The sequence below is a fragment of the Protopterus annectens genome, chromosome 15.part0 (assembly GCF_019279795.1).
Source record: "Protopterus annectens isolate FY-2018-M chromosome 15.part0, PAN1.0, whole genome shotgun sequence".
In the NCBI taxonomy this organism is placed as follows: domain Eukaryota; kingdom Metazoa; phylum Chordata; order Ceratodontiformes; family Protopteridae; genus Protopterus; species Protopterus annectens.
In genome coordinates, this window is record NC_056749.1 from 684849191 (window position 1) to 684993369 (window position 144179).

Sequence of the window (144179 nt, forward strand, 5' to 3'; positions counted from 1 at the left end):
ATCAAACGAGGAAGATAAGTACAAAAACTGTTTTCCTGTAGGTAATGGGGAAGGTTAAGTACTGTAGTAGTTTATAACTTATATAGTGCTTGCAACAAGTTCTGAACCAGTGCTGAGCATGAGGAAGCAAATTCAAGTGCTAAAACTAAGAATCTGTCTAGTTCCAAGGGAAAAACTGAAGAGGAAACTCATGGTGCCAGGAATAGTTTAATCCTAGCTAACCAGTGTTGCGCAAAACCGCACAAACACGGGTTTTTAAGCAGAAAGATGAAAGGGATAGAAATAGCCCAAAACGGCTAATAAAACTACAGTTTCTGGGTTGAAACCTCTCCTCCAGTAACAGATAGGCTGTTCCAAAGCTCACCACTCTCACTGATGAACAAAGAAGCTTCCTTCTATCTTAGAAAGGTCTGGGCAACACAGGAACATACAAACAGCCCAGAATTCAGCAAACTCTGAAAAATGGACTTTACTAGATCTAGAAAGGCGGGGAATGAGTATAGGGATAGGATTTTCTTTTTTTTTAAAGTTAAGTCAAAACCAGCAAATAAACACCTTTAACACGGAAAATAGGCTATCGCACTTCAATGTGTAGCCTTTTACAGTTACACAGATGAAAAAACACTTAAGAAAAGAATACTTTAAAGTGCAAACAGTATTTGGTAAAAAAAAACAGTTCAGATAATTACCAAAGTTTATAAAAAAGTGGTCGGAGCAATGCGGCTAGCAGTATCAAGCAATAAAAAGCAAAACAGTGGTACTTAATCCACTCAGTCTCCTTTTCACTCTCTGCTGCTGTAGATCTCTGCATGACACCCAGGCAGGTTCTTGCTGAGGTAATACAAGTGCAACAACTGTGCAAATATGTTTTTTTAAGCAGAAAGATGAAAGGGGTAGAAATAGCACAAAACGGCCAATAAAACTACACTTTCTGGGTTGAAACCACTCCTCCAGCAACAAATAGGCTGTTCCAAAGCTCAGCTCACCACTCTCACTGATGACCAGAGAAGCTTCCCTCTATATTAGAAGGGTCTGGGCAAAACAGGGACTTACAAACAGCCCAGAATTCAGCAAACTCTGAAAAACAAACTTTACTTGATCTAGAAAGGTGGGAAACTAGTATAGGGATAGGATTTTTTTAATGTAATATGTCTGTATGAGTTTGTAATGTAAAATGTCTTTGGCAATAATTTGGTAATGCATAATATTTGTAGAATGTTTTTTTGTGATGTAATCTAGAGCTTTCCTCCCTGGGACTCCACTGCAAATTGATTTCCTATGGGCCCAATCTCCTGGTAAACAAATGGCAATAGGTTGTTATATCTTTCGACTTTTCCCAGTTAGGGGTCGCCACAGTGGAACTCCGGTCTGCTAATGATTGGCAGTAGATTTTTATGTACCGACTTGCCAGGCCTGATGCACAACCTTCAACGAAGGTACGCCCATTCATGCACGTCTCCACACAGAAGACGCTTTAGCTGAGAATCGAACAGGACAACGTCTTACTGTGAGGCGACAATGCTACCGCAGCACCACAAATAAATAAAATAGCTACTGTGGCTTTCTGGAAGTGACTGCATATATCTCACAGTAAGCATGAGAAACAACTAGCAGGTCATACTACAGACAACAATAAGGTTTTTGTTAGGCACTTGAGAGTCTAAAAAAGAGAAAAAAATGACATTAATACTGTAGTAAATGGATGCCTGCTTACTGGGATGAAGCAGCAGTTCAAGTTATTTCAGGAAAAATGTTTGCCTGCTATGTTTCTCAACAGTTTTTTTCAGTACAAATATTTTTTTTGAAGGTAAAGAATCTTGTCCAGAAATTACACTAAGACACCTAAAGAAAGCTCTGGGGATCATCAAACCATCCACAACTGCAAGTCCAAATGGCTTGAATGGTTACTTCTTCGTTGGGGTTGTTCATAATATTTCAGGGAGTTTGCTGTTTTTATTTCAACAATCTTTAAAACCTTATTTCCCTGATTTATGAAGGAACAGCATAGTGGTCTCCATTCTTAAAAGCTGAGATGCTGTATCTTGATAATTAGCAACCATATCTGAAGATGTTAAAGATTTTCCAAATCTAACCTACAGCTAATGGATATTTAAGGGAGAAAAAAAGAACTGTGAGGTGCAATTAATTGTACTTGATGGTGGATTTGTCTTTTAGCAATAAACTAAAGGGAAGAAGTTTTTACCTCCACTTCCTTATCGTCATGCTGCTCGTTTTGTTTAATATATATAGTGTCTGATCAGGTGATTGAACTTTATTATTTTTGCCTGTTAATCTACTTTTGTGTTCCCCCTTCCCCTGCTGTACTTTGCACAGCACCTGCATGTTTTAGATCTATAGCTCACACTGATTTCTAAAAATCTGGACCAAGCTTGTATCTTGTTTTAAAATAAAATAATATAAACTTAGACTAGCTTAGAAGTGCCAAGCTAGTGCACTGTTTTATAATGGATTATAATTGGTTTAGATGAACCAAGCTCCTGTCTCACTCTAAACAAAGGAGGAGTAAAAATGGCTAAATGTTTCAAGCTGTTGTCTTGCTTTCTAAATAACTTAAAATCGGTTTAGTAGAGTTAATGAAAAAGTGGATCTGGATGCCTGGATGGTGATCTAAGTGTGGAGGATGAGAAAGAAAAGTGCCGTGGAGATGATTAGGTCTGGTGGGTAAGCCAGCTGGTTTATCAGCATATATACTGTAGCTGTGAAAAGGAAAGTAGGCAATTAATATGAGCTGAGGGAAATAGAGGCAAGAGCGTGAAAAGCTGCCTGGGAGGGAGTGGATAAAGGTCTGGGTGTCTGGGAACTTGTCCGGTTGTCACTTGCATGGTTTTAGGTAAGCAATTAAGCCCAAACCCTGTAATTTTGATGGGGTGGGAAGTCTCAAGACCATTTTGAAGAGATATCTATTACAGTGTTGAAGAGATATCAGGGACTTGGCAATAAAACGGTGATGGACAGACTCATGGATCAGGGAAGCCAATTTAGAGGAGTGATGTATAAGTGGCTAAAACCACAAGGATATGAATCAAAATAAGAATAAAAATATAAAACTAATAAAGGTAAAACAAACTAGATTAATCATGCAAAATGCCAGAACAGATGGAAAAATAAATTATGAATCTGTAAATAGGGGTAAAAGAGCAAAAAAAATAAAATAAAAGACAAGAAACGACCATCTCAAGGTAAAAAAAAGACCAGACACAACACAAAAAGCACATTAAGAATGAATCATGGTAAGTTTCATAGGGGATAGATAAATTCATACCATTGAGATAGATCTTAGTCCATTTTGGTCCAGTTTACTGTTGTTACCCTTTGGTTGGCTAAGTCCATTTTTGATGTGAGAAGGTGAGTCTGTAGTGTCTTTTGGTAGTCCAGATTGTTAATAATGTAAGTGGTGGTACAGTCTTGTTAGGTTCAGGATATAGTTAATTGAGGTAGTTTTGTTTAGTTCTAGGGTTTGCATGCTTCTAGGCAAATATGCCATTCAAGTTCTTTTTTCTCTAAGTAATCATTAGTGCATCCTTGAATGTCCTTTTTTGGTAGTGTAGTCACAATTTATTCTAGCAACTTTCTAAGATTATACAAGCAATGTTTAAAATGTGTCCCTGGTTTTGGGCCTTTGTGTCCCCCCAATAAATTTTGGCTTTTTCTATATTTCAAAGTTGAAAAATTTAGTTGAGTGACAAGTGGATTTTACAAGGAGCTAGAGTCTCAGGGGAAGATATATTTAGTGCTGATTATGCCAAGTCTGTTTCCATTGTTAGTAGCACAACAGGTTGTATACTTGCTTTTTATGCAGAAGGCTGTGGGTTCTACTCCCACATTATGCAGATGAATTGCTGATACTGTACTGTGTTGTACTTGATGCTGCAGACCTGTGAATGTCCTCCTTTGGAGGTTTGAACAGTGTTTATGGTAACTGAGGAGAAATAGCCAAGTAATGGAACACTGGAGTGGCTGGGGAGGGGTCTGCTGCTGGAGCGGTAGGAGGTTGCCACAGGAAGAGTTGCTCGGGGGGGCCCAATCTGTTACCTTGCCGTTGCCCAAACAATAACTGGTGTCAAAATCATTAATTGAAGCTAAACTCCAAAAAATACATTATTGTATCATTTGGGAAGTCATCTACTCCAGGGAACTGCCAAATTGATAATACCCCCTGAGAACTGACCCAGTTTGGCATTTGGGAACTTGTGTGTGCAGTGACCTAATTTTTGACCAACAAGTGCCCAGAGTCATAGTCTTTCTATATTGCACAGCTTATAAACAATTTGATTGCGACTAGATCTAGAGATGTTATTGTCCCCCTTTACAAAGCTAACATTAGGTCAATCATTTTGTATAATGCCCACTTTGGCATGTATCTGTCCAGACCAATGCAACAAATAGAATACCCACAGATATACCTTACTAAAAGAATACAAGTCTTAAACAATAGGTCTTGTGTAGACCACCTCAAAGATTTATCACTATACTCAGTATCCTACAGAGTGCTTAGAGGTGACCTGTGTCTGGCATACAAGGCTTCCTCTGACCTAATTCTTATGGACCTAATGAACATCAGCAAGTCAAATGGCATCAGAAATACTCAGTCCAGGCATCTAAACTGAATGTTGTGGAGAGATGGATATCCATCACAGAGGGTACCATTGTTCCAGAACAGACTATCCATTCAAGTAAAACAAAGCTCATCCCTATCCATATTCAAATGCAACTTGGATCTAAGGATGGGTAATAGAAAATGTATTGCAGGATTGCCCCTCGTGCCACTAATGGATAGAGGCAGTTTCTAAATGCTGCATCCCTTATATGGGCCCCCTCAAACTATCTATGGTATGATCACAGTTATTCTTACTAGGGCTAATATACAATTATCAGTCATGGGATAGGTAAGACCAATCAGGAAATGTTAATTCAAGCACTCAAAGGGAATTTGGCTAAGCTTAAAATGTCCTCCAAATGAACCTATGTTGTGGTAGTAAATAGTTTTAAAAAACTGCCTTTTTTAGATCACCAAGTGCCCCTCTCACCCCCCCCCCCCCCCCCAGCCTTCAGCAGCTTCCGGTGCCTCTGGCCATATAGATTCTTGGAGGGTCATCTATGTTTAACTTTTTGACCATGAAATATCCCTACCATTTTTTACCTTCACCACCTTCACAGACCCAAAAGTCTGTTCAACACTAAGGTCAAGGACCTTAACCTTTACCATAAGATAACAACGCTTGCTGATATAACAGACTTCCCAACCCAGCACATTCTGTGCCTTTGAAATAAATTTCCTGTGCATGTAATGCAAAATAACACATTTACTTTACAAAGTATATCTGACAACTGTATATGAGACTATAAATTAATGCCTAAAGAATATAGAAACATTCTTCTAACTAGGGGTAACTAACATGCTTTCAATACCAAGGAGATTTATGGCTTAGTTTCCTGATGCAAAATTAGTATAAGCAAATGAACCTATGGATCTAATTAAATACAGCCTGAACACTTCAGCTGTTAGCAATAATTTTGAATTATGAAAGGCTACTTAGGACCACACTTATTGAAATATGACACTATCATTGGACAACTTCATGCTGTGTGGTGAGTCTGTTCTTACTACAAGAAATAATTATTTCAGAAAAGGACTGGTCAGTGACTCAAAAGCATGTCATGTGGCAAAATCACGTGTGTGACATGTTCAAGACATGAGGTCCCAAAATGGTAAGAGGCAAGTTGTGGCTGTTGAGAGATAAATAAATACAAATTCATTATCTACCTCACAAAATTAGAAAAGAACATAGAATAATTGTATTTTCTGAGGGGAAATATTTCCTTTTTTTGTATTATTTATTTTTGGAGACACTTTGCTGTGGTTTCTGAATGACCACATTTGCTGAAAAAGTCATAAAAGACACTATAGGAAATATTCAGCTGCTGAAAAGGTAGGATATGTTTTTTAGTCCTAAAAAGAGGGAAAAGCAACTTTAGAAGGTGAGCATGGATGTAAGGTATACGCGAGTGCTGTTCCCAGTGTCTGATGCACAGAAAGGGGTATACAACTCACTGTAATTTTCATTATTACAGAGTATAAAATTAAAAAGAATATAAGGACAGTTTTCTTTCAGAGGGTTGTTGCTATGGTACGAGATTAGTATACCTATTGTCACTGGTGTAATTACTGATAACCACTGCAAGTTAGACATCAGGTAAGATGCAGACCTTTTTTATTAAAAGCAGTTATATACTTCACAAGTGAATGTATATTGTACATTTAGAAGTGGAGTTTATTTAGGACAGAATAGCAAAATGTATATGATTTATGTTGCTTTATGGTATGAAATCATAAACCTGCATAACAACCATAAATGTACATTTTTAAGGATCTGATGGATAGTAACTGTATTTATGGAAGTGAGAATGTACCTGAAACAAGCATTCTACACCCTGCACATGTGGGCCTTTATGCCACTGCCTGAAACAAGCATTCTACACTATGCACATGTGGACCTTTATGCCACTGTCTGGCACAAGCACTGTACACTATGGACATGTGGACCTTTATGCCACTGTCTGGCACAAGCATTGTACACTATGCACATGTGGACCTTTATGCCACTGTCTGGCACAAGCATTGTACACTATGCACATGTGGACCTTTATGCCACTGTCTGGCACAAGCATTCTACACCCTGCACATGTGAACCTTTGTCACTGCCTGAAACAAGCATTCTGCACATGTGGACCTTTATGCCACTCCTGAAATAAGCATTCTACACCCTGCATGCATGGACCTTTATGCCACTGCCTGAAACAAGCATTCTATACTCTGCACATGTGGACCTTTATGCCACTGCCTGAAATAAGCATTCTACAGCTTGCACATGTGGACCTTTATGCCACTGCCTGAAACGGGCATTCTGCACCCTGCACATGTGGACCTTTATGTCAATCTTATGTTACACTAAGCAGCACTGTGGTGATGTAACAATATGCCAAGACCTAACAGCAACATTGATGCAACTATGTTAGCATTATTAGAATGTTTATACATACTTTGTAAGCTTATGTTTTTTTTTCTTTTTGCTGTTAGTGAGAATGCATCCCTTTTCTATTCAGTTTCTCAGCTGGGAGGCTGCACCCACTGCAGCTCTTAAATACATGGACGCTTGAGGAATTTAGAAAATGTCTTTTCTTGTCTTTTGGGTTATTGACCTCAGTCTAGACTATCCAAAAAACAATAAATGATTCATGAAATGCTTTTTAAGTAGAATATAAAGGATCAAGAGAAACAGATGGTTCTTTTTTAACCAAAGAAAGCATCTGTTAATAGGTGATGTTCTAGCATATGTCTGGTTATATGATGATCTGGTAAACAATGGTTTTAAGCAACAGATGTACATCATTAAGAGATAACAGAACATTTCCTTTACAAGGTAGGTGCATATTAAAACTTACATAATTAAAGAAAACATCACATTTCTATCTCAGTCCATTGTTTTCTTTTACAAAAGAAGAAAATACAATTTCAAGACTCGGATTTATTTTCCATGGCAAGATGTTTTTGATTCAGCTAAATTAATTAGGCAAAGATGACTGTGGTCAGTTGTATGATTAAATCTAAATCTGAAGGAACCAGCATTTATTAAAAAGTATCTCCTTCACTTTAAAGACATTTTAGGATACATTTTGGGAATTTTACTAGGAGTAGAGAGATGCATTTGGAACCACTGGCAGTCATAACATTTCAAAGTAGGAAAATATGTTACCTTATGAGCACCAAAAGAAACTCAATTTAAAACTAATTTCTGATCACATTTTGGCTTATTTAGTTTATGTGCACGTAGGAATGAATCTGCCTGAAAGAATAGCATTATATCTACAAGATGTTATCTGTTTGCTTGATGATCTGCATGCATGTTGTTTCTTGTAAGAATAAACTAATTTCTTGAGGATTGTCTTGTGATATAGAGTTATGGGTACTTTTTGAGGAAGGTACAGGACTGTTAAGGTCTTTAAATAAAAGGCAATCTAGCAGATTCCTGAGGCCATTTTTTTTTTCATCATCGGATCGCAGACAGCACCCAAATGATTCTGAATAGCTTCTGTATGGTACTTGGGCATACTATCTGTGTTGGAAACACCATGGAAAATTGAAGGCTGATCTGGCAACCCAGAAATGATTTTCAAAACTCTGATATTCTGCTTACCATAGCAAAAAGAATTTTGTAATTTGTAAAATCACTGCTTCCAAATGCAATTTTAGAACAACAATTACTTCAGAACAGTGCATCTATGTCTCCTAGCACTTAAACAAATAAAAAAGACCTTAATCATTAACAGCAAGCTCTTTTATAAGTGAGCATGGGGTGGGATGCAGTGGGCAGGAGAGGTGGGTTAGTAAATAAAAAAAGATTTCAAAAATTGTGTCAGAACTAGCTCTTCTCTTCAGACATTTTTAATGATGAAAATCTCCAGTGAAAGAAAATAATACTGATTGGCTATGCATGGATATTCTGCCCTAAGGAACCACTGTTAATCAGGATCTTGAAGAATTAATGCAAGAAAAAAAAATAGGTTAAGACAAACACATACAGACCTATTTTTTTTTTTATAAGTTTAATTTGCCTTGGAAAGTTATGTTACAATTTGGAATAAAAGTCCAGGGTCTTTAGTGATTCAGCATTTTTCTAAGTAATTCAAACCAAAAATCATCAAAATTCAGGTGTTGCCATGGAGTCATCCTGTGTCCCAGTTTTTTTTTCTAACATAGTTCTTTGGTTCTGGGAGAAAGAGAATATTAGATTGAATTCTATATCATACGTTAAAACTATATGAGTCACACCATGGCACTCACATGGTAGCTCTCTGTTTTGCATTCAGTAGGCAGCTCTACACAGCGTGTAGAGCTGCACAATCTTGGTAATCATTATGGCATGCTAATTACAACATAAGCAGCTGAATTGGGTCTATATTAGAAGACTGAAACACCAAAAGAGTGAATGGTCTTTAATCAAATGCTAATACTCGAAAGCACACAATATCGAAGGAACGGAACAGCAATTTTTTTCCCAGGGAAGAAAATCACTGGGCCATTGTTGGGACTTCGCCATTTCCTCCACTGTGGTGCATTCTTGGAGTTGGTATATTTAAGTGGGGGGGGGGGGTGTGGGTATTTTGTCTTTGGATTTTTTTTTTGAAGCAGCGATTTTTTTTCACTGGGGAAAAAAATCGCTGTTCCGTACCTTAGATATTATGTGGTTTCTGATATTAAAGTTCGATTAAAGAGTGTTCGCTCTTTTGGTGTTTTGTTCTTCTAATATAGACCCGCTAAACTGCATGCTAATCAACCAATCCAAGATGGAGGAGCCATTCAACAGGATATAATGCAATCATGTACACGTAGTGCAGGTTTTGCCTGCAAATTCCAAGATGTATTGGAATACAGCCACAGAAAGGAGTCTACATGGAAGGAGTATTGGGGGCTGCTGTTGCTGTTATACATGTGCATGTGCAACAGGCCCAAGACTATGCTGCTGCTGCTAATAGACCTTGGCCAAGAAGGAGAAGTGTGCTTAAATCCTGTTTAACTTTTCATGGTTTGCATAAGATGGAAATTGTAGAGTGCTACAGCGTGGATAGAGACACACTACAGAAACTCTGACTCCTCTGTCATCCTCAGCTGAGAACAAGGGCAAACTGAGGGGAACTAATACCTGTGGAGACTAAGGTATGTATTGCACTTGGAATTTTAGCTACAGGAACCTTCAGCGACCAACAGGGCATATGCTGGGCGTATCACAGACATCAACATCCAGGATCCTACATCAATTCTTGAATGCTATGCTACAACACACCAGTGACTGCATACAACTTCCATGAGAGTAGAGATACAACTGTGCTGGATTTCTACACTGTAGTACACTACCCTGAAATTATGGGTGCCATAGACTTCACACACGTTGAAGTCAAAGCACCATCCAGGGAGCAGGGAAGGGTGTACATAAAATGAAGTGGCTTCCACTCTATTAACCATCAGGTCATGTGTAATACTAAGGGAATAATCCTGAATGTGTGTGCTGGCAACCTAGGCAATTGCCATGATTCCCATATCCGGCACAACTCTCAACTCTATCAGAGGTTCTCTAGGGGGGATATCCTACAGGGTAATTTACTGGGGGATGCAGGTTATGCACTTGAGCTGTGGTTTATTATGCCCATCAGAAATGCACACCCACCCACCCTGAATGCTATAATGAGGCACACTCAAGAAATATCATAGCGCATGTGTTTGGGCTGCTGAAGTCATGGTTCCAGTGCTTAGATACATCAGGGGAGTGCTGCAATACAATCCCCATACATGTGCTGAAATTTTCACTGGCTGTGCCATCCTTCACAATATTATTCTGGAAAAGCAGCTGCAGCAGGAACACCAAGGGGAAGGGGCACATATCCCACCACCACTGGCAAGGTCACCACAATCATATGCAGGTGAGTCAGAGGGGAAACCTCCAGCTTCTGTGGGTGTAGGCAGACATAGGCACACACAATATGTCTTTGCCCTGACCAAGAAGCAATGGATTGCACACATGCTCACCAGCTAAGGGGAACCAGTTTATACCTATGCACATACATACAGTAAAATGGATGCCAGGCAATGCTCACAACCTTTACATACCCATGTAATGGCTGTGTAATGCTAGTGTCACACAGAGTCAGCAGCAAATTAAAACACTTGTAACTAATGCAATATCAGTGTAAGTGTTTAACCTGGAATAGGAAAATAAATGGCTATGAACAAATGAATGCATATCCTTGCATACTGTTACTTGCTAATGTAACTAAGTAGAAGGTGGGTGATTTGTATAGCAATGACATCAAGTTTGTGACAGCAGTGGCTTATGTATATAATAGGCCTAATGCATCAAAGATACACACATTACAAAAATATACAAGAAAGCAGTACAATTTTCAAAAGAGCATCGCAAACACATATATACTAAGCACGTATTCAGCTATGCACCTTGGGCATCAGACAAAAGTCCTATGTATCCCTGAATCCAAAAGATAGAAAATCAAGGCTATGGCACAGTTATCATCATTTGCACATGTTGTTGTTTGGGGGGGGGGGGGGGGCAGAAGGCCAAGGCTGACACAAAAGGCAGCGAGTGTATGTGAGTAAGAAAGACAGATGAACAGAAATTTTGATAAAGTATCAAATGGCCACTGAGACAGAATGAGCTGTAATACTCATGACTGGCCCATGTAACTTGTATTGTGTGTGTCTGTATGGGCACTTATGTTGAAATGTGTGTGTGAGTGTCTGCAAGAACACAACCAAGATTTATGCTAGCACTATATCCTGTTGGACAGGTGTGAGCCATGCAGGGTAGATGCAAAAACAAAAGTAAGAGGTACCAACACGATCCGAAATCTTCACAATGAACAAAGTCCAACCATTAGACATGATAGAAATCCAAAAAACACTTTAATGTATGAAAAAATAAGCGCTTTCGCGTAGTGCAAGGCTACGCTTCATCAGATACATTTTCAAAAATATTGCAGACTTAAATACAAAACATTTTGGCGGGATCATTAACCAATAAATTCATTATTGAATCAATAAAATGTATATTAGTCATTCTATCTTTCAATTAATGATGTAACAGTTCATCATCGTCTTTCTCGACTGCGAGAACTGGCTCTGTCAGGAGTTGTACTGGCACATCATTGCCCATGATAGGATGCATTGCTGCTACCTAAATGTGACTGATGTCTAGTGGATGAGCTCTCCTCATGAAGTATGCCCAGGACCATGATCCCATGGCCTACCATGTTTAGGTGTGGACACCTCAATCACTGATGGAACAGTGTAAGTAATGCCACTACAGGAGCATGATCAGGCATGACAACATTGGATAACATCAGGTGATGATGCTGACCTATGTCCACATGGATGCCATCCCCCTGCCAACAGATGTTCCATCAGAGACGCTGCCCATTCCATCATGTTACTCATCTGATTCACTGAGCTGGCAACATGGCAGAGGCAGTCACACGTCAGCCTGTGCCACATCTACAATGCTAAGCATGTCCTCAGAGATCCTATTGAAACAAGCCTGCACCTCCATGATGGCCCTAAACATATGTCAAGTGGCACTTAAAGACACATCGGGATCAGGTAGAAGGTGGACAGCAGGCCTCCTATTTGCACCCCTAACAACCCTCCTGCATGGCACCTCACTCACTCTTTGGCTAAGGCCAGAGTCAGCTAGCTCTGAAGCCACAGTAACCACACTACCCTGATCAAGTGTATCACCCTCCACCTGTCCAATATGTGAGGGCTCACTGGAAGATGTATGTGTAGGCCTACTGGCTGTGTCTGATGGAAATATAGGGGATGATTGAATGCCAACCTCAGTGTCATATTCAACCTCTATACCCCCCCCCCGGGCTGTGCCTCTATGTGGCCACCTTCATCATCAGAGTCTGTCGATACTCTGAAATTAGGTAGTGAGAGTTTACACGTCCACTGTCAGGATCACCTGCGGTAATAAGCAACAAACGCAGGAAGGAAATTAATACCTGCACTAACATTTTAATATATAACAAACTAACACTGGTGGCACTATCACAGATGGTGCAGCAATACAGACACTAGTGTTACCCACCTCACACAGATGGATAAATGCATATTTCTGACAAATTGTTATCAATAATCAAATAAAAGTGTTTGGCTTACCATGTGCAAATAACTCCAAAATTGCTATGGTCCTGGAAGAAGTTAAGCAAAAGGTCAGGATACAATCACAATTCCAGCAACACAGGGGGACAGAATTTTTACCTGTATGTCCATTAAAAATACTTTTAACTGAAACTTGGCTGACATGTCCCCCAAAAGCCCGTATGTAATAAACCAAAATGTGCTGTTAACTGTGTCAATATATTAATAGGTTCATCCCCCAAAATTAATTAATTAAAACAAATGAACTATTACTTACAATATGTTACTATACAAGAAAATCTTACACCTTCATGTATGTAAGCTTACCTGGAACTTCCTCCTAGCACATACTTGTCTTCTCAGAAACATCAGTACCATCAATCACACTTTGTAGTCCACTTTTCAGTGAGCTCTCTGGATCTCTGGGAACTTTTCATTTGGTGTCAGTGGTGGCTCTGTAGCAGCTCCCACCCCATAGGCAACTGTTCATATGCAACTGCAGCTGCTCTCCTCCTGGCTGATGAAATCATGTCAGTGGCCCTATGACACACCTGATCCTAAGTCCCGGTGTGTCCCACTATGACACTTACATCATTGACTATCTGGTTCCAAATCTGTATTCCATCAGCCATATTCCCATGTTATCTTTCAAGCTGAAAGGCACCATGGTACCTGAATGCTTGCACTATGACGTCATTTTATGAGTCACGGAAAGAGGGTTTACGTGGATTGGTAAGCTTGTGTGTCATACACCTTGGTGACATAAAATAGAGAAGGTTACAACACATAAATTTTATATAATTAAATGTCTGCTTATATACATGGATATATTTTCAGCATTAACCATTGGAGACACAAGTTTCTGTTATTAAAATTTAGTTATGTGGTCGTACCATATTAGACTCGCACACAAACAAATGTTTGGTCCAAAACAAAGAAAAACAATGGAGTAATGCTTTGTTTACCATAGAAAAAATGGGGATGAATACACAAATTCAAGAGCAAATCTCCTGTAAAAAAACTTGCTGTGGCAACACACAAATGGTATTTGGCTCACCCCCTCCCAAAAGAACAGGCAATGACAGTTTTTACCAACCAAGGAATAACACATTAGTCAAATGTTATAAATGCTTTCAAAAAAATTCTCACAAAATGTGTACACATTTACAACAGAAAAGCAAATTGTATACAGTTGCCAGTCACCTCTCACTGTGCCCAGCACTCCCCTAGAGGTGTCTATGGGGCATATTAGAAGCCTAACACCCCTGTGTCACTGACAATATAAGGCCTTACATTTGAATGAAATAATGTAAAATAGTGTAAGATTAACAGTTGTAACACTAACACTTGTGATGAAAGTTAATAAAGCTGTCTATCTAAGAAAGTAAAATGCCTGACAAAAATGCCTATGCCAACAGTAAACTTGTAAGAAGTGTATACAGATAAAAGTTCCCTTTTCTAATCATACATATAACATATTTTCCTTGTAACATATGAACAAATCTAGCATGTACATGAAAAATACAATTATACCTTAGTAAGATCAGAAGGATTCTGTGCAGATAAATCCAAATTAATAGCAATCTTCTAATGTATTCTCAACATACACAGGTTTACACCTTCAGGTTCCCTAGTTACATGTTTACCTTTTTTAGTGCAGATTCAGGCCTCTGAGCATGTCAAAGATGCAAATGAGGTGTGAACTCATTAAAATTGTTCAATGCCAAACTTTGACTTCGTGTAGCAGGTGTAAACATACTGTAGGCACTACCTCAGTGTTAGTTGCTAATGGAATACAAGGAAGGAAGGAAGACATAACAGCAATTCAAGACTACCTTATCTGCATTGGATGTGTTGCCCAGGATATACTTAAAAGTGTAGAAGTAACATTAGCAAGCTTTTAAATTTTATTTTATTTATTAATTTATTTGTTTACTGGGAAAGTCCAACTTGGAACTAAGCCAATTTTCAGCAGAGGCCTGGGAATAAACGCTCCAGACACATGTCTTTGTAATGTGAGAGGAAACCGGAACACTCAGAGGAAACGCTCATGAATGCAGGGATGATATGCAGACTCCACACACAAGGTACCCCAGCCGAGAATCGAACCGGAGAACCTCTTACTGTGAGGTGACAACGCTACAGCTGCAAATGAAAGTGAACAGCATACATTTCTCATTTTTGTTCACTAATAACCAAATTGTCCTGCCTTGGCTGAAAATTGTATTTTACTGTCATGTAATTTTATCATACATTTTAATGACAGTGGTACAAAATACCCTACAAGACTGCATGTCTGAGACTACAGCACAAATAAGGGAGAAATGAACACAACACAAAGAGAAGACAGAGCTGCATAGGTACCAACAAAATTCATAACTGCTTGTGTGATCACTCGTTGCACTAAATATTTATGCAACACGTGCAAACAAGTGAGAGTGTACAAGTGTATATGTATTCTTAATGTTGTGTAGGAAATGAAATTTGCTTGTATGCACAATGATTTGCCTTCATGCTGCAAAGTTGTTTCTGTGGCAAAGACAGATAAGTCATCTCCAGTGTGTTTTGTAGTTTCATTAGTCTGATAGTTCAAAGCCATACTTGTGTAAAAATCAGTAAGGTGTGTTGAAAAGTATTTGTAATGCTGTTTGTTTCCTTTAATAATTTTTTTGTATTTATTCTTTTTTTTTAAATAATTAGTATTTACGCAATGGGCGACTTACCGCAAATATAGTGAAATGGCAAGTTTTGGAAGTTGCTTCTATGATAAAGACAGCATAAATTAAAGCTGTGAATCAAGTGTGTGTGTAGCACATCTGTTAAACACGATAAATCACATAGCACATAATGTATGTAGATCAAGGGACAAGTCCCACATTTATCTTTTAGTTATGAAAAGTAATCAACCCTGTTGACAATAATAATCCATGTCAAGCTTTGCTAATCTCATTTGCACTTTGCTCACCCCTGTCCAAACACAGTGTAATGGCCAAGACAACAAGCAGATGTTGTCAAAAAACACATTGTTGCATCTTTTGCTGCCTGTTGTGCAAACACGCTAAGCAGCATTGTGTGATGGTCAGCAAGCTTTCAAAGCATCTGCAGGTCTAGATCACTGGGAGACAACAAGCGCACACTTGTCAGTTTCAAGCCAGATACATTCTATTATGTGTTTTACCACTGCGCAAATACACTACGTGACATTGCATGGTAGTCAGTATACATACATAGTAATGAATGTGAAAATATACAGCTGGTGACTATTTGCTCCTGTGGCAGCAGCTATAAGTTAAGGGCTGTAATACAGGTAAGTCTGGGTTCTAACACAGCAAAGTCCAAAATTTTATTACTGCTGTACCAGTTTACTTTATTTTAAAGTTAACATTAGAAAAATAATTAGACATAGAAATAACTATCTATTGCAGGGGTATTGAGCATACACAGGATATCAGATATATATATATGTAACTGTGGGTGTCAGTAGAATGGTTCTACAATCATTTATTTTCTGAACTTTCATGTCACAGACATACATGGTTAAACATTCAACTCTTTAATGTGTACATATAACTAATGAGCAGGCCTGGCAAACAAGGTCTCCTATGCAATGAGCACTCTGCACAGTAATGATTGTAAAAAATACACTTGTAGCCCAACTTTCCCTGTGGCAACTGGTCTAAATTAATGCTCACAGTACAGGCAAGCTAGGGTATTAATTTAGAATATTCCCAATTTTGTTAATGTTTGTCCACTGACTGTTAAAAAATATCTAAACATAATTATAAATAATAACTATGTATAGCGCTAGAACTCATATGAATTGTGTGTGTGAGTGAGACTGTACTGAAAATTAAGTTTCTTTTCTGGCCTTGGATGAACTTCATATTTGGATGATAGTCATATACACATGGATTTATAAACCTGAATACCTCTGTGGAAGAATAAGTTTTGTCTATTTTGCATAGGTTTGAATCCCACAATGTAGAAATTACTTTTATCATGTGTAAAACCGCACAAAAAATTGTCTGGTCATAAAGTGGATACACCCAGTATGTGTGTGCAAAGTTTAAGTAACGTGCAGCAGCATGCAAACCAAAAACTAATGCCAACTGTCACATTACCCTTCCTAGTTCATAAACTGCCTTCACCTCTGGAACTTTTGCTCTCAACTTATCACTCAAATGTGGTTGGCATGGTTGTTTATGCATTAACTGTAAAATGTGATAACATGAATTTTTGGGAATGGACTCTAATTTTTGCTGTTTGACCTGTACAGACATGACAGGAGCCAGAAGGGAATGTGTGCAATTCAGGACTCAAGGATGGGGTGTGAAGGAATTCAGAATATTCACTGGACTCCTCCTAAAGCACCACAGCCATAGGCTGTTGCAGAGGGACTTTACCATGTCTCAATACGAATCAGAGGCTTGGAATAGTCTGGCCAAGGCTGTCTCCAGTGTGACCGGTATTCCTTCCACTGGAGAGCAATTCATGCATAACTGTAATGACCCAACAAGGTGCAAGCAGGAACAAGTCAAACAGTGGCTGGATGAGTTTAGGACTGCTGACATCCCATAGTTGTGTAAGTATACATATAAAGATATTTTAAATTAGAAAGAATGCTGGATATAGCCAAGAATGGTATGCATAATGCTCTTCTCCTTTTCTCCCTTTTTTCTTTTACAGATTCCCAGGAGATTACAGTGAACTGGGATGACAATGCTGAGCATTTGGAAAGACTTGGAAAAGCAAGGGGTATGTATGCTGCTCCACATAATATTATTTTATTTAAAGTATTGCTCTTGTATACATTATTAGCTAAGTAAGCACGCATATCGTAACTGCAAAATCAAGCATGCATGCTTCAGTCTGTAGCTTGACACAGTAGAAGTCGATCATAATAGTGTATTTAGATGTTTTGTGTTCAAATCCCACAGGTGGCAAATACATTGTAAAATAATTTAAAAATCTTACATAATTTAACAAAATTGGCATACATGCCATGCTGTTACCTTAATCTGCATTATTGGATAAAGAATATGTGCCATATATGCTTATTGTAAAGATTACTTGAAGCAATTATCAGTCATAGTTTGTAGTTGGTAAAAAGTATACTTAATGTAAAAGTAAAATTATAATTTATTTCATAGTAATTTATTGTATGTCACATATGATGGTACTAATTATCTTCCTTTTTTATGTCTTACCCTACACCTTATCCCTCTCTTTTATCATATATGTGTGGTTACAACATTCTGATATCATCAATATCTGACAACTCACATAATGATTTACAGCACAGAGACGTAGGTTAACCAGTGTGGCTCAGCCTTCCACCCCTCCAGTCACTGCTGCACTGATGCCCAGAACATCTGGGACCCAACCTGGCAGTACTGCTTCTGCAGCCCCTTCACTACCTGGGTCATCCACATCAGATAGCATTACTCCATCAGCTTGTGCAGTGGTACCCTCCGGGAGAACTGGCAAGGTGGTGATTTTATCACACACCAGGAGATGCCAGGCATGGTGTGTGAGGTCATGCAAGGTACCATTCGTGCACACCTCAGCTGGATGGAGAAAATGCCCACCAGAATGCTGGGCAAAAGAAAATGTCAAGCACTCCAACAAGCAAGCTGAGGAGGGGGACAGTGATGACAGTTCTTAGGGTGAGGTCTAGATTCTCACTGTCCCCATGTTTGAAGGACATGGGCATCCAACGTTCCCTCATTATCCCCAATCATGATGTCCTCCAACCTCTTATGTCCCTTGCCATCCCTGATACTTGTCTTGTTTGTCCTGTTTGTCTGCATCCACTTCCTCAACTACCCTACGTACCTGAACCCGACATATCAAAGTCCCTTATCCAACATTTCTATCTAACTGAAGTAAACACACAAAAGTGGGCACCTGCCCTCCCCCAAAAAATATCATTCCATACATAGCTCTCTACAGCACGTGTCTTCTCAATGCGCTTGATTCAGTCTAATTGGCTATACAACATTACTGCATTTTTGTCCCCAATTTTTATTGAGGTGACTGTCCAAATTCCTCCAATATTCTATACATGTTCATTTTACACTGCTGAAGAAGTGGATAGCTATGGTTCTTTCCTAATTCCCTCCTGCACATTCCTATATTGCTTCCCCTTTGTTTTTCTCCCTGCTTGCCCCCAGTTTTGCCACTTTCCTATCTGCTCCATTCTCACAACTTTAATCTGGTCAAAAAATAGAAGTGCACACCACACACACAAATAATAAATCCCCAAATGAAGCCCTTCACATTTTGTTCTCTGCATTTGTGCAAAGTTTAGCATCCTGCACCAATGCCAAGTGGCAGTGAATGGCTCTTCACTTCCTATGGCATGGTGGAATTACCTCCACACAATGCTGCTTAAACTCGCTGCACTAAAGTAACGCATAATTAAAGCAGACTGAGGGCACTAATATTAAAAATTGCATATAATATTTATTTAGACTGATGAATGTCTAAATATGCAAATCCATACGTGTACTGTTGACATAAATCAATTGACTGATGTTCATTTTTATACAGTACTTCACTGTAGTCATTCAATCTCTCATTTCCAATAACTATCACATGTAATTATTTTCTTACATCATGAATGCCTATATAAAAAATTCAGTAGAGCTGGATTTGTACCCTGTATCATCTATGTTCAAAATAATAGTTCACTGCTGTTATATCTGCTGCCACAGAGACAGCTAGGCAGCAAGTGTTTTTCTTCTATTCATTACTGTCCAAAGTGCTGACTGTCACACCTCTCTGCTTAGCACATTTGTGCGGAGGAAAGCAAACCAAGAGAACTCTCTCAAGTTTCTCAATGAAGCAGAGACCCACACTTGTTCATTACTTAACTGCATGCAAATGGGAAAATCCGTTTAAATACTTTGTTAATAATAAAGAATTTATGACACAGCATTTCCAATATGAACTAGTTACAAATACCATAGTATTTGTTATCTGTGTCTACAACAGCCAGTATGCATAAGTACTTTTCAGCTTAAAGTAGGAGTCCTTAAATTTTGTATCTCGCATGTGCATACATTTTGACACTAATCAAACCATTTGCTCAATGGTGCACTATGGAAAGTGCTTATTAGCATGTAATACTTATGTTTACTGCCCAGTTAGTCTCCATCCCATTAAAATCCATGTAAAAACACAACAAAAGTGAAGGTAGTTTTTACTGACTGAGTCACGTGTTGCCTGAAACGTGATATGTCAATACTAGTTCCCAAATGTCAACTACACTAAATAGCAAAACTGCATTGTTACATACCATGTACACTTTTATAATGACAATAGACATTCAGATTGATTACAGAAATTCTTCACAATGAACACATGTACCTAAACAGTTGGATCCATGCTGATCACAAAAATGTATGTATGTCTGAATGTGACAAATGTGTAATGTACACCACATACTGGGAAACAGCTGCATATGTCTCAGTTCTCTTTGGACAGCTTTTTGCATCTAGTTTGACAAGCTGTCTCTTAAAGCATACTGGCACATTAGAAACACAACAGGAAGTACTACATCCACACTTTGCACACCACTCTCATAACAGGATATGTTACCCACATCATATAATGATGATGGCATCATCGATAAAGACCACTATGACAAGGCTAAACATACTTCATGGGTGTGGCAGTCATTAACTACTGTGTTTTGCAGATGGGAAGAAAATGTTTATGTGAGTCTAAGGTAGCACAGCAGCCACATTATGTGTGTCTGTATGTGTAAGTGTGTGTGCATAGTCAAAAGGACATCAGTCTGTAACCTGCTATCATCAATGTTGTCCCATACAGAACTACTATCTTGACAGTTGTACATGGCTACCCAGCCATTTCATGTAGGCCTCACATCTTCTTGCAAACATCTGATGAGGATGTCGTCCACTAGAAATTGTCCAGTAGCATTGTAAAAGTCAGACTTGTGCTGTGGTGCTTTTGTATTGTACTGAGTTCTCTGACTGGTGTACCTAGTTAGATAGGGGTCCTAATCTCACTGTAGTCAACTGGTGTGTGTCTCTACTCAGTGAAGTATATTTGTGTGTCCTACTATCAGCAATCCAGCCCCCATGGAGTACAAATATTTTGACAGTCATATATGGCTACCCAGCCATTTCATACAGGCCTCCCAACATCATGTCACAAACATCCAGTAATGATGTCATCCACTATACATTGTCCAGCAGCATTCTAAAATATAGCCTTGTGCCATGGTACCTGAGTTAAGTACTGAGCTTTCTAGCTGGTGTATCTAGTTAGATAGGAGTGTTAATCTTATTGTGGCCAACTGGTGTGTGTGTGTGTGTGTGTGTGTGTGTGTGTGTGTGTGTGTGTGTGTGTGTGTGTGTGTGTGTGTGTGTGTGTTCAGATGGCTCACATTCAAGAAGCCATTTTCACAGCTTGTGAGATACTTCTACTACCATCTTCATCTTAAAAATATACACTGCTGATGTCAACAGCTAATAAAGTGCTGACACTCTAAAGCTTAGACTTGTGCTGTGGCGCTTGCTTTAAATACTGTGCTATGGATATAGTTAGGTAGGGGTTGCACTAACACTGTGGTCAGCTTGTGTGCATTTCTGTTCAGTTGGCTCACATTTAAGAGATGAATTTTGGAACAGCATGTAAGACATTTCTATTACCATTTTCTTCTCACAAACATATACTACTGATGTCATCAGCTATAAAGTTTTGTCTGGCACTTTCAAAGCCAGACCTGTGCTGTGGTGCTTCTATTAAGCACTGTGCTCTGGTTATAGTTAAGTAGGGGGTTGTACTCTCACTGTGGTCAACTGGTGTGTGTTTATGTTCATTTGGTTCACATTCAAGAGACAATTTTTAGAACAGCAGGTGAGACACGCCTTCTACCATCTTCTTCTTACTGATGATGTCATCAACTATAAAGTGTAAGCCAGACTTGGTGCTGTGGCACTTGCATTAAGTACTGTGCTCTAGATATAGTTAAGTAGGGGTTCTGCTCTGACTGCAGCCAACTTGTTTGTGTATGCATCCAGCAGTCATTATGGTGACAATTTTAGGATGACATGCAAGTCCACAGTTGTATATGACACTCCTCCAAACATCATCTTATAACATATGTTTATTATGTCCTCCTGTATAACATGTACTCTGACATTATTCAAGTCAGCCTTGTGTTGTGGCAGTAACATTAAGTACTGTGTTCTCAGCCTTCTTGATCTAGATATTTAGGGGTTCTAATCTGACAGCAGGCAACTTGAGTGTGTATAGTTTCAAATATTACTTTCAGACAATTTTACACCGAGATGTGACTCCACATCCATTTCAGACATTCTTCCCAACATGTTCTTCCCAGCATACAGTGATGCTACCATACTGCATAAAGTGCAACGTGACACTGTTAGTCAGACATATGTGGTGGTGCTAGTGTTACATTGTATGAAAATCATCATCTATACTTACACAGGTGTAATGTTCAAATCAGACCTAGTGTTAATGGTTGGTGATACATTACGGTCACTATTCATTTCACTACCACTTAGGAGAACCTTTAATGTAGCCCCATGCATCCACCATCCTCTATTTTTTTTTTTTTTTAATCTGGCCACATTGACGTCCTCCCTGCAGAGAAATGATGGATGCCCTCATGTCAAATATGCATGCACATAATATGACACAGTGTTGTTCCATGAGTTTCTGCAAGCCATCTTCAGACCACTGCATGTGTGATTGCTAATTCTCTCATGGTGAGGTGCACATGTCACATATGGACAGTGGCATTATGAACTGCGATCAAAACTATACACACACACTTACATACTGTCTTCTATCGTATAGATATATGGAGTTTGTTTTAAATGGTAAAATAATAGCTAGGAATTTGTGATGTCTATTAGCTTACTAATGTCGTATGACCCTATGAATATTTCACATGTCAGTTTGCTGTCATTGATGTGCTATGTTGAGGTGTAGATGTATGGTAGACCTACAAAAGCATTTTGTTGCTCGTCTTGTGTAGCTAGTTAAGGCAAAGAGGCTCATGTGTTCATTTATATACTTTACTACATACAAACATAGGACTGATAGCAGCAACATAAATACATGCTTACACATCTGTGGCTCACTACAAAATGGCAGTCTTGCTTGCATGTGCTCGGTATTTATGCACACATGCAAGCACACTAGAAAGCTTCTTAAAGGTGTATATACACACTCTTATCTACATCCTCTCTCTCTACTGAGCTGTCTTGTAGTGATGACATTTGAATAGGTATACAAATTATACAGACAGGAATGAATTAAACAATATTCATGTCCTAGTTTCCATGTATCTGGAACATGGCCTGGAAATGCAATCTGATTTTGTAATGTAGCAGTTAAGACGGGTTCAGCAACAGGGACAGTTACAGGTGGACAATCTGCTTTAGGACTCTTAGAGATATTCTCAGGAACAGTGATATTTACTGGAATGTCCTCTAGAACTAGAACATTGGATAATGGAAATTAATGGCTGCACAGGTAAAAAACACACTTTCCAAAGCTAAGAACACAACATCCATGGGACCTGACAATATCCCAGGCTGCATTCTACATGAACTACAGAATGAACTGGCACCCTACCTAAATACCATGTTCAATCATAGCCTCACCTCAGGCTTTGTACCCACTGAATGGCACACCGTGACAGTTATCCCACTCCACAAAGGGGGAGCCATGACAGACCTCAGGAACTACCGCCCCATTAGCCTGACGAGCCTGGTCTGCAAGGCCATGGAACGTATCATCGTGGAACTCATAAACAAAGACATTGGTAATCTCCAAACTCTGGACCCTACTCATTTTGGATTTGTAAAAGGCAGATCATGTCTCCTAAACCTGATTGAATTCTTTGAAGCAGTCACCAAAGCCATAGATGAGGGTAAAATGGTTCGCACAGCTTATCTAGATCTCGCCAAGGCTTTCAACACCATCCCCCACTCTGGAATTATAGATAAGCTCACTAAACTAGGTATAAATCCCTATGTCACAAGATGGGTTGCCAACTGGCTCACGGACAGAACCCGCACTGTGAAAGTATCGGATTCCAAATCCGACATCAGACCAGTGACAAGTGGAGTACCACAGGGTTCAGTCCTGGGTCCTGTCCTGTTTCGTATCTACTTCTCTGAAGAGCAGGCCAACACAGAAGGTCTTTGGCTAACAAAGTTTGCAGATGACTGCAAACTAGAAGCCATAATCGAAACTCCTAACGATGTGGACAAACTACAAAAGGGCCTCACTGAGACAGATACCTGGTGTCAAAGCCATGGCCTGAAGCTCAATGCCAAAAAGTGTATTGTCATCCCTTTTGGTAAAAACTCTGTACCCATGAACTACCACATAGACCCATTATAGAATACAACGCCCCTTTTGGTATGTACCTCACAAGACATCTACAACAACTAGAAAGACCACAGAAATACCTCATAAAGAGGATTACTGGCCTCAAACAGATGCCCTATGCAGACCGTCTCAAAAAACTACAGCTTTACTCCATCGCATTATTGCCTACTCAGGGGCAATCTCTGCCTAACATACAAAGCTATGTCAAACCCAGAGCTGTTGGACATGCTCCACTTAAAGAAATCCCAATCCCTCTGAGCTACACGCTCTAGGGACCTTAACCTTGTCACCACAATAAACAGAACATGCTGGAGGGATAGATTCCTGTCCCAGAGACTTCCCATACTCTGGAACAGACTACCTATCTATGTCAAACAGAGCTCCTCATTAGCACTCTTCAAGAAAAATCTTGATGATTGGATGGGAAATGGGAAATTCATCCTGGGGATCACTTCTGTGGCTCTGCTCGACAGGGGCACAGGAAAATAATTTTCTTGGGTGGCGAAAGCCAGGGTACATTTTTTGGCTAGGCTTGTATGGGCCCTAGAGCCGATAGCGTAGTACCTACCTATGAACCTATAAGTCACTCTGAGAACTAGAGTCTTTATCATAGGCAAGATGCTGCAATATTGGATTGGACACTGGTACGAAATGTTTCCAATTCTGTCTAAATTCTATTCCTACCGATTCCACAATGTATGATCTCAGCTCTGGACACACAGTTTTCATGACTCCAGTCTGATCAAAGCCTTCTGCTGTCTGCATCCTCACTATCTCCCCTTCTTGTAATGGATTGAGCGGTTGGATGGTCTTATCATAATAGGACTTCTGGGACAAATGCTTTTTCATGAGTTGATCTTTTGCTGCTTTGTTGTTCTTATCACAGGGAACCAACAAATTGCTACTGATTGGTAGTGTGGTTCTGGTTGGTCTCGACATAAGTTGCTGGGCAGGCGAACCAAGATGATTATCACGTGGAATGTTTCTGGGATTCAGGAGATTTAGAAAAACATTGGTACTGTCTTGTTTTGATTTCTTTAACAGCTATTTTGCACTTTGAACTGTACATTCTTCCAAACTATTTCACTGTGGGTACTCATAACACGAATAAAGCACCACTCATCAGCGAATCTTTTGAACTGCTGGCTTGAAAACTGTGCACCATTGTCAGAAATAACTTTGTGCGGACTACCATGGACACAACAATGTCTCTTCCACTTAATCTCACATCCAGTGCTGTCTTTACTAGGAAGTAGGTCAATCTCGAACCAATCTGAATATGAATCTACTAACACTAAATAATGTTGACCAGTCCATTTGTAAATATCTGTAGCTACTGTCGACCAAGGTAGTTCAGGAATCTGGTTTAGCTGAAATGGTTCTTTCTGTTGATGCTAATTACTACTATTACAAGCAGAACAAGGCTAAAGTACTCTCTCAATATCACTTAACATAGAAGGCCAAAAATACTAGTCCTCTCACCCTTTTGATAGAATCAGATCTTAGGTAGCCACGATGCAAGATGTTAATATCCTCTCATTGCAAGGACTTTGGAACAATCACTTCTGGAAATTTCATGATGATACCATTGCAGGCAAAATCTCATCACTGTAAGGAGAATATGGTTGCACTTCTGTTGATCAACAAGATTGCTTTGATAGCCATTCTCGACTGATAAAGTAGTTGAGCTTCTGGACAATTGGATCTGAAGCTGTATGAATTCTAAGCTCATCAAGACGTGTCAAAGAAGATTTCTCACTTCCAAGACTTCAAAAATCAGGTTGCTCATTTTCATGCTGTTCAGTGGTATTACTGGGTGATCTGGATAAAGTATTAGCAAGATAAAGAAGTTTAACATTTTGTAAACAAGACTGAAATTATACGTTTACAATTTCAACATCATGAATTGCAGTGGAGCTGTGTGCATAGGCTTTCTCAAAATAGTGACTAGTGGTTGGTGGTCAGTCTCAATTTGAATAGGTCAGCCATAAATATAATCATGGAACTTCGAGGTTTACTATCATATTAGCAATCGCACTTCATGCGAATTATCATTTCTATGACCCATAGAAATGAAAACAAAAAACAGTGACCAACAAAAAAGTCAAACACGGAAGTGGTGAATGTTTGAATTTGACACAATTCAAACATTCACCACACTTCCACAACTGCTATTACTATGCAACACACAGTAAAGAACAATTTTGCAGGGGGAAAACCCCCCTGCACCCCCCCACACCCCCTGCTACTTATATATACAGAGATCACACTACAGTGTGGGAACGGGTACATTTTCCGATCCCCACTACAGTGTTATCTGAATTAAAATGTAGAAACTCATAACAATGAATGCTGTAGTGCATTCCTGCATTTCTGAATTTGTCCTTTCATTACTATCAAATTGGGCTTTTCGGACTTCTGTAAATAGAACAAAGTCTGATAGCCCATTTGTTAGTAAACAGAACTTTGAACATGCAAACACAATTGGCAAGAGTTCTTTCTCTATCTGAGCATGCTGCATCTCAATTTGGGTTAGAGTTGCTGAAGCATAGCCTACTGGTCTTCCCTCTTGAAGAATGACTGCACCAAGACCAAACTTAGAAGCATCAGAAGAAAGAATTACTGGTTTGTGAACATCATGGTATCTTAAAGTAGGTGGACTGGCAATTCTCTGTTTCAAGACATCAAATGCTCTTTGGTGTTGTTCTAAGCAGGACCAGGTTACATCTTTGCATGTCAGCTCTCTGAGAGGTGCTGAAAGCTGGCTCAAATCTGGAATGAACTCGACTAGATAGTTGGCCATTAGGATCAAAACTTAAGTAAACCACAATCGCTGTTAAAACATATCAAATAAAAAAAATGGACTGAAGAATGCAAGCCAACAAATTTTAACCACAAAGCATTCAGGTGAAACCCTTCATCAGTGTGAAATATAAACGTATAAAATCACCTCAATAAACAGTTCATAGGTAGGTACTACGCTATTGGCCCAAGGTCTTAAGTAAGCATAGCCAACAAAGTTCCCTGGCCACCCAAGAAAGTTATTTTCCTGTGGCCCTGTTGAGCTGAACCACAGCAGTGATCCCCTAGAGATGTCTTTCCTATAGTCCATCCACTCATCAAGATTTTTCTTGAAGAGTGCTTATGAGGAACTTTGCTTGATATAGATGGGTAGCTTGTTCAAGAGTATGGGAAGTCCCTGGGACAGGAATCTATCAATGCAGCATGTCCTGTTTATTGTGGTGACAAGGTTTAGGTCCCTAGAGCGTGTAGCTCGGAGGGATTGGGATTTCTTTAGGTGCAGCATGTCCAACAGCTCTGGGTGTGACATAGCTGGGCAGAGATTACCTCGGAGTAGGTGATATGCTACGGAGTAAAGCTGGAGTTTTTTGAGACGGTCAGTGTAGGGCATCTATTTGAGGCCAGTAATCCTCTTTGTGAGGTAATTCTGTGGCCTTTCCAGCTGCTGCAGATGTCTTGAGGTACATAAAAAAAAGGGGCGTTGTACGCTATAATGGGTCTAATGAGTGTCGAGTAGAGGGGAACAATGACCTATTTTTTTTCCTGCATGAGAACCCTTTTGTGATGGTGTGTGCCATGTAGAAGGATTTCCTGACTATTGTAGCAATGGGATTATCAAAGGTGAGACTACTGTCCACCTAGGTCCCAAGGTCTCTTATTACACATTTGGCATTAAGTAGACTGCCTATGTGGTAGTTCATGAGTACAGAGTTTTTACCAAAGGGGATGACGACGTACTTTTTGGCATTGAGCTTGAGGCCATGGCTCTGACACCAGGCATCTGTCTTAGTGAGGCCCTTCCGTATGATGTCCACATCATTTGGAGACTTGACTATGACTCCTAGTTTGCAGTCACCTGCGAACTTCATTAGCCAAAAGCCTTCTGTGTTAGCCTGTACTTCAGAGAAGTAGATACCAAACAGGAGAGGTCGCAGGACTGAACCCTGTGGTACCCCATTTGTCACTGGTTTGAAGTCAGATTTGGAGTCTGCAACTTTTACAGTGTGGGTTCTGTCAGTGAGCCAGTTGGCAACCCATCTTGTGACGTAAAGATTTATACTTAGTTTAGTGAGTTTATCTATAATTCCAGAATGGGGGGTGGTGTTGAAACCCTCGGTGAGGTCAAGATAGGCTGTTTGAGCCACCTTACCCTCATCTACAGCTTTGTTGACTGCCTCAAAGAAGTCAATCAGGTTCGCAACCCATCTTGTGACGTAAAGATTTATACTTAGTTTAGTGAGTTTATCTATAATTCCAGAATGGGGGGTGGTGTTGAAACCCTTGGTGAGGTCAAGATAGGCTGTTTGAGCCACCTTACCCTCGTCTACAGCTTTGTTGACTGCCTCAAAGAAGTCAATCAGGTTCGGGAGGCATGATCTGCCTTTCACAAACCCAAACTGGGTGGGGTCCAGAGTTTGGAGGTTACCAATGTCTTTGAGTTCCATGATGATACGTTCCATGGCCTTACAGACCAGGCTCATCAGGCTAATAGGGCGATAGTTCCCAGGATCAGTGGTGGCTCCCCCTTTGTGGAGTGGGATAACTGTTGCTGTGTGCCATTCAGTGGGCACAAAGCCTGGTGTGAGGCTGTGATTAAACATGGTGCTTAGGTGGGGAGCCGGTTCGTTTTGAAGTTGATGTAAAATGCAGCCTGGGATGTTGTCCAGTCCCATATATGCTGTGTTTTTGGCTTTAGAGAGTGCATCTTTTACCTGTGTAGTTGTGATTACAGGGACTCTGCATTCTTCCTGTATAGCTATGGGCCCTTTAGGAGGTTGGGGGGGGGGTTAAAGTTAGCACCAAACCTATCTGCCAGGATGTTGGCAATATCAGTTGGTTCTGTAATTTTTGTGCCGTTGTGCTGTAACTCGGAGCAGATCTGGGTGTTACCATTGAGATTCCTGACATAGCTAAAGAATGCTTTGTTGTTGTCCTTAGAATCAGTGGCAATTTTGTTTTCATAGCTAGCTTTGGAGGATCTTATAAGGGATCTTAGATTCTTACTGAGGCTGACCAGGGAGCTCCTCCTCTCATGGGATTTTACTCTGTTTTGCAACATTTTCTTCCTTCTGTTGTAGAGTTTGTTTATGGCAGGGGACTACCAGATTGGCTTCCTTTTTTTGGAGGATAGCATCTTGGTTCTGTTTGGGATAGCATGATCCATGCACTCGTGTAAGTGCTTATAGAGTGCATTTGTGTAGGATTCAGCAGTCGCAACTGTATTGTCTATCTGCATGGGTGTCATGAAGTTTGCCACTTCTGTCTTAAGCATAAAGTTGGCTTTGGAGAAATGTTTTACCGTGGTTTCCTTAATGGTGGGTGGGGGTGGGATGTGGATATCTAGGGTGATTAGCTTATGGTCGGATCTGACCAACGAGGTGTTTACTTCGGGTGTGGAACACCAGTCACTCATGTTGGTAATGATTAGGTCTAGGATATTGTTGCCCCTGTTGTCCAGGGCATTGGAATTTATGAATTCCAGAAAGTGTTGAATGAAGAAGTTGGTACATAAGTAGTTTTCCCAGTTAATGGTGGGGTAGTTGAAATTGCCCATTATTAGGGTGTTTGAACCCTAATATTTTCCAGTATATCAAGAAAAGAAGAGTGGAAATCCTGGGGGATGGTGGGGGATCTTAGCAAGCTACAATTTGGATTGCAGTATTGCCCAGAGTTAGTTGCACTTGGATAACCTTGGATGCATTATGCTGAGCAACTAGCCTGGAGGTGTGGATATCCTTAATGAATATGGACACACCTCCACCTTTGGTGTTCCGGTCGAGGTTAGATGGCCGAAAAGTGTGGTATGAGTAATAACCTGGTAATGCAGGGGTGCACTCTGGAGGCTTGAACCAGGTCACAGTCACTGCACAGATATCGATGTTCTCCATTTTAAGGAGTGTCTCGAGGGAGTGCATTTTGAGATTTAGACTTCTAGCATTGAGTAGCATTACCCTCAGTTTTTGCTTGCCTTTTCCTGTTATGGTGGTGAATTTGTCATTTGAACCTTGCCTAAAAAAGGCACTATAGAGGTGGCAATAGCCTTAGCCAGTATCTAGAATCCCAGGGGTGACAGGTGCAGGCTATCTCTGTCAAAGCATCATGGTCTGTCGACCATGTAGTCCCAGGCAGACACATACTGGATCCCCTTAGAATGACACCAGAAGCTTAGCCAATTGTTGAAGTCAATCATTTTGTCCTTGTACTGCGGTATCATTCTGGGTGATGGAAGGATGCTACTCAGGGCTAGAGTCATACCTGCCTGGGCTACAAGATTGGAGAGATTTTCCATGTCTCTCTTCATGTAGTCCAGGGAGGTACGTCTCAGGTCGTTCACACCAACATGGACAATGACAGAGTTATATTTGTACTTGTTGTGGAGTGACCTGAGTACATGGGTTATGTGGTGGATCCTGGCACCTGACAGGTAGCTGACAGTAACCTTCTCCTTGTTTAGCCTGGTGAGTGGGACATCAGTGTGTCTGACTATAGAGTCACCTATGACTAGTGTTTCGGGTACATTGTTTTGCCTTATGGGCTGTGGTTGAGTGGCACACTGAGTCTGTGGGCTATGTGTCATTTGGGTTGTGTTGGGGGGTGGAGGTTGATTACATTTCTGCTTTGGAGGTCTCTGTTGTTTGAACAGATTATTATTGAGAGCCTCCACGAATGTTTTTGTGTTTCTATGTGTGGATTTTGGTGGTGTAGGTTTAGTGGTACTATGTGATGAGTGTGGTGTGGTGCAAGTGTTTACCTTCTCCTCTTGACTGTCAAGTTCATTCTTGGATGGAGAGAGCTTTACCTCCAGTTTGGCTAGATAAGTGCATCTCTCACAGGTTGTAGTGTTGGGTTGTAGGAGAAGAGGGTTGTCTGTGTACATGAGGCAACTGCTACGTTGCCCCAAGATGCCCATATTCATCAGATAGACAGGAGAGAACACTGGGATCTGACCCATGCATATGCCAGAATAAAAAACAATTTTCCTCTAGTCAAGTGAGGAAAGTGAGTACAAGAGCTGTTTTTCTCTAAGCAAGTGAGGAAAGTAAGTACAAAAACTGTTTTCCTCTAGGTAATGAGGAAGGTTGAGTGCTGTAGTAATTTGTAGCGTATTTAATGCTTACAAAAAGTTCTGAACAAGTGCTGAGCACGAATAAGCAAATTCAAGTGCTAAAACCAAGAATCTGTATCTGAAGTAGACTAGTTACAGGAAAGAAACAAGTGCAAATGCATCATTTATAAGAACATATAAATATATAGAGAGAGATATTTACATATTACATTTTTCTGTTTATTTTAATGATTTTTGCGTAAACATTAAAACAGGTTTTAAGCTCACAGCAGCATTAACACCAGGTTCAATGTCTGCTTGTCAGTGGACCATCCATTCATATTCTTTCACTCTCAAAATTTTCAGTATCACCACCTCATACATTCTTCAGGATCAGTTCTATGGCTGTAAACCTAAAAACATGATCTGACCCACACTCCATCACATGTTTCGCTAGGACATTAGTACTAACACATCTATGCATATCACACCAATGTTCTATTATTCTATCTTTCAACTTCTATTGCTCTCAGCTACATAACATTTATATTTCCTACATGTGGTTTTCTACATGTGGCAAAAGAGACTACATTCAAAGTGATACTAGTAATGAACTTCTTAAAGGTAAAACATTCTTTAGTTACAGGATGGATAAAGTCGGTTTCAGTTAATATGTATTTGCAGGAAGAATAATTATGGCAAGGAAACATACCATTTTTATTTGAGACATTTTTGTTCTTATTCATATTCAAATACTTAAAGCATAAATGTTGCCTGAGATTTGAACAATTCTTATAAGGAAATAGGTTCATAGGTTCATACTAGGCTATCTGCCCTAGGGCATTTATAAGCCTAGCCAGAGTGTGTTTGGCTTTCGCCACCCATTTTAAATTAATTTTGCTATGCCCTTTTTTGAGGTTAGTATACTGTGCCTCTGTCTAACAGTGACACAGAAGTAATACCTGGGGTAAACCTACGATCTCCCATCCACTCATCAAGATTCCTCTTGAAGAGAGTCAATGAGGGACTCTGCCTAAACTGGACTGGGATTTTATTCCAGAGTGAAGGGAGCCTCTGGGTTATGAATCTGTCCCTCTAGCATGTCCTATTTATTTCAGTGCTGAGGTTCAAGTCTCTTGAGCGCGTAGCTCAATGGGATTTGGATTTTCTGAGGTGCAGCATGTCCATTAATTCCGGGTTGGACATGGCTTTATACGTCAGGCACAGATCGCCTCTGAGCAGGCGGTATGCCACTGAGTAGAGCTGGAGTTTCTTTAACCGGGCAGCATATGGCATCTGTTTGAGCCCTTTGATCCTCTTGGTGAGGTACTTTTGGGGTCTTTCCAGTTGCTGCAGGTGTCTGGTAAGGTACATCCCAAAAGGGGCATTGTACTCAATTATGGGCCTGATGAGGGATGAGTAAAGAGGCACGATGACCTCCCCTGATCTAGATGTGAATCTCTTCATGATTAGGTGGGCTATATAAAATGTTTTTCTAACCACTTTGGCCACGTGGTTGTCAAATGAGAGATTGCTATCAACTTGGGTCCCCAGGTCCCTAATTACTTCTTCTGTACTTAATGGATTACCACCTATGTGGTAATTTGTGAGCACTTTGTTTTTGCCAAAGGGGATGACTATACACTTTTTGGCGTTTAGCTTGAGGCCATGGCTCTGGCACCAGTTGTCTGTTTCTATGAGGCCCTTTTGGAGGATGCTTCTGTTGGCTGGAGAGTCGATTATGGTGCCCAGTTTGCAGTCATCTGCGAACTTGGTCAGCCACAGTCCTTTCATGTTGTCCTGTACCTCCGAGAAATATATACCGAACGAGAGGACCCAGGACTGAGCCTTGTGGGATGCCACTTGTAACTGGTTTGGAGTCTGACATGGCTCCAGCAATTCTAACCATGTGGGTTCTGTCCTTGAGCCAGTTTGCAACCCATCTAGTGATATAGGGGTTTATATTTAAGCTGGTGAGCTTATCTATAATGCCCAAGTGGGGTATTGTATCAAAGGCTTTTGCGAGGTCCAGGTAGGCTGTGTGGACCACCTTCCCCTCATCAATGGCCTTGGTGACTGTTTCAAAGAAATCAACCAGGTTTAAGAGGCAGGATCTGCCCTTAACAAAGCCGAACTGGGTAGGATCTACTGTGTGTAGGTCCCCAGTATCTTTATTTATGAGGTTCATGATGATCCTTTCCATAGCTTTGCAGACCAAGCTAGTCAGGCTTATGGGGCGATAGTTTCCAGGATCCGTTGAGGCACCACCTTTGCGGAGAGAGACCACTTTTGCTGTACGCCACTCTTTGGGTACATATCCTGTAGTAAGGCTGAGATTGAACAGTAGTTTTATGTTTGGGTTTAGCTCTTCTTGGAGTTCATGTAGGACGCAGCCCAGGACACCGTCTGGTCTAATTGATGCTGTGTTTTTTTGCTTTGGAGAGGGCAGCTCTTACCTGAGCATCTGAGATGTCAGGGGGGCAGCACTCTGCTGGGATAGATATTTGCCCTTTTGGTGGGGAGGGGGGGAAGAAGTTTGCACTGAACCTGTCAGCTAGGATGTTGGCAGTGTCTGTGGGTTCGGTGTATTTTTTGTCATTTTGGACTAATTCTGAGCATATCTGGGAATTCCCACCCAGGTTCCTAACATAACTAAAGAAAGCCTTGTGATTATCCTTAGTGTCCAGTGCAATTTTTCTCTCGAAGCTGGCCTTAGACGATTTTATGAGTGCCCGTAGTTTTTTGCTAATACTGATCAGAGATGCCTTCCCTTTTTGGGATTTTGCTCTACCGTGTAGTAGCTTCCGCCTTCTATTGTATAGTTAGTTTATTTCTGGGGTCCACCAGACAGGACGTCTGCCTTTGGAGGATTGGGTCTTGGTTTTATTTCGGATTGCATGATCCATGCATTCCTGAAGGTGTTCATAGAATGAGTTTATAAAGGATTCTGCAGTCTGGGCCGTATTTTCCACAGGCCCAGGGGCTTTGAAGGATTCCACCTCGGTTTTGAGGAGTGTGAAATTTGCATCAGAGAAGTTTTTTACTGTGGTTTTCAGGGCAGGGGGTGGAGTCGGGATGTGAATATCCAGTGAGATTAGTTTTTGGTCTGATCTTACCAGTGAGGGATACATTTCTGCTTTGGAGCATAGAGTCCCCATGTTGGTGATGATCAGGTCCAGTATGTTTCCCCTCTTGTGGGAGTGGTAACAAGTTGTTCCATAGCATTTGAGTTTATAAATTCTAGGAACCTTTGGGCTAGGGTTTTGGAGCTAGAGTAATGCTCCCAGTCTATGTTTGGGTAGTTGAAGTCGCCCAATATAATGGTGTTTGGAGAGACCTTCATATTTTCCATTGTTCTCAGGAAGGCCGAGTGGGGTTCCTGGGTTTGGGAGGGTGGTCTGTAGCAGGCTATAAACTGGAAGGCAGTTTTACCCACTGTTAGTTGCACATGGATAGTCTCTGATGCTTCGTGCTGTGTCACCAACCTGGAGGTGTGGGTATCTTTGACGAATATTGATACTCCCCCTCCTTTTGTGGTTCAGTCCAAGTTTTGCAGCCGAAAAGCATGGTATGAGGTATAACCTGGTAGTGCTGAGGTGCTCTCGGGAGCCTTGAACCAGGTTTCTGTTACTGCACAGATATCGATGTTCTCCATGCTAAGGAGAGTTTCGAGTGCATGCATCTTGAGGTTTAGACATCTGGTGTTGAGCAGCATTACTCTTAGTTTCTTATCCCCTGTGATACCTATGGAGGTGGGTTTGTCTTTTGAGCCTTGCCTAAAAAAAGGCACTATGGGGGTAGCAAGAGCCTTTGCCAATATCCGAAAGCCCAGGGGTGACAGGTGCAAGCCGTCCCTAGCGAAGCATCGTGGCTTGTCGAGCATGTCATCCCAGGCTGACAGGCATTAGATCCCCTTTGAATGACACAAGCCAATTGTTGAAATTGATCATCTTGTCTTCATATTGTGGCATCATTCTTGGTGAGGGTAAGATGCTACTCAAGGTCAGGGTCATTCCGGCCTGGGCTACATGCTCAGAGAGCTCCTCTATGTCTCTCTTCATGTAGTCCAGGGAGGTACATCTCAGGTCATTCACACCAGCATGGACAATGACTGCGTCATATTTGTACTTGCCTTGGAGTGAGCTGAGTGCTTGTGTTATGTGGCGGATCCTAGCGCCCGACAGGCAGTTCACCGTGACCTTCTCCTTGTTAAGCCTGGTGAGCGGGACGTCAGTGTGCCTGACGATAGTCACCTATTACAAGTATATCAGGTGTGTTGTTTAGCCTTAAGGGCTGTGACTGTTCGGCACACTGGCTTTGTGAGGTATGTGCTGCACATGTTTTGTTTTGGGGTAGCGGTTGCTTGGGTGTCTGCTTTGGAGGTCTCTGCTGCTTAGGCAGATTTTTATTTAGAGCCTCCGAGTATGTTTTTATGTGTTTATGTGTTTGGTTTGCTGTCATGGTAGGTCTATGTGAGACTGGAATTGTAGTGAGTGTGGTTTCCTTCTCCTCCTGACTGGTTTCGCCAGTACTGAGTTGAGAGAGCTTAGCCTCCAGTATGGCTATATGGTTGCATCTCTCTCATGTGTTGGAATTTGTTGGGCGGAGGAGAGGGTTGTCTGTGTACATGAGGCAGTTGTAACATTGCCTCAAGATTCCCAGATTCACCAGCTGGACTGGAGAGGAGATTGACAACTGACCTTTGGACATGCTAGAATAGTATTGGGAATTCATTTATAATTGAAAAAAAGGGCCAATGGGGAACGAGGTACTCAAGGGGAGTTTGTGAGGGTGTAGTGCTTTTAATATTTTAGTGCTGACTTATATAATTGCTTTAGTGAGGAAGTGCCAGGTAACTTAAATGCAACGTGTTACAGGTAACTTAAATGCAAAAATGACAAACAGTAACTTTCTTTCAAGTGAAACAAGGACATAAGTACAGTAAGCAATGCAGATATCACTAGGGATCCACAGAAGTGCTGAAAAGCCGCATTTTAGGTGGAATTAGCGTTTCAGGGAAATAACAAGCAAACAAACAACAAGCATACAAATAAAGCTAAATTAAGCAGGCCTGGATCTAGTCTATGCTACAGCAAACAAGGTGTACCAATTTCATTAAGAAACGGTTCAAATATGCAGGCACTATAAGCCTTTAACCAGAAATTCCCAGCTCAGAAGGGCAGAGTCCAGCCTCTCCTCCCACAAGAGTGCAGACCACGAACCTTCTTAATGTAAAATAACTGGCCTGAAGCCCAAGTGCTTAATCCAAAAGACTTAGAATGATAGCTACACTTTAATCAAGTTACTACCAAGCAGTAGTAAATACAATTGAATACTTTAAAGAATGCCTGGATTAGTGCTCAAGTTATACAAACAAAGTTAGATTCAGCAGGCCTGGATCTAGTCTATGCTACAGCAAACAAGGTGTACCAATTTCAGTAAGAAGCAGTTCAAATATCCAGGCACTATAAGCCTTTAACCAGAAATTCCCAGCTCAGAAGGGCAGAGTCCAGCCTCTCCTCCCACAAGAGTGCAGACCACAAACCCTTTTAATGTAAAATAACTGGCCTGAAGCCCAAGTGCTTAAACCAGAATTAATACACTTTTAGAATAACAGACACTGAGCCCTCAATCAGCAGTTCCCAACTTAGAAGGATGTAAGCTACCTGTTCTGCCACTACAGTGCAGACCACAAACCTTCTTAATGTAAAACAACTGGCCTGAAGCCCAAGTGCTTAAACCAGAATTAATACACTTTTAGAATTACAGACACTGAGCCCTCAATCAGCAGTTCCCAACTTAGGATGTAAGCTACCTGTCCTGCCACCACAGTGCAGACCACAAACCTTTCTAATGTAAAACAACTGGTCTGAAGCCCAAGTGCTTAAACTAAAAGGCTTAGAATGAGTTACACCAAGCAGTAATAAATACAACTGAGTACTTTTAAGATGACGCAAAAGCAAAATAAAGTAGGAAGAAACACAAATACAGTAAAAGCAGATGATTTTTTTTTTTTTTTTTTGAGTGAGCAAATGAGATGGGCCCAGGAGTTACAGGACAGAAACAAGTGCAAATGCAGGCCTTCAAATCAGAAAGTTGAGAGAGATGGAAGACCGCCCAAACCGCCAATAACTACAAATTCTGGGCCAGAACCACTCCTTATGTGGTAGACAGGTTACCTAGTGCTTACCACTCCCACTGATAAGCTAGAAGGCTTCCCTCCAACACAGAAAGGCTTGTTTTAGTCTTAGTACCAATAATATCCCCCATTTCTGGCAAATGCATCTAATATAGCCCATTTGTTAGAGATAATTATTTTAACATCATTGGTCCAATTATTAAAAGTAGCAGTATATCGTAATGAAATGTTTCTCTAATGACTAACAAGAACTTCTTCATAACCTATAAAATACTGTTTAGCCAAATTATGTCTCTCATTCATAACCTTATATCTAAGTTTATTTAACAATTCACTATCATGGCCCATCTGTTCAAAGTCCAGTAACATAGTATCCATTTGTTCATTGCACACATTAAGATCAGTGTTAAGTCTACTGACCCTTACATTTGGCTCTTAACTACACCTCTAAAGTCATGACCAGCATGCATACTTTTTCTATGAAAATATCTATTAGCACTCCTCTCTTTCCTAAAAGTACTAGTGTTAATAATATTCCCATCTTTTGCTAACCTGACATCCAAAAAACTTCTCATTCTAGGAAATATTCAAAGAAAATAATAAAAAGTAGTTGTATTTAAAAAAATCAACAAATTCTCATAGTTGGTCTTCACTACCTTATCAAATGAGAAAGTGGTCATCCACAAAATTTTTAAAGAAGGAAATGGATGATCTAAACATAGTAGTGGTATTATACACAAACCGCTCTTCCCACTGACTTAATGCAATGTTAGCGTAAGTGTTTGCTACAGGGGTGCCCATCGCCACCACTGAAGTCAAATGATATAAGGTAGTATCAGACAAAAAGATGTTATTTTCTAACAACAAATCCATCAACTAACACAAGGTTTCAGTCTTTCTGCCATTAAAACCACTATGTTCACATTAAAAAGTTCTTAACACATTAATACCGTAACTATTAGGAATTACAGTAAAAAGTGATTTAATATCTAATGTAACAGATATAAAATGTTCAACCTGCTTATTACTCTGCCATTCATATAGCTTATTTAAAATTTGCTTGTATCACAAATATAACTTTTAATACTGCTGAGATATTTACTTAAGATAGATTGTAGTTACAGAGAAGTAGACTCAGTAATCCAGCCTCGAACAGATACTGTCTCATAGGTGGATGGTACAAATCCTTATGGATTTTAGGTAGGCCATAGAGTATCAGGGTAACTGGATGAGGTGCATTGAAATAATTAAATAAATCAAGTGATATATCATTACTGATTTGCAATTTATAAATGGCCATATTAACCTGTTGTATATACTTAGAAATGTCAGAGTTATTGATCCTTTTCAAAGCTTTATTATCACATAAAAACTCATTCATAAATAACAAATGGTCTTTCCTATTCATGATTACAATCGCTCCCTCCTTATCTGTCTAATTATTATTTCATCATTACTCTGTAACTTGCACAAAAATCAAACTCCTGAACAGTCAAATTATAACACTTCAGAGCATTTGAATTCCTCAGTTGTTTCTCACAAATATTATAAAAGACAGTTATAACCGGATGGCTATTAGACACAAAAGTGCTAGATTTTAACACACTCGAGCTTCTGTAACAACTGTTTCTTTAAAAATTAGTTTTATATTTAAATTTCTCATAAATAATTTTAAGTTGGTTAAAGCTGCAACAATTGTATCAGATTTTGCAGGGATAAACTTAAGCCCCTAGTTAAAAGTGAAATAGCATGAGATCAATTGATATCAGATAGACTGACAAAGGTATCTCCAATAATTAAGGAGGGTTCACTGATCTGCTGCTCATTTGTGGTCCTTTATTTGTTTTAATACAGACTGACAAAGGTATCTCCAATAATTAAGGAGGGTTCACTGATCTGCTGCTCATTTGTGGTCCTTTATTTGTTTTAATACATTTCCTTCTCCTTTTTTGCACATTGGCTTCTTTGAAAGATTCATGTGTCGCTTCTCGATCTTCTCCGGTAGTTGCGGTAGGATGGGTTGTCGAAAGTCCTCTTGAATAGAAGTATTACCCATTATCATGGAGACACAAAGTTTTAAGAGGACTAGCGTAGCCACACCAGCAGACACTGTACTTGAGGAAAAGGAAGTGGTGCTAGTATTAAGAACTGTATTTACTCCTGGTAAAGTGATGTCCATGGTATCTAAAGTTCCGCTTGATATAGTACTGGACAGTTTTCTATTCATAGCAATATTTTTAACTTTCTCCTTAGACCAGAAGAAGATATTTCCAACTTTAAAATTGTTAACATCTCTTAGTATTTTGCACCTTTTTGACCCTCTCAGTGTGGTGCTCATATTCATGTACTCTGTCATGCATTTGGCAATAGAGATGAATAAAATCTTTAAACTATGACATATAAGTTCAGATTCCATCTGGGAAATCTCTTCTTGAAGTTCTTTTTCAGTTTTAGTGAAAAAAAAAAATCTTCAAGTCCATGTAGTCGGCACTAAGTTTAAGAGTAAGCTCCTGGCATCTCTTGAGGAGCTCGGGCTACATATTACCAAATGATGACATTTTCAGGACTCTTAACCCTCTAGGGACAAAGCCAAGCTCTAGATATGCAGAAAAGCCCAAATGTTGCCATTGAAGGCATTTAAATGCTTGTACCTTCTTCTCTAGAGCTTGAACAGAGATTGTAAATACAGTGAAATCAGCACCATTAATGTTTTCGGATTCAGGAAGATGTAAAACAGTCATTCGGAGCAATGGATTAGAATGTATTACTAGCAGATCACTTAGTGATCATTGAATGTTCTGTGAAGAGGTCGGAATGATGGTACACTCTGTCATATCAATTCTTTAACTTGACTAGCACCCAAAGTAAATCCAGCTGAGAAATAATATGAACGTACTAACAAATAGGATCAAAACTTCAGTAAACCACAGTCTCTGTTAAAACATATCAAAAAAGAAAAAAAAAAACGGACTGAAGAATGCAAGCCAACAAATTTATTACCCACAAGGCTTTCGGGTGAAACCCCTCATTAGTGTGAAATACAAACATATAAAATCAACTCATTAAATAGCATATTAAATAATCACATGACACAGCCTTCCAATGAACAGTCTAATTAAAATCATGCTAATAGATTAAGTATAATCTGACAAAAACCTTTTACCCTAAAACTTCATTTTCAGCATGTAAAAAGTTTTTTCATGTATAAAAAATGCAGCCTTCATAAGAACTTTTATATATATATATATATATATATATATATATATATATATATATATATGGGTTCACTTTATAATCCCGAAATCCTAAAATATAAAATTTCAGAATCTCAAAATCATAAAGCTGAAACCTTAAAATCCTGAAACCCCAGAATCACGAATTTCAAAATTGCAACTCCTACACTAACCAAACACAACACACACACCTTCTCCCACACACAAACCTATACTACTTCAAGGCAGGAGGGCAATCCCCCTTGCACACCTCCCCCTACTTAAATATACTAACTCCAAGGTCGCACTACACAGACAAACACACGAAAACACCACCATACAAGCTACATTCCCCTCGCGCGCACACATCACAGTAACAAAACACACTGACACACACTAAAGCCCTTAACCAAAACCCTTAAACATAAATACCTGAAAATACAGATATCCATTCACACAGCGCAACACCAGAAGTGCTAATTCAACATCTCCGGACTTCGGGATTTTGAAATTTGTGCTTCTGGGGTTTCAGAGTTTTGAGTTTTCAGCTTTATAATCTTGGGATTCTGAAATTCGATATTTCAGAATTTGGGGATTATAAAATGTTCCTATATATATATATATAGAGAGAGAGAGGTCAGTGCTAATAGATATTTATAAAGAAAAAGTATGCATGGTGGGTCATGTCTTCAGAGGTGTTGTTAATTGCCAAATGTTGAGTCAATAGACTTAACACTAATCTTAATGTGTGTAATAAATAGATGCTATGTTACAGGAGTGTGAATAGAAGGGCTATGATACTGAATTATTAAATAAACTTATATATGAGATTATGAATGAGAGACGTAACTTGGCTAAACTGCATTTTATGGGTTTTGATGAAGTCCCTCATTAGTCATAACAGAAACACTTTATTACTTTATACAACTACTTTTAATAGGACTAATGATGCTAGTAGAATTGGTTTACTATCACATAGTCGAATCCACTGTGTTTGAATGTTAAGATGTCCAAACAGCATGTTCAGATATCAGAACACCCAAAACAAAAAAATGTCGAAATAAGCATTTCAGTAAAGTTGAATGTCAACTTTACTGAAATGCTCACTTCCGCTCAACATTGAAAAATACTTCTTGCAGGGGGCAAGCCCCCCTGCACCCCCCCATGTGGGGAGCTGTGCCCCCCACCCCCTACTTATATATACAAACTCCAAAATCACACTACAGTGAGGAAAAGGGTACATTTCCCAATCCCCACGAATGTGCGATCTGCACCATATTGTCGAAACTTACAATAGTGAATGCTCGCTAATGTAAGGTTCGACATTGTGGCAATCACATTTACGGTTCTGCTAAATGGGTTTTGTACATATGTTGACCACACGACTATGTGGTAGTAAGCCAGTAGAATTATCTCTAACAACTGAGCTATATTAGATGCATTGCCAGAAATGAGGGATATTATTGTTACTAAGCTGTATTTGCTTATAAGAATTGTTCAAATCTTAGGCAGTGTTTATGCTTTAACGATTTGAACATGAGTAAGAACAGAAATGTGTTGAATAAAAACGGTACATTTCTGTGCCATAATTGTTTTTCCTGTAAATATATATTAACTGAAACTGACTTTATCCATCCTGTAGCCAAATGATGTTTTACCTTTAAGAAGTTTGATACAAGTATCAGTTCAAATATACTATATCTTGCCACATGTAGGAAATGTGATAAATTTTATATAGGTAAGAACAATAGAAGGCTAAAAGATAGAATAATAGAACATTGCTCTGATATGCGTAGATGTATTTGTACTAATGCCCTAGCTAAACATGTAATGGAGTGTGGGTCAGATCATGTTTTTCAGTTTAGAGCCATAGAAGTGATCCACTAGAATGTATGGGGTGGTGATATTTAAAATTTTTTATAACTGATAGAATATGAATGGATGATCTGCTTACACGCAGACATTGTACCTTGTATTAATGCTGCTGTGAGCTTAAAACCTGTTTTAAGGTTTAAGTAAAAATCATTAAAATAGAGAAATGTAATACGTATATATCTGTGTCTGTATTTTTATAAGTTCTTATGAAGGATACATTTTTTGTATATAACAAAACTTTTTATATGCTGAAAATGATGTTTTAGGTTAAAGGTTTGTTGTCAGAGTATAATTAATCTATTAGAATGGTTTTAATCAGTGACTGTTCATTGGAAGGCTGTATCATGTGATTATTTAATATGCTAGTTAATGAGTTGATTTTATATGTTTGTACTTGACACTGATGAAGGATTTCACCCACAAGCTTTGTGGCTAATACATTTGTTGGCCTGTGTTCTTCAGTCCATTTTTGTTGTATTTGATATGTTTTAACAGAGACTGTGGTTTACTGAAGTTTTGATCCTATTTGTTACTACTTTGACACTTTCTCATCTGGATATACTTTGGGCACTAGTCAAGTTAAAGAATTGATATGACAGCATACCGTCACTTCCACCTCTTCACAGAACATGCAACTTTCACTAAATGATCTGCTAGCAATACATTCTAATCTGTTGCTCTGAATGACTGCATTACATCCTCCTGAATCTGAAAACATTAATGGTGCTGATTTAACTGTGTTTACTAACTCTATTCAAGCTCTAGAGAAGAAGATGTAGGCTTTTAAATGGCTTCAATGGCAATGCTTGAGCATTTCTGCATATCTAGAGCTCAGTGTTGTCCCTAGAGGGTTGAGAGTCCTGAAAGTGCTGTCATACTGTAATATATACCCCAAGCTCCTCAAGAGATGGCAGGAGCTTAATTTTAAACTTAGTGCCAACTATATGGCCTTGCTGAATTTGTTTTTTTTACTAAAGTTGAAAAAGAACTTCAAGAAGAGATTTCCCAGATGGAACCTGAACTTATAAATATGCCATACTTTAAAGATTTTATTCATCTATATTGCCAAATGCTTGATAGAGTACATGAATATGAGTGCCAACCTGCGAGGGTCAAAAGGCTCAAATTACTAAGAGATGTTAACAATTTTAGAGTTGGAAATATCTTCTCCTGGTCTAAGGAGAAAGTTAAAAATGTTGCTATGAATAAAAAAACTGTCCAGTACTGTATCAAGAGGAACTTTAGATACCCTGGACAATATAACAAGAGTGAATACAGTTCCTTATATTAACATCACTTCAATTTCTTCAAGTACAGTCAGCTGGTATTGGCTGTTATATCTGATGTGTTTACAAATACAGCTAGTCTTCATACAACTTATGTCTCCATGATAATGGGCAATACTTCTGTTCGAGAAGATTTGACAACCCATCCTACACCAACTACTGGAGAAGATCGAGAAACGACACGTGAATCTTTCAGTGGAACCAGTGGACAAAAAGGGAGAAGGAAAGGGATGAAAAACATACAAAGGACCACAAATGAGGAGCAAGTGAATGAACCCTCCTTAATTATTGGACAGTCTGTTGTCAATCTATCTGATATCAATCTATCTCATGATATTTCACTTTTAACTAGGGGCTTAAGTTTATCCCTGCAAAATCTGATAAAATCGTTGAAGCTTTAATCAACTTAAAATTGTTTGTGAGAAATTTAAATTTAAAATTAATTTTCAAAGAAACAGCTGTTACAAAGCACAGGTGTGTAAAAAAAATCTAGCACTCTGGTTATAACTGTCTTTTATAATATTTGTGAGAAACAACTGAGGGAATTATACTCTTATTAAAATGCTCTCAAGTATTATAATTTGACTATTCAGGAATTCGATGCTTTGTGCAAGTTACAGAGTAATAATGAAATAGTTAAACAGGCAGATAAGGGGGGAGTAATTGCAATCATGAATAGGAAAGACTATGTATTATTTATGAATGAGCTGTTGTGTGATGATAAAGCTTTTGAAAGTATCAATAACTCTGACATTTCTAAGTATATACAACTGATTAATATGGCAATTTATAAATTGCAAATCAATAATCATATATCACTTGATTTATTTAATTATTTCAATACACCTCATTCAGTTAACCCAATACTCTATGGCCTACCTAAAATCCATAAAGATTTGTACCATCCACCTATGAGACAGCATCTGGCCGAGGCTGGATTACTGAGTCTATTTCTCTGTACTTACAATTGATCCTAAGTAAATATTCATTTATTTTTATTTTATGTTACATTTGTTAACCGGGGGTGTCTGACTGAGCCGAAAAGGCCCTTTTTCAGCAGAGGTCCGAGGAGAAAAGCTCCACAAAGAATAGTTACAGACACATTTAGTTATTTAGATATGATCAGTATGCACACAAATTACAAGAGACATGTTTTTACAGTGGTATGCGGCACAAACAGTTACAGTGGAGAACAAACAAAAAAATATTAATTTTAAAAATAAAGGTAATTAATAGATTTGTGGTGTACAGCTGAAATTTGGATCATAGGTTGAATACATACATAGTACACAGGTACAGTACATACATTATAGATTAGCCAGTGTTTGTGAGTAAGATTGAAAACTATTATTAAGTACTCTAGATTTAGTATGTATACGTTATCCACTTTCACTAGCCTGGGGAGCAGTCATGGCACTGCCAACTTTGCTTGAGATGTTGCCTGATGAGGTCTTTAAAGGAGGCTTTGGATGATGTGTTTTGAATGCTAGTAGGGACAGAGTTCCATTTTTTAGCCAGTGAACTACTATATAGTGCATCTCCAAAGCTATTGTAGCTGTTGGTGACTTCTAGTAGTAGTTTGCTTGATGATCTAAGAGTCCTTTTGGCTGAGTGATGTACTAGGTTTTTGAGGGCAGGACACTTATTGTGGAGGTAATAGATAGAATGATAGAGGCAAAGCTGATTGTAGGTTAGGAGGTTGGGCAGTTCAAGCCAGTGGAACTGTCTCAAAGCAGTACAGTGATGAGTTCTATATGAGGAATTTGCAGCAAAGTGGGCAATTCTGTTATAGCAGGCTTCTTCCATTTTGCTTAGTTCAGTTTTTTTGAGATTAGTCAGAATGGGAGATGCATAGAGTAGGGTGGATAGAAGTTGGGAGTGAGCAATGGCTGATCTTGTGTTGTTGGTAAGAAATGGTTTGATACGGTAGAGTGACCCCAGTTTGGCATGTACTTTTTTAATAGTTAAGTTGAGATGACTATCAAATTTTAGGTGTGAGTCTATGGTTATTCCCAATAGCTTAGCCTGTGCCACTGGAGCAATTGGAGCAGCATTTGTAGAGTAGATAGTGAATTGACTGTTAGTGTTTTTGTTAGAACTGGTTATAATCATAAGCTGAGTTTTCTTTGGACTGAGGATAAGGTGGGCTTTGGTAAAGTAGTTTTCAACGTCAGAGAATGCTAGTTGAGTTGTTTGCAGGAGGGTGGGAATGTTTTGTGCAGCACAGATTAAGGTAGTGTCATCTGCATATTGAATGATAGATGCATGCTGTGTGGAGGCATGGAGGTCATTTGTGAAGACTGTGAATAGTAGTGGTCCTAAGATAGAACCCTGTGGGTCTCCTATAGTTATGGGCAGCTGAGAAGAGAGAGAATTTTCCCATTTCACAGCTTGGTACCTGTCAGTTAAGTAGCTTTGGAACCAGGTAAGAGTGGAATTTGATAGGTGATTTTGGTTTAGTTTGTTTAGCAGGATTTGGTGTGAGACTGTGTCAAATGCTTTGGACATATTGACACCTGTAGGCCTTCATTTTTGAGACTGTTTACTGTGTCTGTGAAGCAGAGGAGGGCTAAAGTGGTACTATGTGCAGGTCTGAAACCATGCTGAGTAGGTGACAGGATGTTGCTGTCTAGGCGATAGTTTAGCATCTGGGTATGGATGCATTTTTCTAGGATTTTGGCCAGGGGGGAAGAGTAAAGCAATGGGTCTGTAGTTATGTTAAGTGGAGGTCCTGCCTTTATGTATGGGTGTAACATAGGATATTTTCCAGAGTCTGGGCACAAAGTTTTCAACAATTGATCTGTTTATGAGAGTGGAGACTGGGATAGCAATAGTATCTGCTGTGACTTTCAAGAAATAGCTGAAGAGTAGGTCGGCTGCTGTTGATGTTTTTAGTTTGGAGTGCAAGCTTTTGATTGAAGTGGTAGAAACTGTTTTGAGGGTAAAGCTTGTATTAGTGTTATTTGTGTTGGGGGGATAGTGAGGAAGGAACTGTCCTGTGATACTAAGGACAGAATTGAGTTCACAAAGTGGGAGTTGAATTGTGCTTAAATGGGAACTTTAGTGTCAGGGGCAGTTGGTTTGGGGGTAGCCTTTTGGGTGGATTTTAGTAGCTGGTTTACATTTTTACAAAATTTTTGTGGGTCGTGATGGTATTTAGTTTGTAATGTTGTGTAGTAGGATTTTTTGTCCAACCTAATGCATTTTTTTGCATGGTTGCACAGTTCTTTGTACTTAGTTAGGCTTTGTGTTTCTTTGTTTTTTGATAGTAAAGCCAGGCAGTGTCTCTGGACTTGAGGATTTGTTTGGTTTCTTTACTGAGCCAGGGGTTTTTAGAGGTTCTAATCTTGATTTTGCGCAATGGAGCGATAATGTCTAGCTGTTGTAGAAATGTTTTGTTGAAATATGCTACAGCCTGGTCAAGTGGGAGGGTTGTTAGGGGGGGTCCAGCCACAGTTACAGAGTAAAGTGTTGAGGACCTAAGGAGAGAATTCTTTTATGTTTCTAGTGGATATATAGTTAGTGGTTTTGCATATGCTTGTTGTACTACGTATAAATTATATTATGGTGTGGTCACTTAAGGTGTCTGGGAGACTGCCTGTGTGAGGGTGCAATGTGGGGTTGTTAGGAGCCAGTCAAGGATGGATTCCCTTTTAGATTTTTTATCACATCTAGTTGGAATTTGGACTAGCTGCTGGTAGCCATGGAGATTTATTAGATTACTTGGTGGTTCTGATATACAGGTGAACCAATCTAGGTTGAAGTTCCCCAGAATAAGGGTTTCTTGTGAGTATGTAGAAGAACACCAGGATAAGAAGTATTCAAGGCTAGCAGGTGTATTACCAGGTGGAATATAGATCACAATTGTGGTGATGACCTTTTTACGGTGAAGTTGAAGTTGTGAGATAAGTATGTCCCAATTATTGGGGGAGGGGTAGGAGTTTGGTAATTTATGGACAGTTAAGTTGGACTTGTACAGTAAGGCAGTTCCACCCACTGTACAAAGTGGTCTGTCATGTCTAATGATATTGTAGCCAGTAGGGAGAACTTCTGAGTTAGCTATGTTTTTATTTAGCCAGGTTTCTGTTAAAGCAACTATATCTGGGGAGTAGTGTGCTATTGTGGCCTGGAGTTCAGGTATTTTATTTTTGATACTTCTAATATTAATAATTAGCATTATAAGATGGTTGGTTTTGCTGCTCTTGTTGATTTGCCCAGGGATGAAGAAAGTGGGGGGGGTGTTATGTTCTGACATTTGTGTTGGAGCAGTTTGTGTTGGACAGGATGGATTTGGGCCTGGGTTGTGGTGGATATCCCCACTTATGTTGACCCTGGAGTTAAAATGATTATATAGATGTTGGAGTTTGGTGAGGAGTGTAAGAAAGTATTCTGTTTTTGTGGAGTAGGAATGAGAGCATATGTATGTAGTTCTGAATTGGTCCGTTATGTAGTTCTTGAATAATTGTGGGAAGCTATTATAATTTGTGGTGTCTGTATATGAGAGTGCATAATGCAGTGTTGTGCTACTAAGTTTAGGGATATTGCTAGAGTGATAACTTGAGGTGTTGTAAAGAATTATGAGACGACAGACTAGACTTAGTTGTGTGATAGTCATGGTTATAAAGTTTAAGTTGGTTCTAGGTGGGGGGGGGATCTGAATAGGAATTATAGGGTTGCACTATATATGGAAGGGGAAGTAGTGTGGGTGATGTAAAAAATGCCTAGTGGGAATGAGAGTGATTGGGAGTATTTTGTGTGGAGCAAGTTGGTGTGGTATAATGTGATATGACTTGAGGAGCTGTGATTGGTGGAGGTGATGTGAGGGTGAGCTGTGGGTGTGGCTGTGATTACTATAAATGTAGAGGTAGTAAGGGTGGGAGGGAATAGGGGGCAGGGCAGGGGAGCAGAGAGAGCCCGAGCATTAGCAAGGGCGAACGGAGTGGGGCAGAGCCCACCAAGATGAGAAAAAGTATTACTTTACAAATTTGAACACTTTAAACAAATTCCTGAGGTCTTATGGATGGCTTACCAGCAAGCAGAATGTAATTGCTGAGTACTTGTGTCCAGGTGGGTGACTAGAAATTTAAAGATGGCTCCATGCTCAGATGGATTCTAATATAGACTTTGTATTGGGGGAGATAGCACAAGGGGTGTAAACTAGGTGAAATGCAAAGAAACCAGAGAGGCAATTGGTGGAAATCAGTGAAAGCCTCACAAGGGGTAAGTAATAATTCAAACTACCTGTAAAGTGAAGGAGAGAAGAGACAGCAGTTTATTAAGGTTTGTTGTGTGTCTTCACATTGACTTGCTGATTAGTAACCAGTTTGTGCAGAGATTAGAATAGGAAGATACATTAGCAATGAAGGGGAATGTATAGAGATGCAAATAAACAGGTGGGCCTCCAAGTGATACAAACTAAGGCAGAAAGCACTGAGAGGGCTACTTGATGGTTAATTTAGTCACAGGGATGTGCATTAAATGTATAATGTCTATTGGACAATTAGGATTACTGTACTAGCGGGGGGGGGGGGCACAAGGCTACAACAGTCAGTTTTATTAGCAAGCTGAGAACTACTAGGAAATACTGCTAATGTAATTGCTTCACACTCATAAAACATACAAGTAGAATGCCTGGGTGGACTGACCATGCTCTTGAGGCTCAAAATGTATATCCTTGTTCAGTTTGCAGTACTGATTCCTTCTTATACTGTATGGGTGGAGTGGTAGCCGCAAACTGCAGATTTGCTTGAGTGTGTGCTAAGTAGAATGCCTGGGTGGACTGACCCTGCTCTTGAGGCTCAAAATGTATATCCTTGTTTAGTTTGCAGTACTGATTCCTCCTTATACTGTATAGGTGGACCGGTAACCGCAGACTGCAGATTTGCTTGAGCGCGCTGTTGCTCTTGAGGCTCAAAATGTATATCCTTGTTTAGTTTGCAGTACTGATTCCTTCTTATATTGTAGGGTGGAGTGGTAGCCACAGACTGTAGATTTGCTTGAGTGTGCTCGGCAAGCAGAATGTAATTGCTGAAGAGCACTTGTGTCCTGGTGGGAGACTAGACATTTAAAAAAAGTATAAATATCTGAGCAGTATTAAAAGTGATATTCGTGATACAAGCAATTTTTTAAATAAGCTATATGAATGGTATAGTATTAAGCAGGTTGAACATTTTATAGGTTCATAGGTTGGTACTAGGCTATCAGCCCTAGGGCCTATACAAGCCTAACCATAACAATTCCCTGGCTATTTCTTCCCACACTATTTACTTCCCTGGACCCCTGTCTAGCAGGGCAACTGAAGTGATCCCTGGGGTGAATTTCCTTTCTCCCATCCAATCGTCAAGGTTACTTTTGAAGAGGACCAAAGAGGCACTCTGCTTGACATGTATGGGCAATCCATTCCAGAGTCTGGGGAGTCTCTGGGTCAGGAACCTATCCCTCCAGCATGTTTTGTTTATTGTGATGACAAGGTTTAGATCCCTGGAGCGTGTGGCTCTGAGGGATTGGGATTTCTTTAAGTGTAGCATGTCCAACAGCTCTGGGATTTACATGGCCTTGTATGTTAAGCAAAGATCGCCTCTGAGTAGACGATATGTGACAAGAGTATAGCTGGAGTTTTTTAAGGTGGTCAGCGTAGGGCATCTGCTTTAGGCCTGTGATTCTTTTAATGAGGTATTTCTGTGGCCTTTCCAGTTGTTGCAGATGTCTTGAGAGGTACATACCAAACGGGGCATTGTATTCTATAATGGGTCTAATGAGGGATGAGTACAGTGGGAGAATGACCTCCTTTTTTCTGGATGAAAAGCCCTTAGTGATGAGGTGTGCCACATAGAAGGATTTCCTGACTGTTGTGGCGATGTGGTTATCGAAGGTGAGACCACTGTCCACCTGTGTCCCTAAGTCTCTTATCAAACTTTCAGTGTTTAGTGTACTGCCACCTATATGGTAATTCACGGATACATGTTTTTTCCCAAAGGGGATAACTATACATTTCTTGGCATTGAGCTTGAGCTCATGGCTCTGGCACCAAGCATCTGTTTCTGTAACGCCCTTTTGTAGAGTATCCACATCATTTGGGGATTCAGTAATGGCTTCCAGTTTGCAGTCATCTGCACACTTTGTTATCCAGAGTCCCTTAGTGTTGGCTTGTACTTCAGAGAAGTAGAGGCCAAACAAGAGCGGTCCCAGGACTGAACCCTGAGGTACTCCACTTGTCACTTGTCTGGAGCTGGATTTGGAGTCGGCTACTTTTACAGTGTGGGTTCTATCAGTAAGCCAGTTAGCAACCCATTGGGTGATGTAGGGATTAATGCCCAGCTTAGTAAGTTTATCTATGATTCCAGAGTGGGGGGTGGTGTCAAAGACCTTGGCAAGGTCTAGATAGGCTGTGTGGACCACCTTACCCTTGTCCATGGCTCTGGAGACTGATTCGAAGAAGTCAATCAAGTTCAGGAGACAAGATCGGCCCTTCACGAACCCAAACTGGGTGGGGTCCAGTGTTTGAAGGTTGCCAATGTCTTTGTTTATAAGTTCCATGATAATACGCTCCATGGCCTTGCAGATAAGGCTTGTCAGACTGATGGGACGGTAGTTTCTGGGATCCAAGGTGGATCCCCCCTTGTGGAGTGGGATAACTGTAGCTGTGCGCCACTCAGTGGGCACAAAACCTGAGGTGAGGCTATGATTAAACATGACACTTAGGTGAGGTGCCAGTTCATATTGTAGTTCATGTAGTACACAGCCCGGGATGTCATCTGGTCCCATGGATGCTGTATTCTTAGCTTTGGAGAGTGCATTTTTTACCTGTGTGGCCGTTATTATCGGAATTTGGGAAACTTCTGGTATTGAGATGGGCCATTTAGGGGATGAGAGGGGGGTGAAGTTGGCACTGAATCGATCTGCCAGGATATTGGCAATATCCTTGGGATCAGTATATTTAATGCCATTCTGTTTTAGCTCAGAGCAGATCTGAGCATTGCCATTTAGATTCTTGACATAGTTATAGAATGCCTTGTTGTTGTCTTTGGAATCTTTGGCAATTTTATTTTTGTAACTAGCTTTGGAGGATTTTATGAGGGATCTCAGTTTCTTACTGAGGCTGGTAAGGAAGTTTTTTGCATCCTGGGATTTTCCTCTTTTCTGCAACAGTTTCTTCCTTTTGTTGTAAAGTTTGTTTATGGCAGGGGACCACCTGATTGGCTTCTTTTTTTTGGATGAGAGCATCTTGGTTCTATTTGGGATAGCACAATTTATGCATGAGTGGATGTGCTAGTGTAGGATTCAGCAGTTGAACTTTCAGCTCCCGTCTGCATGGGTGTCATGAAGTTTGTCACTTCTGACTTGAGTAGCATGAAGTTGGCTTTGGAGTAGTTTTTATGGAGGTTTCCTTACTGAAATATTGTATATTAGATATTAAATCACTTTTTATTGTAATTCCTAATAGTTATGGTATTGATGCATTAAGAAATTTTTTATGTGAACATAGTGGTTTTAATGGCAGGAAGATTGAAACCTTATGTGAGATGATGGATTTGATGATTGAAAATAACATCTTTTTGTTTGATAGTATCTTATATCATCAGATTTCAGTGGTGGTGATGGGCACCCCTGTAGCAAACACATGCTGATATTGCATTAAGTCAGTGGGAAGAGCGGTTAGTGTACAATACTTCTATGTTTAGGTTATGTTTTCCTTCTTTAAATGTTTTGTGGAAGACATCTTTCTCATTTGGGAAGGTAGTGAAGATCAGCTATTACAATTTGTTGATTTTTTGAAGAACACAACTACTTTTTTATGTTTTTTTTAATTTTTGATTGAGATAGATTTTTGGGATTTCAGGTTAACAAAAGATGGGAATATTATTAACACTAGTATGTTTAGGAAAGAGGTCAGTGCTAATAGATATTTACAGAGAAAAAGTATGCATGCTGTTCATGACTTTAGAGGTGTTAAGAGCCAAATGTTAAGGGTCAGTAGACTTAACACTGATCTCAATATGTGTCATGAACAAATGGATGCTATGTTACCAGACTTTGAACAGATGGGCTATGATAGTGAATTGTTAAATAAACTTATATATGAGGTTATGAATGAGAGACATAATTTGGCTAAACTGTATTTTATGGGTTAAGGTGAAGTCCTTATTAGTCACTAGAGAAACACTTCATTACGATATACTACTACTTCTAATAGGAGGACCAATGATGTTAGTAGAATTATCTCTAACAACTGAGCTATATTAGATGGATTGCCAGAAATAAGGGGTATTATTGGTACTAAGCCTGCATTTGCGTATAAGAATTGTTAAAATCTTAGGCAGCATTTATGCTTTAAGGATTTGAAAATGTCTCAAATAGAAATGGCACGTTTTCTTGCTATTGTTCTTCCTGCGAATATATATTAACTAAAACTGACAATGTTTTTCCCTTTAAGAAGTTCACTACGTGCATCACTTTGAACATAGTATATCTTCCCACATGTAGGAAATGTGATAAATTTTATGTAGGTAAGAACAATAGAAGGTTAAAAGATAGAATAATAGAAAATTGCTCTGACATGCATAGATGTCTTAGTACTAATGCCCTAGTGTAACGTGATAGGGTGTGGGTTAGATCATGTGTTTGGGTATAATGCCATAGAAGTGCTCCAGAAGAATGTATGGGGTGATGCTATTGAAATTTTTTTTTAATTGAAAGAATATGAATGAATGGCCCGCTTACAAGCAGACATTGAACCTGCTATTAATGCTGGTTTGAGCTTAAATATATATATATATATATATATATATATATATATATATATATAAGTTCTTATGAAGGATGCATTTTATATCTATGAAAAAAACTTGAAAATGATCTTTTAGGTTAAAGGTTTGTTGTCAGAGTTTAATTAATCTATTAGAATGTTTTAGATAGTTGACCATGGCAAGAAAATGTTGTAGATCTTGAACATTGACTGGATCTGGCATCTCAAGAATTGCTGTTTGCTTGGAAGGATTTGGTCATAAGCCTGAGCTATTCAGCTTAAGATTTACTTCATAAGCCTATTGTAGAACTTTCTTGAGGTTTCCATCATGTTTGGCCTCACCATTACCTCCTAGAAGAATATCATCTACTATAATAGCAAATGGATATCCTGAAAAAAATTGTTCCATTGCATGCTGAAAGACTTCACTGGCAGAATTTATCTCAAATGGCATTCTCAAAAATCTGCACATGCCAAAAGGAGTACTGAAAGTGATTATTAATGAAGATTTTCAGTCAAGCAAAATTTGCTAAAATTAACTTTTTGCATCTAAGACAGAAAAAACAGTGCAATTTAGCATAAGATCAGCAACTTCTTCAACTGTATGCATTGGATGATAAGGTCATTTTAGTGCTTTGTTCAATACATATTCTAATATCATCTGAGCTTTTCTTATGAGCTACCACCATGGAGGATACCCATTCAGTTGGTTCTTCTAATGGACAAATCCCTCCTTCCTGCACCATTCTGTCTAGCTCAGCTTTGACTCTACCCTACATAGCTACTGGAACCTTCCATGCTGGTCTGATAACTGGGCTGACTTCAGGGTCTGACTTCATGTCATACACAACTGGGAGATTGTATAGTTTGTCTTTGTAAAGATCAGCATAGATAGAAGAATGTAGTCTGGGTGAAATTAGAACTGTTGTCTTTCAAGTTTACATGGTGGACTCCCTCATTAAATGAAAGCAGTCCCGTTTTCAAACTGTCTCTGAGGCCTAATAATGACTGTATGTAGCTTTTGACTACGTAAAATTGCAAAATTACAAGTCATAGCTGTTCACAGCAGAGTAACATGAAAGCACTACTGAGCCTTCGGTTTGAATTTCTTCACCACCATAAGAAAAGCTTTGCACACTTTGCCAAACCAAGGTTCTCACCAGCTATTACTCTAGCAAATGTTTCTGCTGACATAACATTGTACTTTAAACCAGTATCAACTTTGAGCTCTGTGGGTCTCCCATTAATCTGAATAGTACAAACTAACTTCATTCTTTGTCCACAAATACACTGCAGTGTTTCATCAAGCACAGATAACACCATCTGCATAAAAAGTAGGGTCACAGCTTTCTAATTGATTAACTTGTCTCTTGGGGCGTTTATTTTAATAAAAGAATGGGCTTATTTTGATTTATAAAACCTTTGAAAACGATTCCACTTTTTATATCTGTGGCACTGATGACCAAAAGCTAAGCTCTTTTTTCTTTTAGACTCATGGTTTCCACCACAATTATGACAGTTGACTATAAGGCTAGGTGAGGGCACATGCTTTGAGTTGTCTGACTCCCCTTTGTACTTCACTGAACATGTCCCCTTTCCAGAGCATGCCTTGGACTTTGCTAGAAAGGTTCTGGGATTCACAGAAGCTAGGGCTGTGGCAGCGCCACCCTTTGGCCTGCATCTTTTAACCACGTGCTGCATACTATCAACATTAGCTTTGTTTCAGCTCCTTCCAAAGCTACTTTCATTTGTAAGCATGTATGTGTGCTTCTCTGTGAGCTCATGTATTTGACAAATTTCTATGACCTTATTCAAAGTTAAATCATTGTCTCAAAGCAAAATCTTTCTCACTGCATCATCTTTAATACCATACACTAGCCTGTCTTTTATCAACTCATCCCTTAATTCACCAAATCTGTACATTTTAGCCTTATTTCTCAAGTCAGTTATATATGTTGCTAAAGTTTCACCAGGCTTTTGATCTCTTGTGTAAAATATTTATTTATTTACATTTGTTGACTGGGAGTGTCTGACTGGATGCAAGTCCATTTTAAGCGGAGGCCCAGGGAGAAAAGCTCCACAGTTAAAATATGCAGACAGTAGTTACATTGGTTTTACATAGCAATTAACAATTACAAACATAGTTACAGATGAAGAACATAGTACATCAGTAGACAACTAGAATCTTTATCATCTGCGAAGTACATAACAGACATTAACAATTGTTACAATAAGAAGTTCCTGCTGTATAATAAGTAGTTAGGCTTATGAGCATCCGAGCTTGCTATAATCAAGGTAGTTAGTGGGGTGGAAAGAAAGTTAGTGGGTGGATGGGGGTGGGTGATATTAGAGGGGGAGTTGCAAGGCCATAGCCAGCATGTACTTAGGTGCACTTTTAGTAAAGTTTTGAAGTGGGTGCATGATGGTACGGAGGTAATAGTGGGAGAGAGGGAGTTCCATAATTTGGCTATGGCACAAGAGGATAGTGCTTCTCCGGCAGAATTATTGGCTTTAGTGACCTGTAAGTGATTTTTGTTGCTGGATCTTAGTCTGGTGGTGTGATAGGGTTGGAATAGATTCTGGAGGGATGGGACTTTTAGTGGATGGTTTACTAGTTTGTGGGCAAGTGTGAGTTGATACCATTGAAGGAGGTGAGGGAGTTCAAGCCAGCCCAGTTCAGCAAGTGAGAGACAGTGATGACTACAGTAGGATGCCCCTGTGGTGAATTTGGTGATTTTGTTGTAGCAGGTCTCGAGCTTGTTTAGCTCGCATTGCCTTAGGTTGGTATATATTGGAGAGGCATAATGTAGGGTGGAGATAAGGTGGGAATTTGCTACTGAAATCTTTGCTGCTTTGGTGAGAAGTTGCTTATTTCTGTATAATGCTCCTACTTTTTAGTGGACTTTTTTTATGGTCATGGATATCTGAATGTCAAAGTTGAGATTATTGTCTATTTCCACTCCTAGCAATTTGTGTTCTGTTGGGTGTATAGTGGTGTTGGATTTTGCTGTGATGTTAAAGTGAAAGTTGTTTTGAGTATGGTTGGTGGGTTAGAAGATGAGTAGTTTAGTTTTGTTTGGGTTTAGTATTAATTGGGCATCGGATAACCAAGTTTCAACAGAGGAAAAGGCTTCCTGTGTGACTTTTTGCAGTTTGGGTAGGGACTGGGCTGAGCAGATGATGGTTGAGTCATCTGCATATTGTATGAGTGTGCCATGTTTGGTGGCAAGAGGCTAGATTATTGGTGAAAATAGGGAAGAGTAGGGGTCCAAAGATGGATCCTTGGTGACCCCTATAGAGACAGGTAGTTGGGGAGATGTCATTCTGCCATACAACGGATTGTTGGCGGTCAGACAGGTAACCCTGAAACCAGTTGGTGACTGATTGAGAGAAGGATAGGTTATTGAGGACAGAGATTAGTTTTTTGTGTGGGACCATGTTGAATGCTTTAGATAGGTCTAGGAAAGTAGCAGAGGAGAGAGAGCCATTGTTTTTATGCTGAAGGATAGTGTTAGTAAAGGAGAGTAAGGCAGTGGTGGTGCTATGGTTTGGTCAGAAACCATGCTGAGTATTGGAAAGAAGGTTGTTAGCAAGGAGATAGTCTGAGACCTGAGAGTGAATGCATCTCTCTAGTATTTTGGAGAGTGGAGAGAGAATAGCTATGGGGCGGTAATTGGTTAGTTCTGTGGAGGGGCCACCTTTGTGGAGGGGAATTATATGTAATTGTTTCCATAGTGTGGGAACGTAACTTTCTGACAGAGATCGGTTAATCAAGATGGATACTGGGTAGGCTTTAGCATCAGCTGCGATTTGTAGGTATTCACTTAGAAGGTTGTCTGCTGCTAATTTGGTGGGCTTAAGTTTAGTTAAGAGTTTTTTTATGTTAGAGGTAGGAAAAGGAGAAAAAGAGAAGACAGTGGGGAGATTACTAGTTGAAGGTGTGGGTTGGAGGGGGTGGGGTTGTGTTGTCTAGCTAGTGATAGTATGGTTTGTGTGAAGTGTGTATTGAATGAGGTAGCAATATTTTCAGAGGAGTGAGGGATGTTAGGAGGAGGGGTACTGACTTTACCTGGGTGGAGGATGGAGTTTATGGAGGACCAGAATTGTTTGGGGTTGTGTTGGGAGGAGTCTAGGGCAGACTGGTAGTATTGGAATTTGTCCTGTTTTATTAGCTTTTTAACTATTGCGTAGTTCTAGGAATTTCTGTCTAGTTGAGGGGGGTTTGGTTTTGCACCAGTGCTCCCAGGCTTTATCCCTGTTTTTCATTTCTGCCTTAGTGGTTTTCTGTAGCCATGGGGAGGGCTGTGCTTTGGTTCTGGAAAGTCTTTTTGGGGTGTGGTAATTAAGGATGCTCAGGGAGGTAGTATTAGAAAATTCAACTGCGTCATCAAGACTGAGGTTCTTTAGAGGATGCCAGTTACATTCTTTGAGGGATGAGATGAATATGAGTGGGTTAAAGTTTAGTTTTTTAGTATTTGACGGTAGATGACAGGTTTAACTTGGTATAGGTGTTTTTTGAGTAGGCATGTTGGGGAGTGATCAATGAGGCTATCTGATAAGCAGCCTGCTATATATGACTGGGGGGCTCTTACTGACCAGTATCCAATCCAGGGTAGTGTGCTTGTTGGAGTTTTTATTTATCCTGGTTGGTGACTGGACTAGTTGGGTGAAGCTTTAGATGATAGGTTGGATGGTTGCCAGAACAGGTTTGCCAGTCAATATTGAAATCACCTAAAACTATAGTTTCTTGGTGGATATAGTGGGTAGTCCAGCTAAGGAGGTTTTCTAGTGGAGGGATGTTTTGGCCATGTGGGACGTAGCATCCAATTATGTTGATGGTTTTATTTTGGTTTATTTTGAGGTTGGTATATATTATTTCTTCATTGCCTATTTGTGAAGCTGATGATTTTAAGATCTGGATGTCTAGGTGCTGTTTAAATATTATAGCTATACCGCCTCATTTCTTGTTTAGCTGGTCTAGTCTTAGTATGCCATAACTGGTAGGAGGATTTGCTCACTGGTAATGTAAGGTTTTAGCCAGGTTTCTGTCAGGATGACTATATCTGGGGAGTACAAGTCTATGGTGGCATGGAGTTCATGGACCTTGTTAGATATACTTCTACTATTTAGGCGTAGTAGAAGGAGGTCACTTGGCTTTCTATTGGCTGTGACTTGGGAGAAGTTGTGGTTTCTAGTCTGATTATGAGGAGTGGGGTTGGAGATGGCGGGGCCAGGGTTGGGGTGGATGTCTCCACTTAGGGCTAGTTTTTATATGCATGAGGTTATTAGTTTTCTCAGTTTTTGGCTGTGTTTGTTTATTAGGGAAACTTTATGATTGTGCTCTGTGGGTAATAGGTATGGTGGGAGGGTTACTATGTTAAGTTGTAGGGATGCTTTTTGTTTGAGTAATATAGTTGATAGAATATGTGGGGGGGGGTGCATAGGGATGGTTCTTGAGTTGATGGGAGGGGAGCTGAGTGAGGGTGAGACATAAGTGGTGGTGTGAGTAGTAGTACAGTGGTAGTGGTTGAGTGGGGGAATGATGAAGTTTTGTTAGGATGTAAGATATGCAAGGAGAGTGCATGCAATGAGCATAGGTGTGGTATGCTTATACATGTTAGCTGAGGAGGAGTGGTAGTAGTGGGAAGATGGAGGAGGTAGTGTTGGCTTTAGTGCCGTGTTTGGCTGTTGGAAAGATGGGATGGGTTTGCGTGTGTAATAAAGGTAGGACCACTGGGGGCAGGAGGGAATTGGGGGCAGGGTGGGGAGCAAAGCAGGCAGAGACCCTGTTAATTGCTCTTATGAGGGGGCTGGAAACAATCCGGTAACAGAGCAAACTGATATACGAACATATGATAGTGAATGTGGAGACTCTGGTAGGTACCCTGTATTTCCACAAATTATCACTTAGCTGTGCTCCAGTTCAAGCAGTTTTAGTAAGTTTTATGGCAGGGTTGAGCATAAAGTGCTGAAAGGGTGGTTGTAGTTTTAAAATGTTGCCTGCCACAGGTAATATTAACTTTGGGATTGGCTTAAGGTAATAAACAGGGAAGGTGGAGGGAGAGAACAAGGGTGTGAGCGGGCAGTTCTTTTGTACTGCTGCTAATGAGCCAAGATCCAAGCAAAGACAAGTTTGTGTTTAAGAAACAATCAGAATTGACCAAGGACTGCTCTGAAGCTGTAAGTCATTTCTTAACCGTTTCTTAAGTGGAAAAACAGGATAACAGTGTATCAGTAGGCTACTGTGGTCTCAATTTAAATTAACAAACACACAGTATTTGATCAGTTATGGATACTGTTTTCTAACAGAAGGGAATAAAAGAGAAAATGGAAGGTGTGTGTGTGTGTGTGTGTGTGTGTGTGTGTGTGTGTGTGTGTGTGTGTGTGTGTGTGTGTGTGTGTGTGTGTGTGTTTGTGTTTACAAGCCAAAGCAGAGTTCTCTACAGGGGATAATGAATATTAGCTCAAACAGGGAGACACATACTCAAAGTTAACTTTAGCTGTTTGTGTTTGCAGACAGTTCAGACCCGGACTGCGTTTTTCTTATAACAATGTATCCACCGGTTTGATAAAAGGTAAAGGTGGCACAGCAGCTGAATACTTAGAGTGGTGTTAGTTTGGAGAGACACTGAGCTCCTCATGGGGCCTGTAGCAGAGTGGTTGTAGTTTTGGTACAAGTGCTTTCCCATTGTAATATTCATTTGGGGGTTACTCATTTCTCTAAATTTATGTTTTAAGCACTCTTGGTCTTCCCTTGTTTCATCTGGAGACCAGTACCACTATATGGTGGTTTCCCCCCTCCCATGCATACACAGCTTTTGCATACACAAATAAATGTTCTCTTTCTATGGGTTCTGAACCAGCTAAATTAAGAATAATAAATGCCTTTGTATGTGTGTCCTTGCCAGAAAATGAAGCCTGCATTAAAATATTGTACTATTGCTCAAACACACTCCAATTTTCTGCAATATTATTACCAAATACAAGTGGGCAAGTCTGCGAAATCCTTCTGCCATGCCAACAAAGTATGCTTAAACACAGTGCAAAATGGCGCTTGTAATTATGTATGAACATGCACACACACCAGGTACTTGTAACAACATTCAAATGCACAATAAACTCTTCAAAAGACTGTACTTTGTGAAATATTCTTTGAAATGTTTGTATTTTCAGAAATAACTGCACTGTAATACTACATAAACTTGCGAACATTTTGTACACTTAAGATATTTCAAATAGCTTTAGTTAATATAAAAAAGAAGCATGTAGTGAAAAAATATGGCCATTTTCCTTGTTTTATACATTTTATGTCATTTGGATATCATTTCAAACACTTTTGTAACTATTTTGAATATTTTTATCAATATGTCACAGTTTTGGACATTACATTTAACTAGTTAGCTAGAAATTCATTTTGAATGTTTGGATACTTTGTTTTATATTCTTTGAGTAAAACTCATTTAAATGAGTTTTAGTACCTGGAATTTGTTTCTTACCTGTTTCGTGAGACCTTTGAGTAATAGGGATGATCCACTCCTATATATTCCTCCAACTTTAACTGAGTACCTCATGGTCTTGGCTCTGGATCCCATTCTGACACCATGTCACTTGTCTTGTGAAGCTAGTTAAGAGACTCAGGTGTTTGTTTATATACTTCATTACATGCAAACACATCAGGATTGATAGCAGCAACATAAAATATAAACAAACAAACTGACTGACTACTACACATACATACATACATACATACAGGCATACATGCTTACACCTCTGTAGGTCACTACAAAATAGCAGTCTTGCTTGTACATGCTCAGGATTTATATACACGTGCCAGCTCACTGGAAAGCTTCTTAAAGGTACCTACATTTGATTACATGTTCTTTCCATAACAGCTGTAGTAATATGCTTTCTGAGAACTGTTGACCTGAGATGATACTATGTAAATTGTTGGCTTAGTAAGGCATATGTTTTTGTAGTGGAGCAGATCAGCATGATACGCAGTTCTCATTCAACCATTACAGTGACACTTGCAGTATGGCACATGTGTGCATGTGTATACCTACCATCAGCAAATGCTCTGTGACATACATCAATATAAATTCATACTCATTACATGGGCATGTAAATCTTGTTTCATCCACATGTTGTGATATACACAAAAATATCACGATTTGATTCAATTGCAACCTTATGGAATTTATTGTATTGATATTCTCAAGGATTATTGAGTTGGTCACCAGCAGCATTGTGTGACTGTCAGCATTTGTGTCAGTAACTGTCCTGCATTAGCCTCAACCAACTCATTTGTAATGTGTCCATATATGGTATCAGATCGCGCAAATACAGCTTTCCAATGAAAAACATATAGGTATATGTTGCAGAATTGATGTAATTACATGACATTGCTAGACTTGTATGACTGTGTGAACAGTACCACTGTGTAGCATGTGCTGCAAATCAATGCATAGCCAAGGGTGTATTTGGAGGTGGTGTCACAAATCATTTATATAAATTAACATGAAGTGTTAAGGGGAATATACAACTAAATGCAGATCTGTTTGTGAATTCCATCAGCAATATTCAACCGGAGAAAATAGACAATCTGCTAGCTGACAGTTTGTCTCACACTTCACCCCCCTGTTGCCAGTGACCATCAGCCAAAGTATACATGCAAACAATACTCAGTTTATCTTCTCAGGAGAGCAGTTCATGTCTGCACTGTGTACAGCTAATAATACAGAATCAATGGTCCTTGACAATATCCCAGGTTGCCTGTAGCATGACTTAAAACATGACCTAGCAGACACAGTTGTATCCCTATGTAAACACAGCCTCCAGACAGCCTATGGTATTGTAGAAGGGTATACAGCAGCAGTCATCCATCTGAATGGGGAGGGAAACATCACATGATGCTTGGACTTAGACCCATAATCCTGACTCTTCTCATTTGTGAAGCAGAACAATGAGCCACCACGGACCTTATCAGAAAGGACACAGGTAATCTCCTGGTTGTGTACCAATCCCATGTTTGATTTGGTAAGGCTGTATCTTGTCTGTTAAATCTGTTTGATGTCTTCAAGAAGGTCACTAGGGGCATGTATGAAGAAAACACTATCATCCTGCATAACTTGACCTGGCCAAGGCATTTGACACAAACCCACACTAAGGTATTACAGAAAAAAATGTCTCAAGTGGGCATAACCACTTAGGTCATCAAGTGGATAGAGAAATGGATCACATACAGGACATATTATGTCGAAGTGTGTGAGGTCATCTCTATCTAGACTCCAGTGACCAGCTCCTTGGGTCAGGATTCTGTACTAGGCCCTTTCCTGTTCATTATTTAAGTCTCAGATGCCAAGATAAACTTAAACATCCTGTGCCTAACCAGTTTTGTAGACAACTGCAAATTGTGGACAATCATTGAATTCAAGATTTGTATTGGTATAATGCAGACAGTATCAACACACACAAAGGATTATTACCAGAGCCATGGAGACAGTAGATGAATACAAATTCATATGCTAATTATTTCCTTCAAGAAAGCAAATACACAAGCTAATTACAATTTTTCTCTCAGTTGAATAATAACATCTGTGATATCAAATCTGATGGTTTACACTGTGGTGTTGAGATTGCTTTTTTAGATATACACCTTACTGGAATGAAAGATGGTTCTATTAAAACTACTGTTCACTGTACGTTTGATATTAATCAGTATTTATATGGTACAAGTTGCTATCCTGAACATACCATAAAAGCCTTACCTTATGGGGAAATCATTACCCCAGGATTCACGAAGCCTCCGTGTAAGAGTTATAACTCTTACACGGAGGCTGCAGTTAAACGGAGTGATGTCAGCATGCTTTGCATATTCATGAGAGCATGCCGAATCACACCCAAGTCTAACACAGTCCGTGTAAGACAGTAGGGGGCGTGTCCGTAGGCTGAGCCCTGCAAGCGGACACGCCCCCAGAAGTGTAAAAGTGCCCAAAGTAAACACCCACAACAGAGTCCACGGAAATGTGAATAAACACAACACAACACATGCGCCCACAGACTATGAACATAAAATATATATAAATGAACATGTTATATATTTTTTTTAAATTGTAAAGATGTTTAACCGTGAGTGCGCTTTGCTGGCGTGCCCGTAGCACAGCTACAGTTAGCAGTCAGTGGGAAAGCATATAAGAACTAAATATGCAAAATAAGCCAGGAAGCAATAGCATAGCAGTAGAGAAGTTGGCTGCAAAGCAGGCATTCATGGTTCGAGCCCCCACAACACCAATTTTTTTTTTTGCAAAATAAGCAGGAAACAAGTCCCTGACAAATATGTACACATAAAACCACAAGTTATGTAAAATGTAATGAAATAGCCCATTTATATTGAATAAATGTGAGGTAAAAGAATAAAAAATGCCAGATGTGCCCATAGATGAGCTACAGTTTAACAGGGTGAGTGCATCTGCCCGCAGATGAGCAGTGGTTTAACTGGTGCAAAATGAGTGCCCGTAGCTGAGCAGTGGTTTAACACGCTAAATCTATGTGCCCCTAACTGAGCTGAGCGTAATATGCGTGCCGATAGCCAAATGAGGCTTAAACCAGCGTACCCTGTTTGCGCGGAGCTGCGCACCGCGCAAACAAGCTAACCGACGGGCAATGTTGAGCAAGCCGTATCAAAACTGCCTTTACACAGACACACCCCTCAGCATGTCTAGACAGTCATGAAAAATAAAAAGCAGTGGCCAGGTTCGAACCCAGAATACTATACACCATAGTCAAGGTACAGAACCACTAAGCCATGACAACAGTACCTGTAAATGCAATAATAGCTAATATATAGGAATGAATACAAACTAGAGCATGACAATGCAGGTTTACTGAAGTTGATACAATTCCAAAATGGCCAATCACAGATATGTGCGGGAAAAACGGACTATATAAGCCCCATAGGCGGGAATACACAGCATAAACGATTGTAGAACTGACCTGCAGGCTGAATGACAGGAGTAGGAGAGGGTAGTCGCTTTTGAGCACAGAGGTGGGGTGTTGAGGAGTCCAGGTACATGGTCTCGCTCCTAGTCCATAATCATGAGGCCCAACTCATGCAGGGCCAGGTCCTCTGGGGAGCATACAGGGCGGAGGCGTGGGACCGGTTGGCTCATGATCTCACCAGTGCCACAGGGATTCCAAGGACTGGTGAGCAGGTCCGTCTCCACCATGCGGACCTGAAGAGACGCAAGCAGGACCAACTGAACCTTTGGATCCAGGAGGCCCGGCAAACACCCAACGCCCCATTACTGAGTAAGTTTCATTTAATTATGTATGTAAAAAATTAAACTAGCTGATATTATGGAGATGTGTATTCCAATATTACTTCATTTATATTACAGCTGCAGGTGTCCGTTCTGCGAACCGCAGAGCCTATGGCGATAGGCTGGTGCGGTTGCGCCACCAGGCAGGTTAGTAATCCACTGCCAGTAACTGTAAAGAAATATAAAAGTATGACAGTCAGCAAAAGAGTGCAGTGTAGTCAGTAAGGAATAAAATCTGCAAGTAACAGTGTGAAAGTGTATGCAAGTATTGCTTGATTACAAGAGTTTTCAGCCTGTAAGTTTAACCTAAACATGAAACTGTCCGACATATATTCTGAAATAAAAATGCCCTGCCTGTAAGAAAATAGTACACAACCTGCAGCAGGCTGAAAAGTATAGCTGCAGAAGATGATGAAATCACGTGTGAAATATATCCCTGTGGAAATACTGAAACATGACAGAAGTGAGACTGCTGGAAAGGATTGTAATAACTACTGTTAAAACATGTCAATAAAGCCTAGAAGTACCATCCTGAATAGTAAAATGAAAGCAAGTGAGAGAGTGTGAGAAAGTGCCATGAATCCAGCAATACAGTAGTAATAACCCTGAATAAAGTATACTGCAGTCAAGACAGAATGAAATGCATGTGAGATTCAAAACCAAACAGCAAAATCTGTTCAAAGTGTTGCTGCATCTGGAATGTGTATCCCAAAATCAGGATATGTTGCTCTCAGTCTGCAATATGCAGATAGGATGTTTGTCTGATATACCAAACATCCACACTTGTCTACAGCTATATAAAGCAAATGTAGCCCTGATGTAGCTGAACAAAGCTAGATATGAATGTGTATGAAGAACCATAAAATGTATATTGATGTTGCATTAACAGTCCTATCACCAAGTTGAAATAGTTATCATATAGGAAACTGTAGTTAGAACAGTAGTGTGTATATAACTGTAGCTATTAGAAATGTACAGCATATGTATTGTTATTCGAAGGTGTTAATATTACTTTCTTCACCCCACCCTATAACCACATATAATCCATTCAACGTGAAAATGGTATGTGCAATCACAATTAACACCCCTGGACGTTTGTCCTGTTGGGTCATATATATTTGCATGTCTGTTGATGCATCTGCCCTGTTCATACATCCACACCTGATGGCCTGTTGCCATCAATTAACCCTGCATGTTGTTGGACTGTGTATTTCTGTTCAAATTATGCATGTGTTATGCACGCTGTTCAATGGTGTGAATATCTGGGTGTTTGGTTAATGGGAATACTAATGCATGCTGTTACAACTAATTGTGAATGGTATTATATGTCACTAACCCAAACTGTCATGACATAATGCAAAACATAGTACGACAGGGAAGGCGGGTTCCAGTGGACCCACCTCTCCCACCTCAGCTGGCGAGTGCACCTGGCACTAGTGCAGAGTCCGGACCCTCCTCCGGTGGCCCTGTGCCACCTACGGGTGGAAGCGCTGCAGGGGATGGGGCTCGCCCCCCCTCTGCAAGTGTGGCCGGAGGAGGACCACCACTCACCCTCCATAGCGTCCGGACTGTGGTGCGTAGGGAGATTCGGGACTCTGTTCTCGAGCCCCTACGCCAGCTCGAGGCACGGGTGGCGCAACTAACGGGCATGCCTGTTGCCCCGCCTACACAGCCCCCAGCACAGCCCCATCCTGGGCAGTGAAGGAACAGTGGCAACTGCCTATGGGTGGGGATATCAGTTCCACTGTTGCCATCTGTGGGCTCATGGGCTCTGGATATCCAAACCTCCGTCCCCGTCAATTGTGTAACCCCCCCACACGTGTCATACACCGCCCCTGTATGCGTCTTGTTTGTCTTGTCTGTTTACCTACCCAACCTACCTCCCCAGCTGTACCGACTACCTTCACCTGACATACCACTCTCACCTGAAAAAAAAAAAAAAAAAAAAAAGGGCACTCTGTACCCACAAAAAAATGATGCCCCATACATAGCTGCCCATTCCGCACACATGTCTACTGGACATGGAACCTATCAATTCCAATTGGCTGTACAACAAGTATTATTGTTGTCCTGACACCTCTCTCAGGGGTGGAAGGTTTCAAATGTCACACCAAATTACATACATATGCACAGCTGTTGCTGATGAAGAAATGGGCAGCTATGGGCCTTACCTACATCCCTCCTGCACATCCCAAGCTTGTTTCCCTACTGTCTTACCCTCTTTGTGACCCCTTTTTCACCACTTTCCTGTCTCCCCATTTTTCTTTCAAAGAAAATAGCGCGGGTGTGCGCAAGAGTAAGCACGTTTAAGCGGTTGTAAGCGGGTGTGCGCGGAGCTAACCGCCAGTGCGCATGCATGAGCTCCGCGCAAACCAGCACTAACCCGGTTACAACTGCTTAAAAGTGCCTTAGTCACTTTGATTGACAGGTCCTGTACTCAGTTCAAAAGCAAAATAAAATCCCACTGTGAGGCCCGAACCCAGGTCCTTGGAAACAGTAGTCTGCATGACTTACCACTAAGCCATGACTCTTATACAAGAACATTGTGCTAAAATAAATATATCATGTAATAGTAGGAATGAATGTAAAGGGAATATAGATGTGTAGTACACAAAGCATGCCATTTAGAATTACTATCAAAACTAGTGTATTTCCATAATAGTAGTGTGTGAACAGAAACAGCCATGCTAGTTGGAAGCTAGTAGGTAATAATGTCACTATAGCACCTTGCAAGACACACACATACTCACAGCAGGATAAGCACTGCCCATACCCCACAACCTCTTACAGGAACACATCTGGACCAAGTAATAAAATATGTGGAGCAAAGGCCCAAAACCAGGGACACATTACAAATAATGTTACAACAAACGCAGACAGTTCAGAAAGTAACAGGGTCTGCACTTTGTGGGATGTTTGGAAGGGTATGCAGTCTGAAACTTGAATGTTTGTCACCATATTCTGACTTGAGCCCAGAGTGACTTGCCAGAAAAAGGTGTGCATGAGATATTGACCAAAATATGAGGCAGAAATGTGGACAACCTGCAAATATCTGTACACATGACGGGTCTGACACTACCATATTTGAATAGTTAAGAGCCTAGACATAGCAACAGTGAATGACTTACAGGGATACCCCACAGACCCCATGTGAAATGTACAAACAGTAGGCAGAAAGGTGTAACACATGCAATGGTAACTATGGAGTCCTGAAAGTATTCACCACTTGCATGGCAGAAAAAGTGTAGTAATACATATGCTCATGCTAACCCACAGTCACAACTGCAGCATACCAGACATTTTAATAGGTGTACCCCACTGATATGTACCATTCCATGAGGCACATAACAGATGAACCTGAAAGTCTCTGGGGCCTGCTCAGCAGCATACTCAAATACCCTAATAGATGTCAAGGCCCACACCATGGCCAGACCACACTGCATGCTGTAACACCCTAGCAGATATAGCAAGCATTCCAAGGTGTGAATGTACATGGAAAATAGGAAAGCTACAGCAGCACACTACAGTCAAGACACCTAGCAAGCATACAATTAGTGACTGTAAAGGACAACTATTGAAGCCTTAGCAACAAAGTGCAAGCAAAAGTGAAAGGAAAGCACACACACACACACATTAACAGTAGTAGTAGTTGTAGGTGTCAGTGTACATACACAGTTAGTACAGGAAACTGGAGAAATGAATGGAGGAATGTTAATCTACAACACACCTGGAAATATGAGAGAGATACCAACCTTTACACTCACAGAACATTGTCCACAGCATAACAGCATGGTCCCTGCCCTTAAAATCTGAAAGGGCTACGCCTATCTCACATACCTTTTTATAGCACTGTTCTGAAATCACAGTGAGAACTGCAATCAGTACACAACTGGCTGCATGCAATTAGCAAATGCTGCCTAACAATTGGTGCAGAGGCCATCACATGGGCATATGCAGATGCCTACAAAAGTATGCTGTACTCCATGTCCACACATGCAATACTTTCATTGCACCCTGAGAAGGACGTGAGAGACAGAGAGAGAGAGAGAGACAGAGAAAACTGCAATTAAGCAGACAGAAACAAATTGTTCAGCAACAGCTACCTGAAAGCTGACAACTGGGAAGTGGAGCAGCAGGACAGAGAACCAGACAGCAACTCAAGCAGCTGTGACAAACACAGGTAATGTAAAGTAATACTATAAAGGTCTACATACTGTGAACCCTCCATATGTGTCATTGGTCTGTATCCATATGTATATGAAGATGTGTAAAGGGCAGGGGACATACAGCAACTATCAGTGAAGGCTGTACATACATTTGTATGTGAGAGCATCTGTGTGCACATATCAATGTTGTTTGATTGTAGGTTGTAGTGCCATGTACAAAGTAGGTTTCACAGTTATGTATGTTTAGCAGTATGTTAGTGTGTGTATACAGTATGGTAGACAAATATGTTGATATACCTGTCTAACATATGGATACGTATGTATGTCAACATATGTATGTGTGTGTGTGTATATATATATATATATATATATATATATATATATATATATGATATGCATATATGTATACATACATAGAGAGAGATGTAGGAATACATAGACAGATGTAGATAGAATATTGTACAAACATATCTATGTAATGCACACATACAGATATAGATATATGTAGATACATATACATAGACAGACTGATCTGACTACCTACAGGTATGACTGTATATGACGACCTGCAACACAGCCCGTCCCACCCCTTCTGTGCCCCCCCCCTGCACATCTATAGCAATATATGTACATCAATATATATATGTGTATATGTATACGGACATATATATATATATATATATATATATATATATATATATATATATATACATAGATATATATATATATATATATATATATATAAAGAGGGAGAGAGAGAGATGTATATAAATTCTGAGTGAGGCACATGTGTACAGATGTATTGCAACAGGTGCCTGGTGACAAAGGCATGGAGTGAACACCAGTGTCAAAGCCGGAGTACCATACCACATTCCAGATCACCTACACCAGTAACCACCAGATATGTGATTGGCTGCCCACCTCTGCATGTGTCAGGGGTGAACAGGGTACCCCTCCACACCACATAATGGATGCCATGGTATGGACCTCACATGACAGCTACAGATATGGAGAAGGACACAGTGACATGTACAACACTGTGACAATGCACTCAAACACATTACCAATGCACAGTGACTGACAACACCACAGAGTACACATATATTACCCACATAGAGGTTACCACTCCCGGATTTACATATGTAAGTCACACCCATGACAGATGTCCAACAACCATAGTAACACCTCACACCATCCACAACCTAAATGTCTGATGTGTGTCATCCGTGCCACTGCAATAGAGTGCACATGTGGAGGTAAGAGTTCCTACCCACAGATAAGACATACCCTGCAATAAACCACACAGTGTTAAGAAGCAAGACTCCCCATGAGTACATGTCACACATACCCCTGCTGAATGTTAGTCAGATAGGTAATATGCCATATGTGTCACCCTGTGTAATTGTGTGACAGCAGCAGGTACCATCACACCACATGTGTCACAATGGTCAGGGTAGCAGAACAGTACGCTGCTGTAGTCCTAGGGGCAATAGCATATTGTATGGTATTGTATTGTATTGTAATGTAATGTATTGTGTTGTATTGTATTGGTATGTTGAGGTGCCTCCTTCGTGGAGTGGAACCACTGCTGCTGTGCGCCAGTGTACAGGTACATATCCTGTAGTCAGGCTAGTGTTACATAGCACTTCTATATGTGTGTTTAGCTCCTGTCAGAGTTTATGTAGCATGCAACTGGGGATACCATCAGGTCCCATCCATGTTGTGTATTCTGCTGTCCTGAGGGTGGCTCTCACCTGGACATCTGTGATGACAAGGAGGTTACAGTCAGCTGGGATAACTATGCCTTATTTCGGGGAGAGGGCGGGGTGACACCTGCACTGAACCTGTCTGCCACAATGTTGTCGATATCTGTGGTGTCAGTGAAATATTTGTTGTTGTGTACTACCTATGGGCATAGAGGATGGATCCTGACCAGGTTGCTAACATAACTGAAGAAGGCCTTCTGGTTATCTGTAGTGTCACTCTTGATTTCCCTCTCAAAGTTGCCCATGTATTTTGTATGATGGAAAATAGATCCTTACTAGTGCTGCTCAGACATGCCCTCCCTTTATGGAATTATGCTCTGTCTTGCAGTAGCTTCCATCTTCTGTAATACAATCTGTCTATGGCTGGGGTCCACCAGACAGGATGCTGTCCCTTTGTGGAGAGTGTCTTGGTCATATATGGGATTGCATGATCCATGCATTCTCGGAGATGTCTGTAGAAAGCAATTGTGTAGGGGTCAGCATTGTGGGTTGTATCTGCCACTGGCCCAGTGGGCTGAAAGGATACCATGTCACTGTTACAAAGTGAAAAGTTTGTATCTGTAATGTTATGCACTATAGTCGTTTGTGCTGATGGTGGAGGTGGGATATGTATATCCAGGGCAATCAGTGTGTGGTCAGCTCACAGTAGTTGATGATGTAGGCCATACAGTACCTAGATACAAACCCCCAGAGTGAGGAGGTGCTCTTGACCTGAATCAGTGTCCTGACTGCTGGGGTTTGGTAGTATGTTGTATGGAGTCTGCCAGGTACTGTTGCACAGTTGCTGGCTGAGCACTGATACCTGGCCATCTACATGTGTATCCACCAATAGACAGACAGATGCTACATATGTGAGATATGTTGTATCATAACAGTTGAGTAGCATGTGTAGTATGTGTGCCAAATTCTGCTGACATATATTGCTGATACCAGGTTATTTTCTTTCTCAGGTACATGGCCCACCCGTGGAATCCCACCTACTCCACAGCTGAGGATGAGGAGATACACCAGAGCCTGGTGCGGATTATGCAATACTCTTTTCCGCACCAGCCAGAATCAGCAGGAGAGGGCTGCACTGTGGCAAGACCTTGTCCGTCGGGTAAATGACATAGGCATGCATAATAGGACATATGAGCAGGTACGACATCACTGCAGTGATTTAATCAGACATGTCCGTCAGCGTGCGTCGGATATCCACAAGCAACAGGTCGCCACAGGTGGTGGGGTGGCTACACATCCCCCACTCACCAGACTGGAGGGACTACTCATGAGTGTAGTGGCTCCAGTCCGCCAGCAACAACAACAGCAGCAGACATGCATTATGATGGAGGCTGGAGCCACACAGCAGCAAGACAGTGAACGTGCAGGTAATATGCCATATGTATAGTTGACTGTTGTGTACACTGGTAGTTAATGCATGTGTGAGGTGTGTCCTTGGTTTGTAGCTGTCACCATAGTATTTAATGTGCAAGTGTTATATCCACAATATTAGCAGCTGACCTGTAAAAGGCGACTGTTGTACTACTGACCTGTATCATACTCAGTAATAATGGCACAGTTGTGCCCACTGACATTAGTTTCTTCATGTCTGCAGGACCCTCTGGTATAACAGCATTGCAGCCTATCCATGCTGGTGAGTGTGTATTAACAATTCCTGTAATAGTGTTGATAGTAATAGTACTATTTGGCTCACTTAGTAGTGCTCTTTGTATGCATGTAGGTGTGTCTGTGTCTGTGTGTTGATATCACGCATACTGAGTACTGTACAACTGTGTGAAACTGTGTGCATGTGTGCACATGTGCACGTGTACACCTGTGCATGTGTGCACTCGTGCATGTGTGCACCTGTGCATGTGTGCATTTGTGCACCTGTGCATGTGTGCATCGCTGGTAATGTGTAGACATTGTAAACTGTGTTTCCTGTTTCCCTCCCACAGGTTCTGTTGCTGCTCTGGTGTCATGTAGCAGGGAACCTGAGTCAGGTGCCGTGGGTACTGATAATAATGACATCTGTGTAATAGCACAGGAAAGTATGCCAGGGTCCGCCATTGGTCAGCCGATTGACAGTACACAGCTGTCGACCCCATCAATGCGCACAGTTATCCTGCCAATACACCCTTTGTCACCAATGTCCCTAGGTGATGGACAGCATACAGTGGGCATTGACCAGGGTAATGTGGTATCTGTGGCACATGCCTCCCCACACAGCAGCCATGGGTATGGCCCAGAGATGGTACCACACAGACAGATGTCCAGGGGTTCTCGTGGGAGCATCCGTGGGCGTACTGCCCCGGTCAGACGTGCCCACAGAGGTCTTACAACCTCAGCTATGTTTCGGGCTGTCATGCAGGCACAGTCACGTATGGAACGGTACACCAGACAGGGTCTGAGGGAGCTGACAGCATGTCGCACAGCCATGACTGACAGTATGCGTGACATTGCGGCTGCCATCCGTGATTTCACAGATGTCATAGACAGACGTTGTGGGGACATATTAGACCGGTTCCACAACTACATGTCCATGAGCCAGGGCGATGGTGGGCGGTTGAGGCGTCGGCGTGGCGTCGCCAGCAACAGCAGCAGCTGGCAGTCATCGCGGACGACAACAGGGCCGCGGCCGCCCCCGTAGTGCCAGCAGCAGCCCCAGCAATGCTGGGTCTGTGCTGTCATCAGACCACCCCAGGAGACCACGTGCACGTGGCTCTGGCCAGGCCCGACAGGGATCTGTGTCCAGTCAACGAACACCTGCTTCTGATGACAGTACCTAGTCTGGGTTGGTACTGGATACGGTCCGTAGCACCCCTGCAAGGCACAGGTACCGTGTCTGTGGCCAGAGACACTGATCTGTATGACCTGGCAGGTACAGTCTGTGGCTGTCCACAAACACCAGTATATGGCAGCCATGAGGTGGAACTGTGTGCATCCATACACACATGCGAATTGACAACACCTACCGCATACACGCACACACTGCATCAACATTGCCCCACCTTCTACTGCTGTCCCTCACCAACACACATACACATACATGTCAATTGGTGGTATCGGTGGCTGACTCAGGCATACCAAGTTCACACCCTGTGCATATGATGAAACTGTGCCACCTCCTGCAATCTGTAACAACTGTGCAGGTACAGGTTAACATGTTGCTGATGCACAGGGTGACCGCATAGATGTGTAGTAATAGTATCATGTTGTTAACAGTACTGTGTGCTGAATTAATTGTGGGTATACCACAGCATGCCTGATGCAGTAAGTGTGTGATTGTCATGTCCTGTTGTCTACACCCATGGTAAGTACCATAGTGTATCATCTGCACATGTTGGCATACTGGTGGTAATGATGTCAACAGAAGGCTACATACATAGGTAGCACAGGGGATAGGGTAATGAATGTAGTAATACACAATGATGGACATGTAAATTGCAAGTGGCATGTTGCCCACACTAGACTCTGCAATGCAGATGTTTGAGGATGTTGATATGTGTGCAGTACTACACGACTGGTACAGGACACACAGGAGCACCCTAGCACTGCATGCTCACATCTCATACCATGCTAGACAGCCCCAACACACATAACTAACTGTCACAGGAGGGAGAGTCCCCATATATGTCAGGGATACTGTGGTGGCAGGCCAGGGAGCATACATCCTACTAAGTATGGAACCACTGAGTGAAGGCTCAGTGTCTGTTATTTGACATGTGTATTACTGCAGGTATGAGCACATGGGTTTCTATCCAGTTATTGTACATCCTGACAGTACATGGTCTGTACACTTGTGTGCACTGAGACTGGACCCTAGCCATCTGACCCGTGTATTTCCATGTACATGTGCATAGTGCCTGCATATTTGCAGTGTTACCTACTGGAACTGGTACAGCTTGTTTGTTGTACAATGGACTACATGCAGCCCTGTTTACTGTAGCTTTGTTTGCATGCATGTTTGCTTGCAATTACCCTGGAATACTGATCACACTTGCAATGCATAGTTATAGAGCTTCTGTGGACTCCTAGTGCCATCTGCATAGCCTACTATATGTATGTCCATGTCCCACTTGACAGGATGTCACTGTTTGTTCTGTTCACATGTACATTGCCTGTGACACAGTGCATATGACTTACCTGGCATGTGTCCACGTGAGTAGTCATATATGCTACTGCTAACTAATCACAGGCACTACACCTTCACATATTCATCTTCTGTTGAACTACCTGCTTTGCTAGGGACGGCCTGCACCTGTCACCCCTGGGCTTTCAGATATTGGCAAAGGCTCTTGCTACCCCCATAGTGCCTATGTTAGGCAGGGCTCAAATGACAAACCCACCTTCATAGGTATCACAAGGGATAAGAAACTAAGAGCAATGCTACCCAACGCCAGAAGTCTAAACCTCCAGATGCATGCACCCAAAACACTCCTTGGCATGGAGAACATCGATATCTGTGCAGTAACAGATGCCTGGTTCAGGGCTACTGAGAGCACACCAGCACTACCAGGTTTAACCCGGTTGATTTCTTTGAAACAGTCACCAAGGCCATTGATGAGGGGAAGGTGGTTCACACAGCCTACCTGGACCTTGCAAAAGCCTTCACAACAATACCCCACTTGGGCATTCTAGAGAAGCTCACCAGCTTAAATATAAGCCCCTATGTCACTAGATGGATTGCACAGTGGCTCAAGGACAGAACCCACATGGTTAGCATTGCTGGAGCAATGCCAGACTCCACACCAGTTACGAGTTGTGTCCCACAAGGCTCAGTCCTGGGACCTCTCTTGTTTGGTATATATTTATTGGAGGTACAGGCCAACACGGACGGACTGTGGCTGACCAAATATGCAGATGACTGCAAACTGGCCACCATAATCGACTCTCCAGCCAACACAAGCATCTTCCAAAGGGGCATCATAGAAACAGACAACTTGTGCCAGAGCCATGGCCTTCAGCTGAACAGTGTTTAGAAAGGGGAATGTGCATCCTGTAGTCTGTTATCCTAGTTGCCAAAAGGGACATTTCCCTCACACACACTAACCCCCCTCAGACAAGCACACACACTTGCCATTCGCAGGATTCAAACCCCTACCTAACTATGTTATGACACTTGAGACGGACGCATTAGCAGAGCGCGCTATTCGCATTACTGGGAGGTTTCCCTTCTCCTGCTATACTTATAGGGTGCTGACATCATCGGTGTTTAGAAAGGGAATGTGCATCCTGTAGTGTGTTTTCCTAGTTGCCAAAAGGGACATTTCTCTCCCACAGACTTACACACACACACCAACCCCACTCTCTCACACACACACACACACACACACACAGAGCATTTGCAGGATTCAAACCCATACCTAACTATGTTATGACACTTGAGACGGACGCATTAGCAGAGCGCGCTATTCGCATTACTGGGAAGTTTCTTTTCTCCTGCTGTACTTATAGGGTGCTGACATCATCGGTGTTTAGAAAGGGGAATGTGCATCCTGTGGGGAGGCAGACACCAAGCACACTCTGGCTAAGCTGTCATTCCCTAGGGCAAACAGCCTAGTGTTGACCTCTACACCCATATGTTTAATTGTCAAATGCACATTATTTGTTGCTGATAGACTGTTTGCACATCTTTATTGCCATAGCATTCCCTGTTTGTATGAAACTTGTGCATCTGTGGAAGATGTTTGCATATGGGAGGGATCCACTATATCACATATGTCTCTGTAGTCATTTAACTGTGTGCAATGGGCAGACTGCTGTAATGTGGTTGGTTCCTGGAATAACACATAAAAATACCAGATGTGTGTCCAACTGCTAAACTGAGATTTGGCCCAAGTGTGTGAGCATGCCCAGTTCAGCCTTCCCATGGCATGTCTGACATATGTCTTATTTATCAAAGTGTGTGAGCATGCCCAGTGTGAGCATTCCATATGTTGGACTCTGCAGCCCACCACATTTGTGGATGAGTGTGAACTTCAACAAATATCAACCGTTTATGGTTGTGTGTTGTGTGTCATGTTGTGTAGTTACTGTACAACTGCTTTGTGTGTGAACACAACAGGATTATACTGTGCCTGCAGTGTTTGCATGGGATACTTTGCATACAGTTGTCAACATCCTTTCACACTGACCTAACACTGTAGTACTGTATAGTGTACTGGTAGTACTTTGACTGTGGTGGACAGTATCCTGGGCTTTAGTGCTATCACTGCTTTACATTTCGATAGTGGGCACAACAGCCTGGTTAGGGGCCAGTTGTGTACATCTGACCATGTTGCATTCTGTTCAGATATGAACTACTTAAACCAGGCTTGTCCAACATTGGTAGTGTATTCCACAACATAGGTGTACATTTGCAAACACTAGCGATGTGCCCTAGTTCATGTCTAATGCTAGTTGGAGAGTGTGTTTGTCCTTCAACACACATTGTAAGTGGAGTTTGCCATGACATATGTCATGGTTAGTATACTGTGCCTCTGTCTACCTGTGACATGACAGTGATACCCAGGATAAAGCTACCATCTCCCATCCACTCATCAAGATTCCTATTGAGGAAGATTGATAAGTGACTCTATGGGTAGCCTGTACTGGGATTCACTCATGGGTGAGGGTGGCTTCTGTGTTATGGATCACGCAGTACAGCTTGTCCTATGTAAGTCAGTGCTGGGGTTCAGGTCTCTCATGTGCATAGCTCACTGCCATTCAGATTGTACAAGGTGCAGCATGTTTATTGATACCAGCAACACAGGCAACACATGGCATCTGTGCAAGCTCTTTGATACTCCTGATGAGGTACTGTTGGGGACTTTACGGTTGATGGAGGTGTCTGCTGAGGTACATCCCACAGGGGCTATTGTAGTCAATTGTACCGCTGATGAAGGATGACTGCAGAGCCACAATGACCTCCCTTATCTAGATCTGACAACCTTCATGATTAGGTGGGTATATGGTATGTTTCTGTAAACACTACAGCACATGTTTGTCCAATGCAGGATATCTATCACCTTGTGTCCCCAGGTCTCTCATTACATGTTAACTACATAATGGGTTAACACCTATGTGGTAATTGGTGGGCACTTACTGTATATCCACGGGGGTTGACTATACATGTTTCTGCAATTAGCTTGCTGACATGGCTATGGCACCAGTTGTCTGTTTCTATGTGGCCCTTTTGTGGGATGCTTGTGTCAGCTGGTGGATCATATGTGGTGAGCAGTTTGTAGTCCTCTGCAAACATGTTCGGACACAGTCCTTCCATGTTTGCCTGTACCTATGGGACATATATACCAGACGACGGAGATCCTAGGACAAAGCCTTGTGGGATGACAGTTATATCTGGTTTGTAGTCTGACATGGCTGCAGCATGTCTGACCATGTCTGTTCTGTCCTTGGTCTGGTTTGCAACCCCTCTACTGACATGTGGGTTTATATTTAAGCTGGTGAGCTTATCTATAATGAACACATAGGGTATTGTATAGAAGCCTTTGCAAGGTCCAGCTACGCTGTGTGGACCACATTGCCCTCATCAATGACCTTAATGACTGTTTCAATTGAGTCAAACATGTTTAGGGGCAGGATCTGCACTTGAGAAAGCCACACTGGGTAGGGTCCGGTGTTAGTAGGTCCCCAATATCTTTATGTCTGTGGTACATGCTGATCCTTTCCATAGCTGTGCAAACCAAGCTTCTCAGGATTCTGGGGTAGTAGTTTTCAGTATCCATTCAGGCAACACCTTTGTTGAGAAGGACCACTGTTGTTGTACACTGCTCTTTGGGTACATATTCTGTGGTAAGACTGACATTGAGCAGTAGTGTGGTTTGGCATTCCATTCATCTTGGAGTCTATGTTGCACTAAGCCCAGGACACCATCTCATACCATTGCTGCTGTGTGTTTTGCTTTGTAGATGTTGGCTGTTACCTCAGCATCTGCAATGTCAGGGGGCCAGCAGTCTGCTGGGATAGATATTCTGCATTCGGGGGGGGGGGTTGCACTGCACCTGTCAGGATGTATGTTGGCAATATGTGTGTGTGTTTGTGATATTTGTGTGATTCAGGGCATATCTGTGAATTCCCAACATGGTTCCTACCATCAGTTGTGAAAGCCTTGGGATTATCCTTAGTGTCCTGTACAATTTGTATCTTCATAGGTTCATACTAGGCTATCCACCCTAGGGCATTTATTAGCCTAGCCAGAGTGTGTGTGGCTTTTGCCACCCCTTGCTATGTGAATATTATGGCCATTTATGATTTGCTTTGCTGTGCCTCTGTCTGGACATGACACAGCGAAGACCCCCAGTGTAACTCTACAATCATCCATCCACTTGGCAAGATTCCTGTTGAAGAGTGTCAGTGAGGGGCTCTGCCTTACATGGAGTGTGATTCTGGCCCAGGGTGTGGGGAGCCTCTGGATTATGTATCTGTCCCACCAGCACATCCTATTTCATTATTTGTTGAGGTTGACATCTCTCACTCTCACAGCTCCGATGGATTTGAGTTTTCTGGGGTGGAGCATGTCCATTACTCCTGTGTTGGGCATGGCCTTCTACAACAGGCATGCAATGCCTCTGTGTAGGCAGTATGTGACCTGCATTCAGCTGGGGTCTCTACAGCCAGGCAGCATATGACATATATTTGAGACCCTTTATCCTGTAGGTGAGGTACCTTTGAGGTCTTTCTAACTGCTGCAGGTGTCAGGTAAGGTACATCCCATATGAGGCATTGTACTAGATTATGGGTGTGATTAGAGAAAAGTATAGGGGCACCATGACCTCTGTTGACGTAGATGTGAATCCTTTCCTGATACGGTGTCAAATGTAGACAGTCTTCCTAGCCACATTGGCAATGTGGGTGTCACATAACAGGTTACTGTCCACTTGTGTCCCTAGGTCCCTGGTTACTCCTTCCATACATAATGGTTTACCACCTATGTGGTACTTTGTGGTACCTTGTTTGGTATTTGGTGGGGCATTCATACTGTCCAGTGTCTTCAGGACGGCTGGGTGGGGTTCCTGTGTGTGAGAGTGTGGTCTGTAGCATGCTACAGACTGTACAGCAGTCTTGCCTACAGTTAGTTGCACATGGGTGGACTCCAATGCCTTGTGCATTGTCAGTTACCTGGACATATGGGTGTCTGTGCTGACTATGGATACTCACCCTCCTTTTATGTTTTGTTCCAGGTTTTGGGGCCATGACACATGATACGTGGTATAACCTGGTAGTGCTGGTGTGCTGTCAGGAGGCTTGCAGCAGGTTTCTGTCACTGCACAGACATCGATGTTCTCCATACTGGGGATGGCCTTGGGAGCATGCATATTGGGGTTTACACATCTGGCATTGGTCAGCATTTCCCTTATGTTTCTTCCCACTTATATTTTCTAGGGTGGTGGGTCAGTCTTTTCAGCCTTGCCTACAAAAGGCTCTATGGAGGTGGCAAAGGCCTTATCCAATATTCAGACGCCCAGGGGTAACAGGTGCAGGCCATCCCAAGAACAGCTGCGTGGCTTGTCAAGCATGACATCCCAAGCAGACAGACATTGGATCCCCTTGGAATGACACCAGTAAGTGTGCCACCTGCTATGACTGATCATTCTGTGTTTGTACTGTGGCATTATTCTTGGTAAGGGTAGGATGCTGCAAACGGTGAGTGTCATACCGGCCTGGACTACATAATCAGAGAGCTCATCTATGTGTCTCTTCATGTAGTCTAGGGTGGTACATCTCAGGTCATTCACACCAGCATGGACTATGACTGCATCATATTTCTACTTGCTTTGGAGTGACCTGCATACTTCTGTTATGTGGCATATTGTGGCAGCCTACAGGCAGCTTACTGTACCCTTTTCCTTGTTCAGTCTGGTGTGCGGGACAGCAGTGTGTCTGACTATGGAGTCACCTATTACAACTGTATCAGGCATGTTGTTTCTCCTTCTGGCCTGTGACTGTTTGGCACACCAGCTTTGTGTACTATGTGTTGCATGTGCTATGTTTGGAGGTTGTTTGATTGGGTGTCTGCTTTAGAGGCCTCTGTTGGTGTGCTGTGTTTGTAATTTGTGCCTCCGGGAATGTTTTTCTGTGTTTATGTGTTTGGTTTGCAGTTGTGATAGGTCTATGTGGGACTGTGTTTGTGGTGTGTGTGGTTACCTTCTCCTCCTGACTTGTTTTGGGAGTACTGAGTTGAGGGAGCTCAGCCTCCAGTTTGGATAGATGGTTGCATCTCTCACATATATTTGTATTTCTTGGGTGGAGTTGGGGGTTGTCTGTGTACTTGGCGCAGGTGTAACAATTGCCTCAGGATTCACAGATTCAACTTGTTGTGGCTGGCCTTAGTGGATTGTATGTGTGGACAGATTTTATTGCCATACTACTGATCAGTGATTACTTCATTGTTTATGTTTGCTCTATCATGTAGTAGCTTCCTCATTCTCTTGCATGGTTTGGTTATGGCTGGTGTCCACCATGCCAGATTTCTGCGTGTATGGCATTGTGTCTTGTTTTAATTTAGGATTGCATAATCCAAGCATTCCTGGCAGTGTTCATGGAATGGCTGTATTACAGGTTCTGAGGTGTGGCCCATATTTTGCACCTGCACAGGACCTTTAATGGATTCCACATCAGTTTGGAGGAGTGCAAATATTGCTTAACACATGTTTTCCACTGTGGTTTTCTGGCCAGGGACTGTGGTCAGGATTTCTATATCCAGTGTGATTACTCTATGGTCTGGTTTTGCCAGTGAGCAATACACTTCTCATCTTGCCATCCAGTACCCATGTTGCTGATTATCACATCCAGTATGCTTACCCCTCTTGTGGGAGTGGTACGTTGTTCCTGGGCCTTTTGGTTTATGGATTCTATGAACTTTTGTCCTACACTGTTGGAGCTAGTATAATGCTCCCAGTCTATGTCTGGGTATTTTCAGTCACCCAATATAATGTGGTTTGGAGGACTTGATATATTCATGTATTCCAGCATAGGCTGGGTGCAGTTCCTGGTGTTGGGACAGTAGTCTGTAGCAGGCTATAAACTGGGGGGGGGGCAGTTTTAGCCACTGTTACTTGACCATGGCTAGTCCATGCTGCTTTTTGTTGTGGTACCAACATCGGGGTGTGGTTATCCTTGACAATTCTTGCTAGTCACCCTCCTTTTGTAGCTTGTTCCAAGTTTTGAGGCTGTACAGCACAGTATGAGGTGTAACCTGGTAGTGTTAGGGTGCTGTTGTGAGCCTTGGCTCAGTTTTCTGTTACAGCGCAGATATCAACATTCTCCATACTGGGTGAGTTTAGACTGCATGCATCTTGCTGTTTCAACTTATCCCTTATCTTATTCTTATCCCTTCTGATACCTATGGAGATAGGTTTGTGTTTTGAGCCTTACCTATTCAGGGCACACTGTGGGTGACAACAGCCTTTGCCAGTATCCATACGGCCTGCACTGATAGGTGCACGCCAGTCCTAGCAGGTGGTGCATCATGTCATGCTCAGCATGTCATCCCAGACTGGCACACATTGGATCCCCTTTGACTAACTGCGATACTTCAGTCAATTATTGCACTTGATCATCTCATTGTCATGTTGTGGCATAATGCTTGGTGAGGGTAGGATGTTAGTCAGGGTCCTCAGGTGTGCATATAGTACATGGTGTTACATTACTTAACACATAGCATTCATGCCTCAGGTGGTGCTGCAGGGCTGCCTCTGTCGGATGCGCATATTACACTTCCCTGTACATGTTTGAGAGCAGGTTGTGTCATGTTAGGCATCCCTGTTACTATACGAGTGAGTCAGAGAGGGGTATTATTCCCAGGGTTCCTACTGAGCCAGTGTATGTGCTATGCGTTGCCTCTTTGCCAAGGCCAGGGCATACTGGGCACGCCTCCTTCTGCCTACTGGGGCAGGCTCAGGTTGTTCCTCCTCCGAGTCACGCTCTGCCTGTGATGGCCTTGGCAATGGTGGTGGGCTGTTTGGCCCGGCCTTATGCTGGTCCTGCTGCAGCTGTTTTTGCAAGATCATATTATGTAGCATAGCGCATACCATGACAATTTGGGTACATGTAGTTGGTGTGTACTGCAAGGCTCCAACAGATGTGTCCAGACACCGGAACCGTGACTTGAGCAGCCCAAACACAAGCTCTATTACATTACGTGTTTGTGCGTGTGCCTCATTATGGCGTTCCTGTTCAGGTTTGTGTGCGTTTCTGATGGGTGTCATCAGCCACAGCTCCAGTGCATAACCTGCATCCCCCACTAGGTGTCCATGCGGGATGTCCCCATTGGCAAATGTCTGGTACAGCTGCGTCAAATGCCAGATGTGGGAATCATGGTAGCTCCCAGGACAGCCAGCACACACATTCATTATTATGCCCTGGGCATCACACATGACCTGGCAGTTGATGGAGGGGAAGCCCTTGCGGTTGATGTATGCCCTACCCCGCTCACCGGCTGGTGCTTTGATGCGTATGTGCGTGCAGTCTATTGCACCCACTACCTCAGGGTATTCCGCTATTTGCTGGAAGAGACGATATTGCTGGCCAATACCTCACGGGCATTGGGGAAATATACATGATCACCGACATGCTGACATGGCATCCAGGAACTGGTGCAGTACCCTGGAGGCTGATGCCTGTGATATCCCCATCATATCACCAGTTGGTCTCTGGAAGGTACCTGTTGCTAGTATTCTTAGGCCAACACATACCTTGGTTTCCACTGGGATGGGTTCCCCTCTGTTGGTTCTGTGTGTGAGGCGTGGCCTGCACAGCTCCACTATTTGCTGCAGGAGGTCTCTGTCCACTCTATAGCGCTCTACTATCTCCAGCTCATGTAACCCGTGGTAGGTGACCCTGGGTCTGTACACTCTTCTCCGTCTCCTCACTGTGGGTTGTCTGGCACCATCTGCATTGTCACCACCCTCAGCAAGTCGCCTATGTCTCATTATGACAGCTATGGCAGCCCCTAACATTTCTGCTCTGGGTTCAGCTTTTTCAGTTTTCACTTCTGATAACTTAACTCCTGTCTTGCAGTGTCTCTTGAGAGAAACATCCTGCACTGCTGTTTGCAGAGTGCTGGGCTGGGCTACTATTCTGCCTGTGTAATTGCCTGCATCTAATTGTTTTCACCTGCTAGCTCCAGCAGTATTCCCTGCTAACTTCCTACTAAATCTGTTGCTTCCTTTTTCCTTTCTGTTTCCTCAGGGTGGAGCCGTGTGTAAACCAGCAGAAACACGCTCACAGTGGCTTACACACGCGCACACATACTTACACAGTTCAGAATCTGCTTATTCGGATTAAAACGCATGCACGCCCATGCAAACGGTGTTAAACATCTCCCAACACGCTCCCACATGCTCAGTCTGCCTTACACGCGCGCATGGCGCATGCGCATACACATCCAGCAAGAAACTTTGGTGTAGGCAACAGTGTACACCTTCCATTTCTTGACTTTCTCATGCTTACTTAGTGGCACACCTCTTTCCATGATATCTGTCTGACATCTGTCATGTAACTCTAACCTCCAATGAACTGCATTTCTTTCTACCATTCCCCCCTGTGATGTCACCTATCTCCTACTCTGTTCCTCCCCCTTCTGTAACTCTTACACTACTCAGACTGTGCTCATTTGCTATGTGACAGTGGAATTCAGTATCCTTACACTCATTTGCATCAGATTGCCTACTAATGCTTAGTTACATGTCTTAGACTCAGCTTCCCCCCTTAGCAACCACTACACGGTGGCCATGTTGGTTTTGGTCTGCTGGTCCCTGCATTGACATTCCATGTATTGCATAAAACCTACATTTGTAGGTTTAAAACCTTCGTTTTTATGTTCTATACAGCGCAGCCCGTTTGCGCGGGGCTGCGCTGGGTTTAAACATCTGCAATCGCCGAAAAAATATATATATATTTTTAATATATTTGCATCAGGTTACCTTGCCAATGGCCACATATTTGGCCATTGGCATGCTGCCTGACACATATGCACCCTTTATTTGGAACTGACATGGCTCCATTGCAGTTTTTGCAGAAACGTACTCAGTTGTCAACTGAGTACATTTCTGCAGCTAAAACGGCTCTTACACGGGCTGTTCTGGGCTTCCTGGATCGCTAATCATCCTCATTTGCATGCTATTCGGCTGCAAGTGAGGTGATTAGCTTATCCACGCCCACTCCGTGTAAGAGCCGTTTTAGCTTGTCTCTTACACGGACTTTGGGCTGTTCCTGGATCGCGAAGGCTGCATGGAGTCTTACACTACTCTTAGAAACCGTGCAAGCCTTCGTGAATCCGGCCCTTAGACTTTCAAGGCTTTGTAATAATACTTTAGATTTACAAACACAAATCAAACTTTGTCCATGTTTTTACGTAGGGGTTACAGTGAAGCTATGATTAAGGGTTCTATAAATAAAATTATTGGCTTCAATATCAATAAACATATTAATGGACATGTTGGTATTACAAAAAGACATCAATCTAAGAAAGGTGAAAAAATGTATTTTGTCACTACATATAATACGTTGAGTGAAAAAAGTTGGCAAATAGTGAAACTTCATTGGAAGTTTTTACTGAGGGATGAAATTTTGAATACTATAATTGATGATATGCCCTATGTGGCTTATAAAGAGGGCAAAATGTATGTGACAAGTTGGTGAAATCTTATTTTGTATTGCCAATGGTGGATGTTCCTGTTTCTTTAAATAACAAAGGTACTAGACCTTGTAACAACTATAATATATGTTGCAATATAGTACCTACTTTTTATAGAATAAATGGGAAACAATTTGTAACAAATGATGTTTTCTGTTGTGAAACAGAAGTTGTGGTGTATTGTTTAAGGTGTCCCTGCAACCTATTTTATATTGGTAAAACCAAGAGAAAAGTCAAAACGAGGATGCAGGAACACATTAGAGAGATTAAAAAACAGAAAGAAGAAAGTCCTATAGCAATGCATTGTATGTATAAACATCATTGTGATTATACTTTATTAGAAGCAACAATTTTAGAGAAAGTATTTATTAGCAAGGGGGATGATAGATTAATTAAAAATAGATTATTGTACAAGGAAACTGTGCTTATTTTAAAATTTGATACCCTTGTACCAAGGGGGTTAAACACAGACATTAATTGGAAGTGTTTGCTTTAAATTTCTTGTTTCAATATATTTTTTATTGGTTTCATTAATTGTCTTAATTAATTAGTATTATATATATACATATATATATATATATATATATATATATATATATATATATATATATATATATATATATATATATAGGGGAATGTTTTAACATGAATTTGCACTCTTTGAAGGCTGTTTTGGCAGAGGCACTAAGTGCAATAAATTGTTCTTTTCTTGGATCTGATTCCAGTGTTGTTTATCATACGTTTATATTCTTTCTCTTATGTGTTTTTTTCTAATTACAATATAGACTGCACACCCCCATGAGCAGACAAAGTGGCATGTGACCTTTGCACGCAGGTAGATAGTATGCAGGACTTCCACAAGCATGTGCACAGTGGTGACTAATCTCTTGTATGTAGCACAATCCCTGAGTATGTGCAGGGCATCTGCATCAAAGGGCATTATAGTATAGTCCTCAGCCTTCATCACAGCAATAATTGAGTACAATACACCCTTTTGCATATACCTCCAAACACATCTTCCAGGGATGATTTACTCAAGTGTATCACTTTTGCCACAGTGAGCTATCACACATCTTTTTGGCCATACCTATGTATTCTTTTTGCTGCATAACCATTAGGAGTTGACAGTGCAGAACTCCCTTGAAGGTGTTATACAAGATGCATGTGTGATATATGTTCATGTGATACACCCAGTAAATGCATACCTGATTGACAACATTGATGGCATGGGTTACAGTTGTGCAGACATGGATTGTGGCATATATATGCCATGCAACCCTGCCAACTAACCAGCATTGATCATAATTTAAAATACAGGTATGACAGTGTCCCTCTTAAGACCTCCGAAAGATGTTAGTTATTGAAGAAGGTGTACTTGATTCCCCTTTAGATTGTACAAGTGTGTTCACACAGAACATGCATACTAACTCACAATCACATATTTTATGTCAATGACACAGATGAGTGGTGGTGGTGGTCTAATATTGTCCATGATTGTGAGTGCTTCTGTCTACTGTTGTCCATGAGCCTGGTGCTGTGTCCCGGTTGGTTGAGACCTATGCTGACATTACATTCATTTTCAAGCAACTCATTTTGCACGTGTTTTCAATATGCACCTATCCCCTAGAGTATATCCTGTCTTTGATAAATGTCAGACTTCTCATCCTCTCAGTGCAAGAAATCTGGACAAAGACAGAAATAATGGGGGTACAAAGGTCCCAAAATAGGGACAGATTTTAAATATTGCTCCTATAGACTTAGTTGCTAGAATTACAGATTTACATTATTATATATTTTCTGAAGGATATGAAATCTAAAACTCAAATGTATGTCATTATTTAGTATTATCTAGTGACTTTAATTCTCAATGATTTGCCTGAAAATCACAAATTTTATGTGGAACAGACCAAAAATAAGAGCCACAAATTTGGACGTTCTGTGAAAATCTGGACAGTTGATAAAGTTGATAAGTATGATAAATGTCCTCTCTAGTGATCATGTCAGGATGCTTATATAACAACCAATCATCTCCATTGTTATGTGACCTTGTGTGACAGTCACATAATATACAATAACTGTGTGATGATATGACTATACCCACACGAGAGGTATAAACAGCAGTACCGTGTATCATGTAGATATGTTATTACTGTTACAAATGTCTTGTCGGTGTATGTACATTGACATGCCCATATCTACTGCACATTAACATGTTTCACTTGTCCTCTTCCCCATATTCATTCTTACAATTCATGTGTGTTGGCTCTTTTTAATACACACACTTCCCCAGAGTAAATTGTTTATAATGTAATCTATTTACCCTTGCTGATCACCAACAACACTTTTTTCAGTATGCCTAAAACAGGTTTGCACAGTACTCTGCACTGACTACACTTTTCTATAATGTGTTAGGACTTTATGCATTGCCTTATATTAAACCCTGGTAGTCATTGTGGCTGTCTGTGGTACAGAGCTAGTTTGACTGTAGGTAAACATGTCTGCATATCTACAGGTGTTTGTGCTACTGTGCTTGTATTCTTGTAAGCACTATGCGCAGCATGCATATGCAATTAGCACTGAAGCTCATCGCGCAAACACATAAACTCCATGTAGGCTTTGGGATAAGCCTGCATGGAGTTTATTGAATCCCCAGGTATATCTTTAATTCTGTGTATGCCAAGTATTGGAAACACTATGTATGTTTTCTATATAATATATGTATTTTTGGAAGGGTCCTATCAAACTAATAGATGAGTTTATTACATATATTAATTCAATGACTGATTGTTTAAATGAATGTTTAATGTTAATTATTCAAGTGTAAATTATTTGGACATCACTTTATATTAGGATAATGAGGATTTCTGATCTAATATTTATTATTAAATAACTTATTTGAATTCCTTCATATATCAAAATAGCTATCATCTTTACCACGAGAAGAGAGGCCTTGTTAAGGGCCATATGGTAATACTGGCTCCTATGGTTATATATGAAAATGTGTTTTTAAATTAACTACTTAACTTAAAAAGATGAACTGAGGTGGGCTACCAGCCACAACTCTGAGCTGAGATACCAGATATCTAGAGGCTTCTAACCTTCCCAAAAACCGTAAGTTGCCTGTTTTTTTTTTTATTATACTATTTACTGCACGTTTTATTGTGCCCTACTTATTTAATACTGTAAACTGAACTGCACTATTAGTACTGCATTTATCTGCCTTATTGTGCATGTTAAATCATATTTTGTTGCTGTTTTCACTGTTGCAAAGCTTTTTTTTGGCTATTTTCACTGTTTGTGAAGTAATTGTTGCTACTTTTCACTGTTTGCAAAGCATGTGCTCTGTTTGTTCTGATTTCCCACCAATCAGTGTTTTAAATAACTGATTGATTTGTTTTCTGTTTAAAAATGTAGTGTCTCACTGCTGTTTTTCTGCTGTTTAAAACTTTTATTTAGTGTTTCCTGCCTAAATTATTGTAGCTAGTAGCTGTAGCATAGTCCAGATACAGATTTGTTGCATCTGGGTCTGTTTGTAGTGGCTGCTGTATTCTGAACACATTTTCCAAGTCATCTTTGATTGGAAGGGGCCCTTCTGCCCCCTTGTGAGAGAAGTGTGCTGAGGGAAACCTGTCTGTTGAAGAGTGATTAGTCTAGGGTTTGGAGTCATACTGACCAGGAAAAGAAAAGAAAGAAAATAAACAAAAGACCTTGCAAAACTGACAAAGAAGGAGACAACAGCTATGTAGGACCAGAAAACCCTAACAAAAATATGATCCTTAGGCCAAAAAGAAGGACTAAGAAAAAAAAACCTAACAGCAAGCATAACAAGTCCTACAAGGCTGAGAATGAGAAAGAAAACAGTAAAGAAGGCCTGTCAAAATGTCCCGCAAAAGGAAGAAGAAAAAAAAAAAGAAACAAAACACCAAACAGTATTACAGTATACAAAAACCTAACAAAGAAAATCTTTTTAACATCCAAACACACACCCCAAAGAAGCCAAATGGATAAAAGTAAGAAATGAACACTAAATCAAATGCAAATAGTCCTGTAATACTATAAAAAGAAACGAAACAAACAAAAAAAAAAGCCGCAAGGAGGGTAAAAAGCTGGGGAAGCCCACAACAAATATTAGTCCAGTAGCTGGTGGAATACACTCCATAAAGCAACACAGGAGAGAGATACACCTAAAACACAAAAGGCACAGATAAAAACACCAGTGCAACACACATCAAAAAAGGTAAATCTCCTGTTGTGCAAAAAAGGAAGAAACAAGCATGGGTAGGCAAACTACTCAGACCCCCACCCCATCCTTTATGCCATAGCAACATTCACAACCTCACGACCCCACCTAGTTTGGTTTTGTAAACCTGATTGACTTCTTCGAATCAGTATCCAGAGCCGTGCATGAGGGCAAGGCGGTCCACACAGCCTATCTGGACCTCGCCAAGGCCTTCAACACCATCCACCACTCTGGAATCATAGATAAACTTACTAAGCTGGGCATTAATCCCTATATCACTCGATGGGTTGCCAACTGGCTTACTGACAGAACCCACACTGTAAAAGTAGCCGACTCAAAATCCAGCTCCCGACAAGTGACAAGTGGAGTACCTCAGGGTTCAGTCCTGGGACCGCTCTTGTTTGTCATCTACTTCTCTGAAGTACAGGCCAGCACTAAGGGACTCTGGCTAACAAAGTTCGTAGATGACTGCAAACTGGGAGCCATTATTGAATCCCCAAATGATGTGGATATTCTACAAAAGGGCCTTACAGAAACATATGCTTTGTGCAGAGCCATGGGCTCAAGCTCAATGCCAAGAAGAGTATAGTTATCCCCTTAGGGTAAAAACATGTACCCATGTATTACCACATAGGTGGCAGTACACTAAACACCAAAAATGTGATAAGGGACTTAGGGACACAAGTGGACAGTGATCTCACCTTCGATAACCACATTGCCACAACAGTCAGGAAATCCTTCTATGTGGCACACCTCATCATTAAGGGCTTTTCATCCAGTAAAAAGGTGGTAATTGTTCCACTGTACTCATCCCTCATTAGACCCATTATAGAGTACAATACCCCGTTTGGTATGTACCTCACAAGACATCTGCAACAACTGGAAAGGCTACCTCACTAAAAGAATCACAAGCCTAAAGCAGATGCCCTGTGCTGACAGTCTAAAAAAACTCCAGCTATACTCTGTCGCATATCACCTGCTCAGAAGCGATCTCTGCTTAACATACAAGGCCATGTCAAACTCAGAGTTGTTGGACATGCTGCACTTAAAGAAATCCCAATCCCTCAGAGTCACATGCTCCAGGGATCTAAACCTGGTCATCACAATGAACAAAACATGCTGGAGGGATAGGTTCCTGACCCAGAAACCCCCCATACTCTGGAATAGACTGCCCATACATGTCAAGCTGAGTGCCTCTTTAGCCCTCTTCAAAATGAACCTTAATGATTCGATGGGAGATAGGAAATTCACCCCAGGGATCATGTCAATCACCCTGCTAGACAGGGGACCAGGGAAGTAATAGCCAGGGAATTGTTATGGCTAGGCCGATAGCCTAGTACAAACCTATGAACCTGTGAATTGCTGCAATAAATCAGGGACTGAAACAATCTTTCCAGCAAGTTTTGTGAACTCTGTATAAATTGCAAACTGTTGATTTTTTTTTATTGTAAAACCATACAAGGAACTTTTCTCCCTAGGCCTCCATTGAAACTGGGCTCATTTTTGGCCAAATGGAAGTTCCCGGTAAACAAACTGCAAAAAAAAAAAAAAAAAAAGAAGATGCAAAAAGTACCTCACTACAATGGGTTGCCCAAAGAAGATTTAAACCTGACAACAAAAGGAAATCTGCCTTAGCAACAGCTGTTATCTAGGCACAACCATAGTCCCCATATAAACATTTCTCAGTAGTGAAAGGAAACACATGTGGTACTGAATAATGACACTATACACCCTCCCAAAAACCATCCACCCTGGGCCACTTAAGAAAAACATGTTCTGTTGTCTTTAAATCCTGACACACATCATGGGGGCACAATTGCAATCCCACAGGGTGAAAAACATAAGATGATCTAACAGGCAGCTTATCAAGAGAGCAATGCCACAAAAAATCATGCCAGTGAGGAAACAAAGCATAACGCTACCCACTCTGACTCAAACCTCACAATCTCCCAGGGGAATAATGTTGATACCTATTAATGGAGTAGAAACAGGCCAAAAGAGAAGAATACCATTCTTCCCTAGATGAAGGCAGGGGGGGTCTAAAGATACATGTCAAGCAAGCAGTAACGTACTAGACTTCCCGTAGCTCCAATGAAGGGACCTTCCATGCATGCTTCCCGGCTAAACAAGTCTGCCAAAACTGATCAGACCATGCTGGGAGCAAGTGGCCAAGCAAAGAAAGATCTGCAGCCTGTAAATGCCACAAGACAGGAAAAAAAGTGTACAAAAAAAGGACCGGATGCAGTAAACTAACACCACCAGAAGCAGGAGTAGAATACAAAATACCCCTCCTAGCAGGTGTATAGGAAAAATAAAAGACCTCAGACAAAAGGCAGGAGGACCAGGAAAATGGGAAATAAAAAGACAGAAAAAACATACCCTAAAGTGCCCAAAAAGGCACCATAGACAGAAAAAAATACCCTAAAATGCCCAAAAAGGCAGCATTTAACAAATATGTCCTTTTTTTCGAAAAGACAATGGAAAAGAATGCCAGAAAGCCAAGCTCCGAACAGTTTTACCAAGAAAGGCTTCACAAGACTTAGAGACATAAGAAAAAGAACCAAAAGGCACACCCACAATAGAGATACCAGTGCTAGCAAAATAAGCACCCCTAACATGGGGAACTGCACCAAAACCACAGGATTTAGTAAAATTAAATGAAATGCCCAATAATGAAAAAACAAAGGGAAAAATACTGCAAATAAAGTAAAAGTACAGTAGAAGAGTTTGCAACAATAGTAACATTGTCCGTGTGAGAATGAGGCACCAAAATTCCTGAACACGAAAAAAAAAAAAAAAAAAGGAGACGAGGAAAAGTGTGCCCTCACCTTAAAAAACAGAGCACCCACCACCAGCATAAAAAGATAACTGCTCAAGGGACAACCATGATGCACACCATTCTTTATGGCAACTTCAGCTCCCATCCAGCCATTAACCACAGGAAGAATAACAGAAGCTGAATAAATCGAAGCAATACATTGAAGAAAAAGAAGACCAAATCCAAAAGCCTTTAAGATGGCCAACAAGGCTGCATGACTAACATTGTGAAACTCTTCGGTCAGGTCACAAGACACAGCAGAGCAGAAGCATGAACAAGGGAAGCAAGAGACTTCAACAAAAGCAACAAATCTTGCATAGGCCCACCAGAAATACTATAGACCCCAGGATCCAACAAAGGTTGCATCTTTGACTGCAGACGTAATTGCAAGATCTTACAAAACAACTTATAATTGGTATTGCAAAGAGAAATTGAATGCCAGTTAGACAAGACCCTGCAGTCACCATTTTTCCAAATGAACTTAAGGACTATCCATGACAAACTAGGATGGGACAGGCTATGAGAAAACCCCTTGTTTAACAATTGTATCATTACAGACAACTGAGCATCAGAGAGAGAGAGAGAGCAGTAAAAATGGTAAGAAAGACCATCCAATCTGGAGCAGTATCAACCTTGAAAGTAGCAATAGCCCTTTGAACTTCAAATAAAGTAATAGGGGTATCAAGAGCCACCCTAAAAACAGCATACATCCCAGGTATACATAGCCGGCCTTAGGCATAGGCCAACTAGGTGTCCACCTAGGGTGCCTGTCCAGCAGGGGCACTTTTCCAGTAATATGGATTGTATAGGGAGATTAGAATGGGGGCACCAGGTAGTGTTGGGGGGGGGGGTGCTATGGAGACCTTTGCCTAGGGCACTAATTGACCAAAGTCCAGCCCTGCAGATATAGGCCACTATTCCGCAGAAGAAGGTTTACCACCAAAGTGAACAAATAAGAATTAAATTCTTGTAGAATACCCTCCTTGGTGGTAACGACATCACCTGAAGAGGGCAACAAATTGTCAGTAAAGGTCTCTTTCCTAAGAGTACATTTACCAACATAAGGGAGAAATGCCTCACTCCTCCCTTTTAAATAATGGGCTAAGTTCCAAAGAACCCACTCTCACCCTTGCAAGGTTATACAAATGCAACTCATGGAGCTGGTGAGGGGCACTGGCAGGCACATGATGCACAGCAGACTGGAAAGCAGCATAAAGGGAATTGGAAGAACCCTTAAAAAGAGAATAACAGTGAGCAAACCAAAAATAACTGGAAACAAACTTATCTTCAAATGCTAATCGCCAAGAAGAAAGAGAAGAATAAAAAGGCAACAGAGTGAAATGATCATGCCATAACTCAGTAATGACCTCTTTCCAGGCAGAAGTAAAAGTCCAAGGAGAAGTAAAACGAGAAAGTCCTCCTACCCCTTACACAATGCAGAAGAAACTCCAAAGGAAAAGGATAAGGCTCATTGATCTGTAAAAGGCACAAAAGACAAGGAAGAAGAAACCACTTCAATGGTAGGAGAATAAAAACAGTAATCAGTATGGTTACGAGCAGCCTCAATAAAGTAAGTAAAGGCAGGAGGACCACATATAGTAAGATAGGCCAAACATAACATTTCCTTACAACTGACATTAGAGTCCTGTCTGACCCTAGAACACCCAGGTAAAACACCACAGTTAGTTACCCAAAAAAAAAGGGCAGTCAATTACAAAATCAAGGTTGCAAAAGTTGAAATAATAAGTGACAGACACTGGAATTAAAGGATACGCAATCACTAAATGTACAGAAGAATGCCTACACAACAAATCTACCACCAAACCCCTACCAGGTAAAGTATGAATAACATCCCTAATACCCACAACAGATTTATGATACAGTAATTCAATACCACACCAATGATCTGTCCCTAAAGAGCAAAACACTTGATCCCTCCACAACGTTTCCATTGGGAACAGTGAACAGAGGAAAGCCTATCCACATTGAACAGACAAACAATATCAGAGTATAAGGCAGTAACTCAGCAAAAGACTGTCAAATGCTGGGGCAGTAACACCATACCATTAATATTACAAAAAGTCAAAGACAAATTACCCACCAGTACCAGGAAGAGAAATCCCGTCATAACCCCTCTTAAGATGCTTGTTTCTAAGATGTCTGCACCTAGAGCTGAGGTCCACTGCTGAGAATCATTCATATCAGTACACAAATCACAACTAACAGCATCCTTGGAAACAGTACCATCTCCAGTAGAAGAGGCATCAGATGTACCAAGTAATTTTCTATTAGATTCCAACATATCAGTACCAGTAAGGACAACAAAAACAACAGGAGACAGAGGCACAGTAGAGTGAGGACCAGAAGCAACAGGAACAGGACATGGAGGACTAGAAGGCAAAGAAGGCAGAATAGAACGTTCCAGAGGAGAACAGAGGTAAGAATAGTAACAGATGAAGGGGGGGTAAGAGACAGAGACAAAAGCCTGCACTGAGGAAGACTCCACAGGAACAGCAGCAGAAGCAGAAAGTAAAGTTTAAGAAGACTCAGTGGAAACAGGTAACAGAGAAGGTACAACAGGACAAACAAAATCAACATGAGAACAAGAACATAAATGGCACCACTGTGGACAAGCGCAAGCAAAATGTGCCGTGGAACCATAATGAGTGCATTTCCTAGCAGGACAATCAGACACTAAGTGAGAAAAATCGCCACAAAAAAAAGCAGGACTTAGGCTGTCCTGCATACCTCAAAATGCCTCTCTAACCAGGCAACAAACAGGCACCAGGCAAATGGGAAACACCAGAATCAAGGAAATGCAAAGCCATCCAGGCCTCCCACACCACATACAAAACTCCACCAGCATCAGACTCAAAAGATTTCTTAATAGAAAAAAACATCGGCACACAGAGGAAGTAAATACTCCCTAACTTGTGCTTCTGTAACATAAATAGAACAAAAATACAAAATATGTTTATGCTTATAAGAAATATCTACTTCAGAAAGCACAAAATGAGACCAAGGCTGCTGGTATGTGCAGCAAATTGTGAAACAAAAGTAGAAGCAGCCCCCCTGCTCTTCAAAATAAACATCAGCAAAAGCATTCTTCCCCCAGTGAATAATAGCACATGAAGACTGAACAGACACAAAGGTTTCAATAAAAAATGTCAAGCTTGCATGAAAGAGGCTGTCATGAAGCAGACTTAAGATGAACCAAAGGCTTAGAAACAATCCTGGACTGCGTCCGAGAGCTAGGCTGATTCTCAGAAGCAGAAACTGCCATTTCATCACAGCAGCATAAGACTGGCCTGAGAAACAACTGTAGAAGCAACAGAAGAGACAGCACTAGCAGATGTCCTCAGCAAAGCTGTAAGGGGAGCCAAAAACAGCAGAAATCAAAGAACCATCCTGAAGCTCCCTTTCATCACCCAGATCAAGCACAAATTACCAGAGTCATGCAACACAGCTAAATCCTGTGAAGAGGTCTGAGACACAGATAAAGTAATTAAATAAAAAGAAAACTGCAAACCAGTAATACAAGGTAAAGTAGAAGAAACAAAAACACTTGCTGCAGTACTCGCAGCAGAAACAGCCACCATCTTGCTTCACCTGGAAGTGAAAGCAAGGACTTCCTAGGTCTTAGAGTAAGCACTCTCATTGCTTCTCTTGAGTTTTTTTAAAAGTTTTATTTTTTAAGTTTTTAGCTTCTGGTATTTAAGACCACCATTTGAGCCTGTTTCTGCTTGTTTGAGTGCCGTGCAGTAACATGCACTGCCGCACAATTGTGCGCCATAGCCAGACAGATAATTTTTCCCTTGGATATAGCTGTAGTACATTAGTGTAGTTCTCCTCTTTAGTATATCTTCAGTGTAAGAAGTATTGCTAGTAAGATGTGGCCTATCAAACCACCAGACAAAAACCCTAAAAACCCCATCAGAAATGCCCATATACAGAGCACCTCCTAGATAAGTCCTGAAAGCAGCCTTGTCAATTTGGGTATCCTGAGGCAGTGTTGCAACTGCTTCAGGTACACTTGACAGCCCTCTATTAATAACTCCCTCTATTACAGAGTCCAAGAGATCTATCTACACCAAGAATCTTGAATCCCTGCACCCCCTTTGTGATAACAGTTCTTCAAACCTAGCATTATGGACAGTTGGACAACCCTTGTTTCTCCTTCCAGCCTTGTCAATTTGGGTATCCTGAGGCAGTGTTGCAATTGCTTCATGTACACTTGACAGCCCTCAATTAATAACTCACTCTAGTACAGAGTTCAAGAGATCTATCTACACCAAGAATCTTGAATCCCTGCTCTCTCTTCCTGTATGGAACCAGACAGCATCCCAGGTTGTCTTCTAAACAAACTAAAACATGAACTAGTATCACCATTAAGTACATTATTCAATCACAGCCTAACCATAGGCTTTATTCCTGTGGAATGGAGAACAGTAACAGTAACACAAAGGTGGCTTAGCAACAGACCCAGGGAACTATAGACCCATAAGTTTGACCAGTCTCATCTGTAAAGCCATGGAAAGCATCATCATGGACCTCATAAACAGACATAGGCAATCTCCAAACCCTCGATCTGACCCAGTTCAGCTTCATCAAGGGCAGGTCCTGCCTATTAAACCTAGTGGATCTCCTCGAAAATGTGACCAGGACCATTGACGCGTGCAAGTCTGTGCACACAGCATACCTCGACTTGGCAAAGGCCTTTGACACAATCCCACTCTCGGCCATCAATGATAAACTTAGCAAACTGAATGTAAACCCCTTTGTTGTAAGATGGATTGGCAACTGGCTCACAAACAAGTCACACATTATGAAAGTGGGTGACTCCACATCAACCAGCAGACCTGTCACTAGCAGGGTGCCACAAGAGTCAGTGCTGGGCCCTCTACTGTTTGGTATATACTTCTCAGAAGTTCAGGGCAAAACTTAGGGCTGTGGCTGACCAAGTTTGTGGATGACTGCAAACTAGGTGCAATTATTGAATCCTCAAATGATGTCAGTACACTTCAGGAGGGTTTTACACAAACCAACAACTGATGTCTTCATCACAGTCTCAAACTGAATGCAAAGAAATGCATCGTCATTCCCTTCATTAAAAAACAATGCCCTTCACACACTCAAATTAACAATAATACCCTATGTACTTGTGAAGAGGTAAGAGATCTGGGATCACAAGTAGATTGTGACCTTAACTTTGACCACCATGTTTCTACTGTAGTAAGGAAGGCTTTTTGTGTAGCACACTTGATTAGCAAAGGCATTGCTTCTAGAGCAAAGGAGGATATTACCCCTCTATACTTGTCACTAATCACTCCTATAATTCAGTATAATGCCCATTTTGGCATGAATTATACAAAGCACCTGCAGCAATTGGAGAGACCTCCGAGATTTCTAACTAAGAGGATCAAAGGACTCCAGCACATGCCTCACACAGACTATCACTATGCTCAGTATTGTATAGACTTCTTAGGGGAAACTTATGCCTGGCTGGCTTACACAGTAATATCTAACCCAAACCTAATGAATTTGCTGCACATCTGTAAATCAAATGGAACTAGAGCTACCCATTCCACGGACTTAACTATGACCTGCAACTTGAATAGGACATGTAGGGAAAGATTTGTCTCCCAATCATTGTATCATCATTGGAATAGGCTGCCAATTCATGTGAAATAGAGCACCTCTGTGACACTTTTCAAAAGGAACCTGGATGAGTGGAATTGTATTGCAGCATGTTTTTTTGATTCCTGTTTGTGGTTCACTACTTTTTGACCTTTTATGGATTCTGCATTATGAGAGAGGTAGTTTGGTCAGACAGGGATGATTAACAGGGAAAATAATGTTCTGATTAAGGACTGATTTCTGCATTGTTGTTTACTATCAATATAAGAAACCTTGGATCTTTAAATGAAGAGAATAGGCTGTGAAATTCTTTTTTATCAGGAGCTGGCAGAGTCTGGGTGAACTCACATTGCTGTGAGAAGGAAAACTGTATATGTTTCAGCGTAGCATAGTAGGATGAGAAGGTGGGAGAGTTATACAATTGTGTTGATGGGAAGTAAAAGAAGTTAATTTCCTAACCTCAGTGTATGGTGATTGTGATACAGTGAGGTTAGGAAAGGAACATTTTTCCACTGTAGCGCAATCTTGGAGTTGGTGTATTTAATTTATGGGGGATGTGGGGGGTGCAGGGGGCTTGCCCCTGCAGCAGAAACATAGTAGAAAGTGCGTTGGGTAGTTAGGTGTTGTTATAGGTGGAGAGGATGTTAATTACATATGCATTGTAGTTTTCAATGTTATGAAGCACTTTCAATGTTCTGAGTTTTCAATGTTTTGGGTTTTTGGTGTTTTGGTCTCAATGTTATGAAATTTCAATGTTATGAAATAGACCCATATATATATATATATATATATATATATATATATATCTATGGTTTCACTTCATATTACCGAAATGCTGAAATATAGAATTTCAGCATTTCGAAAGTATAAAGCCAAAACCATCACAACACCGACTCTTCACAATCACGAAACCAAAACATTGAACATACACAATACAGCGCACAACACACAAAAACCATAACACCCACACCACAAAACAATTAAATACAGCAAAACACCACACAGACACACACCTACACTACACAAATGCAGGGGGGCAAGCCCCCCTGCACCCCCAAACCCCCCTACTTATATATACTAACTCCGAGATCGCACAAACAGTAAAGAAAAAAATAACCACACACAGCCAACACACACAATCATATCTCCAACTCCCTACTCTAACCCACTCGTACAAGTTAGAAAAACACTTGCACGCACTCACTCACCTTAAACTGCAGATACCCTCACAGCCAAACACTTCCACAGCATAACGTGCATGCATAAGTGTGAATTCGGCATAATCCTATTCGCGCTTATGCACTTTCAGTATTTTGAAGTTTTGACTTCATGGACACAAATTTCTGAAATTCAGTATTTCAGCAATTCATGTTTATGAAGTGAAACTATATATATATATACATATATATATATATATATATATATATATATATATATATATATATATATAGGTCTACTTTACATGATCAAACTTTCAAATGTTCGACTTTCATATGGCCGAAACCATATGATCGAACATTTAAAAGTTCAAACATGTTAAAAATAAATAAATAAATAAAGAAAAAATAAAATAAACATGTCTAGCAGGGGGGCAAGCTCCCCTGCACCCCCCCCCGCTATTTAAATATACCAACTCCGAGATCACACTACATTCTGGAAAAGAGAAATCTTCATTCAGACCGTTCAAACTTTTAAAAGTTAGATCATATGGTCTCGGCCATATGAAAGTCGAGCTTTTAAAAGTTCAGTCATCTGAAGGGGACCCATATATATATATATATATATATATATATATATATATATATATATATGTGTGTGTGTGTGTAAATATATAAAAATATATATAATTAGAGAGTGGTCTGAGGGTTTGATGAATGGCATTTCTGATGAAGTACCATTCAACACTGTGGCTGTTCAATGAAATAATACAGACCTGTTTAAAAACAAACTCCTGAAGCGCAATACCCCTAAAAATAAATTATATAACACCTTACGATCACATTTAAGCAAACTAACAATGATGGGAGCCATTAGGGTCTATATTAGATCATCGAAGTGTTAATAGTTCGAATAGTAATCGACCTAAAAACAGCAAACGCTGAAAATTGCAGAGCTGCATTTTTTCCTAGGGAAAGAATTTGGTTGTCCGTTTATGTGGCTTTGCTGTTTTCAGCACTGTGGTGGAAAGTTACGGGTTGGGTTCAGAAGTGTGCGATTGTGTGGACATTAGGGTTAGGGCGGGGTATGTGAGTTAGGGTTAGGGCACGGAGAGGTGAGTGTGTGATAGTGATAGACTTTAGGGTTAGGGAGTGGGTGAGGGGAGTGTGCAATAGTGACGGACCTTAGAGTTAGGGTTTGGGTTAAGGATAGGGGATAGATAGTACTGTATGTACAATTTAGTGTAGGGTTAGATGTAGGATTTTAAGTGTATGTTTGTGGATTGCTGTTTTTTGGTGTGCTTGTATTGTGTGTGTGTTTCTCGGAACAGTGAATTTTTTCCCAGAGAAAAAATTTACTGTTCTGAGCTTTTGATGTTTTTAGATTTCATGGTTAGAAGTTCGAGGGTGTTGTATTCAATGATGTGCTGTTTCGTTGAACTGATATAGACCCGAGCCATTAGGATGCTCACATCTGAGTGTGAACTTAAAATAGACACTACAAACAGAAATAGCTGCACATCTTTCTTTTTTTTTTCATTACACAAGAATGGCCCAACTATGGACCCTGGTAAATATTAAACCTATTAGTCTTACTAACCTCATATGTAAAATTTATAGTGGGCATTCCTCAAACCTCATTAATCTGGGCATAGGAAATCTCTTAACCCTAGATGTTCATCAATTCAGCTACGCCAAAGGAAGATCCTCCCTCTTTTACCACATTATTTTTTTTGAAAAAGTAACCAAAGCAGTTAATAGTTGTAATGCAGAGCATACAGGATGTCTAGACCTAGCCAAAGCCTTTGACACTGTTCGGCATGCAGGCGTTATTGATAGACTTGTAAATCTAAAATGTTTATGTTGCATAGTAGATAGCTTACTGGTTATCTGGCAGAGAACCCATGTGGTTAGTCACAGGTGCCACTTCTGAAAGCAAAAAAATACATCTTTGGTGTACCACAGGGCCCGGTGTTAGGCTGTTACCTATTTAACATATATTTCTCAGACCTTAAGGGCAGCACTCTAAGACTATGGTTGATTAAGTTTGCAGATGACTGTGAATAGGGTGCTGTTATTTGATCTTCAACTGACTCACAATTGCTCCATCATGGGTTAGACTATGTTAACAATTGGTACAAGGACAATGGTCTCAATTTAAATATAGAAAATATAGCGTAATTCATTTTGGTAGACAAAACAGTTTCACATAATATACAGGTGATGCATTCCTCAAATTAGACACCACTGTAAGAGATCTAGGTGCTATATTGTTGATAATTCCTCATAATTTGACCATCATATCTCCATAGTAGTTTGGAAAACCTTTTATCTGGCTCATCTAATTTCCAAAGGCATCTCCACTAGAGCCAAAGTCTTAACTCATCTTTACTTATATCTTATCAGACCCATTACTGAATATAATGCACCTTTTGACATGTATTTGTCTAAACATATCACACAACTTGAGACATCAGAGGTATATTGTATAGAATGTGTTGTGACTTGTTAGTTTTTTTTTTTTTTTTATATTTATAGCATGTTAAAAGTGGTCAATAGGGAGTCCAGTCTTTATCTACATTATTACACACCGATTGAGTAGTGGTTACGGCAAGCCATTAGCCAGCATTGTAGCGGCATTTTAGCAACTTTATATATCAGTTAGCCTGTGGAGATCTTTGTAGCTTCTCCTAACCTTATATAGATTTAACCAGAGTTTTTATTGTTTACCATAAAAGTGCATTGTTTTTCTTTCTCTCTTCTTGCTATATTGTGGTCAGTAGAAGCAGATTAAAACAGCAATGATCAATTTAATGCACTGTTTTATTGCTAAATCAGTTTCTAAATAATAATTTTAATTAGCTTGCTAATACTTCACACACATACAAGGTTTTATTCTGTGCTAAGTAGCTGTCTATTGCATGGTTTCTACTATCCTAAAACCATCTCTCCTGTATTCTGTCTAATTCACTATGGGTGATTTCAGAAGTATGTTATTGTACTAAGCAGTGACACAAAGTAATTTGTTTGCTACTCCATTCTCTACCTAAATACTGACCTGCCTTCTCTCATGATCTTAGAATAAACAAACACTATTTTTCTCTCTTTTTCTACAGTCACTTCTCCACTAGATATCTCCTTTTGGCCATAGTCTTAAGTTGGTCATTCTGAAGTGATGCAAAAGCAGCTACTGACCAAGAGTGCGACCCCTTTTCTTTCAACATATTTACAAGAGAACAGGAACAACATATTGTAAAGTATGTTTGTACTCTTGCATAACTACAATCACTAAGCCACTAGTTAACAATCTAACATAGACTGCAAATTAACAAACAAAAATAAAAAAACAAACAAGGGGTTGTTAATTAGCCTGCCTATAAGCAGACACATACCCTCATACAGGACAGCATATCTCAGGTTCCCTTTCAAACCTTACCCATGTTAATCTTTACAAGCATATCAATCACTAAAAAAAGCAATTTACTTGCATCTGTTACTCTGGCATTTGTACTTTATTTAACCTGTCCACACCTAGATAATTTATTTTTCTTGATCTCTGCTCTAAGGCATCTACTTTTATTTTTTCTCCCTGTTTTCTAATTAAAGAGTTTTATTACAAGTTACCACTGACTGCGGTGGTGGTGCTGCGGTAGTGTTGTCACCTCACAGTAAGACGTTGTCCTGTTCGATTCTTAGCTAGTGCGTCTTCTGTGTGGAGACCTGCGTGAATGGGCGTACCTTCGTTAAAGGTTGTGTGTCAGGGCTGGCAACTCGGCACGTAAAAATCTACTGCCAATCATTAGCGGACTGGAGTTCCGCTGTGGCGACCCCTAACCGGGAAAAGCCGAAAGACACAACATTACAAGTTACCACTGAACTTGCACTGCATATAGTCTATGTCGGTCTGCATTTTCAAGATATATAGTATTACCTTCTGATGTTTGATGTCTTACCGATTATTTTTTTGTAGTCTCTGCTCAAACAACCTGCCTGTGTTACCCCAAACCCTTCTATTGCCAGTCAAGCACTCCAGACAGAATCTTACATAGGGTGCACCCCACAATCATAGAAAAGCAGACTAGTGGTATTTGTCAGGGCTCCATAGTGGAGCCCTTTCTGTTCAGCATCAATTTCTCTGATCTCTAATATACCATAGTAGGCATATGTCTAACTAAATTTGCCATTTGCAATCTAGGTGTTGTCATTCACTTAGTATCTGATACCATGCAATTATAGCGTGGGCTAAAGCAAAATATTAATGCTGTATTAGAAATGGGCTTAATTTAAATGCAAATTAGAATTTCCATCTTTGCTAAACAAATCTTGATAGCAGCTTAAATCTAAGACAGCTCTCTATCCTCTGACAACTATTTAGCAACCATAGTCAGGAAACACTTCTGTCTAGCATAACTAAATGTGTCTCATGCAGGTTAAAAGAAGTTACTGTTCTCAAGCAAAAATCTTCTCCAACGAGTAAGGCAGTGGTGTCAAAATAGTGAATCTACATCAAAGAAAAACACCAGGTGTACCACGGCAAGAAGGATTTAATGAAACAAAACAGGAACTGAAGAAGGGGTTTGTTCCCTGAAAGCGCTTACCTGTTCCTGTTTTGTTTCATTAAATCCTTCTTGCCATGGTACAGCTGGTGTTTTTCTTTGCTGTAAAAGAAGTTACTGTTCCTCTACAATATATCCTTATTAGAACAGTTAGAGAATATATTTAGTATGCATCTATCCAAACATATTCAGCTAGAACGATTCCCTGAGATGTGTAATTGAAATGAACAATGGACTTGAAGGCTTTCATCTACCAAGACAGGCTTGAACCTCTTATACCTGCCCACATGGCACAGAGGAATAAAGCCCTGACTGCAGCCCAGATGACCCATTATTGACTAACAGCATGGGCATCAGAAAGATGGGCAGGGGAGGATGTGAGTGAACAGCTCATGCTGGCTAGCCCTTCCTGGTGGTGGTGGTAATGGGGAGGCAGCCTGGCACACTGCAGTTATAGCATAAAGAGAATGGTGAGCTCCATGCTGCACGCAGTGTGCTACTCGGTCAGGATTTGTGTATGCACCGAAGTGCTCATTCATCTCCCGAATGCAGTCATAGCAAGGCTGCTGTGGGGGTGGGTAAGCATAATGAAAAACACCCCCCAGCAGCAGTATGATGCTGCACCAGAGACCTCAGTCTCCTCACTGACCCTGGACCATGGGTCAGGTAGGGCCTGGGGAGTCTAGTGAACTCTGAAGACTGAGAGGAGCTGGTGTCAACTGTGGAGAGACGCCTCCCCCAAAAAACAGACTTGAAGTCTTATAGACTCCTGCACAATGTTTTAGGTTTTGCATTCCATATTGTTAAGGACCCAACCCTACTTGATCTACTACTGTACCACAAAACAAATAGTTTCACAAACACACAAAATAAAGGGTTAAACCTCAGCAAATAAATAAGGCACTCTGATGGATATATTTATTACTCAATGCTTCCCATCAGCAGAGTGATACCCTGACTTCCTTTAAGACAAACCCTGGCAAATGGAGGGGTGCCCATAAACATATCCCTGGCTTGACTTTTTATGCCCTCCTGGAGGCAGGAGGTGCCCTGTAAGTGTGGGTATTGGTAAGGTGATTGTGGTGCTATAAATCGGGTCTATATAAGGATGTTGAACGTTGAAAAGAGTGAATGGTCTTATATCGAACCCTGATAACCAAAACCACAGAATGTCGAACGGCTAGAACAGCAATCGGGACTTTGCTGTTTCCTCCACTGTGGTGTGATCTCAGAGTTGGCATATTTAAGTAGGGGCGTGTGGGGTGGTGAAACCTCCCACTTTATTTTGTAATTTTTTTTGGAGCAACAATTTTTTTTCCCTGGGAAAAAAAATCGCTGTCCCGTATGTTCGACATTGTGTGGTTTTGGTTATTAGGAGTCGATGTAAGAGCATTTGCTCTTTTCAGTGTTCGACTATCTAATATAGGCCACTATGAATCTATGGAAATGATTTAGTGCAGCATCAAAAATAATCATATCTCTATTTTTTTGTCATAGATGTTTCACTCAGCACTAATTAGTCTGTGCATATGTTAAATTTTGCATTACATAAAAAAGTAATATGAGCTATGAAAAGTAGAACTAATACATATCTCAAATTTGAATGAACAGCTGCCTCGGGCTTGCAGAATATATATTTACTAGCTTCTCCAAATATGAAATGTCATTCAGCTTTGTTTAATGATCAGCATTTTTGTTCTTATGCTTGGGCATTATTTGCATATTAGATTTTTGTATTGGTGTGCATGATCTTATCTTTTAAACAGTGGGTTATTTCCAACAGAAATCACCATTAAATGACCACTAAAATTAATAAATTATCAGAATAATATAAATCTGCAATCATACTGTTCACCATATTTTCTGTTCTACACAATTTAATCCAACAAATATTCGTCATTACTTTGTAATAATCCATTACCTAAGAAATACTGAGACAGCTGGCTAATACAATTTACTAATCCAGTCACAGAGGAAAGAAAGGTAGACATTATATTCTCACTACACCTAATGACCTTTTCACCTTATTAGAGAACATTTGCTCATAAATTCCTACTTCTCTGTGTCCTACAGCACATCAAATGGGGAAAAAACTCAAATAAATACTTGGACGAGTAGTGGAGATATCCAACAGCCAGAAAAGTCAAATGGAAGTACATGTTTACTTGCTCTTTGCTGATCAAATTTAGGTATGTATAAAAAAAGACATGTCTGCTTGCCTTTATTAAGTCAAAGTCAAATGTTTAAATTTAGTTTACTATTCCATCACATGTATCAGAATTCCAGGACAGAAATATTTTGATATAGAGATGTAGCAGACAGCAATGATGCTTCACAGTGCTTCGTTCTGTTTGATTATTGGCTGTGATGCCTTCTGTGTGGAGTGCATGTTCGTGTGTGTGTGTGTGTGTGTGTGTGTGTGTGTGTGTGTGTGTGTGTGTGTGTGTGTGTGTGCATGTATTTTTTACTGCTTGTTCCACATCCTCAAACACATCAAAGATGTGTCTTGGGTAAAGCAGTGATTCTGTAAATTGCCTGCAATTGTGTGTGTGCGTATGCGTGCCTGCATGTGTGTGTCTGAGTGCATGTTAGCAAGTGTGTATGTGTGGAGGGTGAGGGTGTGTCTGTGTGTACTCTGCAATGTATTTCCACCCCATTCAGGACAAGTTTCTATTTCTTATGCCCACTGAGTGCCACAATCGTTTCTACTTGCCGTGTGACCCTACACTGCATTAAGAAGGGAACTGGAGAATGAATGAATGACTGAAGGAATGAATGAATGCTTACTTGTTGCAAGGAAAGCAATCACTAAAGCATGAACAGCCTTAGATCACCTTCACCTCAACCACAGACTGATATTCCAGGAGATATTTGTCAGCATGGAGGATCCATTCTGTTTTGATTTTGATCGTCCTGGTACCCCTTGCCTAGACTGCTTCTTTTGTTAGAAAATATGCAGAAAGAGCATTCTACTGCAGCTACTTTATCAAACTGAAGCCTGAATCAGTTTCAGTATTTAATGCACTTTAGAAAAGATGCCTTGTTTTTTGTTTCCTATAAACGACAGTTTTTTGTGTAACTTTCATTCCTACCCACATCGACCTGTTTCCAAATTTGCCACTTTCCATGTCTCCCAACCAATACTCAAGATATAATTATTCTGTTCTATGACTGGATAATCCAATATATGAATTTTGAAAATGTAATAATAATAATTGCATTAATTGCTTTAAAAAAGAAAGTTGTATCCAGACTTAGCCACCATTAACAGAACAACGGCCTGATGCAGCGTTAATAAAGCATTACAATAAACAGATGTATTAATGCTACTACCTGCATTAACCATGCAAAGTATTGTCTGTTTATGCAGGTCTTGGAAGGATCTTTGTCACCACCCAGCAGCGGCCTTAGGTCAGCTGGTGCCCTAGGCAAAAGGGCTCCACAGCGCCCCCCCCTCACCATCCAGGTGCCCCCAACCTGGGCTACCTACACCAAATAAATACTGGAAAAGCGCCCCTGCTACACCGGCGCCCTAGGTGGCCGCCTAGCTGGCCTATGCTTAAGGCCGGCCATGTCACCACCAACCAGGATTAAGAGTAATAAACAAAGGTGATACAAATGAAAATATAGAATGAACACAACAAAAAACAAAGGAGGAATAATTTTTGATTATGTTTAATTTTGCCATGTTAATGTTTCATGGCTCGCAAGTAGTCTAACTGTTTAAGAAGAAAAATCTCTGTATTTGCATAATTTTGCTACTAGTTTATTTTTCCACTGTTCTGCAACCTCAGAGTTGAAAGCAATTAAAGCAATTAAGATGGAGGGCTGGAGAACTCACTCTTTAGAAAACATATTTTAGACGTTTGCATTACTTAGGCCAAATGTTAATAGTGAATTGAGTTTGATTAAATGACACTTAAACTGTGGATGTATTATTAGCCAATGTATTTAATTTTTACATAAATGTCTGGAAAAGATGCACTGAATAGGTTCTCAAGGCAGATGAACCTTATTAGGGAAAGTTATCATCTGTGAGTGACACCTAAATATACTTGGAAGAGGTTCCCATTGTACATTTGAGGACAGTAACTGCAGTTTTCAAAACAGTGAGATTTAATGTGCAAACTATAGGGAAAATAAATACTAACTTCAAAATTGCTGCATCCTGGAGTATTCCCTATTCTGCAAGGTGCATTGTTCTCAGAGTTAGTATATATAAGTAACAGGGGACTGAAGCTACACCAGAAAATTGGAAAAAATTATTTTTAGGAAGAGAATGCTGACATGCCTGTAGAAGACAGATTACAAGATATTACTTGGCATGAGTTCCTATCTGGAATATTCTGCCAGTTGAACCCAATCTCACGCTATTAATGGATTATCAATAAAAAACAGCAAAGAAGGGCCAAGCTGATGTAGTTGGCTTTGCCTTCAGTAACACCTTTTACTTAGCACAAACAGCAGGCTAGTTCATAAATTTTAAAGGTTAACATTTGGTAAATGATTAGCCAAGTGATCATAAAACACCTCAAGGGAAAGACACATATGTAATGGTTATGACTCCATTTCTGGATAGAAAGCTAATAAGTGGTGTATTGTATTGTTTGCTGGTGGAACCATTGTTGTACAACACATTTGTCTTACACATAAAAGATGAGCTCAGAAAAAATGAGCCTACTTGTAGATGTCCATTAAAAAGGGATTGATTACTGGTACATAGACAAGCCAGGCAAGAGATCTGAAACGATTGCTAGACTGGATAGATGAGTACCAGCTGGAGTTGAATATCAATAAATGAAAGCTGCTGCACACTTATCACATTGGCCTAAGGGAAGAGTTTGAGCTGAGCTAGTACCCTTCTGTGTACCTGCTCCCGCCCTTAAAAAATAGACCTAGGATTAATAATAATGTCTGCCAATGAATCACATGAGCAAAGTGAAAACTTCACAGCCTGGCCCAATAGAATGCTGAGATACATCCTGAAGGAGACTATATGGACAGAGAGGATATAATCTCACTCTGACACACCTCAGTGAGGCTGCAGCATGCTAAAAATACTGAAGGCCATATGAAGATAAAGAAAGAACAGCACTGGAGATTGTTTGGAGGAAGACAAATAGAGTGATAGTATAGATGGGTGAGGAAGTAGTTTGTAACAAATGGGGTAGGTATTACTATATTCATTGTAAGATAGAAGGAATAAATGGTCATGACAATGGTGTTTAAGACTGAGAATGCAGACTGATTAAACAGAACTCAAAAGGAACAGAAGGGAGGTGAACATCTACAAACAGAAGGACTTGGTCTTAATCTTGACCCAACAAAATATTATTTTAAAGAAACAGCAAAATGTACTGTCAGGATGCTTGGTGAAAGCAAAACAATAGAATTCTTCAAGAGGGCTTCAAATATCTGAAAAAGAGAGGACAGCCATCAGTGAGAGGGAGCTTGAAGATGCTAACTGAGTGCTTAGGCAGACAGAATAAACCAAGGGTCTCATTCTGGCTGCCATGATTTCATCTGATGCGACAGTCCAAGAAGATTTAGAAGAAAACATGCAAATCCTTTGGGCATTATAGACAAAACTGTACATGCTAACCCAATGCACAATCTTTTTAGATGTTTCTATCATCAGAAAGAAAAATCTAGTCTTGGTTATCTGTTGTTTCTTCCTCTGAAGAGTCCGATTCCCAGTCACGGTAATTTGGCAAATCCAACTTCGAGAGTCCACAAGATCAGTTCTTCTTTTAGGTGACGACCCTACCCACTGATAAGTAAGAAAGAGGACAGATGGCATGATGAAATGAGGGAAATTAATAGGAATTTAAGGTTGCTAAAATACTGGAAGACAAAGGCTAATAATAATTAATGAGGATAAAAAAAGATATTTATAAATGAGCTGTTCAGGATGCAAAAGTGAATAAAAATATGAATGGATGTTACTCTTTTGCAGATTATCATTCCAAATCCTTTAGTAAGCAATAACCCAGGATTATTTAGAAAACAAGTGAGATGTGTTCAGACAGGATGATCACAGAGGGGCTGCTATATGAGCTCATTCAGTTCCACTACCTTAGAGTTTAAAGTTGAACTGGTCAAAATTTTCAGGTTCTTAGCTATTTGCATAGTCTAGGAATTTTGCTTAACGTCACACTTTTATTTCTATAAACAATATTTAACTATTGTCTGTGATATGAATTTTGAGCAACAGATATTCCCTAAGTTATCTGTCCTTTCTAATGGTCCTCTGTGATTTGTTCGGAAATCTTGGTCATTTGCTGAGTATTATAAAAATTATTGCTGACGTTGACTTATTAGCGATATCAGTGATGCTGTTACACAGATATACCATTCCCTCATATTTGTAATTAAGCTTCCTTAAATAAAAGCTATTAACTCTGGCTTCTGCGTGTTCTATTGTAGCTGCTCATGAGTTTTAGAGGGTTCATGGCCTGTCATGGCAAATAAACCTATATTATCATGTGTTATTTCTCGGTCAGGGCAAATAGGTTCACAACAAATGGAATTTTGAAGTTCAGCTCCACCTGTCTAAAACTTCAACTCCCTCCATTTGAAACTGTTGTACTGGTGCTGATGTATATAACTGCTGCTGGTTTTCACTGGAAAAGACTGATATCAGTGCCCTGTTGCATAGGTACTAGGTGCCTCCATAAGTAGTGCCTTTACTGTTGCTTATATCTTTCCCTAGGTCCATGCACAAACATTGATTACTTTGGATCCCATTCATGCCATAATAACTATTCTCAAGTGCATAAAAATAATTTCCTGCTTCTTGCATCCTGAAACATTTGAATAATTTCAATGTTATTTATGCCTATTTGTACAATGAGGCATGCTACTGTACAAACTAAATATCTGTCTACATAAACTTCTATTTTTGGAATGTTAATTCTGTGTTGTCTTTGTTGCATGTAATGAGCTTTGAATTACTCTGTTTATTAGTTCAGTGGTGTGTAACACTTTAAGTGCTTTTTCATGCTGCTTTTCAAGCAACATGCTATTACATTTTTCATATCCTGCAAGGGACTGACTATCTCAGTAGGCGTATCCTGTCTCCAAAACATAAAACAAATAAACATCACTGTATTTATTTGCTAATTATGAAATATTCTATGGTGCATTGTTGTATGCCAATGACAGCACTTGCAGAATACATATTCACTTTTGTGTGCAACATTTCTATTTCTATAAAACGCATACAAATGCAGGCATTTATAAATTATTTCAGCAACATATTGCTCACATTTTGGGCCACACTAGAACATTTCATGAGTCTTAGCTGCCAGACCGAGTGTAACATTTGAAATTAACTTGCCAAAGTTAAGGTTGTCAACCTCTGCATTTCTGCTTATATGCACAAAACACACACCCCTGCTTCTTTTAAAATGTGAAGAGCAATTGGAAGAAATAAGTTATCTGTATAAGTAATTAACTTCAGTGTGGTAAAATGCATACTAAGCGGCAGTCTGCAATAAAACATAAATTCATGTTTAATATTTTAGAGGGATTAACTGTTGCAAACTCTGCAGTAATCTTATATGGCAAGTTTTGTGCTGGGACTCAGTACAGTATTTACGACTGCTGTATGTTTTGTGGAAAATTTTTATCTTCCTTATTCCACTACAAATCTTAAGTGGATATATGCATACTCATATCAAGAAAGACAATTATTCAGTATGTAGTGATGCAATAAATTGCAGTATATAGAGAGGATTGTAATTATGCTCAGGTTTTAGAGAAAAAGATAAACTTTAGTGCTTTCCTAGTGTGAAACCCAGTTGTAACAGTGCTTATTAGAGGTGCATGACAAAAGGTTGTTACATGCCTCTAAGTGCTATTACGATCAAGTCAGTGCCGGACAGCAAAAGACAGTGGCAGAAGGTCAAACACCATTTAAAGGCTGTTACAACATCACTCTGCAACACTTATAGGCAAATAACATGACAGAACGGAGTGTCCAACAGCTTTTAACAACTGTTTTATCTCCTGTAAGAGGGGCATTCTGTTTCTGCCTGCTTTATTTCTCAACTGTCCCCGATTTTACAGAACATCCTAAATTTTGCTTCATATTTTTACCCAATCTCTCATAAAAATCTTTGATTTTCTAGTAAACCACAAAGGATTATAATCTGGTAACAATGCCATTCCATTAGAGTTTCATACTTCTTCTTGTTCAGAAAATGTATGTTGATGCAAAACCTTTTGTTCTATTAACTTCGAAATGAATTATGACAATATTTAAAAATTTCTCTTGAATTTGATCCTTTGATTCCTCATTATTTTTGTATTTGTCCAGAATTCTTAAGCAAAGAAGTTAAAATGTGTGCTGCTATCTGCTGAATAATTCAAAGTGTTTTCAAAGCCAGTAAAACACTTTGCTCTTCTTCACTTTGTTTTTTTTTTCTGTTAACAGTTTGTATATGTTGCAGATAAAACTCTACGCATTACAAAGAACTATGGTTAGCTTACTGATCACGACCTGTTGTTATGAGCAGGTCTGCAGGAATTTCTTGGCATCCAAGTCTTGAACATATAAGTGGGTTATGATTGAGACCTGATCATCATTCTCTGTTATGTTATCTCTGCGGATTTAAGTTTTATATCAGCTGTTTATGAAATGTATTTCAGTTCATTACAGAGGTTATGCAGCACTGCATTGTGTTATGTATTCTGTAATAGGTACTGCAGTCTATACACAGGAAAAGGGGTTTGATATTGCAGACAGATTTGTTGACTAATATCTTATTACTGTGTTTAAATATCCATCCACATTCCTAGACCACACCATGTTGCAGATCTTTAATCTAGCCAGTCATATTTGTCTGCTTATCTGTAAAACAAATTACAAATACTCACATTATGCATTTGCTTCTTGAAAAAAATACCATATGAGGACAAAATAAAATATGCGACTCTGAACAAGTCATTTAACCAGATAGTATTTCCAGGTTGCCCCTAAAAGAAGCATTTATGCATAGTGGGTTTACTTCTTTGGCAAATAAATGAAATATAATAGCTGAAATATAACAGAGACAGGCAATAAAACATCACCTGTAAAAGGCTGTGCACATTGCACCATAAACAGAACATCAATTACGAATGCTCTAAGAAAAAAAAAAAACAGTGTTAACTGTGGGTTTGTGCGGACTGATATTTATGAAGTGACTAACAAGGCCCTGTATAACCTTCTTGGTTTCTTTACAACTTCAACATGTAGTAGTAGAACATTACCTGTTTACTTTTAAGGAGCTTTCATGATACATTACAGCAAACTACAAGTGCGCCCCCCCCCACCTTGTAAAAACAAAGGGTTCTAAAATCTGTAGACATGACAGATTGAGAAAGCAGAAGAGTGACATTATTACTCACATTGCAGAGGTTCTGTATTTAAATATCATACACGCACACACACACATACACACACCTCTCAAGTGTACATATTTTTGTACAATGTCTAGATTTTTGTCTCATATTTTTGGTCTGCTTTTCATAAAATTGTGGTTTTCTGGCAAATTAAAGGCAAATCAGTAAAGATTGAAGTTAGAAAATAATGACAGGCATTTGAGTTTCAGACTTCATACCCTTCAGAAAATTCATGCTAAAGCAAAACCTGTGATTCTTTCAACTTTCTCCCCAGGATTCAGTAAACTCCGTGTAGGAATAGCGTTATTTATACAGGGAGTTAATGGTATCCGTGTCCGCATCCCCCCTCTCTGCAGCACGCCTTAAATATTAATGAAGGCGTGCTACTGAGAGGGAGCCATGGCCATGGATACTGAATGAGTGCTAGGGGATGTGTTACAGTACCCGCAGATCTGTAACATGCCCCCCCTGCACTGACAAAGCACTTTACAAAACAAAACAGTGTTCGTGGACACTGAAATACTTAATGGCAATTGAAATCAATGCAGGGGGTGTGTGACAGGTACTGTCACACACACCCTGCATTGTGAAAGTGCCATACATTAGAAAACAGTGTCTCTGGACACTGAAACACTTAATGGCAATTGTAATCTACCTGTCACACACCTCCTGCATTGTGAAAGTGCCATATGGCACTTTACATTAGAAAACAGTGTCCACGGACAATGAAATTATGAATGGGAACTGAATCCAATGCAGGGGATGTGTGACAGATACTGCCACACACCCCCTGCATTGTGAAAGTGCTGTACAGCACTTTACATTAGAATACAGTGACATTATAAATGGGAACTGACTGCAATGCAGGGGGGTGTGACAGTTACTGTGACACACCCCCTGCATTGTGAAAGTGCCATATGGCACCATACCTCTCAACTGTACAGATTTTCACAGAATGTCCAGATGTTTGCCTCATAGTTTTGGTCTGTCCCCCATAAAATTGCTGGTTTTCTGGCAAATCACTGAGAATTGAAGTCCCTAAATAATAAAAACATTTGAGTTAGACTTTGTATCATTCAGAAAATGCATGCTAATACAAAACCGGACATTCTAGGTAACAGTTTCTAAATATTGCCCTTACAAACTTAGAAAGTTGATAGAATGACAGGTTTTGCATTAGCATGGATTGTCTGAAGAGTATGATGCGTGAAACTCAAATGTCCCTCAATATTTTCTAACTGCAGTCTTTAATGATTTGTCACTGATTTGCCTGGGAAACACAATCCCATGACAAATGGACCAAGAATATGAGAGACAAATCTGGACATCATGCAAAAATCTGTACAGTTGAGAGGCTTAGGAATGTGAACTCACATCATGTAGGGAGTGTGTCACAGTATCTGTAACACACACCCTGTGTGAAGATAGGTGAAGGCTGCCAGCCTAGCCAGATAGAATTTTGTAGATAATTCTGTCATTTGTAAATAGTAATGTAAGCCACAAGCTTGTTTTTTTTTTTTAATGTGAAAAGACTGCATTGGATATTGAACTGCAAAAATATAACAACAGTGCACTCTGCTGTAAGAAAGCTAAGTCAAGCATTTTATGACTATCTTTGATGTCAAAATTCGGAGCCGATAGGTCTAGAGGGAGGCATCCTGCCTATTGTTTTAAGATCAGAGTTAATGGCTAAAATTTGCATGTATAAATGTCCTTTATTACTCTGGCTTCTGACCACGTGTAAAGAATGTAAATGTAGTTTCTGTTAGCCTAGGAACACCAGTGAAGTGTGAAGAATGATGTTATGAAGCAGCTCTGTGTTATCAGTTTAGAGAGAGAGAGAATCAGAGAGCTCTGAGCATTTTGTCTTGAGGACATCCGACAACACCACTAGCACTTCTTTACTCTTTATGTAAGTTTATTTAGAACTGTTTTTTTCTTAAAAATAGCTAGGAATTAGGAAGATTAGACTTAAGTGTTTTTCTGTGTTGATGTCAGAATTTTTCTACGGTATCATTTTAAGTATTTCTCTGTGATCTCTGAACTCTTGACTAGCACTGTGTAGTAAGAAGTATTGCCTTGTGTTTTTATTAATTATTATTATTAAATATTTTTAAACCTTTCAACTGTGGCCGTTTTATGTAGAGTTAATTTAAGCTCTAAGAGTACATTGCATATATATAGTGATGCTGTACCAAGTCACTCCAAATAAGTTTTGACTGTTAGGTCACACTTACCATTTGGATAATAATATTGCACAGTAATAATTGGACACCCTTTTAAGGGAATTTGAGTAGCTGATAAATATTAGTGGGTGGTGGTACTACCTTTTAGACTGGGCAGAAAAGGGGCACAGCTGGAGAAACTGTGCCAGCCTTCCCCAGGAGTGTATGTGTGGTTGTATACAACTGTTATCTGAAAGTGTGTGTGTCAGCTACTTAGGCAGGGACACGAAGCACTGGTTGGACAGAGAGGGTTCTGGAGGTTTTAGCTTGCCCACTAGGCTGAGATCTGGACCCTACAGCTGTTCCAATGGGGAGTCTTATTGGGAACCTGGAGAAAAAGGGAGAAACCAGCCCCAGACTGACTGTGAACTCTTAAGAGAAATTGTACTTTACTGCGTGTATTTATTATTCTTTCCCTATATGGATGCCCCTCACTGGTGTTGTGGTGAGGATTCAGGCTCCTTGATTGCTGGGCCAGGGCATGGGCATCATACACTGCATTGTAAAAGTGCTTTACAGCACTAAATCAGGAAAGAAAGTGTCCTTTGACAGTTATCTAATAATGTAAAGATTAACAGTTGACATTAAAATTAATGTTTTCTTATTTTTCTGGAAAGTTTAAGCATATCTGAGTGGTTTTGCAGGAAGTGGACCTTGCTCAGCAGTGCACTAAGCAAATGGAGCTGTCCAAATTTCAGCTATAGAAGGAGTTATATGCAAATGTATAGCTGAGAGTTGGATAGCTCTGTTAGCTTAGTGGTTAGAGGCATGGCTTCGCATGTAGTAGGTTCATGGCTTGAATACCAAGAGAGGCCTTTTAGCTTTTACATGTGAAAACAGTTTTATATTTTTTTATTTTATTTAATGATGTAGTAATTAATATTTGTTAACCGGGGTAGTGTAGCTGGTCCAAATTCCCAGTACCAGTGAAGATGTAAGGTGAAAAACCCAATTTAAACACGTCCCATACAGTACAGTCACACCCCAAGGTAATGTAATGAAAGCACATGGGGGAGGTCATGTAAATTATACAATGACTGATCATTGATATTACAAAACGAGCACGCTGATTGTTCAGCCCAATCAGCATGCCCACTGTAAATCCTAGCATATACCAATGGAAAAAGGTCCGGTTGCCCTGACTCTATTCCATTGCTATATACTGTAATTTTTTATTATTTTTAAAAAAAAAAAAAAAAAAAAAAAAAAACATAATCCAGTCTCTGGACGTAGCAGAGAGACAGGATAGAGAAAAATCAGGTAAGTTATACAAAACTAAAGACACGCACCTGATTTGCCTTGTATTTCCTCCATTCTCTCTCTCTCCTACCCTTGAACTGTCCAACATTTTATTTTTGTATTAAAAAAAAAATAGAAAACAAATGGAGCAATGGAGACCTTCTTTTCTGCATTGCTTCCTTTGCAAAGCACTGATGTACTGGGTATGCATGGGAACGCAAGTCCCATATGCATGCACAGTACATCAGAAAAAGCCCCCGGATACTGGAAAATCGTGGAAGAACATCATGGTGCTGGTATACCAAGACATTTATTTAAGAAAAGTAAATATTTTCTCTTAAATAATATCAAAGTATAATAACAATAACTGACCCCCGTGGTTGTGGTATATTAAGATTTACCCACGGTTGCCTTTATTTAATCACTCTGGCTTTGCCCTCATAATTAAACCACAACATCCATGGGTAAATCTTAATATACCACACAGACATTGTCGGTTATTGCTCAAGTAAAATATAAACACTTAATAATAATGTAGCAGTAATGAGTAATTAATATTCATTTCTAACTTTTTTTAAATGAAAACATTTGTTTGCCCTTAGCACAGTTTTGCTTATTACTGCTAAGCCAAGCTAAGCAATGTTTAAACAGGACCTGTCTGAAAAATAAAAAACTAACGGCCACACAAACAAAACAACAAACAGGAACGGCAGAGCTGAGTAGGAAGCTGCTGTTTATTATAAAGCGCTTTTCATTTGCTGTTCAAAGCAAACTTCTTCAGATCATCTGAAGAAGTTTGCTTTCAACAGCAAACAAAAAGCGCTTTACAATAAACAGCAGTTTCCTGTCTGAGCAATACTTAGCAGTGCTCAGCACTGCTTAGTTGGCTTGAGCATTGCTAAGAAGTCCCATTCTAAGTAGTATTCAGCTCAGCTAGGTGGATTTGCACACTGCTAAGCACTGCTCAGCATTTGCCACCTTAAGCACAGGTCAGCTCAGCTTAACGGGTTTGCGCACTGCTCAGCTTTGCTCAGCATTTTTGAAAATGGTCCATTGACAGCAAAGAGCAGGAATATGGCCTTATTTAAACTGCACAGGCAGGAATACTGGTAGGAAAGTGATTGTTAAAGCTACCAACATAATTGCAGCAAAACCCAAATTAAAAGGTCATGCTGTTAAATACTAGGAGTCTAAACATGAAACTGCATTCATTGCAAGCAGTCTTAACCATGGAAAATGCTGACATCTGCGCAGTCACAGAAATCTGGTTCAAAGCTGTGGAGAGCACCCCAACCATACCTGGTTACTCATCCTATCATGCAGTCAGACACCAAACAATGGGTAGTAAAGCCAAAGGAGGTGGATTTCAATATATAGTAAAGACATACACACCTCCAGGCTGGTCCAACTGTATGATGCACAGGATACACTCCAGGTGCAGTTAACCATTGACAAGACCCCTATATAAATCATAGCTAGCTACTGGCCCCCAAATCTGACCCAAAATGCCCACGCTACCTATCTAAACCTCCTTGAATCTATCCAGATTCAATCCTTTACCCTGATCCTGGGTGAATTTAACTGCCCAAACATAGACTGGAAGTACTACTCATGCCAGAGCACAAATGGCCAAAGATTCCTCGATTTTGTCAATGCAAATGCTTTGGAACAGCTAGTTGATACCCACACAAGAGGTGATAATATCTTGGACTTGGTATTAATCAACATGAGTAACCACTGCAGCATCCCTGCAGTATCAACCTCCCTTGTAAGATTAGACCATAAAGTGGTCATGTTTGAAGTCACCATCTCCAACGACCCCCCCCCCCCCCAGCTAGGCCCAAACAAAAAAAACTTTTCCAAAGCTGATTACAGCCTCCTGTGGGATGGTATAAACAGCTTCACAGCCCCCTCCCCCTCTCTAGGAACTGGCAGCAGTATCCAAAAGTATACCAAATTACTATATGAACATTTACATAGATGCGTGGAATCAGGAATACCTGACAAGACTAAATCATCCTCTGCAAGGAAGAGTAAACCTGTCTGGTGGACATCTGCAATAAATAAACATTATAACAAAAGAAAAACAGTGCTATCCAGGACCAATAAGGACCAGGTGTCCAATTGGTAGCAATCTCTCCTTAGCCTAAGCAAGCATGTAAGAGAACTAGTGAAATCCTCCAAAGCAAACTTCGAGTCCATATTGGCCACATCTACTAGAGGCAATCATAAGGCTTTCTTCACATATGACATGACATATGACAAAGCCATGTCTGACCCAGCTCTGTTAGAAATGCTACATCTAAAGAAATCCCAATCCCTTCACACCACATGCTCCAGCAACCTCAACCTCATTACCACAATCAACAGAACATGCTGTAGGAACAGGTTCATAACCCAGAGACTGCCCATGCTATGGAATATACTTCCCATGCATGTCAAGCAGAGCACCTCACTAGCCCTCTTCAAGAGAAATTTTGATGAGTGGATAGGAAATAGAAAATTCACCCCAAGGATCACTCCAGTGGCTCTACTCAGCAGAGGCACTAGGAACTAAGGTTGGGTGGCACAATGCCAGGGTACTCCTATGGGCTAGGCTTGTAAAGGCTCCAGGGCCATTAGGGTAGTGCACACCTATGAACCTATATCCATAATCTCAAAGGTCGCACCCAGACCTGTTTAGAACTGATGGTCAAGGACACCACATATACAAATACCGTAGATATAGCAAATCTGCTGGCTGACAGATTCACCGAAAATGTCACCCCTCTGCTCCCCCATCAGAAAATCAGGACATTCCCAGTACCTGCCCCCTTCCCCTTATATCTAGTGATCAGGCTATCACTGCTCTCTCAAAGGCAAAATATACAGTCTCCATGGGACACGATAACATCCATGGCTGCACCCTACATGAACTCAGGCAGGAACTTGCAGCAGCATTAGGCACCCTATTCAACCAAAGCCTGATTACTGACTTTGTCCCAGCTGAGTGGAGAGGACAGCCACTGTCAACCTTTACACAAAGGTGGAGCATCCACCGATCCAGGAAATTATAGACCCATCAGCCTTAACTAGTCTGATCTGCAAGAACATGGACTGGATTATCATGGACCTCATTAACAAGGACATTGGCAACCTCCAAACACTTGATCCCACACAATTTGGTTTTGTGAAGGGGAAGTCATGTCTGTTATAGTTGGTTGATGTTTTTGAGACAGTCATCGAAGCCATGGATGAGGGGAAGACAGTGCACGCTGCCTACCTTGACCTGGCCAAAACAGTTGAAACTATTCCTCACTCAGGCATAAGAGATAAACTCTCTCAACTAGGCATCAATCTGTATGTTACCAGATGGGTAGTTAACAGCTCACTGATAGAATCCACCTAGTCAAAATAGAGGAAGCTACTTCAAGCAGGAGACCCGTATCGAGTGGCATACGCCACGGTTTGTTCCTGGGACCTCTGTTATGTGGGATATACTTTTCTGAGGTGCAGACCAAAACCAGTGGGCTATGGCTGATCAAGTTTGCAGATAACTGCAAGCTGGGAGCTGTCATCAATTCCCCTAGTGATGTGGACATCCTCTAAGAGGGTCTCACCCAAAAAAATGTCTGGTGCCAGAAACATTGCCTCAAGCTGAATACAAAAACATGCATCATCACCCCCATTAGGGAGAGTGATGTCCCCACAAACTATCATATTAATAACAACGTCCTAAGCATGCAATCAGTTGTGAGGGATTTGGGCACCCAGATTAATAGCAACCTAACTTTTGACCACCATGTTGCTTCCATTGTATGGGAAAGCCTACCTTATAAGTAAGGGTATTTCATCCAGGGACGAGGAGGTCATATCATCCCTGTATTCTTCCCTTATAAGGCCCATTATTGAGTACAGTGCCCCATTCAGCATGTACATCACAAAGCACATGCAGCAACTGGAGAAATCACAGAATTTCTTCACCAGGAGAATCCAGGCCCTCAAACTTGTACCATACACAGATAGGCTAAAAGCCCTATTCCTCCACTCTGTGTCATACAGCCTCCTCAGAGGTGATCTCTGTCTGGCATACAAGGCCATGTCTGACCCAGCCTTGATGGCATTGCTGCATATCAGTAAGACAAAATAACTCGTGCAACCTGCATGAAAGGCCTTACATGGTCTGTGACATGAATAACACAAAGAATGTATGAAACCACAAGAGACCAATAGTACCAGTCCACACCGTCCTTTATTTAGCACTTTCGTCAAGGTAACAGACTTCTTTAGAATACTAGCCAAAGCAATTAACTCTCTTGTTGTACTCACTCCTGCCTTTTCATTGGTTAAAACACACAAAAGTCTCACAGCAATCCCCTCCCAAATTTAAAAACATATCACAAAATTTGTTCCATAAAAAAATCACATAATATTCCTACAATAATCAAGCTGAAGCAGTACAGAAAAAGCCTACTGAAAGACAATGACATCAAAATTAAAAAAACTAGAAATAGCTATTCTTCTTTACATAAAAAAACAGATTTAAGTTTCAGTAATGGGCAGAAGGGACATCCTGTCATTCAGCCCAGGTGGTTCACATGCATTGGTTCTAATCTGCCACCTCAATTCTTTATACTCTAAAAAATCATCTGAGAGCCCTTCACGTGGTCCCAAATCTACATGGTCAATAGCGCAAAACTTGAAGGTATGAGTAGGGTAAATGTTAATATGCTTGAATAGGGCATTATTTTCATTTCTATGCCCAAAGTCATAAATATGTTGGTACACCCTTTGCATGAAAGCCCTCTTAGTTTTTCCCACATAGAATCCGTCACATTGTTGACACAATGCAACAGATAGCACACCCTTTGAGTAATGGTAATACTTTTTCAAAGGTCTAACAGTGCCAAAATTCTTGATTTTAATTTCATCCAAGTCCATCATATAATGACATTGGGAACAACACCCAAATTTGAAAGTACCCCCTGGTACTGGTTTTTGAACTTTCTTTTCCAATAATCCCTTAAGAGAAATCTCTTTCTTATAGACAATTCTTGGTCTTGCCCCCATCAATCTATGGGACTCAGTATCCATACTGAAAACCCTCCAGTATTTCTGTATAATATCCCTTATATCAAAAAAATTAATACTGTAGGGAAGGACAAATGCTGTACTAAACTCAAAGTCATTCATGTTTCCCTACATCCCTGTCAGATCAGTTTTGGTATTTAAAAGAGCTTTGAAGGAACCACCAAGTCTCTTCCTTGTTACCTCCCTTTGCTCTCGAAAAAATTGTCCGGGTACCTCTCTTGCTCAACATCTCCTTTAGTATGCCACATTCATGCAGGAAGTCTCCAAAACTGGAGATAATTCTTGCCAGTCTGACATACTGCCCCTTCACCAAGGCTTTCTTTTGGTATAAGGGGTGCCAGCTGTAAAAATGTAAAAGCGAATTTCAGTAAGTGGGTTTTCTATATAGAAGGGAAGTGAAAACTTTGTTGTTATAGTCCTTTCTAATAGTGACATCAGGGTAATTCAGGCAATCCTTATCAACTTTCATAGTGAACCTCAGAAATTTTGTTGCGTTGTTAATATATTCAAAAACCATTTGCAGTTTCTCCTCCCCATCTTTCCAAAATAAAAGTCATCAAGGTAGCATCCATAAAGTGCCCAGGAGTCGTTATAAAATGAATTAAGAACAAACAAGTCCTCCCACTGAGATAGCACAATGTTAGCAAATGTAGGAGCACAACAGGCCCCCATTGCTACCCCCTGTATTTGCTTGAAAAGATGCCCTTCAAAACTTTGGAAGTTATTCTCAAGAACCAGCTCCATGCAGATTCTAAGTGTCAAAATATTACTATGCTCCATGGAAGTGTTACTACATAGTCATAGAACCATTCTAGTCCTAGCTCATGGGTTATCACTGAAAATTAATATAAATATATAAAGCATGCAGTCTCCAATGTTGTCAGTCTTCCCATTAGGAGTCCTTGCCAAAATCCAGCAACTGTGGCCTGCTACACATGCAGCAGTCTGTCCGGCTGCAGACCTAACATACCTCCAAAACACCTAGAACAGGGCATTTACAACACAACCATACATAAAGTGTTGGTGGGGGAATTCTCAGGTAACAGGGACAAGTGTCACAGTCTCCCCCTACAAACATACATAGCTGATACACCAGCATCAACTGCAGCAGCATGCACATCCAGATAGAATGGATGTATGACACACACATCTGCTTGTCAGATCACTGATGCCAAAACATATTGTTAAACAGTACACTGCTACAGAATCTGAAGGTCTGTTAACAATGGGCACACACAGTGTGAAGCACTGTGGAAATAACACATCAATCCATACAATGGACAGTATCTCTACATACCCTTTATGATGCTGTAGCTCCCACACCTCGATAATATCCTACCGACAGGCCAGGAAAAGGGGGGAGGCCTACATGAAGCTCTTAATTATAGCACTGTGTTGCCATGCCATTGACTAATGGTAATGCAACCCAGCTGTTCAGGATGCTAGTAGCAAGTGGGAGTCATTGATTGCTGCACAGGCAATCACCTGTTCCTGAGCATTACCTGCAAATGGCAAGCAGTTGCCTATGGTAAACAGCTCTGACATCATCTTCTTGAAGACAGGCTGACATTTCCTAGGAGACCACCACTTGATTTCTTCCACAAAGGAGTGAAGCAGTATACCAGGTATGTCACACAATTACAAATGGAATTGAATGCAGATGGGGGGGATACAGTCATGGGATATAGGAATCTAAAAAGTAGGTTTCAACAACATTTAATGTAATGACATGTTGCTGTTTTTCTGCTGTCCAGCACTTAAGGCCATCGCGTATGGCTCTGTCGGCATTGACATATATCACACCTCTGGGCCCTGAGTCACCACGGCAATGGTCAGCTCACATATCACTGATACTGGAATGTCTGTTGTACAATAGTGACAGTAAGTAGTGGTTGATACAGCTGGCATATAACATCATGTACTGTCATTGAGCCCCTCTCAGTGTCTGAATGTCATACAGGCTTAGTTCAAGGATTCTCCTGATGTCCACTAACATTCCTGATGTACTCTTCCTAGGTCCCTGTGTACTCCACAGCTGTATCTCATTGCCTGACACCTATGACTGGCATACCTGGTGACTCCCTGCTGCAGGACAGTGGGTCATAGGCAGTAGTATTGTGGAGACACTGGCTCAGCCTCAGCAGCAGTGAGCACATAGGGGCCATACAATGTAAGGGAATGATTAATGTAGCAGATATTAATGTACCATTAATATGTTCCTGAGGTGTGGCATGCCACACACACATTCCCCGAACACTGGGGACAACCATCACCTATTGTCCGCCTGCTGTGTACAGGTCCACATTTGTCTGGCATGGGATCTACATCTGTCAGGCACAGGTACACATTCCACAGACATATGGGTACAGGATATGCCGGACACCCCACACCAGATATGCAGTGCCCTCTGTTATTGTGTAGCACAGATGTTGCTGGTATGTCCTAGTGTACCTGTAGTAATACTCACCTATTTGTTGGAAGTAGTCCGAATGGGTTCCTATTACATTGTCGAATCCTTGAAACTTCGAACCTGAGAACATCGAACTCAGATGTTCGAAGTTTCAAGAATTCAAATGTAACAAAATACAAACCCTAAAACTTACCTAACTCCCTTTCCGCACTGTATTGTGATCTCGGAGTTGGTATATTTAAAGAGCGGGGGTGTGGTGGATGCAGGGGGTGTGCCCTCCTGCTTGCAATACTTTATTCTTTGTTTAATCAATTAATTAATTATTTACCTATTCATTTGATGCATTTTTCATTTTTTATCTGTTATATGAAAATTATTCTAAAATTACTTATTTTTTGTATTTTATCAGTATAACTAAGTTTATATATGTAAATAATACTTATGAAATCAATTTGATATGAATTACAGTAAGTTAGGTTATACATATCATATTTTATATTTTATATCTGTGTACAAACTAAAGTTTCCATTTCACATTTATACTGACAGGGAGTGTATTCCTTTAAATTGCAGTACATATTCCTAAACCAAGGTTTTTAGTTGTTGTTTAGTAATTAGCCTATTGAACTTAATTGTTTTTAATTATTAAATAATTAAAGTATTTTATGTCACTATATAGGAACATACTGTTTTGTCAGTATATTCATGGTCTGAGGAAGCGTACTGAAGAGTACGCGAAAGCGCTTACCGAAATAAACATCTGTATTTTATTTTTTATCATCGTGTTGAGTCCGAAGTTTGTTTGCTTCATACTTCTTTTTGTTTAACCAAGGACTCTTTGTTGCAGTGGTCTATTGTTTTATTCATTTATTGCTGTTTTAGTACCACTTCAACTCACGATATGTCAAACCCTGATGTGGAATTGGATTATGTTCCAGAACCGAGGATACCACGCAGAAAAGAACAATGGACAGCTATGCTGAATGATGAGTTTAATCCTTTATTGGCTCTGGACCTTAGAGCACCGAATGGTAATCCAATAGATATCAATACAGATAATCTAGAAACATTTAATTCTAAGCTTAAAACTCTAGAAAGTGATCTCTATAAGTTTCAGCATTTGAACTGGCAGAGAAAACATATGGAAGCATGCATACGTTTTAAACTTGTTCCCCGAGGCATGCGAATACTTTGTATGCCAACCTATGGAGATACTCATCCCACCTTACTCAAAAGGTGGCAAGAGTTAAATCTAGAAACAAGTATGAAGTACATTCAGTTATTGATTGATTATTTTACCCCAATAGAAAAAGAACTGTTAAATAGAATTAACTGTGTACAACATGAGTTAAACGATACCTTCCCTGATGAACAATTTCAACAAAGAATGGATAATTTATACAACTAAGTTAGCTCCTATGCTTCACGTTTACAGCAAACCAAACATAGGAAGCTACAACGCGATTATCAAGATTTCCTTGTAGGGAATGTATTCATTTGGCCGAGGAGAGAACCACCTCATACATTTCCACGCACACAGATTTCAAATTTGGTGCCACATGATGACACACTAACAGCGCCGGCTACTACTGGTTTTTCTGCTCCTGTACTTGCACGAACTGTTCAAGAGGATACCTCAGGAGATAATTTTACTACACCACCAGAGGCTCCCATTACAGTAACACCAACAGTGGTTACCTCAACACCACTTCCAAATCAAGAAGCGAACCGTATCAGGACGGCTCAGAGGAACCCAGGAGCCATACCGAAAAACAGCACCAACACTGCCCCTTTTTTACAGTATCCGATAAAGAAATTCGTTCCTATGAGAGAACGCCGGAACAGCTGGGACAACAGGAAACGCAAGTTATTGGAGGAAAACGAAGCCTTCCAAAGGAGGCGACAAAAACAGTAGAGACTCAACTTTTTTTCAATATGTCAAGGTATGTTTTATCTCTACATGATCAAGAGCTATTAAACAGAGGGCTGTCATTCGTACCATCGCAGGGCAGCACCCTCACTGACTTATTAATGGACCTCAGAATGTTCGGGCGCTCTATAGCGCTGAAAATATTTTTTAAATCCAAATCCTTTGAAAATGATATTAATGAAACAAATAAAGTTTTATTTAAGAGAAAAAGTTTGTTTTCTCCTATAATACCTGGACATGTTGACTTATTTATAAAACTTTGTGAAAAAGATATGTATGAATATTATACTAATGTAAAGAAAAAATGCTTGTACTTTAACATGTCTAAAGAACTACAGACTTCTTTACATGAGTTAACACACAATTCTTCCATAGTTTTTAGGCCTGTTGATAAAGGAGGTGGGGTAGCCCTTTTTGACAGAAAGATCTATCAGGCTTTAATGTTGAATATGTTAAGAGATGAAACTACCTACTTGGAAATAGATCAATCGAAACTGACAAGAATCATAGCTGGCATTAAAGATGAAATCTACGATCTCCTTATGTGTGGTCAAATATCATTAGATCTGTATGAATACTTCTCTATAGAAAATCCACAGGTTCCTATAATAAAGGGACTACCAAAAATGCACAAAGAAGTCTCACCCCCACCATTAAGACCCATTGTAGCCAGCGAGAAATGGGCAACTGAAAAAATTTCAGTTTACCTGGAAAAGACCATGAGACCACTGATAAATGAAATTCCAAGTATATTAAAAGACACATATCAATTATTGGATTCTTTAGATTCCCTTGACAAAACATTGGTCAAAGGAGAACATTTACTAGTTACTATGGATGTAAACAGTTTGTTTACCTCCATACCTAATACTGAAGGTATACAAGCAGTAAGAGAACTGCTGATAGCTTTCCCATGTTTAAAAATAAATGACATTATTTTAATCTGTCAACTTTTAGACCTAGTTTTGAGCAATAATGTGTTTGTTTTCGAGGGGTGCCTATATTTACAAATTTCAGGGGTGGCCATGGGCACCCCTTGTGCAAACACGTTTGCAAACATGGTAATGTATAAATGGGAAAAAGAGCAGGTTTTCACCCATCCTTCATTTAGAAAAGTTATGGCCTACTATCGTTTTGTCGATGACATTTTATTAATTTGGGAAGGTTCGATAGAAGAATTTTACGTTTTTAAAAACTATTTAGAAACTACAACATCCTTTCTTAAATTTACAGCACAGGTGTCGTATGAATCAGTTAATTTTCTGGATGTGACTTTAGACATAAGAAATGGTAAATTAACATCTACCCTTTTTAGAAAAAGCTGTTGGAGGAACACCATACTACGCTACGACAGCATGCATCCACGATATGTATATAAAGGCATTGTTAAAAGTCAGTTTACCAGACTATTAAAAATTTGTAAAGACACAACAGATTTGATCTTAGAAGCAGACAAGTTAGAACGTGTCTTTTTAGATAGATTGTATGATGAAAACCTAGTAAGAACAATCCGAGCACAAGTGCTAAGGGACATAGAGATTCCAACACCAACACCAAAGACATATGATCCTTATAAAAACAGTATTAAAAATGTTCCTTATTCCTCAGGAAAACTAAGTTTCATCACAACCTTTACGAATGACAGTTGTAACATTAGGGAAATAATAAATAATAACTGGAAGGTTTTAATGACAGATGATTTTACACAACAATTGGTAGGAAAAGTGCCCCATTTTACATATAGGAATAATAAAAACCTCAAAAGATTGCTTTGTGATAAGCCTAATGACATAAAACCAAAGCTAAAAGAAAAGGTGGGAACTTTCCCTTGCAATCAGTGTAATTATTGCAAGTTCATTACTAAAGAACAAATATACACGCACCCAGAAACAAAATACACTTTTATACCAAGATTTTTGGCCACATGTGACAGCTTAGGACTAATTTATTTAGCCACTTGTGTACATTGTCCTGCATTCTATGTTGGCCTAACGAAGCGTAAACTCAAAAATAGAATTTATAACCATACATATGATATAAAGAAATCCAATGAATTGAATGCTCTGGCCAAACATATACAATGTTTTCCAAGCCATTCTTTTGTATTTAGGGTGTTAGAGATTATAGAATCCAACAGTAGAGGTGGAGACTACATGAACCTGCTAGAATTAAAAGAATTGAAATGGATACTGAGATTGAAAGGGCACCACCTTCCAGGTTTAAATCTTTATGTTTCCATCAAACCTCTCCTAAATGCACGGAGATGAGCTTCATTCATAACTTAAAATCACAATATAACAGAAAATAATATCTAATGTATGGTTGTTTTTCTCTTTTTTCCTTCTTCAAACTTGTATTAAAATAGTCTAATCAGTTTTAAGATTCTACCTTGACTTACATACATATATATTTGTTTTTATACAGATATATATATATAATTAGGTTTGTAATCAATTTCATTCATATTTAAATTTAATCAATTAATTATTTATTTATCCATCTATTTGATACACTTTTCATTTTTTAACTATTATATGAAAAACACTTTAAAATTACTTATTTTTTGTATTTTATCAGTATAATTAAGTTTATATATGTAAACAGTATTTATGAAATTAATTTGATATGAATTACAGTAAGCTAGGTTTTACATATCATATTTTATATTTTATATCTGTGTACAAACTAAAGTTTCCATTTCACATTTATACTGACAGGGAGTGTATTCCTTTAAATTGCAGTACATATTCCTAAACCAAGGTTTTTAGTTGTTGTTTAGTAATTAGCCTATTGAACTTAATTGTTTTTAATTATTAAATGATTAAAGTGTTTTATGTCACTATATAAGAACATACTGTTTTGTCAGTATATTCATGGTCTGAGGAAGCGTACTGAAAGGTACGCGAAAGCGCTTACCGAAATAAACATCTGAATTTTATATTTTTTACTATCGTGTTGAGTCCGAAGTTTGTTTGTTATATATTTTAATTCGCTTAACCAAGGACTCTTTGTTGCAGTGGTCTATTGTTTTACTCATTCTTTGTTTTTTGTTTTTAGTTTTTTTTTACCGTTATCGAAGTTCTGACACTTCGAACATAAGGGTTCGACCTTATGGTGTTCGAAGTTTCAGAAATTCATTAATGTAATAGGAACCCATCCAGATGACGTGCTACTGTAATGTTGCCCATAGGGGACACACAACAGTCGATCGCAGTGATGGGTGTGGACACATAACATGTTCTGTCACAGCATCAGGCCAGAACTAGTATCCCTGGTGCCATATGAGGTTACGTGGCATGTGGGCCCAGAGCACCCATATGCCTAGGCTATCTGTTAGCCCATGTGCATGCATGCCAGTACCTGCTACCCCAGTCCGACAGGGACATAGGTGCTATTCCAAGGGTGTATGTGGAGGTAACCATCCATTGATGCAGGTTCCGCCTTCAATGGTGTTTATATGCCTGATATGGACAGGGTGACCATTCCACAGCAGGATAAGTGTGTGATACAAACATCCAAGCTGCCAACAAGCACAGTTGCTGTCACACACTGGGTTGATGGCATGTATGTGTGTGTGTGTGTGTGTGTGTTTGTGTGTGTTTGTGTGTGTGTGTGTTAACACACTGGGGCATGAGTTGCACCTGTGCGGTATTCCCATCATTGTGGTTTCTGTGATTGCCTTGCATGCCATACTGAGCTCGCCCCTGCGGATTATGTATGACACACACATCTGCCTTTCAGGTCACTGATGCCAACACACATTGTTAAACAGTACACTGTCTGACATATAAAGCATGCAGTCCCCCAATGTTGTAGGTGTCTGACATGTGCTGTACCCATATGTCTGTGGAATGTGTACATGTGCCTGATAGATGTGACCATCCCTCCACACTAAGCTCCTTGGCGTCGAAATAGACAACAACCTCCACTTTGACATCCATATCTCTCAAACTATAAAAAAGGTGGACAAAAAAATGGGCTCCTTATATAGACTTTCTAGCAGATTATGCTAAAATCACCCTAGCTCAAACCCACCTTCTTTCTACACTAATGTATGCAGCCCCAATTCGCACTTATGTCAGGAAAGCTAAACTAGACAAACTTGAGTCCTGCTACAACAAAATTGCAAAGTTTGCTACAAACTCCCCTTTCAGAACCCATCATTGCCTACCTCTTAGGAAACTCCAGTGGCTTGAACTTCCACAGCTACTACTCTATCACCAACTTGTCATAACCTACAGCAACCTAAAACAACCTGACAAAACTCCTGCACTAAAGCAATTACTGACCAACTACACCCCAAATCGCCCACTCCGCTCTGCCAATAAATCACTCCTCACTATTACCGCTGCTAACAACACAGCCGGCAAAGCCCATTTATCACACATTATAGCTAAAATTTGGAATAATCTCACCATATCCGTGATTGCTGCAGCAAATTCCACTCAATTCAAAAACACCCTTGAGGCCCATCTCATAAGCTCCTGGCTGTGTCCATGTGTCACATAGTCCTAAACTCTAATGCCTCTACACTATCCCTACACTATCCCTACCTCTCTTGTTTATGCCCAGTAAGCATGGTTCTTCAAATATTTGGCACCCTGACAAAGTAGAGCTATACGTGATGCAATTTCTGCCTGTTACTCACTACAAACAGAATGTACATATGTAAATTCTTACTAATTGGAGTGGTCTGTATTGCCTTCCATCTCTCACTAGATACTACTAGTAGAACAAATGCCTGTTCTACACTTTGAATAATATTAGTATGGCAGTAATGTGCTATTTGTGATGTAAATATTGCTGTAATGTGTTATTTGACTTGTGAAACTACTTCTCCATCTCACTAGATACTACTAGTAGAATGTTGCTAATTTGAATAGTCTGTATTGTCTTTCATCTCTCACTACACAGAAACTACTAGTAGAACAATGCTTTTTTTTCTACACTTTGTATAATATTTGTATTGCTGTGATGTGCCATTTTTGATACAAGTGTTGTTGCAATGTGCTATTTCTTGATGTAAGTGGAGCTTTTCTCCCTGGGCCTCCGCTGAAAATGGACCTCGTCCAGTCGGACCTTCCCAGTTAACAAAAATAAAATAAATAAATAAACTTTGGGCCTTATAGGCTATCATTCTGTGGTAGATATTTGAGGCCGTAGTATTGCCTGGTGGGGAAAATCATTGATGTCCCCAGCTGCTGCATGCACTGTGTGATGTGATTGACGAACAGGGAAACATAGACAAAACAGGGCCTTATTGGGGGAATAAAGGGATGTTTACACCTCATGTCCACTGATGGCATGCCCATATGTATGTCTTGGGCCATGTAGCAGCATTTGCTTACAACAGATGCAACCTTGTAGCGATAGGTCTTGGTGCCAAGCACCTGTCTCCACAGATCCCTCATGACCAATTGCATGCCTAGGTTGTATTTAGTACTGTGTTAATATGTGTGGACATCACTCTCTTTAAAGGGGTTGAAAATGGATATTGTGGTATGCGGCCAGAGTTCATGTGCCTGTTTACAATGATCTATCTGTGTGAGACCCTCCTAGGCAGATATCCACATCATTAGGGAGTCTGGCAATGGCACACAGCATGCAGACATCCACCGACATGGTTAGACATGGGGTAATGGGTTTTCCCTGCACCTCAGGGGTGTACATCACACATAACAGAGGGCAGTACACAGAACAATAGGTTATTCTGCTAGATATGGGTAAAATGTTTGGGGAGGATTCTCCTATGTGCATAGATGAGTCATTTCTCCGCACCACTGTGATACTCCTATGGTAACATATGGTGCGATGTATACATGGAAGTGTTATATCTATAATGGGTAGGTGGGTTATGCTGTCACAGGGTTTATCCAGGTCAAGGTAGACGGTTTGTAGTGTCACCCCCTGTCCATACATATGGTGACTGTGTCATACAGGTCAAACGAGTGTAACAGACATGACCCCTTCCTGGACAATGCCTAACTGTCTATGATGGAGTGTGTGCAGGTCACTAATATCATGGTTAATGGTTTCCAATAAAAACTGTGCCATGGCCTTGCAGAACAGCATAGCTAGGCTGCTTGGTGTCTCATATGACTAAGTGGTGTACACCACACCATACTCTGGAGAGGTGACAGTACTCGTCCATCAAACGGCTGGGACAATGGCAGTGGACAGCCTTCCTTTGAATACAGTACCCTATGGTGTTACAAGGTTATGGTTTGGGCTGTGTAGGATGCACCCTGTTATGTGGTTGTGTCCCATGGCAGATGTATAGCATGACGTTCAGCTAACAGTGGTGAACCGTTCCACACATTTAGGAGACGGATGAGTTTGTGTGGACATTCTGATGTACTGATGGTGAAGAGAGGGAGGTGACACCTACACTGACTGTGTCAGCCATCCAGTATGCCATAACAACAGCACTGGTATAGCTGGTGTCCATGACCACCACGAGTGAGCAGATGCAGATGCACCCTGTGCTGTTGCAGATGTATGTGCAGTAGGGGAGAGGACTGTCTGTAGTGGATGTAAACAAAGTAAGCTCATTGTTTGTGGTGCAGGTCTGTAGAACTGATCCTATTCTCACGTACATAATATGGAGACATTGCTCCAGAATGGGGAACTGCCCCTACTTTGTGTTGGACAGTGGTATGTCATCCCTGTTATGGACAGTATGTATTGCAGATGTCCACGAGACGCGTGTACATATCCCAGCAGATGAAGGTGTATGCCTGTAGTGTATAGTATACTGCATGCATCTATAGAAATGCACATATAGCGCTTGCGTGTATGTGCGTCTATTGCTCCCAGTCTTTGATGAGGTGTTGGGGGCTGTGTATACACCCCCCAGGAGGATGGGATGTACTACATGATAGAGGTGTATGTATGGCTGACCGTAGCTAGGCGGGTATTGTGGGAGATGGTGAGTGCAAACGTGACTGCTTGATGTTAGTGTTGTCATAGATGATGACACTGTACATATGCTGCAGTGGTCCCTCTGTTGTGTATTGTCAACTGCACTACACCTTGAACTCATGTGGGGGTAGCCCCTGGCTGCACTGAGGTGTTTGTAATTGGACTGATGACATTTCTCCAGGCAGTTGTGTGCCGTCATTGGTATGCCTTACAATGCATGTTACAGTAATTGAAGTGACCCAGTTTCAGGGTACAGACACAACTCCTAATGCAGTTGATGTCCATATAGGCAGAATGGGATTACTGGGCACGTGTTGGCCGGCAGCTAGCTGTCATCTGCATTGGTGTGTGCTGTCAGTGGTGAACTACCCATGCATTGTCCCCAAAGCATCTTACTGGCTGTACAGCATGGAGGAGTCTGTGTCTCATATTTACTAAAGCCATGTCCCATGCTATTACCAGGTCCCCTTTATGTTCTGAATGTATATTAGGATGCTTGACCAAGTAAGACTGGGGTGCTTTGTGTAGCTGTGAACCATGGTGTGGTGACTGCACAGATGTCTGCAGTTTCCAGGGTAAGAATGCTTGCACTGAGGTCTGAGTCATATATACACCTCTACCATTTAGCAGCATGGCCTTCAATGTGTGTCACACTGACAGTTGTATGTTGGTATTGATTATCTTACCACAATTGCTAATAGGGTCACTATGGGGCCACCGACAACCAGTGGCAGACCCATGAAGACCTGTGAAGACAGATGGAGTCCATCACTTGCAGAGCTTCGTGGTCTGTTTATCATATCATCCCACAATCACAGGTACTGGTACACCAGGAATATCACACGATGAAAGGGGCACATGTTAAGGCCAACCATTTCATGATTGTATTGAGCCATCTGTCTGGGTGACAGTAGAATGCTGTTTAAGGCTAGGGACATACCTGCCTGGGACTCACAATCAGTGTGCTCACTCCTGTCTCACAGCATATAGTCCAGGACTGTACATGTCATGCCAGGAACACCTACAGGTACTGTGGCAGACTCATGATAGTACCTGTTGGTGAGAACCAGTGGTGCATATGCAATATGACTGACTGTGTCACCTGCCTCTACCTTGATGCAGGTGAGGACAATTTGCATGGTACTGTGTGTGACATGAATGGGGTGTGTTTCTCTAAAAAAGGGCAGCCTGTGGTAGACAAACATGTTTCTTTGGCAGATAATTCTGCTGTCTCATATGTGATTCTGGCCTGTTGTGCTGGTAATGCTTACAGAGTTATACTCAAATATATGGGGCAGATGTTGAAGGACTGAGCATAACATTGCCATCTAGGCATGCCACAGCCCACCTGTGGTAAACCTGTCAGATACAGAGTGGGGCGGTACTGAATCTGGGATGTCTGTGTGCAAAAGGTGTTGAAGGCCATGGATAACATTTTTGTGTGTTAACTTAGCCTTTTCACTTGCTGCTTCTGTCTGTATAGGTACATTTCAGAATGGCCATGCTAATAATGTATTGTAGTAATGACCAAGGACTTAACAAAGGTAATGCCCCCCTTTTGCCTGGATGGAGTCCATTTAGCAATGTGGTAAAGCATGTACAAGTCTTTTCAGACAGCTGTCACTACTTGTTGCCTGAATATGACAGTGTTATCCTCCTGAGTACCCAGGTCTGTCAACACTGTCTGTATGTTAATGGCATAGCCTTTGATGTGAGACATAGTGTGGCCATGTCCATGACATATGGTATGATGGTACTCTTGTCTGCATTCAGCTTGAGTCCAGGACATTGGCACCATTCCATACCCACTGTATGACCCCCATAGCATTATGTTAAAGGCAGTTTGTGTGTCTATGACAGACAGCACACTATGTACAGTGGACACAGCCTTGGGCATTACCAACATATGTGAGTGGTAGTAATTAGCATTCATGCTTACATACGTGTGGGCCATTGGGTGCAGCAGCTAATGACAGAACCTCCTCCACAGGTCTACATATTGCACACACATATGCAACACAGATTGGGTTCGCCATCTTATCAAATGTAGACTGTGTTACACATCTTGCAGTACCGTGACAGTTGCCAGGACATACCATACCCACAGGAAGTGCAACTGACAGGACTTCCCGGGGTTTGCTAATATGACAGCTTCTTGGAGTCACATTACTTTTACTTATGTTTGTCATAACATTCCGGTGCTTCTGATGTGAAATAACTGCTTTGTACCACTAGTAGACAACATTAAGGATATGTTTGTTGTCCTACACTCTGGAGACCTCTGTATTGCTTGACTTGTAGCAGGTGACACCTGGCCAAACATGGACTGCATCCTAAAGGGGGCAGGACACATGGTGGCTATACCTCTCTCCTCCATATAATTTTGCAAAATGTCCTGATGTTTGTCACATACGTTTGTTACATTCCCCATGACATGGCACATATGTGGCAAAACATGACATAGTAACGTTAAAAAATGATGATGTATATTGTTAGGTCAGAACACATAACCTTCAGGGGATGCATGCCAATGCACAACTTGCTATGCTGTCTACATTTGGTGCGTGTTGCGGCAATATGTAAAGATTGAGCCTAATATTTGGCCTTTGTTCAATTCTTCTGTATGGCTTTATCCAGGTCCAGGTGTCCTTCTATGATGGTTTGAGAAATATGCTGGTGGCCCTAACACAGTCACACCACTGCAAGGGGATATAAATACATACACACACACACCAACAATGTACTACTATTCTTGGGGTACAACTCCTACCTGGGTAGTTTTACCTATGTTGTTGATATATACATGACACAAGTGCCACAGAGCCTATATAGTATAGGTTTGTCTGCCATTACTATTCAGGTAGTTGACATATGCAGGTGGTGTACATATATCTCAACTGTACAGATTTTCGCAGAATGTCCAGATTTTTGCCTTATATTTTTGGTCCATTTTTCATAAAATTGTGGCTTTCTGGCAAATTAGTGGCAAATCATTAAAGATTGAAGTTGGAAAAAAATGACAGACATTTCAGTTTTAGACTTCATACCCTTCAGAAAATTCATGCTAATGCAAAACCTGTTATTCTATCAACTTTCTAAGTTTGTAAGAACAATATTTAAAAATTGTCCCTATTTGTACCACTTTTTTCATGGCTTTGTCCAGATTTCTTACTTTAAGAGGTATGATGGTGTAAGGATTGCCACTGGGATTTTGACAGGCCCTAATAATATTATAACCATCTCACCAACACACACAATGCTGCATGTGGACATGCATTGAAACGCACATGCACACAGAGTGGGCAGTCTTGTGTCTAGAAGACCTACCCATCCAGTTGCCTACACTACATATTGACATAGGTATTGCACGTGCAACAGTGGTATTGATTTGTAAAATGTGTAACTTCGCTTCTAAAGTGGATGACATCTGTAGGCCCTAAATAGGTTATCAATGGGAGAGTTAACAGGGTGGAACAGGCACACTAAATGGTATAACCATCTCACACACACACGCACACACGTCAGCCATGCTGCTACAGGGGATATACATACACACACTCACACAGTCGGCAGTATTCAGATTATAATCCCTACCTATCTAGTTGTCTTTGCTATAGTGCTACATACCTATCTCATGTGCCATGGTGATCATCTGCTGAAGACATACCTCACAATGTTATACACCAGTTAGCCTGGATAAAGCCTTCATTATTTGTGGGATGCACTAACAAAATATAGGGACACTTTTCACATATTTCTCTTACATACATACCTAGACAACTGATAAGGTAACAGGTTTTGCATCAGCATGACCTTTCAGTAGGGTATGACATATGAAATGCATATGTCTGTCAATATGTCTGTCATCAACCCTCAATTATTTGACAATGATTTGACAGAAAACCCCTTTTATATGAGACATGGACCACATATATGTGGCAAAAATCTGGTCATTCTGCAATAAGCTGTACAGTGGAGTGGTACAGCCTACAGAATTTAAAATGGTGCATCTAAGGTGGATGATATCAACAGGCCCTGTGGCATAATGCCATGGGGAGGGGGTCAACAGGCCTCAAAACAGTATTACCAGCATCGGCATGGATTATGCATCACACACACACACACACACACACAGAGTATTGCAGTTGCCAGTATTGGGACTGAAACCCCTACCTTTCTAGCTGTATGTACTATAATGTTACATACTTAGCGCAAGTGCCACAGAGCTTAGATGGCTAAAGAGTGTCCAAAGGTGCTTTTAAGGTGAATGACATCAGTCATCCTTGTAAAGTAAGGGAATGGGGGGATTACTGGGTGGAACAGACCTCAAAATGGTATAACCTACAGACACACACACAGTTACCAGTAGTGAGATTTGAGCCCCTACCTATCTAGTTATATATACTATAGTGCTACATACGTATTGCATGCACCATGAAGCTTAGATGGCTGAAGAGTGTCCAGAGGTGCTTCTAAAGTGAATGACATCAGCAGCCCTTGTAAAGTGGGGCACTGGGTGGTTTACTGGGTGGAACAGGCCTCAAAATGGTATAACCTACAAACACACACACACTCAGTTGCCAGTACCGAGATTAAAACCCCTACCTATCTAGTTGTATGTACTATAGTGCTACGTATTTATTGCAAGTGCCACAAAGCTTGGATGGCTGAAGTGTCCAAAGGTGCTTCTAAGGTGAAAGACATCGGCGGCCATTGTAAAGTAGGGCAATGGCGGGTTTAGTGGGTGGAACAGGCCTCAAAATGGTATAACTTACAAGCACACATACAATTGCCAGTACCAAGATTAGAACCCCTACCTATCTAGTTGTATGTACTATAGTACTACACATTTATCACATGCACCATGAGCCTTATGCATTTAAAGAATGTCTGCCATTGCTGTTGGGGTGGATGACCTCAGTAGCTGCTGACAGATAGGCCACAATTATGGAGGACACTGGTATCAGGGCCATTAAATAGGTGACCATTACACAAACATAGGCCTGTTTGGTGTGTGTGTACAGATGTAAGTATAAATGATACAGAAACACACACAAGGTGGGTGATGTAAGATTACAACCCATATAGCACTACTATTACACAATGGAGTTCACCAAAGTACTTGCACATGCCACTGCTTACAATTGTTGTGCAAATGTCTCCACCAGTACTTCACTATATGACTTTCAGGGTGGCTGTTTCTCTCTCTCACTCTGCCTCTTTCTTTCTCTCTGTCTCTGTGCATCTCTCTCCCTGTCTCTGCCTGTCTATATTATATATATATATATATATATATATATATATATATATGTATATGTTGCCTATATATGTATGTTTATATATATATATATATATATATATATATATATATATAAAACACTCCACAGATGTAGATATAGCTTATATGTGCCACAAACGGATAAATGAAGGTAATCCTGTGTGATAGGGGTGAGGAGAGACAGATAACATGTACAAAGCTGTCTGTATACAAAGGCATATATGGACAACACAATTCTATAGTTGGATGTGTGTTCAGACATGGGGTGAAAGTGTAGGAGCATGCCCAGTATGATCTTCAGTACTGTCAGTGGGACTCCCAGACATGGGCTGAAATTGTCTAAGTGTAAGAACATGCTCAGTATGATCTTCAAAAGTAACCGTGGTAGTCCAGTCCAGAGCTACCTGTACTCTGGTGTAGGCTTTTGTGTGCTACAGCTGATTGGCTGGTAAACTTCTGTAAACAGTCCAGAAACTCAGTGATATAGTGGCTGAGGGATCTACTGGCTGTGTGCTATCCTTACTAAGTGAGTCATATCCTGGGGTGGGTACACAGTGCATTGGATTGACCAAAGGTTTCCATAATGTGTGTGGTATATTCTACATAGCACTGTGATTTCCTTATGTCAACGGCAGATTGGTCTAGATTAATGTGAGGAACCACTGACAGACATTTGTTTACTAACGCGCTACAGTGCAGGGAACCTATGGTACTGCACAAATTTTGCTAGTGTGCACAATCTGTTTGCGTGGCCATTGCTTCCCCTCCCCCTTATGTGTCTTGTGGTCCTTGTGTACTGCAGTCACAGGCTTTGTCCACACTTGCCTCCGTTATGTATTTGTAGTTATGGTGTGACTATGGTAGAAGTCATAACATCACGTATGGCCTTATGGACTTCACACCTCTGACTACATGTTTAGCAGGTTGCCCATCATTGTGCCCCATACATCTGCTGTGGTCCTCAGAAGATTTGTGTTGCACTGTTACTATAAGGCTACATTTTTGACTATAACTGTCAAACTCTTACACACATATGGACAGGCACATAGATGACAGTTGTACACAAGCCCAGACATGGGGATAAGGGTCTTAATATTTTTGATCCAAACATAGACAGTTGGTAGAAGGTTTTTGTATTGGCTTTCCTTTTCTTATGAGTCTACATCTCAACTGTCTGTCTTTGATATTTTCTAATCAACCAATTTTGTTTAAAGATAGTTTGCCAGGCAAATGCAAAGTTGTGACAAGCAGAACAGACATAGGAGGCATAGGTGTGGCCATTCTGTGAATCCCTGTAATTCCAGGGGTATGGATGGTACAAACTGACTTGCCAGTACTGACACAATAATGTGGCAGCCTTTATATTCTGGCAGTACACTGATCTATCCCTCCCTGCTGTTGTACTAGGTACCATGTACTTTACTCAGAGCTGTGTACTATCCATATGTGTGGCCCCTTGTCCCTCCACAAACCAGCTTTCCTGCAGTAACATCTATTTCTTCTGGACAGTCTGTACAACTCCTACTGTAGATGTAGCTGACATGCAGATTTGTTGCCACAGGCAGTCTGGAACCATAGACCCTGATAACCACAGTTCTGTAGTAAGACCAGTAGGTCACAACATCCACCAGTAAGTGCTGTGTACTTCCTGACACTATTAACCACAAACATGCAGAGCACATTGACCCTTGCATATTGCAGAACTAGAACAAGGTATCAAGTTGATTGTGACAGGACTGAGAATGTGTGGTCTGCTGCTATTACCTTACAAACATACATGTTACTGCAGTTCTATGTGAACAGGGGTGTATTGGGGGGGTCATACCACTCAACTGTACACATCTTCACTGACTGCCCAGATGTTTGGCTCATATTTTGGTTCCATTTTTCATTTCACATGTGGTCGTGTGGCATATATTAGTGAAATCATTTAAAACTGAAGTTAGAAAGTTATGACAGCCATTTGGGTTTCAAACATCTTGCCCGCACTACTGAGAAGTCATGCTACTGCAACAGCTGTAATTGCATCAACGTTCAATGCTTGCAAGAGAAATCTTTACAGCATGTGCCTGTTTTTGAGCCTTTGCCACACATTAATGGCTTTATATAGCTTTCCTGCTGTTGGAGGTTTAGACCTATGTATGAGACTCCAGCATTGACATCCATGCATTTGTCCTATGACCCCGCTGTTTGCAAGTCCCTCACATACTGCAGGGGATTTTGCTGGCACAGGGCCTACTGCATATTGTGTGGTGGGCAGAACCTGGCAGTGTTTGCCTGTTGTCCCACATAGCTGTCCATTGTCTGCTGCTATCCCAGTAACCCACTCCATTCCCATGCATACATGCAGCAATACCATACATAGGCTACCACAGTGTGCTATGCCATTCATTTATTGTTAAGAAGGGGGACTTACCTTGTCACAGCAGCAGTTGTGAGGACAGTGATTCAGGGCTGACTCTGTCAGATGCACACACTACACAGCCTATTCGTGGTAAGGTATAAGTAGTGTGATGTGTGTGGCATCCTTTTTACTGTGTGTGTGAGTCAGAGAGAGGTGTCAGTCCCTGGGTCCTTAGGGTGTCAGGTGTATGTGCTATGCATTGCTTCTTTTCCAAGGCCAGGGCATACTGGGGTATGCCTACATCTGCCTACCGGGACAGGCTGAGGGGGGTTCCTCCTCCAAGTCCCCCTGTGCCTGTGGTGACCTTGGCACTGGTGGGGGGCTGTGTGTCCCTTCCTCGTGAGGTTACTACCGCAGCTATTTCTGCAGGATCGTATTGTGTAGCATGACACATATTATGAACATGTGTGCACATGTGGCTGGAGAGTACTGCAGGGCTCTACCTGATATGTCAAGGCAGCAAAACCATGACTTGAGCATCCCAAACACACACTCTATGATGTTCCTAATTTGTGTGTACACCTCATTATGACATTCTTCAGTGTGCGTGTGCATTTCTGATTGGTGTCATCATCCACGGTTACAGTGCGTAGCCAGCATCCCCCATGAGATGGCTGTACAGGATGTCCCCCCTGGCAAATGACTGGCACAGCTGTGAGGTGTGCCAGATGTGGGAGTCATGATAACTTCCAGAGCTGCCAGCACACACATTAATGATAATGCCCTGGGCATTGCACATGACCTGGCAGTTGATGAATTGAAAGCCCTTGCGGTTGATGTAGACTCTACCATCTTCACTGGGTGGTGCTTTGATGTGTACATGGGTACAGTCTATGCCACCCAGTGCCTCTGGGTAGTTTGCTACACAGTGGAAGAGATGCATATTGCTGGTCCTCCCCTCAGGGGTGCTGGGGAGATAAATGTGCTCACTGGCATGTCTTAGCATGACATCCAGGAACTGGTTGAGTACCCTGGATGCGGATGTCTGTGAGACCACCATGATGCCCCCAGTAGGTCTTTGGAAAGTACATGTAGCTAGTATTCTTAAGGCTACACATACCTTTGTTTCCACTCGGATGGGTTCCCCTCTGTTGGTTCTGGGTCTGAGGTCAGGGTGGCACAGCTCGATAAGTTGCTGAAGTATGTCCCTGTCCACACTGTAGCACTCTACTATCTTCAGCTCATGTAGCCCCTGAAAGGTTACCCTCGGTCTGAATTCTCCTTTCCTCCTCAGTCCGGGCCAGTTGTCAGCATCGTCATCACTACCCTCGATCTGTAGCACATAGAGATGTAGCAAAGCAGCAGCAGCCCCTATCAGTTTGTCAGCTAAAATTCCCAAGTGTGAACTCCAATGGTGCTTACTATGTGGGAAAATCAGATTGAAGGGTGTTTGCATACTTTATACTGGTGTGCTGCAGATGCTGCCTGTGTGATTGGGTGACTGTGATACATTCCACCTGTCAGCTACATTATTGAGGGATTTGAATGGGCCACTGTGAGTGGCAGAGGCCTTATTAGTCATTTATAGTTGATTGAGTTTTGTCTATTTCCTTTTTTTTTCAGTTTCCTCCAGTTTTATGCCTTTAAAACTTTTGCAGCTTGTGGGAACATTGCTGAGTAGAAAGGGCCCTCCCCTGGACACAAACAAGCTAAGCAGCCTCAGACACACCCCCTTGCTTAGCTGGTTTCAGAAATGCTGAGTAGTGCTTAGCGGTGCACAAATCCGCTTAGGTGGGCTGAATGTTGCTTAGAATTAAACTACTAAGCAATGCTCAAACCGGCTAAGCAGAGCTGAGCACTGCTTAGCATTGCTCAGTTTTCATTTAATTAAATGTATTAATTTGGACATTAATTACTCATTGCTGATATATTATTAAGTGTATATGTTTTACATTACATGACATACCCTATGTGCTTTGATTACATTACCTTGGGGTTTGACTGTACTGTATGGGACACTTGTGTTTACGTGGGTGAGTTCACATCATATATCCACTGACTATCCAGTTATACTACCCTGGTTAACAAATATCAATTACTACATCATTAATAAAATTATTTAACAATGCTTTCCCATGTAAAAAGAGGGAAAGCGCTTTCGTTAGTGTTCAGTGATTGTGGATTCGGACTATTGAACTTTCGTTCAATAGTCCTAGATCCATATATATATATATATATATATATATATATAGATATAGATATGTATATATATATATATATATATATATATGTATATATCAAAACCTGTCATTATATCAACTTTCTAAGTTTGTAAAAGCAATATTTAAAAACTATCACTATTTCTGGTGTTTTGCCCCACCTTTAGTACTGCGTTTGTCTGGACTTCTTGTTCTAAGAGGTTCAGAGGTGCATGTTCAAGGACACTATTTTAATGTAAAGTGCCGTACGGCACTTTCACAATGCAGGGGTGTGTTACAGTTCCTGTCACACACCCCCTGCATTCCATTCACAGATCCTCTTTTCAGCATTGATGGACACTGAAGGGTTTGTTAGCTCCAATGTATTTACACCAAGCATGACACACACCCTTTTCATGTCAGCTGCCTCTTCTGCCTACACCACCATATTATAGCCCCTACATGGTTAGGTACCTGCAGATATAGTGGCCCATTTTGCTATTCAGTAAATTTAGCTAATTTGCATACACCATTACCTATACCCTAGTTTCAGCACTACATGAGAGGCTATGTCCTTAGTAACCACTGTTACCTGCCATTGTATAACTTTGCATGCTGGTCAGCATAATGGGGAATTGACTTTTAGCTTAAATAATCCACTTTTGATATTCAAATTTTATATTTTGTCAGATCCCATGCTTGGGCACTGCTGCGCTCCACTTGCACATAGCATATGTACATGTAAATTAACTTTTGATTTTTCATATTTTGAATCAGTTTTACATGCCTATGGCCATAGATTTGACCACTGGCATGCCTGCTGGAACTAATACATGCTTTATTTTGAGTTGTCATAGCCCCATTTTTTATTTTGCAGCCTTGTACACGGACAGTTCCCGCATACATTTGTTATGCAGACACGGCTCCTACATGGCTGCCTGTCTGCTTCCAAGATCAGTAAATCACCTCATTTGCATGGTTTTAACCAGCAAATGAAGTGATTTACATTCCACGATTGCCTCCGTTGTTGAACAGTGCTGGGAGCCTCATGCACACCCCCAGCACTGTGTCCTGGATCGCAAAGACTCCAAACTCCGTGTTCAAGCTGTGACACTATGCTTACATGGAGATTAGTTCTGTTTAAGCTTTATTGAATTTAGGACTCTTAAGTTTGTAACAGCAATATTTAAAAATTGTCCCTATTTTTCAGCCTTTGTCCCACTTTTATTAATAGCTTTGTCTAGATTTCTTGCTGTAAGAATTTGAGGAGTATGACACACACACACACACACACTAGAACTAAAAATAACATGCAATGCCTTGCTGGAAATGCTTCACAACATCTTTCATCAACCGACAGTAATGTTTATTTCTCTATACAACCATGCTAAATATGCTGAAATAGAAGAGAGTATTTCATCACCAGTGAAAGGAAATAAAATATGTTTA